Below are 135,038 nucleotides of genomic sequence, written 5' to 3' on the forward strand. Positions count from 1 at the left end.
CCACCACCAGCAGCTTATTCAGAGCTACACTGCTTCTGTTTGGCCATCATGGTGAACAGGCAACTTCTGGGCCCACCCCGCTGTTGCAGGAGTTGGGAGGGGGTGACTTAGAGGTCATCTTGTCATTAATGCCCTACTTGCTGCAATCCCTGAATCGCACGTTGCAAAAGATGGGCTGCAAGGATGGAGAAGCTCCAACGAAGCATAGATCTATTGTGCCCAGCCTCCCATTCCCCACAACATCCTAGCAGATGCCCATTTTTGGAAGCCCACAAACGGGCATTTGCCTTTCCCAGTGGATGATTTATTTGCACAGAGATTCCACTATCAGCCACCACAGCTCCTAGCTAACTCCACTTTGACGAATTTTGTCTAAGCCCCCAGTGTCATTCTATGGCACAGCATTCTATGTGTTAATTAAACTTAGCATTGATAAAAAGTGCTCTCTCTCTCTCTCTCTCTCTCACACACACACACACACACACACTGTGTGTGCATGGTTGTCTCTCATTTGGCCTGATCCTGGCACCAGTTAAGAAGCAGATACAGCCAAGAAGTGACAGCAAGACGGCCAGGGAATGGGGTGGGGGAGGCTTGAGGAACAGATTTTTCTTTTCTTTTTTTGTGCCTACAGTTTTTGTATACAAATAAAAATTCAATAAAATGTTGTGGGGGGAGGGCAGAACAGACCAGGAAAGGGTTTGGGGCTGGTATTGCGGTGGATTTGCTGCCTTTTCCATGCACCTTGGGCTCACGGGCTAGAGCTACCTAAAGCCCATTTCTTCAGCAGGCACTGGTCTGGAGAGGTGGGTAGCCTTTCCACCCCGCTTGTGTGGTACACCTTGCTTGCTCTGCAAGCAACAGGACCTTGGCAGGACCATCTTTTCTTAAAAGCTGTTCTATAAGAGAGGCTCTGCAGTGGACAGATCCAGGGGCTAGCCAGGCACAAACAGAACCCCCTCTTCCTCTATATAAGTCGCAGATCTGTCCTGAAATGGGTGAGCAGGGCAAGGCACCCCTTTAATATTTTGCCATGAGGCCCTTTCCCCTCCTGCTCACCGCTGTCCGTTTCAAGATATACAAGTACATTCGCAGCTCAGGTCCCCAGTGCTTCAGCCAGGGGTCTGCTTGCCCACTGTAGACTCCAGCCTCTCCGCAGTGTCTTCCAGCTCCTCCAAGATCTCTGAGAATGATGGACGCTTGAACGCTTCCACCTAGAAGGAGCAGGAAGGGGTTGCGGGGAGAAGCAGCAAGAGAAAAATCAATGCCAGGAAGAAGAAGGAGGAGGAGGAGGAGGAGGAGGATAGTTTGGATTTGATATCCCACTTTATCATTACCCGAAGGAGTCTCAAAGTGGCCTACAATCTCCTTTCCCTTCCTCCCCCACAACAAACACTCTGTGAGGTGAGTGAGGCTGAGAGACTTCAGAGAAGTGTGACTAGCCCAAGGTCACCCAGCAGCTGCATCTGGAGGAGCGGGGAAGCGAATCCAGTTCACCAGATTACGAGTCCACCGCTCTGAACCACTGCACCACACTGGCTCTCTTTGGAAGCCAAATGAAGCAGAAGGTTGGAAGATTGAAAGAAGATTGGACAAATTCATGGAGGCTGTCGATGGCTGCTGGCTATGATGGCCAGACTCTGCCCCCACAGCCAGAGGCAGCGACGCTTCTGGATAACAGTTGCTGGACGTGCAGGAGGGAAGAGGGCTCTTGTGCTTAAATCCTGCTTCAGTTTCCCACAGACCTTTTGTTGGCCACTGCGAGAACAGGATGCTGGACCAGATGGGCCAAGGGCCTCATCCAGCCAGCTCTCCTTCCTAATTATGGAATTAAGCAAGAAGGATTAAACCTCCATCAGGTCCAGCATGCTGCTCCCCATAGTGGCTAACCAGATGCCAGGGGCTAAAGTCAACAGTCCTTAGTTTCTGCCTGTTGCCTACTGTCCTGCACATAACACCGGTCTTGAAAGACCTTCACTGGCTCCCAGTACGTTTCTGAGCACAATTCAAAGTGCTGATGCTGACCTTTAAAGCCCTAAATGGCCTTGGTCCAGTATACATGAAGGAGCGTCTCCACCCCCATCATTCTGCCCAGACAGAGGTCCAGTACTGAGACCCTTCTGGCGGTTCCCTCAGTACGAGAAGCCAAGTTACAGGGAACCAGGCAGAGGGCCTTCTCGGTAGTGGCACCTGCCCTGTGGAACGCCCTCCCACCAGATGTCAAAGATATAAACAATTACCAAACTTTTAGAAGACATCTGAAGGCAGCCCTGTTTAGGGAAGCTTTTAATGTTTAATAGGTTATTGTATTTTAGTGTTCTGTTGGAAGCCACCCAGAGTAGCTGGGGAAACCCAGACAGATGGGCGGGGTACAAATAATAATTTATTATTATTATTAATATTATTATTTAGAGCTAGACAGCCTCTGAATGGGGAAGCTCTATTCTTAGCTACCAAGAATCCTGCTGAACAGACCTGTCCTCATAAAAAAGAAAAAAAAGTTACTTCTTCGCTTTTGAAGTCATCCAAGCTAATTGGCTATCACGGCAACAATTTTTGTAAGTTAATGATACACTGCATGATGAGGACTTTCTTTTAACTCCTCCCAGTAACTTCCTTACCCTGCAGCAGCTGGCAGCCAGATCCAAGACCTGCTTGGGACATTCACGGATCATGTCATAGAAGGACGCCACATCCAGGCCATAATCCTAGCAGAGAAAATGATAAAAGGATTCACAGGTGACTCAGCTTTTCATCCACTTATGCAGCTAAAGAAGAGCAGAGCTTGTGCCACCACAAGTTTGTGCAGAATGCTGCCCCCTCTGTTACACTTGGGCTCCAGGGATTCCACTCCCCTTCCACAAAAGAGGACCCCTTAAAATGAGTGGGGAACACCTGTGGCCAGAGGCCCCTGCCAGTTTGGTCAACGTCTCAGAAGCCTATTTTGGCATGAAGATTATTCAAATGATATACCGTATTTTTCGCACTATAGGACGCACTTTTCCCCTCCTAAAAAGTAAGGGGAAATGTGTGTGCGTCTTATGGAGCGAATGCAGGCGGGAGGCTCTGTCAGCGCTCCCTTTAAAGAGCTGCGTGGAGTGTGTATGCGACTCTTGGGGGCTTTTCCCCGAGGAGGGAGAAGGGCAGCCCTTCTCCCTCGTTGGGAAAAGCCCCCAAGAGCCGCACACATACTCCACGCGCTCTTTAAAGGGAGCGCAGCTCTTGGGGGAGCCTTAGCCGCACGCAGCCTCTCCTGGGCAGGGGATGAAGGCTTCCCTTGCCCAGTAGAGGTTGCGCGCAGCTAAAGAGGAAGCCAGGAGAGTGAGCGGGATGCATCCCGCTGGCTGTCTTGGCTTATGCCATAGCCGCGCGCAGCCTCTCCCGGCCGGAGAGGTTGCGCATGGCTAAAGAGGAAGCCAGGACAGCGAGCGGGATCCTGCTGGCTGTTCTAGCTTCTGGCTTTGCCACGGGAAGCCTCCACACGTGAAGCCTTCATCCCGCTCCCCTGCGGAGGCTTCATGCGGCTATCCCTGGCTTTTGTGGGAGAAAAGCCCCCAAGAGCCGCGCTCTCTTTAAAGAGCGTGCGGCTCTTGCGGGAGGAACGCCAGTAGGCTTCCTTTTGCTGAAGCCAGGAGGGCAAGAGGGATCGGTGCGCTCCAATCCCACTTGCTCTCCTGGCTTCAGGGATAGCCCCACAAAGCCTCCTAAGTGAAGATGGAGGAGCGCTCCCTCTTAGCTCAGGATGCTTTGCGTTCCTTTCTTATTTCTTGTTTTCCTCCCCTAAAAACTAGGTGCGTCCAATCGTCTGGTGCATCTAATAGAGCGAAAAATACGGGTATGTGCTAAAACATTTTCTTCTGTATTTGAGAAAGATAATCAAATATTATCTTGCAATTCAAAATAAATTTAGCAGTTTCAAGTTTTGTGATTTTATTTTATTTTGGTTTTGTCTACAAGACAAGAAGACAGCTTTTGAAAACTGAAGTTAGCAAATTTTTTTGGGTGGGGAGTGCAAGTAGATAGCCTTGCGTAGGGAGCAAAACAGCCTGGCACCTGCACTGATCTCCTGAGAACAAACAGGCAAACAAGGCTTCTTGGCTTCTCCAAATACTTAGTTAGCATAGACTACAGAACCCTTTCCTTTCAAGAAATGTACTTCCCTTAAGCTTTCTTATTTTATCCCAAGTCTTAGTCTGAGCATCTTCCAATTAAAAGTTTCCTCTAAGCAAGGATTCAGTTCACTGAAGTTAACTTCTCCTGCAACATACAAACTCCGCCTGCTGACACAGATGGTGCTGTACAAAACCATCACTGTCACTAGGCAGAGTCCCCAATGCATGTGCTTTTAAACAGAGCATAGCATCTTGTGGGCCCTGCATGGACGGTGCATGATGCAACATGCCAAAGCCTTGCTGTCAGCCAATGTTACAGGTGAAACTTGAAAAATTAGAATATTGTGGAAAAGTTCCTTTATTTCACTAATTCAACTTCAAAGGTGAAACTAATATTTGAGATAGACTCATGACATGCAAAGTGAGATATGTCAAGCCTTTATTTGTTCTACAGGTGAAACTCGAAAAATTAGAACATCGTGGAAAAGTTCCTTTATTTCCGTAATCCAACTTGAAAGGTGAAACTAATATATGAGATTGACTCGTGACATGCCAAGCGAGATATGTCAAGCCTTGATTTGTTATCATTGCGATGATCATGGCGTACAGCTGATGAAAACCCCAAATTAACCATCTCAGAAAATTAGAATATTCAAGGAAATCAGCAAAACAAGGATTGCTAATTGAGCAAGATTGGACCTCTGAGAAGTAGAAGCACATCTCGCTTTGCATGTCATGAGTTTTACCTTTTAAGTTGAATTACTGAAATAAACAGACTTTTCCACGATATTCTAATTTTTCGAGTTTCACCTGTACTTGAGATGGAAAAGCAGATAAAAGCACCATAATGACCTGGGTCCGAGGCAGCACCTCAGGGTCAGCTGGGATTCTCCCTAGTATTTCGCACAGGACAATGCCGAAAGAGAAGACGTCCACCTACAGGAGGGAGCAAGGGGTCAGTGGGAGGAGGCAGTGGGAGATGGTCTCTGGAGGCCACATAGGCAGTGAGCAGAGGGACTAACAATCCAGCCTTTCACAGAAGTTGGAGGCGACATCATAAAGGGTTGGAAGACAGGAACCCTGAGGTTACTAGTCCACAAACAGAGGTGCCTTGCTAATAAAAGACTGCTTTTAACATTCCTGTGAGACTGGGAGCTTGGAGGAGAGCCAGTGCTGGATAATTAAGTCCTTAATGAGCCTGGCAAAGTTGCCAAGTGCCTCTTTTGTCGGGGAGGTTGGCTAAATGCCATCAGTGGGTGGATCCGCTGAAGTCTTCTGAATGGCTTGGAAATACCTGAAAGCAGGCAGACTTCTCCACCCACCACAGCTAAGGATGATGCTGTCTAGGTCTCTGCATAAAAGCAAACAACATACACTGTTGTCTGAGTCAGAGATTGATGGCTCATCTGCATTGTTGTTTAATGTGGAGAGGAAGCTTCCTGCACCTCCATCACTTCTCCACTACCCATATGACTCTCTCCTCTTAAATCACTCTCTGCCTACACTTCCCTTTCCTCCAATCTGGATTGTTTCATGCCCTCGCCTTTTTCAAGTATCCCTGGTATGAGAAAATCCAGATCGATAGAGAAGAATGTGTGGGAAGTGAGTGATTTAAGAGAAGAATGCTGGCGAGACAACATAGAATGAACGGAAGTACAAGAAATTTACTACCCACATTAAACAATGGTGCAGGTTTCTGTAAAATGCTTTTTGGTTTTAGTCGTACCTTGGATCCCAAATGCCTTGCGAGATGAACCTTTTGGCTCCTGAATGCCACAAACCTGGAAGTAAGTGTTCTGGTTTGCAAACTTTCTTTGGAACCCAAACGTCCAACACGGGTTCCACGGGTTCCGATTGGCTGCAGGAGCTTCCTGCAGCCAATCAGAAGCTGCGCTTTGGTTTCCGAACATTTTGGAAGTCGAATGGACCTCTGGAACAGATTCCATTCAACTTCCGAGGTACGACTGTATAGTGATCAAGCATTATATAAATGTTGCAAAATAAATTAAATAGACAGGGATGGTACCCAGGGGGGTGAGGGGTAGATTCTCTCCAGTTCACATTTTTATGCAAACCTACCCAATTAATACTTCCTGAAACTAGATATTAACCCAAATACAGCTAACCTTGAAATTCACACGTTTCCAAATTTTGCCATGCACTTCTCCAATCCAAGAAAAATGTGTGTGTGTGTGCACACGCGTGCGTGCGTGCGTGCTCTCTCACTCACACACATACACACAAACACTTGGGGAAAGTGTGTATGAAAATGCATATTCATTAAAATGGCATTAAAGGCAAATAATATTAGGGGAAATTGCATATAAAATGGGAAAATGTGCTAAGTTGTCAACTAATTATTTTGAGGACTTTAAAAAAAATACAAATAGATGTAAGCTGAACATAAGATTGGGGGAAACAGAGAAACTGAAATTCATAGGCTCATCCATCACTATTAACAAGGCACACTACTCTAGTACCCTGGGGATAAGGGCCAGATTGGGTCCCACAAAGAACAGCCCTCAAACTAATGGGGGGGGTGGACAACATGGTACCTTCCGGTCATAAGGTTCCCCTCGCAACATCTCAGGGGCCATCCAGAAAGCCGAGCCCACCAAAGAAAGCTTTCTCTCAGGGTCCTTCGCAGAAAGCTCCGCCACTTCCTTGGCTAGTCCGAAATCCGTCACCAGGGCCTCACGCCCCCGTTGGGTCACCCGAATGAGGCAGTTCTGAAATCCATTTCAAGGCACACTTTACAAGGTTGCACATTCTCTCTTCCTGTCCTGCTCTAAGTGGCAACTTTGAAGACATACGGGAATCATCGAGTTGTAGAGCTGGAAGGGACCCGACGGTCATCTAGCCCAACCCCCTGAAATTCAGGAATCTCAACATGTGTTCCCTCATCCCATTTGAAATCATACTGGAACCTGCTTAGTTTTGCAAGTGTCCCAGCAGTTTTATTGCTGCACCACTAGGAGGTGTGTGAGAATTCTTATAAGGTAAAGGTAAAGGGACCCCTGACTGACTGTTAGGTCCAGTCGCAGACGACTCTGGGGTTGCGGCGTTTATCTCGTTTTACTGGCAGAGGGAGCCTTCAATCAGAAGGTCGGTGAATTCTTGTACAGTCACACCTCATGTTACATTTGCTTCATGTTACGTTCTTTCAGGTTGCGCCCCGCAGTGACCCAGAAGTACCGGAAAGGGTTACTTCCGGGTTTTGCCGCTCGTGCATGCGCAGAAGCGCAAAATGGTGTCACGCGCATGCGCAGAAGCGGTGGATCGCAACCTGTGTGTGTGTGCAGACACACCGCTGCAGGTTGCACTCTTTTCATGTTGCGAAAGGGTCTCCGGAACGGATCCCATTCGCAACCAGAGGTACCACTGTACTAGCCCCAAAAGATGCTACAGATCTGAAGGCACCATAAGAACATAAAATGAGCCCTGCTAGATTTGGCCAAAGGGGCCCCCTTTAGTCCAGCACCCTCTTCTCGCAGTGGCCAATCAGATGCCTGTGGGGAGCCAGCAAGCAGGACCTGAGCACAAGAGCACCCTCCCCACCATGGTTCCCATCCCAGTTTCATCCAGCAGCATCACCAGATTAGCTTACTGAAGTGGTTTTCAACCAGTGTGCTGCAGTACGCTCTGCAACCCTGGCCCTCTTTCCTTCCCTCCCTCCTCTGATGTCCTCTCATGCATCTGCCTCTCAAAAGCTTGCACAGCTGTTTGTTGCAGCAGCCCTGGCTACAAATTCTATGAGTGAGTGGTGCCTCTGGGGCTGGCCACATGGGGTGCTGGTTGCAGGAGCTGAGGCCGTCTCGGAGTAAGCAAGCAAGTGGTTGAGGGAGCCCATCTAGCCAGTCCACCAGCCCTTGCTGTTGGGAATGGACAGATAAGTCCCAGGCCCCTGTGGGGCAGTTTGAGGCTGGGGGGCAGCTCAGAGACCAGGGATGGCAGCAGCAGCTGCAAAGAGGACTCTGAAGGAGAGGGGAGAGGAGAGGAGGCTGAGGAAACACTCCACAAGTGAGGGTGTTCGAAAAAGGGCGAGAGGCTGCCAGCTCTGCAGGCAAGGGGTGACCTAATTGGGCTCCTGAGCCCCCCAGAGGAGCCGCACAAAGAATGGAGTTGGTCAATGTACCGTATTTTTTGCTCCATAAGATGCACTTTCTCCTCCTAAAAAGTAAAGGGAAATGTCTGTGCGTCTTACGGCGCGAATGTGTGGTCAGTCGCTGGCGCCCTTTCCGGCCCAGGCCCCTATAAAAACAGGGTTTTTCCCCTTTGCAAAAGACTGGCGTACTGGATCAGGCCTGTTGCCCTTAGAGTAGACAACTAGTTCCTCGGTCTCCCCTTATGCCTCTGACACCCTGATAAACAGACACAGACCCACTTTATTCCCCACCACAGATGGGTGCTATCGCTAGGAGTGAGGCAGAAATTCAGTTCAGTCTTCATTTTAATATAAACCTACCAGACCTACATCTCCCCAAACAATATATGAACGGAAATGCAACTATGCTTCGAAATTTGCACTTCTCCAAATATTTGGCTATTCTGCAACTAAAAAAACCAGTACAAAAAATTATGATTTTGGGGAAAGTGTCACCGGTGTTTGCTCCTTCAGGGCGGTTCCCCTTGGGCAACTGTGGATATGAGCTAACTTGGCTTCTAAGTAAGAGGTGGAACGCAAGGGAGCTGTATCTGTGGTGAGATAATGAACCCAGCTCACAAACACATACAATGGGATTGATGGAGCATCTAGTGACTTCGCTATTTTATAATTTTATTGAAGTGTTGTATTTATTCATTGTACTTCTATACATACTGTATATTTCTTTCTGTATTAATCTGTTCACTGCTTTGGAGGCCTTTGGGCCAAAAAGCAGGATAGAAACAAACTTATGGTAACAAATGCATATATTAGTGTAAACAACATATGAATTATATCTGGGGAAATTGCTTGCAAAAGTGTTTGTGTGTGGCCGAAGTAAGGACCTTCTCGTGAGAATTTTTTAAACACACAAATTAAGACCGTGAAGGAAATTAGAAAGAGAAAGTGGTGGATTTGTTCATCCCTAGTTGACATCCCTTTTGTAGAAGGAGCCTTCCTAGATCAACACACACATACACACATTGCTTCCCACAATTATCAGCAGAATACCTCTAAGAAATCCACACACAGGACATGAAGCTCTCCAAAGAACTGCATCCTGTTGTCCCCCCCCCCGCCCCCCGATTGCAGCTGTTACAGGTAGACTTGACTTCAACATGGAAGTTCCATTAATTTAATAGTCACTGACAGACCTTCTTATCCAATAATTTGCCTGACCACCTTTTAATCATAGCTATTGCTGCATCACTGTGCAAACAAGTACACTCTTCCAGGAATCTCCTGCCCACTTGTTTCCCTTGGGGTGACCCCAAATTCCAATCTCACTCAAACCTCTACCCACACCAACAACAGCTCTGCAAATTTGGAGGCTTCTGGAAAAGGCCCAAGAAATGCAGAGGCCAAAATCCCATTAAGCGATGATGCCATTAACCAGCAGATGATCTGCCTCTCCTCTAAGTAGATTGGCAATGACCTCACTGTTCAAGCTAGGAGAGCTTTGCCTCGCAGAGGCAGGCAGCAAAAAAATGCGTCTCTCCTCTACTCAGCCAGTTTTCTTTAGGTTCATGTGGAAGATTTCCTGCAAGGGCTCTTTGTTAATGTGTGTTGAATTTGTAAGCCACTCTGAGGTTACTTTGTTCTTTTTAACAATCAAGCTGTGTATAAATTTTATGAAATGAATACAAAATTTGCAAAATCTCCAAAGAGCATAAAGAACTGCCTTTGCTTAGAGACCAAAGGCTCGTCTAATCAGGAAGGGCCAGAGGTTCAGTAGCCGATCATCTACTTTGCATGCAGAAGGTCTCAGATTCAATGCCTAGGTTCTCCAGGCAGGGCTGGGAAAGATTCCCTCTCTGAAATCCTGGAGAACTGCTGCCAGTTGGTATAGACCATGGGTAGGTGCTGTGGGTTAAACCATAGAGCCTAGGACTTGCCAATCAGGAGGTCGGCAGTTCGAATCCCCACGACGGGGTGAGCTCCCGTTGCTCGGTCCCTGCTCCTGCCAACCTAGCAGTTCAAAAGCACGTCAAAGTGCAAATAGATAAATAGGTACCGCTCCGGCGGGAAGGTAAACGGCGTTTCCGTGTGCTGCTCTGGTTCGCCAGAAGCGGCTTAGTCCTGCTGGCCACATGACCCGGAAGCTGTACGCTGGCTTCCTTGGCCAATAAAGCGAGATGAGCGCCGCAACCCCAGAGTCAACCATGACTGGACCTAATGGTCAGGGGTCCCTTTACCTTTAGGCAAACTAAGGCCCGGGGGCTGGATCTGGCCCAATCGCCTTCTAAATCTGGCCTGCGGACGGTCCAGGAATCAGCTTTTTTTTACATGAGTAGAATGTGTCCTTTTATTTAGAATGCATCTCTGGGTTGTTTGTGGGGCCTGCCTGGTGTTTTCACATGATTAGAATGTGTGCTTTTATTTAAAGTGCATCTCGGTTATTTGTGGGACATAGGAATTTGTTCATTTTTTCCTTCAAAATATAGTCTGGCCTCCCACAAGGTCTGAGAGACAGTGGACCGGCCCCCTGCTGAAAAAGTTTGCTGACCCCTGGTATAGACAGTACTCCTGATGCAAGAACTTGTGGACACCCAACAAAGCTGAACGTTGGGAGATTCAGGAGAGATAAAAGAAAGTCCTTCTTCTCGCAGCGCAGTGTTGAACTATGGAACACCCTCCCTCCCACACAGACGGCTTTAAAAGAGGACTGGGCAAATACATGGAGGTTGAGGCTATTAGGGACTCCTGGCCACGGTGGCTGCACTCTAGGCTCCATGGTCAGGGACAGCAATGCTTCTGAATCCCAGTTTCTGGGAAACACAGAAAAGGCAGAGCGCTCTGGTGCTCAAGTTCTGCTTGCTGGTTTCCCACAGGTTGGCCACTGTGAGAACAGGGTGCTGGACTAGACGGGCCATGGGCCTGATCCAGCAGGGCTTTTCTTCCATCCTTGGTACTGAGCTAGATGGGTGAATATCCTGATTTGGAGTAAGTTCCCAGTTTAGCATCCTGTTTTCCACAGTGGCAAACCAAACGCCCTGGCAAGTCCACAAGCAGGGCGTAAGGGCCATAACCCTTCCTTGCTATCGCTGCCCAGCAACCAGTGGAGCCTAGTGCGTTAGGGTGCCACAGGCACTGCCAACCCCCACCTGCCTGCTCTGGTTCTGACAACCTGCTTGTCTTCCGCCCTAACAGTGCCAGTGGGCACCAACCATCACAGCCAGCAACTGGTCCTTAAGAGGTAGACTGCCCCTCCCCAGGGAGGATCTCCAGTTAGCTTACCTTGGAGTTGAGATCCCGGTGGTAGATGTTCTTGGAGTGCAAATAGACCATCCCCCGGGTGATGTCTGAAGCCAGGTCCACTTTCTCCTTCCAGCTGAGAGAGACGTCTTTGCAGGCCAACAGCTCTTCCAGGCACCCGCCATTCACATACTACCAGCGGAGGATTGAAGAGGGACACCCATTATCATTTCCATAAGAGGCTGGAAGGGACACTGATCCCAGCACCAGCCAAACAGAGCAGGCTGTTCACAGACCAAGGTTAAATTGCCGTGCCCGGAGTGTTCCTCTTTAGTTTGCCTGCAAGGGTTCCCATGGCAGAACACTCCACTAGTCCAAAAAGGAAACAAATCCTCGCACACAGAAAGCTAGTAAATCGGAAATGCTCTACTTGCTAGTTTTCTTTGTGCAGGGATTTGTTGTTTGCTGGTGCTCTAGTGGAATCTTCTGTCACATTAGTCCTAAAAGAACGAGATGACTCTTGGGTTGGAATGACAGTATTATCTGGAGCCCACCACCAAAAGAATAAGTGGATCCCTCAGCCAGCACTCACTGGAAAGGGTTCAAATCTTGAGGGCTGCCTAATAATCAGTACCATCATGGGGAAACAATTGGTTATGTTATGGTTACTGCTTGTATATTTATAGGCATAATAACAGTAAAGAGGAATCACTGGGGGAATTGTTCCTTACCTCCAGAATGGGATACAGCTTCTCACCCTTCACACAGATCCCAAGATACCTTTATTAGGGAATATAATGTACAAAAATCATAGTCACGGACATGCCTTAGACCTGGTAGATCTGACACTCAGTAAAAGTGAAACAAAAGAAATGCCATAGTCAGATCACTTCCTGGTGCAACTGGACTTCTCTGTGACCCTTCCCCTCTACAGGGACGTAGGAGCGATTTGGATGGTTCGCCCCCACCACTTAATGGATCCAAATGGTTTCCAGAAAGTGGTAGGGGATGTTTTATCCCATGTTGACAGCCTTTCATCTGATTCCCTGGTGGCCTGCTGAAATGAGGAGTTAACCAGTGCTATCTACTGTCTGGCTCCGGTGAACTCTCCGATTGAATGGAGCCCGGACAGCCATGTGGTTTTCCCAGGAGCTGAGGGCGATGAAACAATCGCTGAAACGGCTAAAGCGCCAGTGGCGGATAACTCATTCTGAATCAGACCGGGCACGGGTTAGAGCTCAAAGTCGAGCCTACCAAGTGGCGATAGCGGCGGCAAAGAGGACCTTCTTCACTGCCTCTACTGCATCTGCAGAAAACAGCAGCAGGATACTCTTTCAGGTGATTTGCAATTTAACAGAACCACCTGTGTCATCTGGGCCTGGTAAGGACCCCAAGATCTCCTGCAACGATTTTGCCAAGTTTTTGCAGATAAAGTCGCTCAGATCCGGAAAGAGGAGTGATCCACTCAGATGCGGAGTGGTGAATGCTTCCCTCTGTGAGGGAGCCTTCCCAGACCCACTGAAAGAGGTGGTCATTAAATCGCTTCTTAAATAAACATATTTGGACGCGGCCAATATGGCCAACTATCGCCATGTCCCACTCTTGGGCAAGGTGATTGAGCAGGTGGTTGCTGAACAACTCCAGGCACACCTGGAAGAAGCGGGCCATTTGGATCCCTTCCAGTCAGGATTCAGGCCTCATCATGGGACTGAAACTGCCTTGGTCTCACTGGCTGATGATCTCCTGAAGGCTAGGGACAAAGGTGAAAGCTGTTTTCTAGTTCTGCTGGATCTCTCAGCGGCCTTTGATACCACCGACCATGACATCCTTCTGGACCACCTAGAGGGGCTGGGAGCACTTTTATACAGTGATTCCGCTTTTTCCTCCTGGGCTGTGTCCAGAAAGTGGTGTTGGGGGATGAGTGTTCAGACCCCTGGGGTCTCACTTGTGGGGTCCCTCAGGGTTCCATCCTCTCCCCCATGCTTTTTAACATCTATATGAAGCCGCTGGGAGAGATCATCAGGGGGTTTGGGCTGGGTGTTCATCAGTATGCGGATGATACCCAGCTCTACCTCTCTTTTAAATCAGAACCAGTGAAGGCAGTGTAGGTCCTGTGTGAGTGACTGGAGGCAGTTGGAGGATGGATGGGGTGTAACAGATTGAGGTTGAATCCTGACAAGACAGAAGTACTGTTTGGGGGGGACAGGGGGCGAGCAGGTATGGGTGACTCCCTGGTTCTGAATGGGGCAACTGTGCCCCTGAAGGACCAGGTGCACAGCCTGGGAGTCATTTTGGACTCACAGCTACTCACAGAGGTTCAGGTCAATTCTGTGTCCAGGGCAGCTGTTTATCAGCTCCATCTGGTACGCAGGCTGAGACCCAGCTGCCCGTGGACTGCCTCGCCAGAGTGGTGCATGCTCTGGTTATCTCCTGCTTGGACTATTGCCATGCACTCTACATGGGGCTACCTTTGAAGGTGACCCGGAAACTACAACTAATCCAGAATGCGGCAGCCAGACTGGTGACTGGGAGTGGCCACTGAGACAATATAACACCAGTTCTAAAGAATCTGCATTGGCTCCTAGTGCATTTCTGAGCACAATTCAAAGTGTTAGTGCTGACCTTTAAAGCCCTAAATGGCCTCGGCCCAGTATACCTGAAGGAGTATCTCCACCCCCATCATTCAACCGGACACTGAGGTCCAGCGCCGAGGGCCTTCTGGTGGTTCCCTCACTGCGCTCTCATCAGATGTCAAGGAAATACACACATATCTGACTTTTAGAAGACATTTGAAGCCAGCCCTGTTTAGGGAAGTTTTTAATGTTTGAAGTTTTATTCTGTTTTCAGTGTTCTGTTGGAAGCGCCTAGAGTAGCTGGGGAAACCTAGCCAGATGGGCAGGGTACAAATAATAAAATTATTATTATTATTATTATTATTATTATTATTATTATTATTATTACATCATGACATTTCCCTTTTTGTTGTCTAGCACAAGGTCATTTAAACCAAGAACAAGAATGATGATACTTCAATCGGGAGAAAGCCACACTCGCAGAGCTCAGGCAATGCTGGATTTCGACATCAATGTTGTGGGAAGATAACTGCCCAGGTAGGAGAAGTGATCGACATTTTCCAACATTACATCATTGAGTTGGATTTGTGGTGCTGCCAGAAGGGTTATTTTGTACTTGCTGGTGCAGCACTTTGGTTTTTTGAATGTTGAGTGATGGGCCAAGCTTTTCATAAACTTCTGCAAAGATACTTAGGATGGTTTGGAGTTCATCCTCTGAACGCGCCAACACTAAATTGTCATCAGCCTACTGAAGCTCCATGATGGACGTTACGGTAACCTTACTCTTTGCTTTCAGCCTGAGACAGCTAGAGGTCACTCAGGGAAGAACCAACATCCTGGAAGCAGCAAGGGAGAAAAAGGGAAGCCAGAGGGGAGCAGGTGGACAAAGAATTTCTCCCACTCTTTCTAGACCATGGCCATGGGAGACAAGTGCAGAAGGTAGTGTGAGGCATGCTTCTTGGGGCCCTGGATCTGCTGCCCCTTCCAGTTGTCTCCAGCCTGCTGCCTGAGGCGACTGCCTCACCGAGGCCAGTGGCGGAGCCACCCCTGGTCACCTGCCACCCAGAGACCCACCTGACAATGTTGGGATGGGAGAGCTTCTGCAGCAAGCTGATCTCGCGTACGATCCCCTCCTGGTCTGCGTCATTCTTGTAGATCTTCACCACCATTGCTTTGCCTCCAGGGCTTTGGGCAACCTGTGTGTTTTTGGAAGATTCAGAACAGGTACAAGAAAGTACTTATTCATGCAGATTGCAGGGCGTAGTCAAAGTATGGAACTTCTTCCCACTGGAGTCAGTGACAGCCAGCAACTTGGATGACTTTAAAAAAGGGGGAGACAGGTTCATGAAAGAGAGGGCAGTCAATGGCTACTACACAAAGTGGCTGTGCTCCACAGCTGGCGGCAACAATGCTTTTGAATACTAGTTCTGCATTTAATACTATTCTTCCGCATAGACTGGTGCCCAAACTATTAGACCTGGGACTTTTGTGAAGGTGGATATTAGATTTTCTATCAAACCATTCCCAACGGGTCAGGATGGGTTACCATGTCTCTGAGGATCTCATGAATACGGGGACGCCACAGGGGTGTGTGTTGAGCCCGCTTTTATATAAACTTATATACAGTGGTACCTCGGGTTACATACACTTCAGGTTACAGACTCCGCTAACCCAGAAATAGTACCTCAGGTTAAGAACTTTGCTTCAGGATGAGAACAGAAATCGCGCAGCAGCGGCGCAGTGGCAGCAGGAGGCCCCATTAGCTAAAGTGGTGCTCCAGGTTAAGAACAGTTTCAGGTTAAGAATGGACCTCCAGAACGAATTAAGTACGTAACCAGAGGTACCACTGTATAGGACTAGCCGCCTGAGAAACAGTTTCTATTCAAATGCGATTTTAGTTCTAAACGCAGTGTAAGGTAGTCTCCGTGCGCTGCTCTGGTTCGCCAGAAGTGGCTTAGTCCTGCTAGCCACATGACCTGGAAGCTGTATGCCGGCTCCCTTGGCCAATAAAGCGAGATGAGCGCCGCAACCCCAGAGTTGTCCGCGACTGGACCTAATGGTCAGCGGTCCCTTTACCTTTACCTTTAAGGTAGTCTCTGTGGGAGTATATTGTATTTAATTATGGGATATCAGAGTTTCTAGGGGGCTAACCAGGCTGGGATAGCTGGGATAGAAGGCTTGTTGGTTCTGAATGTCTTGTGTAGATTTTTGGTTTCGTTGTTCTGTATGGGACAATGACAATGAATATTATCGTATCGTAGTTTCTGGAAGCCACAGGAGGGGAAAATGCTCTAGTGCTTGAATCCTGCTTGCTGGTCTCCCTCTGAGGTATCTGGGTGAGCTACTGTGGGAACAGGATGCTAGACTAGCTGGGCCATTGGCCTGATCCAGCAGAATCTCCTCATGTTCCTAGTACTGAGCTTGATGTGGTCTCACTCAGTATAAGGCAGCCTCCCACGTCCCTACCTTAGCATCCTGCAGTTGGTATGGGCATGTGCTGATAAAACCAAAGTTGCAGGTTCAGTCCCCATACAGCTGCATAATCCTTCATTGCAGGGGTTTGGCTAGATGATTCTCAGGTTCACTTCCAACTGTACGATTCTATGATTCTGTTTCCTACACTGGACAACCAGGCGCCTCTGATAGGCCCACAAGCACGATGTAAAGCATGGGTGGGCAACCTAAGGCCCAGGGGCCGGATCTAGCCCAATCGCCTTCTCAATCCGGCCCGAGGACGGTCCGGGAATCAGTGTGTTTTTACATGAGTAGAATGTGTGATTTATTTTAAATGCATCTCTGGGTTATTTGTGCGGCATAGGAATTCGTTCTCCCCCCCCAAAAAAAAATATATAGTCCTGCCCCCCACAAGGTCTGAGGGACAGTGGACCGGCCCCCTGCTGAAAAAGTTTGCTGACCCCTGATATAAAGGGTTGTATTTAAATTCTGTTTTTAAATAATGTTGTGTAATTGTTTTTCTGTTCTGCTTAGAAGCCACCTAGGCATTAAGCAGTATGTAAATTAAATTGCCACTTATTATTATCTGACTTGGCAGGATTAATAATAATAATAGTAATAGTAATAGTAACAATACCTCCAAGTCAGACTGCTGACCCATCTACCTTAGTATTATACCCCGGGAAGGGCAGGGTATAAATAAATATTTTTTATTATTATTATTATTATTATTATTATTATTATTATTATTAGTCTTTGTCTTTCCCTATCTCTGGGCAGCCCTGCAGAGCAAACAAAATTTGAAACAACCATACTAGGATCTCCTTGGTATAATGTCACATCACCTTGATGGCTCCTTTAAAACCCTGGCACTTGGAGGTGAACCTGAATTAAGCTGGTACCTGCTGGATCATTCTGATCAAGCTATCAGACCAAACAGAGGCCCTTTGTTGACACTTTCCCCTCCCTATCGTATTAGTGATTTGCTCAGTAAGATGGAAACAGCTTAAACAAAGTTTGGGAGAGCTCACAGGCTTAAGGTACCAAAGCACATGCAAAGGACACGACGTAGAAACTAAGGATAACAGAATCATAGAATTATAGAGCTCAAAGGCAACCCCAAGGGTCATCTAGTCCAACCCTGACAATGCAGGGATCACAACTAAAGAATACCCGACAGATGGCCATCCAAACTCCACTTAAAAACCTTTGCAGCAACCTCATAAGGCTTGGTTTCCAGACCCTCAATCATCTTGGTCACCCTCCTCTCCACACCTTCCAGCTCGTCAATATCCTTCTTAAACTGGACACAGGACTTCAGGTGAGGTTTGACCAAGGCAGAAGGGAGTAGTGCTATCACATCCCTTTATCTGGACACTTTAAACAGATTAAAGGCTCCAAATGACACCTGCCAAAGAGGTTGCCACATCTCTGCACTTCTCCCACAGCAAATTTATAAACAGCCACTCCTTGCACGTGGCACCCATGGGATGTGAATTTTCCAGCTGGGGCAGTGAGGAGGTGCTCTGGTTAATTGGAAGAGACCTTTATACACAAGGCCTGCTGAAATCTACCAAAAACGCTTCCAGGTGGGGGCTTCTATACATATATTTTCTTTATAGTATTATAAAGAATTTTATTAAGATGCACAATCAAGCATAAAACAAAACCATACCAGCAGAAAACTAGTAAGAAATATTGAAGCAGAGACAAAAACAGGGGATGGGGACTTCAGTGATACATTCCAGACTTTCTGTAAAATAGAAATTAGAACCAAGGCTATAAAAACAAAAACACCACTGACATGGATACGCCTTATTTTCTAGAAAGACAGACTGCATTTCCAGTGAACCTTAGTTTGTGAGGCTCTGCACATATTCCTTTTTTCCTGTATTATCCGCAGCCATTCATAGGCCGGGGTGAATGGTTCTGTTTTACATTATTTAACGTTTTAAAAACCTAACTAAAGAAAGAAAATTGTCCTTACATTTTTTTACCTCTAGAGGATTTCATGTTTACATATTGATTTTTCTAGTGGGCCTGATTCCTTTATCTTCAGCAGGTAATATCTGCTGCAGCTAAATTTTCATTTGTCTTTTAGTGCCAGAGCTGCAATTTCAGAAAGTGGGAGTGTTAGATTAAATCAACTAAAGCTTTATTTATTGGCCGAGAGTAATTCTACACTCAGTGAAGCTGTGTGCTAAGGGTACACTAATGTGAATTCTGAAGCATTACAGGGCTAGGGAATGAAAACAAAAACAAAAAAATGTTAAAAGCATATCTCTCTTTCCAATAATTAGTGCCAGAATTTGTCCTCTTACTGAAACTGACATACGCGAATTTCAGATTCATCCAAAGCCACACTTTAAAAGGGTTCCTTGTTGATTTGTGAAGGCCTTTTAATTAACTAATAGCCCTGCTTAGCACTTCCATCGCAGGTCTGACCTTTATCGCCTCCCGCATCCCTCTTTGTGCACTACCTTGGCTGTTTCACATTCCCAGCTTCTAAACAAGATTGATGGGGGCAGCTCAGCTGTTCAGCTCCATAAAACAGTCACTATGCCGCCTCTAATGGATGCAAAATTGTGGAGTGACCTTTGCAAACAGGCAATGCAGGAAATCTTCACTCGGCTCCATACGCCTCTTCCTAATAAAATATGTTTTGCTGAGGACAGTGCTGCCATTTGCTAATGTCCACCATGCCTTGCCTCCTCTTAATCACTAATCTAGACCAACAGTTCAGGGTATTTGGCACCCACAATCGGAAGCCTTCCAGATTCTCTCACCCACCATCTGCTTCTCTCTGTGCTCAGTGGAATATCAGTGCTCCCACACTGTGCTACCCTGAGTCGGAAGTCATCAGGAATTCAATCAATTTGGCATTAAGATTCAGGAAAGAAAAGGTTGCAGTGGAAGCTGTTGCCTCACTCCACAGGTAACCCCACCAACTGGCCCGCCCGGTCCCCAGAGCACGGATACTGACTACTTTGGGAGCAGCTGCTTTAGGTGCCCTCCAGCTTTTGGACTCAAACTCCTATCAGCTCCAGCCAGCAGGGCCAATGGTCAGGATGACTGAAAGCAACTGTGGGGTCACTGGGCTTCCCCCACAATGGCCTATTACAAACCTCAGGGCCTGAAGACAACAACAACTTTCTCTACTGTCCTCTCCCCCATATAACAGTTATCCAGAGGCGCACTGCCTCTGAGCATGAAGGTTTTATTTTTAGCAGTTGTGAAAGGCAACCCCCCCCCAACTCTCTACAGGAACTTCTTGATATATCTAGGCAGACCCATTAGAAGCTTTTACACTTACCTGGGAGAAGGGCCTAGAGCTGAAAATAGATGACTCTTAAGTGGAATGCAGTATCAGTGGAATCCAAGCCCTATAAATCAATCTCAGCTTAGAGAAGGGAATGTTTTCCCTTTAAAATTTTGCACTGCTATCCCCAGAATAGTGAGAAATGGTTTAACTAGCCACCCTATTTGTTTAACAAAAGGGTGAAAGACTTGTAATAGTTATCTGAACCTAGGCATCCCTAGGTATCTGAAGAAGTGTGCATGCACACGAAAGCTCATACCAATAACAAATTTAGTTGCTCTCTAAGGTGCTACTGGAAGGATTTTTAAAATTTTGTTTCAACTACAGCAGACCAACACGGCTGTTGTTGTTGTTTAGTTGTTTAATTGTGTCCGACTCTTCGTGACCCCATGGACCAGAGCACACCAGGCACTCCTGTCTTCCACTGCCTCCCGCAGTTTGGTCAAACTCATGCTGGTAGCTTCGAGAACACTGTCCCACCATCTCGTCCTCTGTCGTCCCCTTCTCCTGGTGCCCTCCATCTTTCCCAACATCAGGGTCTTTTCCAGGGAGTCTTCTCTTCTCATGAGGTGGCCAAAGTATTGGAGCCTCAACTTCACGATCTGTCCTTCCAGTGAGCACTCAGGGCTGATTTCCTTAAGAATGGATACGTTTGATCTTCTTGCAGTCCATGGGACTCTCAAGAGTCTCCTCCAGCACCATAATTCAAAAGCATCAATTCTTCGGCGATCAGCCTTCTTTATGGTCCAGCTCTCACTTCCATACATCACTACTGGGAAAACCATAGCTTTAACTATACGGACCTTTGTTGGCAAGGTGATGTCTCTGCTTTTTAAGATGCTTTTTAAGACCAACACGGCTACCTACCTGTAACTAGGCATCCCTGTCTGCTATCTGCCTTCAAATCACCTCACTATTATGCAAATAGATCCTACTGAGGAGTTGAATATCCTACACTTAGCCACACGGGAGGTGCTGTGGTCTAAACCACTGAGCCTCTTGGGCTTGCCAATCAGAAGGTCAGAGGTTCAAATCCCCTAGATGGGGTGACCTCCCATTGCTCGGTCCCAGCTCCTGCCAACCTAGCAGTTCGAAAGCACGCCAAAAAGTACAAGTAGATAAATAGGTACCGCTCCGGCGGGAAGGTAAACGGCGTTTCCGTGTGCTGCTCTGGTTTCGGCAGAAGCGGCTTAGTCATACTGGCCACATGACCCGGAAGCTGTACGCCGGCTCCCTCGGCCAATAAAGCAAGATGAGTGCTGCAACCCCAGACTTGTTCACGACTGGACTTAACTGTCAGGGGTCTTTTACCTTTACCTTTTTACGGGTGAACTCAGGATGCCCAAATGCCTTTCAGCAGGCAGTCGAAATCCGGCTTGTTCCAGGGTCACCAAAGCTCATGGGGGGGGGGTGTCATGCCACATTAGAGCTATGTCTATCTTATACTTATGCCATGATCTAAAGATATAAACCATATCATAAGTTCAGATTCACACACACCTCCTCACAACTTGTGGAGGGAAATATATATATAATATTTACCCATCCACAAATATAACCAATCTATCAAATAAAACTCATACGATATCTCCTTGGAATTCTGTGAATTAGAGAGCAGCAGTTTGCATCTTCAAGATCTTCAGGTTTCCCCCTGGAACATCTGGGTGTAAAAGACCAGCCAGCCTTAAAATAGAGAGCTGCAGGCTCCAGGCAATTGCAAGGAATTGGCAAACATCTTAAGAGACTTAGTTTGCTTTGTAACTGGGTAAACAACTATCAAAAACCTCTCATTTGCTTTGGCTATTAACCAGCCTGGCAGCATTGTGGCTCAGCAGTTGTTTTTAGTGAAGAATAAAAGGGATTTACACACTCACAGCTCTCAGAGGAAGAGGCAGCCAGCTCAAAACAAGGCTGATGCTTTAACCAGGCTGGCGGAATAGCGGGGTCAGTGGCATATTGCACCAAGTATTCAGCGTTTAAAGACCTGCTATAACCACCTGGCAAGTGTCTGCGTACTGTGCTCGGATGAGGGCTTTATGAGCAGAAACTGGGGGAGGTGGTGCAACAACATAGACAGAAGTGACATTAATGTCCGGCCTCCACCACGCATGCTCTGCCGTGGATAGTTGAAGCCTTGGTACTGTACTCAATGATACCATTATTTGGCCGTGTCCTTGGTCAATGACATCTTACTATAAATTCAATAAAACATTCGGAAACACAACACAACCACCTCCCCTCCACCACAAACTCACTGGCAGGCTGGAGGGAAATTCCTGTCCTTTTTACTTTAGACCAGCTTCAGGCTGATCTACCAGGGCAGGGCTATTGTGAAGATATTATCTTAGTGATATAACATAAGTCAGGTGGCCAACTCCCAAGAGGCCGCAATCTACTCACAGAGTTAAAAACTGGCAGTGATCTACCCCCTTTTTGGGGGTTCAGGTCAAAGTTGTTAAGCTTTTTCGGGGGGAGCCAGTGATCTACCACAGACGTCCAGTGATCTACCGGTAGATCACGATCTATCCGTTGGATGTGCCTAATATACGTGAAGCACTTTCAACTGGGTCTGTTTAACTGGATCTGTTTGTGGTATTTTTTATGTGTTGAGCAGTTTAGAAACTCCTACAAATAGATAAATAGCTGAGCGCTTCCCCACCACCGCCACCCATGAAGGAGAGACTCCACACAAGTGGATGAGGTAGGCTGAGAATGAGGGCTGCAACCTTTACTTCAGGGGTGGGGAACAAGACTCTTGCTAAGTAACCATCAGACTCTGAGAAGCTGGTGTCGCTGGATCAAATTAATCAGTTTTGTTAGCTAAACTTAAGTTTTAATTGGATTTTGAATACACGAGCACCTTACTGTTTCAAATTTTACTGTGCTGTTCTGACCAATGCTTTTTTTATCGGGTGAGTTTATGGAACCAAGGGGGCAGTAGCCCAAAAGAGTTTAGGAACCAATGGATTAAACCCCAGGGAACAGCTCTCCTGGATGCCATACAAACCCAAACATCAAATGCTATTTCATCACTGGGCATTATAAAACTAGAAGGACGATGCCCTCAGCATGAGAAAACACAATTTCACCTATGTCCAATAAGAGACACCCCCCCCCCCATTCTAAACAAAGGCTTCATAGTGGATCTCTGGGAATCCTTCATGTTATTTAAAACGGTTTCATTCTACAGTGAAATGTCTCCAGCTTTGCTGGCTGCTGGGATTCTACAGAGAGCCAAGAAAGGAGAGAGAGAGAAAGAAATGCTGCAAGAAAATTGTGTGTGTGTGTGTGTGTGTGTGTGTGTGTGTGTGCAGGGAGGGGGAAGGAGATAGTAACTATCACAACAACAATTTGCAAGAGTGGGAGGAACAAGAGAGTCAGGAGGCTGCAGTGAGTAGGTGGGGATGACGGATTGGGAACCAGCTCATGGTTGCCAGTTGCCAGGGGAGGCGGTGCCTGGGATGGAGAGAATGTGCTATGCTTCCAAATCTGCTTGCATCAGGAAGGCTGGCAGGAGACTGGCAATTTTTACAGCTGACCTTCCTTGTCTGAAACACTGCACTGTGCCTTTTCTCAGGAAACCCGGCTGAGCTTCTTTGACCACTGTTAAGTTGTGGGTTTAATGCACACAGGCTTGAGTAAAGGTCTAGGACAGGGATCAGCTAACTTTTTCAGCAGGGGGCCGGTCCACTGTCCCTCAGACCTTGTGGGGGGGGCCGGACTATATTTTGAAAAAAGAAGAGGAACAAATTCCTATGCCCCACAAATAACCCAGAGGTGCATTTTAAATAAAAGCACACATTCTACTCATGTAAAAAACCGCTGATTCCTGGACCGTCCGCGGGCCGGATTGAGAAGGCGATTGGGCCGCATCCGGGCCCCTGGGCCTTAGGTTGCCTACCCCATTCTAGGAATACAAGAAGCTGTGTTATCCGTGTCAGGCCACCAGACTGCCTTGTTCACTGCTGTGTCCTCTCACCGGCAGCAGCTCTGTGGGGCTTCAGGCAGGGGGTCTCTCTCTCAGCCTTACAGGGAGATGCAGGGAATTAAACCTGGGACCGCACCACATAGACCAGAGGTCCCCAAGCTAAGGCCCATGGGCTGGATAAGGCCCGAGGGACTCATTTATCTGGCCTGCGGCGACCCCTGCCGCCTGCTGCCACTGCCCGCTCTTACCAGCACTGCGCTGCAAGGCTGCCCATTTCTGGATGAGAGGAGCACCGGAAATAGCTTGTGCATGTGCGCAAGCGTTATTTGCGCATACGCTGGTGTTTTTTCCAGTGCGGATCCAGGTCGGAGGAAGCCCTTGCACATGTGCACAAGCTATTTCCAGTGCTCCTCCGACCCGGAAGTGCGCCAGAAATAGCATATGCACACGCGTATGGGCACAAGTTCCCCCACCCTCTGGCCCGCCGCGCGATCAGAGATGGAGACACCAGCCTGAGGCGCAGTAAGTCTGCTGACCCCTGACATAGATACATAGACACCCCTGGCACACAAAACACATGCTCCACACCACCACCACAGTACAGCCTTACCTGCCCTTTCCAGGCTGCAACAGGTTTCTGTTTTACAGCAGCACAAAAAAGGCTGCCAGAGTAACACTCTCTCCCTTCTCTGACAGGGCAGCTGTACTGAAGAGGCAGCACAGGCAGGCAGGCGCAAAGGGTTGCAAGTATCCTGCACTCCTGAGGGTGAATCTGCACTAAAAGCTTAAGCCAGTGTCAAAGCATTGCAAAGGCTGCATTTCGCGTCAGTCATACCTTGAACACTTTGGAGAAGAAGCCGCTGCCGATCAATTCCGCCTCAAAGTTCTCCCAGAATTCCAGCTTCCTGACAGCCGTGCGCAACCTCTGCCAGCGGTCGTCCTGACAATAAGCGTCCGGCATCTCCCCATAGTATGGCGTCAGGCTGGAGGGCTCAGGAGAGACCAGCCCCATTTCACACATCTCAGAGACAGGTGCTGCAAAGAGGAGGGAGAGGGAATGAACAGGTTTCATTGCCGGCTCTGCCGAATAGGTGGAGAAGCCCTGCAAGGCTGGCTGTTTTCGTGTCTGCTTTGCAAACCAGCAAATCCCTTCCAGGGGGCAGAGCTTTTAGCCCTCCTCGCCAGCTGACTGACAGCTTCCTATGTCCCAAGGTGGGGAATTATGCTGCCTGAGGGCCACATTCCCCCATGAACAAGCTTCTGAGGGGCCATATGCCAGTGACAGGCAGGGTCAGAACCAAAAGCAGGTGGAGCAATGGATGTGCCTTTCACCTTTCTACAACATGCTACATTCCAGCAAAAGTCAGGAGCTTCTGCACAAGCTTCAAGGATACGTCACCCTGCACAGGAAATGTCTCCTTTCACCATCCAGGAAAGCAAGAAGCATTACCAGAGTGCAAGGATGCATCCCAGCCAGGCTTAAGCACTGGAGGAGAGAACACAGATCAGGGCTAGTGAATGGCCAGATTCTGCCACTGAGATCTCCCCACCCTTGCCCAAAGGCCTTCAAACTTCAGGAAAACTACTTCTCTCTTGGTTCATCTACTCCAGAAAGTGGTGCACGTCTGCCAGGAGAGCCCTGCAGGCTGCAAAACTGTTCCAGAACATTCAAGATGGTTCTAGAACATTCTGGAGCGTTCTTGTGGGGCCTTCTGGGTGCCCAGAGCCAAAGCCAGCTCCCTTCTTCCCTGGAGCGCTACCTGGGAAGATGAGCAGTGGCAATGGGTCAGCTCTTCCACCATTACTGATCAGAATAACCCAGGGTGGTGGTCTGAATCATTATTATTACTAATCACCTGCCCTTCATCCTAAGATCCCGGGACAGGTTACAATGTTAAAAAACACAGTATTGGAAACAGATTTAAGCAGCTTACAACCACAAGTTGTAAGTTTTAAAAATATGTACCTCAAGCATCAACGGCCAGGGTACAGAGGCACATCTTCAGCATTTGCCAAAAGCTATGTAATGAAGGTGCCGAGCGTGTCTCTGTAGGGAGGGAGTTCCACAACTGGGGCCACCACAGAGAAGGCCTTCTCCTGGGTCACTGCCACTCTGAATCTCTGAGGGCAGAAGAACTACCAATCTTAGCACCAAAGGGTTCTGCAGTGAAGGAGGTAGGCTTTCAGATATTTGGGGCCCAAGTCATTTAGGATTTTAAACACTAAGTGAACACCTTTGATTGGGCCCAGAAACAAACTGGCTGCCAGCGCAGCTTTTTAAAAACAGGGGTTATATGAAATCTAAACGGAAGCCCACTCAGCAATATGGCAGCTGCATTATGGACCAAGTTAAGTTTCCAAGTTGTCTTCAAGGGCAGTCCCACGGAGAGTGCATTGTAGTGATAGGGAGTGAGAGCTGGTTCTGGGTAGAAACATCCACTCTGAGGAAAATATCACAAGCTACAGAAAGGAGTCTCTGAGCTTGGTGTGAAGGACAGTGTGTGGTGTCCTGTGAGAGAAATAGGCCAGGAATTAACTGGGAGGCTGAGGTTGAGACAGGAGAAGTAGAAGCTGTAAAGAGACAGTCTATTTAGGTCTCATTCCAGTCAGGAGGGGAGAGATTCTTCTAGTAAGAGAAGACTCCCAAACCAGTGAAACCTTGGGTCTATTACTTGGAGTACCTCAGGAGTAGGGTTGTCAAAGGGGTGTGCAACCGACAAAAAGTACCACCTTGTTAAGAACCAAAGTATTAAGTTAAGAACCAAAGTATTAAATGTGAAACAACTGAGAAAACCTTGAAGTGAAATAACATTGTAAACTGAAGTATCGTAAGTCTTATCTACTCGTGTCATAAACTTCCTTGTTAAATAAAACCATTATTGTTTATTACTCCTAATTATTAAGTTTTACCTCACGCAAGTCCCCCACAAGATAATCTGAGATAGTCTGTGGGAATTTGTGGGATTGGAGTTGGGTGCACACTCTATTTTTAAGTGAGAGGACAGGTCCAATGGCGCCAGGGGGAAAAGGGGCCATTGCGCCGTCACACCCCCTACCTTGGCATTTGACATTCTATGGGAAACATCTACTGTATTTCCTCAAGTTCATGGCTTTTCTCAAGATCAATCTCCTGCTGGCCCAGCCTCCTTCCCTCAAAGAGCCTTTTGTGTAGAAGTGAATTTGCATCATGCCCCTTCCCCAGGCGCTAGAGACAAGCCATTCACACCACTGTGCCCAAGCAGGAATCCCATATAAGACAAGCAGAGAGGCGCTTTTGTCTTCTCTTCAGACACAGACGCCCAAGCTCAGGGGACAGGGAGCGTAGAGAAGGAGGGAAACTTGGCTGGAAACAACCAGCTTGATGGCTGGCCTCTGGGAGGAGAGCTGGATAGCTCCGCAGTCTTTCAAAAGAGTCACTAGCTATGAAATGGGGCCTTTGTATTTTCAACCTAAATAGTTTGGATGGATTGGGGGTGGGGGGGGTCAGTCTCCAAGGCCATATCATGCAACCTTGCAAGAATTTCCTATTGCATCGCCTGCTGGCTGGCTGTTTCTATGTGGTAAACTCTTTTTAAGAGACCCGGTTCACATCACACATTTGAAGAAGTACAGCACCATTTTAAACAGCCACAGCTTTCCCCCCAAAGAATTCTGGGAGCTATAGTTTGATAGGGGTGTTGAGAGATACTGCACTATCCCCCCCCCCCACTATGAACTACAATTCCAAAAGTTCCCTGAGGAGACGGATTGTTACACCACTCTAGGAACTGTAGCTCCGGGAGGCGAACTGTGGCCTCCGAATGACTCTCAGGGGTGTAGGGCTATCTAGACCAGGGGTCAGCAACCTTTTTCAGCAGAGGGCCGGTCCACACTGTCCCTCAGACCATGTGGTGGGCCGGACAATATTTTTTTTGGGGGTGAACGAATTCCTGTGCCCCACAAATAACCCAGAGATGCATTTTAAATAAAAGGACACATTCTACTCATGTAAAAACACACTGATTTCCAGACTGTCCACAGGCCGGATTGAGAAGGCGATTGGGCTAGATCCGGCCCCCTATGCCTTAGGTTGCCTATCCATCAAAAGACAGATGCAATCGACATCCAGTGATGCAGTGGCACAGAGGGATGCATAATATATAATGAATACAGAGGCAGTTTGATTAGCATCAGAGTCTTTTCCCCCTCTGGGTCCAAATACACATAAAGAAAAAACTGGCCCTTGGTTTGTTTTCTCTTAGCAGAATTAGCTAAGAGCCTGGAATTTATATTGTTCTGATAGTGGGGGGTTTTTTTGACCAGGTAAACTAAAGACTTGGATGCAGAATCAACACCAGAAATTCTCCTAATATATTGGCAAAACGATTTCCCCTAATATAATGTATTTTGCATGTGGCACTTAACCCCCGTAACATGACTTTTGTACACCTGATGAACTTGGTTGGAGAACAGCATCGCAAAACTCAGAGACATGTGAGCATTTGGTGGTGGTGGTTTTTCAGCTCTCATGTTGTTTCAGAAAGTGGCAATTAGCCAAGTTCACCTATAAATGTGAATCAAATGAAATCCTCTTTCCCCCCATCCAATCCCTTCTTCCAACTAAGTAATACATATGGTGGGGGGGGGGAGAGGGAGGGAAATGAGCAGGGATGTGGGAGAGTGAATAGGGAATGAACAAAGGGAAAGGGAAATAACCTTTCTGTGAACTTTCAAGAAGGGGGCGGTCAGCAAACCTTTTCAGCAGGGGGCCGGTCCACTGTACCTCAAACCTTGTGGGGGGCCGGACTATATTTTGAAGCGGGGGGATGAACGAATTCCTATGCCCCACAAATAACCCAGAGATGCATTTTAAATAAAAGGACACATTCCACTCATGTAAAAACACGCTGAGTCCCGGACCATCCGTGGGCCAGATTTAGAAGGTGATTGGGCCAGATCCGGCCCCCGGGCCTTAGGTTGCCTACCCATGTTCAAGAATCTCCATGTGCCTCTGAGGGAGAGCTCAGTGGCATAACGCCCCGCTTTGCAGGCAGAAGGTCTCAGGTTCAAATCCTGGCATATCCAGGTGAAATAACCTCAGGGAGCTGATGGAGGTGGCTTCTCTCTCTCTCTGCCTGGGAGCCTGGAAAGCCAGTGCTAGCAGTCAAAGCAGACAACACCCAAACTCTAGCATAAGGCAGCCTCTGCTTCTATAGACTCAGTCCAGATGTTTTCGACTATGACTCCCACCAATCCCTATACCACAGATGGGACTGTGTTGATGCAAACTGTAGTCCAAAGCATCTGGAGGGCACCAGAGGTTGGTAAAGAAAGCAGTATGGAGAAAGATTGATGAGAATGCAACACTTTTTAGCCTCTCAGCCTTACTAAAGAAGAAACAGAAGTCGTGTTGAAACATCTGGGTAAAAAGCGTTAACACAGGAAAAATTTGGAAGCATGTTGGCAAAGTCAAATTGATCTTGTGGGGCTGACTTTGAAGCGTGTGGCCAGGGGAAAAGGCATCAATGCTTTCTCTTCCCCGCCCCCCCCCCCCATGAATGCATTATGGACTCTCCTCCTCCTGAAAGGAGCCAAGGCACACACACTTTCTAAATTCATAGCAACCACAGAATTTCCATTTTCCTTGCAACAGACTCTGTACAATTAGTTATGTAATTATTCTGTCTGCTATTTCTATTTCTATATCTGGCACTTCAGTCATAATGTAGTGGTACCTCGGGTTAAGAGCTTAATTCGTTCCGGAGGTTTGTTCTTAACCTGAAACTGTTCTTAACCTGAGGTACCACTTTAGCTAATGAGGCCTCCCGCTGCCGCCGCCACATGATTTCTGTTCTCATCCTGAAGCAAAGTTCTTAACCCGAGGTACTATTTCTGGGTTAGCAGAATCTGTAACCTGAAGCGTCTGTAACCCGAGGTACCACTGTAAAAGCAAAATCATACCCAATCAAACAAGGTTCAGTAACGTGATCATCAAAATTAATAGAACACAGTGGTACCTTGGGTTAAGAACTTAATTCGCTCTGGAGGTCCGTTCTTAACCTGAAACTGTTCTTAACCAGAAGTACCACTTTAGCTAATGGGGCCTCCCGCCGTCGCCGCATGATTTCTGTTCTCATCCTGAAGCAAAGTTTTTAACCCGAGGTACTATTTCTGGGTTAGTAGAGTCTGTAACCTGAAGCGTCTGTAACTGAAGGTACCACTGTAGTCTGTTCCCGTGTATGCTGAGTAGGTACGCACACACACAAACTCGCACCCTGCACTAAAAACACAACGTCAGGCAATACCAATGAGACGGAAACATGGAAGGTGCCTAAAGAAGCCAGGGTGGCTATCTAAAGAACTTTCAACTGAGTTAAGATTAAAAAAGGATGTGTACAAAAAATGGAAAAGGGGGGAAACCACCAAAGAGGAATTCAAACAAATAGCCAGCACGTGTAGACACAAAGTCAGAAAAGCTAAAGCACAGAATGAACTCAGGCTTGCTAGAGAGGTTAAAAGCAACAAAAAAGGCTTTTATGGGTATGTTCATAGCAAAAGGAAGAACAAAGAAACAGTGGGGTCACTCAGAGGAGAAGATGGTGAAATGCAAACAGGGGACACAGAAAGGGCTGAACTCCTCAATGCCTTCTTTGCCTCAGTCTTCTCCGATAAAGAAAACAATGCCCGACCTGAAGAATTTGGAGCAAATGATTCAGCAGAGGAAACACAGCCCAGAATAACTAAGGAGATAGTACAAGAATACTTGGCTAGTTTAGATGTATTCAAGTCTCCAGGGCCAGATGAACTGCATCCAAGAGTATTAAAAGAACTGGCAGATGTGATCTCAGAACCACTGGCAGTCATCTTTGAGAATTCCTGGAGAACAGGCGAAGTCCCGGCAGACTGGAGGAGGGCAAATGTTGTCCCTATTTTCAAAAAGGGGAAAAGAGAGGACCCAAATAATTACCACCCAGTCAGTCTGACATCAATACCAGGGAAGATTCTGGAGCAGATCATTAAGCAAACAGTCTGTGAGCACCTAGAAAGGAATGCTGTGATCACCAATAGTCAGCATGGATTTCTGAAAAATAAGTCATGTCAGACTAACCTGATCTCGTTTTTTGACAGAATTACAAGCCTGGTAGATGAAGGGAACGCAGTGGATGTAGCCTACCTTGATTTCAGCAAGGCATTTGACAAGGTGCCCCATGATATTCTTGTAAAGAAGCTGGTAAAATGCGGTCTTGACTATGCTACCACTCAGTGGATTTGTAACTGGCTGACTGACCGAACCCAAAGGGTGCTCATCAATGGTTCCTCTTCATCCTGGAGAAGAGTGACTAGTGGGGTGCCACAGGGTTCTGTCTTGGGCCCGGTCTTATTCAACATCTTTATCAACGACTTGGATGATGGACTCAAGGGCATCCTGATCAAATTTGCAGATGACACCAAACTGGGAGGGGTGGCTAACACCCCAGAGGACAGGATCACACTTCAAAACGACCTTGACAGATTAGAGAACTGGGCAAAAACAAACAAGATGAATTTTAACAGGGAGAAATGTAAAGTATTGCACTTGGGCAAAAAAAATGAGAGGCACAAATACAAGATGGGGGACACCTGGCTTGAGAGCAGTACATGTGAAAAGGATCTAGGAGTCTTGGTTGACCACAAACTTGACATGAGCCAACAGTGTGACGCGGCAGCTAAAAAAGCCAATGCAATTCTGGGCTGCATCAATAGGAGTATAGCATCTAGATCAAGGGAAGTAATAGTGCCACTGTATTCTGCTCTGGTCAGACCTCACCTGGAGTACTGTGTCCAGTTCTGGGCACCACAGTTCAAGGAGGACACTGACAAACTGGAACGTGTCCAGAGGAGGGCAACCAAAATGGTCAAAGGCCTGGAAACGATGCCTTATGAGGAACGGCTGAGGGAGCTGGGCATGTTTAGCCTGGAGAAGAGGAGGTTAAGGGGTGATATGATAGCCATGTTCAAATATATAAAAGGATGTCACATAGAGGAGGGAGAAAGGCTGTTTTCTGCTGCTCCAGAGAAGCGGACACGGAGCAATGGATCCAAACTACAAGAAAGAAGATTCCACCTAAACATTAGGAAGAACTTCCTGACAGTAAGAGCTGTTCGACAGTGGAATTTGCTGCCAAGGAGTGTGGTGGAGTCTCCTTCTTTGGAGGTCTTTAAGCAGAGGCTTGACAACCATATGTCAGGAGTGCTCTGATGGTGTTTCCTGCTTGGCAGGGGGTTGGACTCGATGGCCCTTGTGGTCTCTTCCAGCTCTATGATTCTATGATTCTATGATTCTATGAAATCACATTCAAAAGGAAAAAAACACATTGTGTAGGACCTAAGAGACCCGCAGAGGAGGATCTGCCTGGGAAAAGTCCATCCACAGCAGAAGCTGGGTGCCAACTCCATTAGCACACAGGTCACCTGGTGAAATTTGAGCTACCACACCTCTTTGCAAAAACAGCTGGTGGGAGACTCATCATTGCACATTGCATCTTTCCCTCCTCCCTCCCTGCACTATGAGAAAGCACAAAGAACTACCTGAGGGACAGCTTTTCTTTTCTGTTTTTAAGGAAAGAACCAAAATGTTTCCAACGCTTTCTGGAATCAGCACAGGAGGTTGTGTCTGGTTGCTAGGAAACAGTATATATTCACGCCAGGGCTGCTATTGTTGAGTCCTAAGGCAGCAGCCCAGAGATCATCTACGGTAGTTCACACTACTGACTGACAGGCAGAGATGTCTAACTACTAGTCATCACAATCCAGATTCGTGTGTGTGTATTCACACATATGCCACAATGGACATGTGGTGCAAATAACATAGCTACAGATAATAACTCACACAAGGAAGCCAAGCCACGTGACCCAGGGGGAGGCAACTTGCCCTCAGTCATGGCCAGGCTGGGGCTTTGGAGACACCTGCAGGGTGAACCCACTGTCCTGAGCTTTCCACAGTCTGGGTGGAGAGACTAGGGTCCTCCTCTGTTAACAAAAGGCCAGGATTTTCATGTACTTTTCGCAGTACATGTGAAAAGGATCTAGGAGTCTTGGTTGACCACAAACTTGACATGAGCCAACAGTGTGACGCGGCAACTAAAAAAGCCAATGCAATTCTGGGCTGCATCAATAGGAGTATAGCATCTAGATCAAGGGAAGTAATAGTGCCACTGTATTCTGCTCTGGTCAGACCTCACCTGGAGTACTGTGTCCAGTTCTGGGCACCACAGTTCAAGGAGGACACTGACAAACTGGAACGTGTCCAGAGGAGGGCAACCAAAATGGTCAAAGGCCTGGAAACGATGCCTTATGAAGAACGGCTAAGGGAGCTGGGCATGTTTAGCCTGGAGAAGAGGAGGTTAAGGGGTGATATGATAGCCATGTTCAAATATATAAAAGGATGTCACATAGAGGAGGGAGAAAGGTTGTTTTCTGCTGCTCCAGAGAAGTGGACACGGAGTTCGACAGTGGAATTTGCTGCCAAGGAGTGTGGTGGAGTCTCCTTCTTTGGAGGTCTTTAAGCAGAGGCTTGACAACCATATGTCAGGAGTGCTCTGATGGTGTTTCCTGCTTGGCAGGGGGTTGGACTCAATGGCCCTTGTGGTCTCTTCCAACTCTATGATTCTATGATTTACACTGCCAGACAATTTTGAGGGTTGATGCTGAACCTCCCTTCTGTAGCAATATGAGGCTCCACATCCCCTTCAAAGTCCTTGAGGTTCCAGTCTGAAGTTTCATTGTTTATTTGTATTTATTTGTTGCATTTAAAGCCCACCTTTTCCCCAAGGAGCTCATGGTTCTCCCCACCTCATTTAATCCCCACAACCTTGTGAGGTGGGTTAGGCCATGGGTAGGCAAACTAAGGCCCGGGGGCTGGATCCGGCCCAATCGCCTTCTAAATCCAGCTCGCGGACGGTCTGGGAATCAGTGTGTTTTTACACGAGTAGAATGTGTCCTTTTATTTAAAATGCATCTCTGGGTTATTTGTGGGGCACAGAAATTCATTCATTCCCCCCCCCCCAAATATAGTCTGGCCCCCCACAAGGTCTGAGGGACAGTGGACCGGCCCCCTGCTGAAAAAGTTTGCTGACCCCTGGATTAGGCTGAGAGGCTACCTGGTAAGCTCCTTGACCAAGTGGGGATTCAAATCATGGTCTCCCACATCCCAGTCCAAAGCTCTAACCACTACACCACACTGGCACCTTAGATTTGGATCCACTCTGGCTACAGCTGCTGGGATTTGTATTCCCAAAACATCTGGAGGGCACCAGGCTGAAGAAGGCTGCATTAAGAGTAAACTCCCTTCTCATTTCCCAACACAGGGGAGTGGTCAAGTCACAAGGGCATCCATCCATCCCTAGATGTGATTTACAAGTCAAGCTCTCCTCCAGTTGCCGCAACGAAACTGAACAGGCCGCTGGCAGGCCAAGAGGAAGCTTAGAAGACAGTGAAAACTGAATCCTGCCCCAGGCCAGAAGCATCTTTGCCAAATGCCCGGCCCCACCTCTGTGACATTTGCCAGAAAAAGCAGCAGCAGCAGCAAATATAGGTTGGATTATATTTAGCATTTGCACCAAAAAACAGCAGAAGCCACGAAGAATAAGTCACCTGGTTGTGTTTTATGCAGATTTACCGGAATTCCAAAGCAGGCAAAACCAAGCACAACTGTATTTGTATAGTGCTGTGGATGTGGCATGGCACTCTCTCTGCAAGAAGTGCAAAAGGAGAGTCTCTGCCCCAAGGAGCTTACAATCCATCATTCAACACAGCGGAAGACAACTGAGGCAGGGGAGGGCAGCAGGAGGGGGGAAAGTCATGCTGACTTGTTGCAGTAACACCTAACTAGGGTCTAGTTAACAGTAGGTAGAGGTGGGGCGTTGGGTGGCAACCCTTTCATCTGGCCCAGCTATTCTCGCCCAGCTATTTCACATCCCTGCTTCCATTTGTCAGACCGCTATTACCATTACAAATTACAAGTGTTTGTGTAGCGAAAACCATTACAAATAAAAATGCATAAAACGGAACAAAATACATTACAGTACACAGTTAAAATAATAATTAAAACCAGGTACCCTGTTAGATAGGAGTTTGCTGCCCTGAAGAATTTAGCTTATCATCCCCACAAACTTTTTACCTTCAAATTGCTGCTCTAAAGGCAGAATAAGCCACATTTTCAGAGGTGTAGGGGTTAATCAAATTAATCAAAAGTTAATTTGATACCAAATCAATCTCCCAACAAGGCTGTTCTTAATTCCTCATGGACTGGACAAACCAGTAAGTAGTGGGGTAAATATTCAGGCACACAAACTCCTAAGTGAGCAAACTCTCTCTTCATAAGGGATCGGGCAATAGCGTCTTTCAACTGTGAACCGCAGAGCTATAAAGGCTTTTCTCCAACTGGCATTTGTGATGCTGGTTACATGGTGGGGGCGAGGGTGGGTAGTTTGGCATCCCGAGGGGCACATTTTGACAGACAGCCTCTTACTATTAAGAAGTGTCTCCAAACATTCAAACTATTGCTTCCTGCAACTTAAGGTTGCAAATGCTAACCCTCTGGGACAGAAGTCACTGCTCTCCTGACTGTGCATTTTCATGAGCATTAACTGATGAACTGGTGTTAGAAGAATAGAAATATAAGTAGGCTGCAAATGTAAGTATGTGCATTGCATAAAATAAAAAGCATGAAGACGTATGCTCTTTATCCCATGTTGTTGCATTTTAACTGCATTTTGTATAAATTTTAATGGCTGAGTTTTAACAACCAACTCGTTTTTATTGTATTTTATAATGATGTTCCTAAATGCTGTACACCACCTGGTATCCCAATTTGGGAGAAAGGCATGATTTATATACATTAAGTAATAATAATGTAATAATAATCTGTAACCTCAAGACTTGATTATTGCAAAGTGCTCTCTGTGTGGATACCCTTGAGCTGGTGCAAATTGCTGAGGCTGGACTGTTGATTGGGACAGACTACAGCCAGCACATAACTCTGGTGCTGAAAAACTTGCACAAGATGCCCATGACTAGGCCAAGGTCAAGGTCCTTGCATTAATTTACAACTTCGTCCATGTGAATAAATCTGCAGCATTTGAATAAATTGCAGTAAGACTCTTCACTTGGCTGGGGAAAGTCTAGCTCCATGACAGACCCTGGAAAGCTTCTGCCAGTCAGAACAAAGCAATATGAGACTAGATGGGCCAACATCTCTGTTGTGCTTTAAAAAGCAAGCTGTAACACATCAGCGGTTGGGGAACCAAAGGAAAATTTTAAAAAGCAGCTGAAACCACCAAGCAGGGATTTCCCCACAACACTTATAGCAACTTGTTAATTTTTTTATTTAAAAAATGGGGTGTGGGGGTTCAGACTTTGCCTGCTTCAGAACCTCAGCTCCCCAACTTGCAAGCACATGAGAATGGTGGTTATGGTTAAATGAATGCTGAATGTGCTCAAAGACACAAGGTTGTATCCAAAACACTGAAGTTAATGGACATGAGTAACTACTACTACTTCTTACATATTTATTTATACCTCGCATTTTCACCTGACAGGACTCAAGGCAGCTTACAAATAAAAAGAATAATTACTATAAAAAATAAATTATAAAACAATTAAATAGAATTAAAGTTATATACATATATAACATTTGTTTAAAATATACAAATAAGTACAATAAAAACAGCAGAGCCCCACCCCATTCATTAAAAGCAGTCAGTTCCCAAAAGCCACTTGGAACAAGGTCTTCGTCTGATGGCAGGCAGTCAAACTTAGGTTCAATTCTTTCAGTGGACCTACTCTGAGTAGAACTTCGTTGGCCACAACCGATCACTATTATTACTGCTATTGTTAAAGGCTGCAAACGGCCGGCAAATCCAGTTCTGGGAAAAGGATGAGTGTGAGAAGGGAGTAAAAACCGTACCCAGCCCAGCCCACCCCTGGGGGTTAGGGAATTACCCCAATGGCTCTTAACGGAAGTCCCATTACAAGGCTGGGCCATTACCTGCAACTGATCTCGCTTCTGTTATGTGATACCTTCAGAGAAACTGAATTTTTGTTTTAAAACCTCGGGACTTTTTCTACCTTAAGAAAACCCTTATGGAAAGGAGAGAAAATGAGGCGGAGAGAGAGAGAAAGCGCGCCCAAACCCATCACTGCCGGGGTCTGCAAAGGCGGATCGGGCATTTGCGCTGAGCACGCCCAGGAGCCTTCCTTCGTCTCTGCCCTCCCTGCTCGCTGCTAGACAAGCACCGGGGCTCACCCATCGTTCTCTGCCCTTCCTCCCTAAGCCTAGACGATAAGATTAGTGTAATCCACCGAGGGAATAGAAGGCGCTTTACCCGCGCTCGGAGGAAATCGATTTAGGAGATTTCTTCACCTGCTCCACCAAACGGGTCTCGGGGCTCAGATGAAACCGCTCTTCTCCTGTCTGTAGGACAAGTCACCAGTTTGGGTCGTCTCCTCCTACGCCTTGGAGAATAAAGAACTTTACGCGCTGGTCAGAAAGATCTAATGGGCCCGAGGAGGTGCGCACTCACCTGCTGGGGTCCCCGAGGCGCGCTCAGCTTCTGCTGGAAGGCTCCTTGCTGCTGCCTTCTTCTCCTCTTGCCGGTTGAAGTGCTGCCTCTTTCCGGCGAAGCGGAGGCGCGCCGTGCGTAAATGCACAGCGGGCGCCGGTTTCCGATGAGCTCTCCAAGGCGCGCTCCGCCGCGTTTAGCTCCCGGCAGCCCAAGTCTAGGGGAGAAAGGCGAGGCAGTCGGGTTCAGCGCCGCCCTCTGGACAAACAAGAGCTCTGTGCCATTGGGCACTTCACAAGCAGCGGAGAATGGATTGCATCCGACGCGCTCTTTGACGGCCGCGGAGCGCTGCGCGAAAACTTTCAGTGGGTTGCGAAGAATGACGCTTACATGGAGCCTCCAAGTTCAGCGGTATTCTGTCTTCAGTATAAACGTGTCTCATAATTGCATATAAATCATTGCACATGTGACACCAAAATCGCCATACAAGTGTTTTCGTGTTAGTTTTTAATAGATTACAAAAGATAATTCATTAGACCGTGATTTTTACATGCCTGTTATACTCGCACATTGGCAACAAAATGCTTAAAATAATAAAGAAACTAAAACACAACCCTACCCGGTTAATCAGCTGGAGCCTGAAATTTCCAAATTTATCCTTGCATGCACTTTTAAAGAAATACTGAAAAATTGCATTGTTGGCTGCCTGTATCCAACAGTGGAAGCCGCTTTTCTGGCATTCAGGTGCGATGACAGGAAAACACCGCCAATGAGATTTCCGTCTGAGGTGTTGAATAATGTTTTTACCTGTAACTGCTTTTAGAATGTTTTTGCTGCAATTCTTTTAGAAGGTTTTCACTTTTTAATATAATCCCCTTGTTTTTGTCTTTGTTTAAAAATAATATTTTAAATGTTGTTTTAAAATAATCTTTTAAAATAATCTTTTAAATGTTGCTAGACTCCTTTGAGAGAAAGGGCAGGATATTAATTCAATAAAATAAAATAATAAATATTAAACACAAAGGAGCCTAGCCAGAACACAGCCACTGGCAGTCCTAATATCTTCCCTTAACTTCAGGAACAAGGAGTGATGGATACTGTGTTTAATTTCTAACTGTGATCCCTTGCTTGTTTACTCAGAAGTAATCATGTTTGTGCATGGGGCCTACTTCCTAGTAAGCTTGCTGATGATTCCAGGCTACATTAAATGGCTTCTTTGAATCCATAATTTTCTTTACCTAGAAAGGAATGTGGTGGTTTTTACATCATTAACCCACAAAGGTTGTGATTAATCCATGCTGAGGAAAACCGCTAAAAAGCAGCATCCATCAGTCAGACGCATGAACATTTATTTACTTATATTCATTACATTTATGTTCTCCAGTGATGTTTGTGGCGCCCCCCACCCCATTTTATTCACACAGCAGCACTGAAAGGTAGAGTGGGATGGAGGGGCTGGGAGATGGTGATGGGTTGAGCAGAAATTTGAACCCATGTCTTGTTTCTCAGTATTCTCAGTTTCTCAGTATTAAAGACACAACAACAACAACAACAATAGTTACCATATGGATTGCAATGTGCTTTGGAGCATTAAATTCTCCTGCTGTTTTCTCTTGATGGGGGAGCTTGAGGACCCTGAATGTTATCTACAGTACACTGAATAACATTCACTGAATGCACATTGAACTTTCTCTCTCCCAACCTGGAACTGACCTTTTCTTGTGCAACAATCCAATTCTCTGAGATCTCCTGCCCCCAAATTGATTATTAAGACTATTTTTAGCCCTTCAAGTGGAAACTCAACTCTGCAATTACGAGTTGGCTTTCCAGCATGTCGCTGTCCACCTCTTCAAGCTACTTCAGTGCATGAAGTGGGGGAAAATAATTAACTTTAAGGCTGTTTTATAGAGATCAAGTTCAGTCCTTTGCCAGAGGTTGCTTGGAAGACATTTGACCTTGACATGGCTGTGCATTAATGCTTGTTTAGGGCACCAGCCTCCATATTCCAGAACAATCTGCCTCTGAATACCTTAGGCTACAGAGCAACAAGGAGAGAAAGTTCTTATCCTCATATCTTCCTAGCTGAGGATGGAACCTGCATGTCCAAAGACAGTCTATCTCTGAACATCAGTTGGTAAGGCAGGCATGGCTAACCTGTGGCTCTTCAGCGATCATTAGACTCCAGCTGCTGTCAGCCCCAACAAGCATGGCCAGTGGGCAGAGATGGTGGAAGCTGGTGTCCAGCAACATCTGGAAGGCCCCAGGCCATTCACCTCTGGTATATATGACTGCTTCCCAGAGAGCAGCCTTCCCTTACCAGGTGCCCTCTAGATATTTAGTACTAGAACTCCCACCAGCCCTACCCAGCATGGCTGTATGAAGCAAGGCCTTATGGGAGTTGTAGAACAAAACAGACCAGGTGGGCAAATACAGTGTTTCCAGGGTATCCCACTATAAACATAGCTGTCAAGCATCCCTTATTTGGCGGGACAGTCCCTTAGCCCAGCGCCATGTCCCACTGCTGTCCCTTATTGATGATGTCCCTTAAATAAGCTACTGAAGGTAATGGGGCCCTTTCTATGTCTAGCTGTGCTGTGTCAACAACAAATTGTTGCAGTTTTTTGTGTTGAATATATGCTATATGGTAATTTATGGACCTAATAGGTATCTAAAGCCATTTGCACGCAACAAAATATGTATTTTATCAAAGTAATTGTTGATCCCTTATTTTGGCTGCTGATCCCTTATTTTCGAGGCTGCTGGTCCCTTATTTTCAAATCTGTAAGTTGACAGCTATGACTATAAAACATCCCGTCTCTCTCATTACGTGTTGAAGAGACAACACCATTTTGAATTTCAGTTTGAAACTTGCCTCTCCAGCAGTTTGAGGCAGCTGCATGAAAAAGGAGCCCACAGCTGAGGGCTGTCGTATTCTCCCTGGCTGTGTGGCCTGTCATCCTAAATGCATGCATTTTTTGTTCCATTGAGGCTGACGAGAGAAGCAAACGCAGTCCGACAGAGGCTCTCCCAGGAAGCCCATGTCAGGGACTGTTAAGTCCAGTCTGGTTGAGCAGCAGTCAGGGGTGGGGAAGGGAGACAAGACTGTGGGCAGTTGCCCATGGGCCCTGCTGTCTGGTGCCCCCTCACAGCTATAGAGGGAAAGACTGTCTCAGTGAGGAGCTAAAGGCACCATGAGACTTCAGGGCTTGCCAGCGTGGTGTCTGAGAGTGCAAGGGGACCTTTGGAGACATCATCTGCTGCCTGTGCAAGCCCCTGAGCACCCCAACTCATTGCTTCTTCCATTATGAGGTGATGAAGGTGATTACTTCCTAAAGGTAAAGGTAAAGGGACCCCAGGTCCAGTCGTGGACGACTCTGGGGTTGCGGCACTCATCTCGCCTTATTGGCCAAGGAAGCCAGTGTACAGCTTCCGGGTCATGTGGCCAGCATGACTAAGCCGCTTCTGACAACCAGAGCAGTGCATGGAAACGCCGTTTACCTTCCCACTGGAGCAGTACCTATTTATCTACTTGCACTTTGGCGTGCTTTCAAACTGCTAGGTTAGCAGGAGCAGGGACCGAGCAACGGGAGCTCACCCCGTCGTGGGGATTCAAACCGCCGACCTTCTGATCGGCAAGTCCTAGGCTCTGTGGTTTAACCCACAGCGCCACCTGCGTTTCTACTTCCCTTGAAAAGTACTGGTATAGGTTTGGGGCTGGGTGTCTGGGGTGTTAGGGGAGGGGCAGTACCTCTGGTGGGGGGCTCTCACCTGTGGCTCCTAGAAGCTGCCGGCATGTGACAGCAGCCACAGTCCTGAGAACGGCTTCGAGTGGCCGGCTGCATCTGGTGAGGGTAGCCATTGGGTCACAAACCCTCAGTGAGTTTGGGACTCTGTGTGTGAAGACAGGCTCCGAAGGATTGAGCAGACAAGACCAAGAGTGGGTCCAACAGTCAAGAAGGTGGTATCTGCACATGGTGTAGAGGGGCACTTGGGACCCATCTACCTGGGAAGGTAGCCCATCTAGGAAAGCTCTGATTCTACACCTTCACTGCCTTGTGGGATATCTTCAGGAGAAGAAAAGACTAGGGAGTAAACTCTACACAAATCCAGAGTGGAGTATGCAAGACGGGTGGATGGCGCACTCTATTGTCTCCTGAGACAAATGCCAAAAAGGTTTGAGGACTCATTCTCGATGACATTTTTGGGTCCCTTCCAAACCAGTGGCATAGCGTGGGGGGTGCAGGGGGGGCCAGCCGCACCGAGCGCAACATCTGGGGGGGGCGCCCTCGCACTCGCAGCTGTCTGCCCCTACCTGGCTCACTCACTCTCTCTCACTGCAGTGCTGGCTGTGCGAATCCGATCCAAGCCGCTGGGTCGCCGCCCACTGTGGAGGGGGTGGGTGCCAGGCGTGCGGTGCGGAGAGAGAGCGAGGGACTATCTGGGGGAGGGACAGTGCAGCGGCCTCCCAGCGCTGCGCTGAGCGCGGGAGAGAACCACACCAGACCAGACCAGGCAGCAGCAAGAAGAAGCTGGCAGCGGCGGCAGGTTAGGGGCTAGGGGGCGCAAATTACTTGCCTTGCCCCAGGTTAGGGGGCGCAAATTACTTGCCTTGCCCCAGGTTAGGGGGTGCAAATTACTTGCCTTGCCCCGGGTGCTGACAACCCACGCTATGCCGCTGTTCCAAACCTTTGATCCTGTAGCTGCAAGGGTAAGGTATATAAGAGGAAACCCATCAGAACACTTCCTTAGTCTAGGATAGTGGCCTTATAGCTGAGTGGGGCTAGGTACAGTGGTACCTCTTGTTGCGGATGGGATCCGTTCCGGAGCTCCGGTTGGATCCCGAGCTTTCCGCAACCAGAGGTGCCTCTTCTGCGCATGCATGCGGCATGATAGAGCGCTTCTAGGCATGTGCGAGTGGCGAAACCCGGCAAAATACTTCCATGTTTGCCGCTTTCACAACCCAAACTAAGCCGAGGTTCTACTGTACTATCATCTGTATCTTAAAAGAGTGAGCTCTGTTGCCATGGAGACAAATGGGGGAGTCTGTTCCCGTCTCACCTGGATAGATGCCATGTTATCCTTGTTCTGTATGTACATAGAAGTGAACCTGGAGGAGCTTCAGTTCTATGTGATTTTCAAGATCCAGAAGGTGACCGGAAAGTGGAGTGCCTCAGAGAGTAGGAGTTAAAGGATAGTGATCTGTGTTATAAGAATTATAAGGTATCAAATACATAATAAATGTTCATAAATGTACAAGGCAAACACATACATAAGTGTCTAAAGCACGTGTCTGAAATAGTAAGGAGAACAATCCTGAAGCCATTTTGACTCTCCCAAATTGACCTCAAATATTTCTCTGCAAGAAGATCAAACGTATCCATTCTTGAGGAAATCAGCCCTGAGTGCTCACTGGAAGAACAGATCCTGAAGCTGAGGCTCCAATACTTTGGCCACCTCATGAGAAGAGAAGACTCCCTGGAAAAGACCCTGATGCTGGGAAAGATGGAGGGCACAAGGAGAAGGGGACGACAGAGGACGAGATGGTGGGACAGTGTTCTCGAAGCTACAAACATGAATCCGACCAAACTGCGGGAGGCAGTGGAAGACAGGAGTGCCTGGTGTGCTCTGGTCCATGGGGTCACTGTTATGTACTGAGTTGAATAGGATCCAAACTGTAGCAGTCTGATTGGTCCTAGAACAATAGGATCCAAAAGGCAGCAGTCTGATTGGTCCTAGAACAATGCAGCAGTATGATTGGTTGGCAGGAACCACCCAATCCTGCTCCAGATAGAAGTGAATCCACAACCTGATTGGCTTACAGTAGAATTCCAGAATTAGCCAATCATGTGCAGCCCATTGTGTAAATAATGTATATAAAGCAGATACTGTGAGGGGACATTTATTCATTCCTCCTCACCACTATGAGCTGAATAAAGAGCATGAAATCACTTTGCGACTCTGAGTATATTTCACTGGCGACGAAGGTGGGATCCCGCTGAGCTGACTGCCACACACAGCACCGCAGCACCGCCAACTGCCGCACCGCTGCCTCGCACCGTGTATCCAGGCTTCAGCTCCGGGGCACAAGGAACTCAGAATGGCAGCCAACAGCAGCTTCTCGCCATTCAACCCAGCATCTGGAGACTGGGAAGCGTACGCCTCCCGTTTCACCTTCCTCCTAGAAGCCAAAGGGGTCACCGACGAAGAAGACGCCAAGAAGAGGGCGATATTCTTCAGCGTCTGCGGAGAGGAGACGTTTGAAATCGCCCGGGCTCTCCTTGCGCCTGAAGACGTCGCTACTGTTCCATACAAAACAATAATGGAACAGCTGAAGGGGCACTTTTCGCCGCAGCCCTCAGTGGTGGCTCGTCGAAATGCCTTCTACGCAAAGCGGCAAGCCCCTGGGGAAACCATAACTGGGTTTGTGACCTCTCTCCGCCAAGCCGCCCGGTTCTGCAACTTCTCAGAGCTGGAGAACATGCTTCGTGACCGCCTCGTCGGTGGCCTGAAGGATGAGAAGCTGCAACGGCGCCTCTACGCTAAGAAGGACCTAACGTTCCAGGTCGCTCTGGAGGAGGCCCTGGCAACAGAAGCTGCCGAGAGGTCGACCCAAGAGGCACGGCCGAGCCTGCCATCCCAACCGAGGGTCCACCATGAAGACCTCACCGACGACTCAGGATCCGACAGGGAGGAGGTGCACCGAGTACAGCAGCGCACTCAAGCAGCGCACAGACCACAGCTGCCTCGACGAGAAGGAGGGAACTGCGCAAGCTGCGGGGAGAGTCACGAGAGGAGGACCTGCCGTTTCCGCAACGCAGAGTGCAGGCAGTGCAGAAAATCGGGACACATCGCCCGGGTGTGTCGGGCTCGGCCCACCCGACACCAGGCATCAGATGACCAATCCAAGAGCCCCAGGTCCCGGGGCCCAACGCACCAAGGCAACTCGACGGAGCTCACGGACTTCCAGGTATACCAGTTGCCCCACCCCAACGTAGAGAAAATTTATGTAGAGGTACAGATAGAGGGGGCCCCATGCCGCATGGAGCTTGACACGGGTTCAACTCTATCCATAATCTCGGCAAGGACCTTAAGGAAACTGTGTCCCACTGGGGGTCCCAAACTCAGGCCGGCCCCATTCACCCTCCGGGACTTCCAGAAACGTAAGGTCCCCACAATGGGGGTGGGGACCTTCAGGGTGCAATACCGAGGGCGGACGCGGCAACTGGACTTGCTTGTGGTCAAGGGCCCCTACATTAGCTTACTGGGATTGGCATGGTTTGGACCACTGGGGCTAGCTGTCACCGGGGTGAACCACACTAGCTTACAAGTGGACGTGGACGCCATATGCAAGGAATTTCCAGGGGTTTTCGATGGGAAATTGGGACAGTATACGGGCCCCCCCATTGCGCTACAGCTTGACCCCGCAGTACGACCGGTCAGGCTCAAGGCCCGCCGGGTCCCGTTCGCCTTGAAACCCCGTATAGACGAGGAATTGGACCGACTCGTAGAGCAAGGAGTGCTGGAGCCGGTGCCTAATGCTCCCTGGGAAACCCCAATCGTCACACCCGTCAAGCCTAATGGTTCGGTCCGCATCTGCGCAGACTACAAATGTACCATAAACAAGGCCCTCACGGCCCACGCATACCCAGTGCCAGTGGTCAGCCATGTCCTTGCCACCCTGGCTGGGTCGAAAATTTTTGGCAAGCTGGACTTGGCCCAAGCATATCAACAGCTGCCAGTAGATGAGGCCACAGCAGAGGCACAGACGATTGTGACGCACAGAGGAGCGTTCAGGGTAAAGCGGCTGCAATTCGGTGTCAGCGTGGCACCAGGCATATTCCAGAATATAATGGACTTTCTCCTTAAAGGGATTCCTGGCGTCACCCCCTTCTTCGATGATGTGTTGATTGCCGGCCCCACACCAGAGGAGTTTGAGGACCGCCTCCGCACCGTTCTGCACCGTTTCCAGACGGCGGGTCTCAAGGTGAAGCGGGAAAAATGTCTACTAGGAGTGCCTCAGGTGGACTTTCTGGGATTTATGGTGGACGCAGAAGGGGTCCACCCGACTGGGGACAAGGTACGGGCCATTTGTGATGCCCCAGCGCCCAAGAGCAAGACTGAACTTCAGGCCTTCTTGGGACTATTGAACTTTTACCATTCCTTCCTTCCCCACAAGGCGGCGGTAGCGGAGCCCCTACACAGACTCCTGGACAAGCGGGCCCCTTGGGTGTGGGGCCAGCGCCAGGAGGCCGCATTCCAGGCAGTCAAGGACTTGCTTGTCTCAAACTCGGTCTTGGCACACTTCGACGAGAGGCTGCCGGTGGTGCTAGCATGCGACGCCTCACCCTATGGCATTGGAGCTGTCCTGGGGCACCAACTCCCGGATGGAAGAGAGGTACCGGTGGCGTACTTTTCCCAGACACTCAACACAACCGAGCGGAACTACTCGCAAATCGACAAGGAGGGTCTGGCAATCGTAAAGGGAGTAAAAAAATTCCATGATTTCTTGTACGGGCGGCCCTTCACCGTGGTGACTGACCACAAGCCGTTGCTTGGCTTGTTTGCCCCCGAAAAGCAGACCCCCCAAGTGCTGTCTCCTCGCGTCCTCAGGTGGTCAATTTTCCTTGCCAGCTACCAGTATGCACTGATTCACCGACCTGGGAAGGCGATGGGCCATGCGGACGCCCTCAGCAGGCTACCACTACCGGAAACAGGCCCTGACCCAGCACCTGCACAAGAGGTTATGAGCCTGGAGCTGCTTCCCGACCGCCCCATTCAGGCACAAGAAGTTGCACACCATTCCAAGAAAGATAGGGTCATCTCCCGGGTCCTGGACTGGGTGTGGAGGGGATGGCCCAGCAGCAGCCCCGGGCCAGAATTCGCCGGCTACACAACCCGCAAACATGAACTGTCGGCCCACAAGGGGTGCCTGTTATGGGGAAGCAGAGTCGTTGTTCCCCAGCCCCTCTGCAAAAAGGGTCCTCACAGCCCTACACGAGACACATCCAGGGGTAGTAAGAATGAAGGCCCTTGCCAGGAGTTATGTGTGGTGGCCGGGGATCGATGGAGAGATAGAGGCCTGGGTCAAACACTGCCAGGCCTGCCAAGAATCCCGCCCAGATCCCCCAAGGGCCCCAGTCCAGTCCTGGGAGTCCGCCCGAGCACCATGGTCACGCCTGCATGTGGATTTCGCTGGCCCCTTTCAGGGGAAAACATTCTTCATAGTGGTGGACTCCTACACCAAATGGCTGGAAGTCGCACTGGTACCGTCCACTTCCACGTCCGCAGCCATCCGGGTACTACGCAGGCTGTTTGCAACCCACGGGCTCCCTGACACTCTCGTCTCAGACAACGGGACTGCATTTACGTCAGGAGAATTCCAAACCTTCACAGCGCAGAACGCCATCCGCCACATCCGTTCGGCGCCGTTCCACCCTGCCACCAATGGCCAAGCAGAACGCATGGTGCGGACCACCAAGGACACCCTTCGCCGCATGACGCAAGGGGACTGGGAGTACCGCCTTGCCACATTCCTTCTAGCACAGCACAGCACCCCCAGCTCAACGACTGGCCGGAGCCCCGCTGAACTACTAATGGGTCGGCGCCTTGCAATCAGATTGGACCGCCTTCACCCCGATAGAGCTCAGGATGAGGTAGTGGTGGGGGAAGGCAGGAACCCCCGGACCTTCGAGGCCCAGGACCCAGTGTACGCAAAGAATTTTGGGGCAGGCCCAGCATGGGTACCCGCCACAATCACCAGGGTCACTGGCCCCGTGTCGTACGAGGTGCTAACGGATGGGGGGCAATGCTGGCGCCGCCACTGCGACCAGATACGGCGACGATTCCCGGGAGAAAACCAGGAGGAGGACAGGTCAGAGGAGTCCCAAGGGAACAGCGGGGCAGTGAGGCCCATAGAGCAGGAGGGGCCAGCAGGAGAGGCAGAATCAGTAAATACAGAGAGGACCCGTGAGGCCGAAAGGACACCGGAACCAGAACCACGACTGAGCGAGCCGGTTGCACCAGACCAAACAGCCGCATCACAGCCAGCATCCTTGGAACACGAGCCAGAACCCGGAGCCCGGACCAGGGAACACCCCAGGCCACAACGCACACGTAGGCCGCCGGCATACCTTGAGGACTATGAATGCGACCTCCCGGGCAGGACTGGAACTTAGAGGGGAGGGGTGTTATGTACTGAGTTGAATAGGATCCAAACTGTAGCAGTCTGATTGGTCCTAGAACAATAGGATCCAAAAGGCAGCAGTCTGATTGGTCCTAGAACAATGCAGCAGTATGATTGGTTGGCAGGAACCACCCAATCCTGCTCCAGATAGAAGTGAATCCACAACCTGATTGGCTTACAGTAGAATTCCAGAATTAGCCAATCATGTGCAGCCCATTGTGTAAATAATGTATATAAAGCAGATACTGTGAGGGGACATTTATTCATTCCTCCTCACCACTATGAGCTGAATAAAGAGCATGAAATCACTTTGCGACTCTGAGTATATTTCAGTCACGAAGAGTCGAACACGACTAAACGACTAAACAACAACAACAATTTCTCTGCAAGAAGGAAGAAAATGGGAAAAGCTTTCCAGTTGTCTTTGGACTATAGGAGCTTACACCTCTCTTTTCAAATGCAGTCTGGGAAGTATCTGTTAAGCTGAGCAAACTATCAATATGTTTTCAAGAGATTCAGAATCTAAAGCATTTACCATCTCAAAGGAATGGCCAGGCTACCCAGAAAATGCTATCAAATAAGGCATTATCAGGTATCCTGACAGACAGGAGAGTAGCAACACTCTAAAATTTCTACTGGAAACCACCTCCTTCTGTGATGTATGTATGATGTTTTGGGGGGTGGTCTTGGGCTATAGGGTGGGCAATTTCAAAAGTCTTTATAGGGGCTTGCGCATCATTGTTCTGTGTCTCTCCTACCCCCTTGCAAGGAAGGGAGGGAACTCTGCCTTGCTTTCTATGGATCTTGCCTCCATCCATTCATCTCTGACCGATCACAGACTTAGGGGACCCAGTCCCTTGGGGAGTTGGGCAGCAAAAGCCAAACCCCCTATTATTTCTATAACAACTGTAAAATGGGGGCAGAGGGTGTAGGAAGGAGAAAAAAGTGAGTTGAGAGAGAGAACATGTGCTGAAATTTGGATCCAATAAAACAGATCCTCTTGAGATTTCAGTTTTTTCATCACCATCCCAGCTCACAACTGACTGAACGTTAAACATCATGGATCTGGTGCTTTGCAGTGAGGGCCGACCCTTCCATGAGACAAAGTGAGATAGCTGCCTTGGGTGACAAATTCTGAAGAGTGGGAAGTGGCTAGAAATGTGGGTCATGTGGCCTGCCCTAAAAGAAGACATCTGAAGGCAGCCCTCTTTAGGGAAGCTTTTAATGTTTAATGCATTACTGTATTTTAATATTTTGTTGGAAGCCACCCAGTGTGGCTGGGGAAGCCCAGCCAGATGGGTGGGGTATAAATAAATTATTATTATTATTATTATTATTATTATTAGCTCTAAGCTAGCTTGCTGCCCTAGCACCCTAGGGTCTATCACCAGAGCTGAGGAAAGACTCAATTACCAGTCTAGTCAGATTTTGCACACAGAATGGGGAATGCACTCTTCTTGCCTCAAACAGCAAAATGGTCCTGTTTGCGGCACTGTCGTGCACAGAAACATGGTTCTGAGCGTAGATCTTTATGGAACCTCGTAATTTTCATCAAGAACATCCACAAAAACCACAATAAAAATCACAGGTCTTCCCTTCCAGGAGTCAGACATGTACCCAGGACACCCTTGTCAGGGGAGCACACTAGGCATAATGGCTACATGCTGGGATTTAATAAACTGTCAAATTTATTTTTATTTATTTATTTTTATTTATATACTGCTCTATACCCACAGGTCTCAGGGTGGTTCACAAGATAAAATCCCAATATAAAAACACAAAATATATAAAATGTAAACAGAAACAGCCGAATACTGCCCTCCCCAAAAATAAAACACATAAAAACAGTTAATAACAAAACAAAAATCATTAAAAGCAGTTTGAAAGGATTATACACCTCCAAAATATATTATATATGGGAGACAGTGGTGGGGTAGTGGTTAGAGTGCTGGACATGGGGGAGACCAGGGTTCAAATCCCACACTGAACCATGAAGCTTACTAGGTGTGGCCTTGGGGAATAATCAGCCTAACCTGCTTCACAGGGTTGTTGTGGGAGCTTTATTAACTATGAACCCCAAAATGTGGGACTCCCTCCAAACTGCTCCCAAAGTTTTGCAATCATTTTGCAGTGAAAACCCCATGCTCTGCAGTGGCCTCCAGCCTGAACAACTGATACTTAAATCAGGGGTCATAGCCATCAAACAAGGCTGGGTTTTGGGGTGACACCCATCACCTCCAGTTTGAGTATCAGTTATTCAGTTTGAGTGTGTGCTGAAAAACCACCACAAAACTTTGGCACTGGTTTGGAGGGGAACCCAAATTTCAGGGTTCATAGTTAGTGAAGCTTGTTATGAGAATAATATGGGGAAAGGAAGAACCACACAGGCCACCATGAGCTCCTGGGAATGCAGGTGGGATATAAATTCAGAATGCTGCTGTGTTTTCAGTCTATTACTGTTCTTTGAAGTTTGTTAATGTTATTCTCTTTGCAAGCTGCTTTTGAAGTGTCTGAAGTGTTTGCGTGTGTTACAATCAAGTGGCACAAAAATTTTACAAAACAAGAAAATAAGAATAAAGATCAAGAAAAAAACCCAAGAAAATAAATGTAATATAAATAAACAAAACAAGTAAATTATATTTACATAAGCAAACAATTTATTACAGGGTCCAGGAAAGCAATTTAAATACGCGTCCGGCCTTCAGGCTGCCCCTTTTTTATAAGAAAGGCGTGCCCTTGAGCATGTGCAGAGTGCAGTGGAGAGGGAGAGGGGCGGGGCGGGGCCAGTGCCCTTTGATGTCCAAGATGGCGGCAGGGCGACGAGAGGCGAGCCGCGCCCCTTTCTCCTTCCCCGCCCCTTCGGGGGAAACCACATGGCCCTCCCTTCGCCCCGCCCCTCTGCCGGCAGGTCTTTCACGTGACGCCCTGGGCTCCTCTCACGTGATACCACCGCTTTCCGTGCCCACGCTGCAGAAGAAGGGACCGCCGCGCCTGTGGTCATGGCTACGCGACCCGCGCTCTACCTGCGCCTCGTCTCTCTGGCGTTGCTGCCGGGGGTCCTTGCAGGTAAGGCGGCGGCGGGCCTCGGGTCCGCTGCTCCCAGAGAGAGGGTCAGCGGAAATCGGTGGTGGTGATCGCAGGGAAGGGATGCAACTCTGCACATGCTCAGGTGCACCAGAGGGAAGGGATGCAAGACTGAACAGGAATAAGATGCACTCTCCTTTGTGAATGCATTTATTCGTTCTTCGTTAATTCCTTATTTCAGGGTCTTCCTGGCTGGAGTTGGTTTTTGAGGCAGAAAGCTGTGATGGAGAAGTACAGTCTTCACAGGCTCAGGAGCAATTCCTTTATAATTAATCCCCAGAACTCAGAGCCCCCGCCCCATCCCGGTCCACTTAGAGAACATATAAAGCTGCTTTGCTAGTGTTTTCTGCGGCTGTTTTGAGTAAGAGTGCTTCTGAGCATTTGCAGAGAGCACCACCCCTCTCATTCAAATCAGCTGGTTGCAATTTGTAATTCTGTCTTGCAATAGGAATATTGGAAATAAAGCAATATATCACTTGGACCATCATGCCACTTCCACAGTTTAGAGCAATATTAGCCATGGCTTGTGTGTCAAAGGGCTAGTGGACATGCTTTTTGGGAAGATTTGAGCTCCACAACTTCATGTTTTAGAAATTACACGCCACCTTTTCCTTGTTTCAGTTATCAGATTCGTTACAAAGCTATCAGTCCCTTTCTAGCAGTGTGTGGTTACTTAATGGAGGTTCTGGGGTGGAAATGTAACTTTCTGTGCTTTGTAGGTACTTTCTCTGTCTCCCCATCCCAATTCATCTCATTATACTAGTGAGGCTCACTTAGTTACTTTGCATGTTGCAGGGTTTAGCCCCACCAACAAAAAACTGTTCCAGCCCTACTTCAGTCCTCCTCACCTTCCATTTACATTTCTTAATGTCCAGACCTGACCAGAAATGCCATGTTTTTTACTTTAAAAATGATTTAATTTCTGCAGCACGTGCTTCACCAAATTTGCAGCCTTGAATAATTGTTTGACAGTAGCCAGAGAAATACAGCCAGCATTTTGGAGTGGTAGAGGAAAGAAAGTACAATAGACACTCGGGTTGCGAACGTGATCTGTGTGGGATGCAAGTTCGCAACCCGCAGCGCCGTATCTGCGCACATGCGGGTTGCGATTCGGTGCTTATGCGCATACGCAAAGCGTGATTTAGTGTTTCTGTGCATGCGCGACCACCGAAACTTGGAAGTAACCCGTTCCAGTACTTCCGGGTTTCAGCAGTCCGTAACCCAAAAAAACGCAACCTGAAGTGTCTGTAACCCGAGGTATGACTGTAAAGCCTAGCTGTTCTTGTACAATAGAATCCACAGCAGAGCAGATTTCACGGAGCATATATTGGGGTAGTTGACCTCTTTTCCATGGTCAGTAGACTGACACTGCCATTTTTTATTCCCCTTCTATCCGAAAGTGACGCGGTTTGTTTCTTTTAAGGTTACAGAAACCCCCAGCTTGACTTCAAAGAGAAATATTTTGAGCAGTGGATAGATCACTTCAACTTTGAAACCTACAGCAACAAAACCTTTGCCCAGAGATACCTCATCACAGGTATGCTTTTGGTGATGAAAATATATAAAAACATGAAAATGTCGCTTCTAGATTGGAGCAAGCATTTATCTAGTTCAGTATCCTGTCTCACCACAATGACCAGCCAGATCCTCTGGGAGGCCCACAAGCGGGACATGGGACCAATAGTCTTCTCCCACTGTTGTTCTGCAGCAACAGAGAAGGCTAGGTATATGCATCTGAACATGGAGGTTCCATATTGTAACCATGGCTCAGAGGTATTATTAGATCTCCCCTCTCCTGTGTCCTTCGCTGACCGTTCCTCAGTGGCTTGCCTGGGCCACCTGCCTCAGCCTGGGCCTGCCTCCTCTGCTTCCTTTCTACTTAAGAGTCCAACACTGCTGTGATGGCAAAGCAGCTCTTGTGGTGGCCAAGCAAATTGCACCATGACGACAGCCTTACTTTCCTATTATATGTGTATGAAATAAATTCTATGGGAATCCAAGAGCTAGTGTCACCAGCACATTCCATAAATTAATTGTGTGTTAATGACCTATTCTGTCTTATACCAAGTTAGAACTCTGACCCATCTCGTCCCATGTTGCCTCCTCTGACGGAAGCGGTTCTTCAAGGCCTCAGGCAGAGACTGGCCTTTCCTAGTCCTGCTACTTAAAATCCTTTTGTTTACTGGAGATGCCAGAGATCAAACTTGGGGCCTTCTTTTTGAAATACATGAACTTTACTGTTGAGCTATGGGGGCTTCCCTGATGTGGACAGCCCCTTAATACCAAATATGTCCATTCCTTAGTTAATTTGAACAGGTTTCCACTTATCTGGAGTGATTAACAATCTGTGAGAAAAAGCAGTGCTTCAAAGTGCCTACCTCCCCTCACAGCTGATTGCTGTGGCACACAGATGAGGGAATGCGTGGCCCCCCAGATCTTGTGGGGCTCCTGCTCTCTGCCTCAGCCAGCACAGCGGATGACAGGGATTATGGTAGTCCTAACAACATATGAAGGGCCCAGCCTTTCCATTTTTGCTCTGGCAGCACCCAAAGGTGCAAGTAGTGCCAATTCCATTGCTGAAGACCAGTCAGAAAGTTGAGGATTGTGCTATCGTAGAGGGGGGAAAAATATGGCAGTCCTAACACAGGCACCGTCCTTCTTGAAAGTTTCTTAGAGGTCTCTCTGTTCTTAAACGGGATTCTTCTTAGTTGCCTCAATGTACTTCTGCTGCCTCACACAGATAAATACTGGAAGAGGGGAGCTGGACCCATCTTCTTCTACACTGGGAATGAAGGAGATGTCTGGGCCTTTGCTCAGAACAGCGGCTTCATCCTGGAGCTAGCTGAGCAGCAGAACGCCCTGGTGGTCTTTGCGGAGCATGTGAGTGTTTTTGCAAAGGTGTCCCTATTGCCTGAGGCAGTGTGCTTGATGGGGATTATGGTGACCTTGCTGTCTGAGATGTCTCTTGTGCTCCTCTGCTGGCTTTTCAGAGATACTATGGGAAGTCGCTTCCATTTGGGGCAGCGTCGCTGCAGAGGGAAAACGCTGGCCTGCTGAGTGTGGAGCAAGCCCTCGCTGACTATGCAGTTCTCGTCATGGCGCTAAAGAAGCAGTACGCAGCAAGGGACTCTCCTGTCATTGCATTTGGAGGCAGGTGGGGGCTCACTCGCTTGTTCCTCTTAGCAGTTATCTGCATCTGATGTGTGCAATATTCTTCTTTTTAAAAAAAATAAAAAATTATTAAGTTTTCCATTCAACAATCCAATCATATCACATTAGTTATTCCAAATTACACCAATACATATCATAAAGCCCAAATATTTTGCCAAATTTTAAATTTTTGTTGGGGGTTCCCATGCTTCAAGTTCAGTAAGGGTCCAATCATCTCATATTTCTGCTGCTTTTGATGTTCACAATCTTTTTGTTGTTATCATTTTTCTTCTTAATAACCTCTGCGTTGTTTCCACAGGTGAGTTAGAAGCAAGCATTATTATGTTTCTGTGTGAACTTTGTAAGTGCAATGTTCTTCTTGCAGGGCTGGCAAAATATTTCCAAGTTGCTGTGTGCCAGCTGCCTTTGGGAGGGGGCCTCTTCTGAGCAGGGAATGAGGCAGATATTTCAAATGTTTAGGCACCACCATCTAAACTTCATAGTAACCAGGATTTCTCCAAAGGGTTGACTTAACTATGGCCAAGGAAGGTGAGGAGAGTTCATGGTCCAAGAGAAGTTGAAGTATGAAAAGGTTGTACCCCAGTATGTTTGGTGAGGGCAATACTAGCTTTCCACCCAAACTCTGGGTTGCTTGAATCGGTATTTACTCTGGGACTGTTTAGGTTGGGAGTTGAGTGCCCTGAATTGTATTCTCTCTGGGGTATGCTTCATGGCATGCTTAGTGGGCCACCCTGGACACAGTCCATGCCTTGGCGGATCTTGTCATGTGCTTGTTCTCTACAACACTCCAACTGGAAACACCCTAAAGTCTGCAGGGAAATTATAGCCTCTCCCCTAGGATAATAGCTGTCCCTTGTCTGAAGTAAAAAGATCCTTTGCCCCAAGAACTACACTGAGCAGGGGGCACACTTTTCTTCCCCTCTTAAAGGTAAAGGGACCCCTGACCATTAGGTCCAGTTGTGACTGCCTCTGGGGTTGTGGCGCTCATCTCGCTTTATTGGCTGAGGGAGCCGGCGTACAGCTTCCGGGTCATGTGGCCAGCATGACTAAGCCGCTTCTGGTGAACCAGAGCAGCGCACGGAAACATCGTTTACCTTCCCGCCGGAGCAGTACCTATTTATCTACTTGCACTTTGACGTGCTTTCGAACTGCTAGGTTGGCAGGAGCAGGGACCGAGCAACGGGAGCTCACCCCGTCACGGGGATTCGAACTGCCGACCTTCTGATCGGCAAGCCCTAGGCTCTGTGGTTTAACCCACATCGCCACCCGCGTCCCTCTTCCCCTCTTACCGGGGGCCAATAATACCCTTTCCTTCTGAGCAATTGGATCTGAGTTTGGGGCGAGATACTAGGGAAGGGAAGAAGCCAAAGTTCAGCCATTTTCTCCACTTCCTCTTCCCTCATACCTGTGCCTCTTGTATTCTGACTCTTTGAGGGTGGCAAATCTGCACCCTCTAATTCAGGCCAACAATTTGAAGAGACTTCTGTCCCTTTCCAGTGAGCGAGGAGTCCACCTGAATGTCTCATGGTGTCAAAAAACATAACTTGCTTCTTTTTCTCTCTCTTTTCTTCCAGTTATGGAGGCATGCTGAGTGCCTACATGAGAATGAAGTATCCCAACATAGTGGCTGGCGCACTCGCTGCCAGTGCCCCTGTGTTGTCTGTGGCTGGGATTGGAGACTCCAATCAGTTCTTCAAGGATGTCACAGCGGTAAGCTTTAGGTGGAAACTTTTGAGTGGGCTCATTTCCTCTTACTAGGCAAACCTCCCAGTCTTCATTGTAAAATTGTGTGCCTGAACCTGTGAAGTGGTATGAAATTCTCAGGCTCCCTCAAAGATGCAATTCACTTAAATCAGGACTTTTCCCCCAGGACTTTCAGAACTACAGTCCGGATTGTGCCAAGGCTGTACGAGAAGCATTTAGGGAAATCAAAGACCTGTACCTGGCTGGAGGTAAAGTGAGCTCATCTGTCAGACAAGAAACAGCCCCTTGGTAGAGAGGACCGTTAAGCTACAAGACCTCTGGAGCAGTTATAGAATAAACAAATTGCTTTAAAATGGTTTTAGGAAATCAGTACCCCGCCTGTCTTGAGTAAAATAAAAATAAAAATTGAGTAAAAAGAAAATAAACAATTTTTGAAGGAAATGTGCCCACTTTAATTTGGCAGCACTTCTATAGCTAATACAAATGGTTCTCTCCCCCCCCCCCCACCGGTGTAAGCAGTCAGTTGACTAAGCACTGCAGTTTAAAACCATGAAGTCTAGGCACTTCATTTTTCTTTTGAATGAAAGCAGAAAACCTCACTCATCCAAGCAGCTGCGTAGCCCAAACACTATACTTAGGCTGCTGTCCTAAAGCATACTAGCCTCTATGAATGTGGTGAGAAGCGCTTAATCATGCAACACACTACACACCTCTCTTCTCCACATTCAGCTTACGAGAGGATCAGCCGTGGGATGTCTACATGCAATAAGCTTTCGTCTAAGGATGATATCTACCAGCTCTTCGGATTTGCCCGGAATGCCTTCACCATGATCGCCATGATGGACTACCCTTACGAGACGGACTTTATGGGCCACTTTCCAGCAAATCCTGTCAAGGTGAGGCCTGCACAGATCAGGCAACGTCATGAACCAGAGAGCACTCGACTCCTCCACCTCCACAGGTTGCCACTGGGCTGGGCTAAAGCTCTCACAGCATGTCTATATGCCAGGCTTACAAAATTAACACATACCTACATTTGAATGTTTGCTTATTTTTAAAAATCTCAAACCTCACTACCACCAGCCACCTTTTGTGGAGCTTCCCTAGAATCATAGAATCATAGAGTTGGAAGAGACCACAAGGGCCATCGAGTCCAACCCCCTGCCAAGCAGGAAACACCATCAGAGCACTCCTGACATATGGTTGTCAAGCCTCTGCTTAAAGACCTCCAAAGAAGGAGACTCCACCACACTCCTTGGCAGCAAATTCCACTGTCGAACAGCTCTTACTGTCAGGAAGTTCTTCCTAATGTTTAGGTGGAATCTTCTTTCTTGTAGTTTGGATCCATTGCTCCGTGTCCGCTTCTCTGGAGCAGCAGAAAACAACCTTTCTCCCTCCTCTATGTGACATCCTTTTATATATTTGAACATGGCTATCATATCACCCCTTAACCTCCCTGCCTGGTGCTGATTTATACTTGACACAGGTTAACGTAGTTATAAACTTTGGTTCCTCGTTCTTTCTTGCAAAGAGACCCTGGTTAATGTTGCAAGCGTTTGCAGGTGCCCCCTCAAACAAAGGCCGCACCGAAGTATTTCTGGTCTGGTCTGTCCACACTCTGCTCAACAGGGAGGAAACTGAGAGGGCATTACAGAAGAGGAGGGTGTTTGTTGTCCTGTTACAAATGATAAACATAGAATCATAGAAATGTAGAGTTGGAAGGGACCCCAAGGGTCATCTAGTTCAACCCCCTGCTAAGCAGGAATCTCAACTAAAACACCCATGACAGATAGCCATCCAACCTCTGTTTAGAAACCTCCAAGGAAGGAGAGTCCTAATATAATACAGTCATACCTTATGTTATGTTTGCTTCAAGTTATGTTTTTTCAGGTTGTGTCCTGCGGTGACCCGGAAGTACTTGAAAGGGTTACTTCTGGGTTTTGCTACCCGCACATGCGCAGTAGCACTAAATCACGCTTTGCACATGCGCAGTAGCGCTAAATCATGTTTCACGCATGCGCACAAGCGTCAAATCGCACCACACACCTGCGCAGATACAGCACTTCAGGTTGCGGGCTTTTCACGTTGCAAACGGGCCTCCGGAACGGATCCCGTTCTCAACCAGAGGTACCACTGTATAGGTACATAATATAAGAAGTATACTGTTTATATAGCAATGGGATCATTTTATGACTATCTGCTAGAGTGAAACTGCAGGATGTTAATGCTGGAACTCCCCTTTGCCTCTAGGTCTGGTAGGCTGAAAATGAACTGGAAACCCAGAAGTTATTCTGTCCGTCTTTTGAACTTTCACCTTAGCCATATCTAGCCTTTGTAAGCAGCTTTTTCCATCATTGTTTTATTTATTTTGCAGTGACCAATGCACTTTGTTAGTCTCAGCTAAGATCCTGTAACATGCTTCCAATTTCTCTTTGGCTCTTGGAAAACCTAATTTGTTGTGTGTGTTTGTCTGTTTAACTCAGATTGGCTGTGAGCTGATGCTGGAGAATAAGGACCGGATCAGGGGCTTGGCAGCTCTTAGTGGTGAGTGACTGTAAGACATCTGACTTCCTTCCAAAGTGTACATGAGCACTGTGCTTTCTCTCAGGTTGTGCCAGGCCTGAAAATGTGCATGTTATCTAGGCTGCGTTCGGACAGTCCCCTAAGCCACGCTTTTGAGGGGAGCAGGGGCAAGCCTTGAGCTTATGAGCTCCCTTCTCTCTCCTCCCACCTCCCTCCAGCTTTTCTTCAGTGCACAAAGGAAGCTTAGAACATTTCTGCTTCTGGTTTGCACATAAAGCAGGATAAAACATGTTTCTGGATTCTGTCTTACAGGCAAACTATGGTTTGCTCAAACTATCATTTAGACAGACTGGTAAGCTACTGGGAGATTCTAATCTCCTAACATAATATGTGGAGGATGGAGTAGATGAACCTGAGGCTCATTCCCAATCGTCCAGGCCGTGGACTGGGAGGCCATCTGGATGTGGCCACAGGCTTGGAAAAAATCATGTGCCACTTCCATTCATTTCAGTGGGGCTTCTACCAGAGCTCTTCCTCCTGGATTTTGCCCAAAGCCTCTTTCTCTGCCTTAAGAGCTGGCTGGGATGAAGTCTTGCGAGTGATGAACAGGTTGTGGGTGGATTTCTTCTTGCCAGCAGCTGAAGGCCCCTCCCCATTCTGCTGCTGCTCACCTGTGACCAGGTGACGCGGCAGCTGAACAAAGAAAGAGGCATGATCCACCAAAGGCTTGGGCAAGGAGCCCGCCTTTTCCCACACTTTCCCACCAGGGTTGCAGATGTAGACGCCGTCCTCTTTCCGCTTCTGTCTCACTGACCCACCACCTGTGATGTACAATTGCTGCCCATGCACAGCGAGACCAAACTGACAAAGGTCGAAGGGCGAGAGACTGAGCAGGGTCCATTGATCAGTAACCGGGCAGTAGTATTCCGTCTCGTTCACAGGAACCCATTCCTGAGCCTGTAAAGAACCAAATATCAGAGGGGTGGATCCAGTCCCTGTTCAGTGGAGGGTGAGGGAGGTATGCTGTGGCTCCAGCAGACAGTATGGCCTGCCAGTTGCTCAGACAGACCTGGCACAGAAGTTGTTTTAAGGCAGCCATTCCCTTCCTGGTGCCCCGTAGATGTTTCAGAATGCAACTCCCACCAGACCCGCCTAGCCAGTATTCCAGAAACATTGGGAAGGTTGCATGTGAGCCACCCCTGGCTTTAAAGAGGTCAGAGAGCAGCTCTTGTCAGTTTGTGTAGGAGCTGTGCTGGTGTGCAGTTCCCACTAATTGCACAGGAGACCTTCGCAATGCGTTGTTCGGCTGCCACCCCCACCCCCTGTGTTAATCAGTTAGTAGGAATGCTACCAATCTGCTCTGGTTTTAGTTCAAGGGAACACCTGAGCATATGCAGAGGAATGATGATGATGATGATGATGATTTATATGCCCCCCATCTGACTGGGTTGCCCCAGTCACTCTGGGTGGCTTCCAACAAATTTTAAAGACCAAGATTGTAATGAAGACTTTTCTGACTTCATCAGGAGACAGACCATGTAGGTGTGTTTTCCCCCAAATGATTGCATTTTCTGTCCACGTGTTAGGTTTATTATCTGCAAAACGCCAACCCTTTGGGCAAATAAAACATCTAAAACTGACAGGGATCTGTTTCTCAGTCATGGAACCCAATCTGTCTAACTCAGGGATGCTACTTGGTTAAACAAACTTTAAGAGTATGGGTCAAATAGGGAATCAGTCACATAATGGACAGGCCATTTTTTTCCCAGATATTCCTCTCTTTTAAAAACCTGCTGGCCAGTTAGTTGGCAGCACCTTTAAAAAATATATTAATCTGTTTGATTAAACTTGGCAGCCTTGTTAATTAGCAAATAAGGGGGAGCCACCTGGCCTTTCAGCCCCAGGTAGTAAAATATATTAGGCTTGCCACATGATCCAGCTACATAGAAATGAAAATTTGGAAGGGGCATGAAGGGTTTCTATTTTTTAAAGGGCTTGCTAGTTCTATGTGCCTGGGGGTGTGTGTGTGTGTGTGGTAAAGTAAGAAATGCTTCAATGCCCTGTCAGGAAACCTAGAATATTGTGGTGTAGAAAGCATTCTCTTCCAACCAGGTACCCTCCCCCACATATATTGGACCATGTCTCCCATCAGTCTCAGCCAAAATAACTGGTGGTCATTGGTGATGGGAGGTGGGAGTCTGAAACATCTGGAGGTCACCAGGTTGAGGAAGGCTGCCATGGATCACAAGAAGAGCCCTGCGGCTGAGTCAGGCCAAAGGGGGTCCCTTCTGGTCCAGCATCCTGCTCTCAAAGTGGACACCCAGATTCCTGTGGGGAACCCACAAGCAACTCTTCCCCACGTGTGAATATCGACAGGTCAGCACCTGCCAGATGCTGCCTTAAGAGGGACACTCTGCTTTCTCTCTAGAGCAGCGGTTCTCCACCTGTGGGTCCCCAGATGTTGTTGGACTACAACTCCCATCATTCCTGAGCTCTGGCCTTGCTAGGGATGATGGGAGCTGTAGTTCAGCAACATCTGGGGACCCACAGGTTGAGAAAGGCTGCTCCCATTGCTCCCATTGTCAGACTGTACAGAAGGGGATGCTCCCCCTTCTGGGAAGGGAGCCTGGCCACAAGAAACCAGGAAGTGAGAAATGACAGAACATTGTGTAGCTCAGGGCAACACCAGACACCTGGGGCTGGCGTTTGGCACCACCACAACTCATTAAATAAATGAAGCTCAACATACGTTTGCCAGGGCCCTTCCTCCTACGCAGAAGATTCTGTCTCCAGCAATTGCCATTCCGTGGTCGCACCGGGCAAAAGTCATTGGCTGGTTCCTGACCCAGCGACGCAGGCGGGAGAGATAGCTGTATGTGTCGCGTAAAGGTTTGCCAGCGGCGAATCCCCCTGGTGGAAACGGGCGATAGAAGATTGGGTTGGGTGGCTGCGGTTTTCCCTTTGGGTTGCACAGTAGCCTTTTCCTGTCCTGATCCTCTCAAGGTCCTTCGGGAGTCGAAGTGTCCCTGCGGATCGTGTTGCCTACCACTTAGCCAAGGCCTCTCCAAAGTCTTAAGAGACTGGGTCGTAAAAGGGGGTGCAAAGTGTGTTCACATCACTGAGAGCCTCCCTTCTGTGTCTGTAGCATCTCACTATATTGAACGCTGTTCTCCACTGGTTGGCTGCCCCATCATGGCTGTCTCCTCTTCTCTACTCTTGGCCCTCCCCTCGTGCCCCCAGCAGTCGGTTGAGCATGATAGGAAGGGAGTCTATTCAACCCTCTTCTCAGGCACTCCATTGTGGGGCCCTTCCTTTCCCTTGCTCATATACCTACTCCTGCCTCTCTTTTTCTTGTTCATGCACTGGGATGCTGCAAATTCAGTACAGTCATACCTCGGGTACAGGTACAGCAAATTCAGTACAGTCATACCTGTGCTTCAGGTTGAGCGTTTTCAGGTTGTGTCCCACGGCGACCCAGAAGTAACGGAGCGTGTTACTTCCGGGTTTCACCGCTCATGCATGCGCAGACGCTCAAAATGGCATGATGCGGCGAATCGCCGCAGGCGCAGGTTGCGTTTGCTTCAAGATGCAAACGGGGCTCCAGAATGGATCCCGTTCGCATCCAGAGGTACCACTGTACAGATTTTTTTTTTTAATACCGCCCTTCAATTTTAATAAATCCCTAGGGCAGTTTCCATAAGAAGCAGAAGATACAAAAATAATTAAAACGCAAATAATACATATCCAAACAAAATAAGGGACGTGAAGAGTAAAGAGGGAACAAGATTTTTAAAGCTAGATTGCTTTTAAGTCTAAAAAGCCTGGGAAAACATGGCTTTTGACTGGCACTGAAAGGCGAACAAAGTATGTGCCTGCTGGCCTTCTCTGGGGTGGGCATTCCATCATTGGGGCACCACCACTGAAAAGGACCTCTCTCTCTTCCAGCTGGCCACACAACTCAACCTCACCTGAGGAGTGGGGGAACCTGCATACAGAAGAGCTTAACATACTTCAAGTATGTCAGTCTAATGCTGGAAAGGGCTTTAAAGGTCAGAACCAGCACTTTGAATTAAGCCAGTGCATCCATCTGCCATTGTTCTTGAGGTCTTTATTTTATGCTCTTAATTAATGTACAGTATACTTCAAGTGGTGGGATGTGGGTGGCGCTGTGGGTTAAACCACAGAGCCTAGGACTTGCCAATCAGAAGGTTGGTGGTTCAAATCCCCGCAATGGGGTGAGCTCCCATTGTTCGGTCCCTGCTCCTGCCAACCTAGCAGTTCGAAAGCATGTCAAAGTGCAGGTAGATAAATAGGTACCGCTCCAGCGGGAAGGTAAACGGCGTTTCCATGCGCTGCTCTGGTTCACTAGAAGCGGCTTAGTCATGCTGGCCACATGACCCGGAAGCTGTACGCCTGCTCCTTTGGCCAATAAAGCGAGATGAGCGCCGCAACCCCACAGTCGGTCACGACTGGACCTAATGGTCAGGGGTCCCTTTACCTTTACCTTATACTTCAAGTGAGATACTTTTGCACCCTGCCCTGGGTCCATTTGATAAAAGGCAAACTTAGAAGTGCAAAGGATGAATACATGAAGCTAATTTGCAACCCCAGCAGCTGCATGCTGAGCTAATGGTGGGTTCCAGATCCTCTTCAGGGGCAGCCCCTAGTAGAGCATATTACAGCAGTCTAAGCTGGAGTTTACAGGAGCATAGATCACAGCCACATCACCAGGAACCATCCTTTTATGCTTTATCTGTATGTCCCCTTAAAATCAGCAACCCTTGATAGCATAGCTGTCAACTATCCCCTTTTCTTGTGAGGAATCCTATTCGGAATAAGGGACTTTCCCTTAAAAAAAGGGAAACATTGACAGCTATGCTTGATAGCGGTCTGCATTCTAGAATGGCCAACATCCAGCCTCCCACCCCCTCCCTCCACCCTGAGCCAAGACTTCTGATGGTCAAGCCATCAGTGGTCTCTCACCTGAGACGTAGAGGATCCCCTTATGGGTGGCCCCTGCGTGGTCTGCCACAGGCATTGGGAAGGGCGTGATGAGCTGCCACTTGTTCTCAGCTGGCTGGTACTCCTCTGCCGTGTCGGTGAGCGTCCCCAGCAGGGCTCCCCCGCCCACAGCCACGAGGCAGTCGTTCAGCACCCCTGCGTGGAAGCGAGTCCGCCGTCCCAGCATGCTCGCCACCTGGAGCCATCTGCCGTGTCGTGGGTCAAACCTGAACACCTGGAGCCGGAAGGAGGAAAGGGCAGTGGCAGAGGAACCCCCTCTGGCACCCGGGGCGGGGCAGCCCGTACGGAGTGCGCGGCATCCTGTATGGAGTGCGCATGTGTGGCATCCCATATGGAGTGCGCATGTGCGGCAGCCCATACGGTCACTGTGCAAGAGGCAGCGAAGCAGCACCCTTATGGACTGTGTGCACCCTCTGCCGCTCTACAGCTGGGGGGAGGCAGGGGCCATCTTGTCATCCGCCCCCCCCCCAGTGGTACCCGGGGCGACCTCCCCCTCCACCCCCCACTTGTACGCCCCTGGGAAAGGGATTACAGGGCACTGCTGGACTTGTTCTCCAGCTAGCAGGCTAGGAAACATTAAGCATTCTGGGCGGGGGAGAGGCGTTTAAGGACTCTCCTGCAGCAGCTAGTAGCCAAGTCAGAAGCAGGCAAGGAGATCCCTTCAGTGAGAATATAATAAAAAAATATTTTTTTTATACCCCGCCCTCCCCAGCCAAGACCGGGCTCAGGGTGGCTAACACCAAATATAAAAAATTTATTAGAATACAGCTTAAAAAAACAACATTAAAATACAACATTAAAACATTAAAATGCAGCCTCATTTCAGTGGAACTCAATCAAAAACTTTTGGGGGGATAAAAACGTCAAGTCTTCACCAAGGCTAACTATCCAGACTGGTCCCACATAGGCCAGAAAAAAGCCAGGGAAGTCCCCAAATAGGAGTTGCAACACAGAAGGAGAAAGGAAAAAAGAAATAGGGGGAGGGAATCAAATTGATTCCAAGCCAAAGGCCAGGCGGAATAACTCTGTCTTGCAGGCCATGCTCATTTTCCTCTCTGATGCTTGGCAGGTTTGTATTGCTAGGGTTAATGCTGAGCTAATAGGAACAGGGAACAATGATACGTATTTGGGCTATCTACCTTTGTCCTTTTCTAGACTTAAGTTGTGTGTGAATGAGCTGTTGTAGGCTTCCCTTCGTTTTAAGCTTTCTGCTTACCTGGTTCGAAGGACATTGTCCTGTAGGGTCAAACCTGTCCTGGCCCCCCATCACAAAGACAAAGCCTTGGATCACAGCAACACAGTGGTTGTACAGGGGCCTGTGAAGTTCCCCAACCTTTTTCCACAAAAGGCAGTTCCGATCAGCAGCCCACATGCTGCCACAGATGGTGTTGTCCACAGATCTGCCACCAAGGACAACCAGCATGTCAACGCCGGCACGGACCTTGGTTCGCTCACTCTGCAGAGTCGGCTGAGCATGCAGCCGGGAGTGATAATCCAAGGCCTCCTGGAGGTACTGGCGGCAGGTGGGTTCTGTCTTCATGAAGGGCACGTCCTGGACGAACTTATGCAGGTCGTGGAGAGGTATGAGGGGCAACCGAATGTGCTGCAAAACCTCCGCTGCATCTTCCAGGTGTGTGTTGTTGTGGCGCAGCCAGCATTCCGCTGCATGGAACAGTTCCAGCTCACTGAGGTCCTCTGTGTCTGCAGTGTCTAAGATCTCACACAGAGTAGCTGCGTCCAGCTCCTGCAGCTGCGCCGGATCTGCCAAAATGTTGCTGCAGTGCCGGCTCACGCAGCTCATGGCTTTCTGCCTCAACTCTTTCGGGCCAAGCCTCTTTGCGATCTCGAGGACTGCTAGGCAGGTGTTCTGATCCAAGCCCTCATCCAGAAACCGGAAGCACAAGCACATCACATCGCGCACCAGCAGCACCTCTGCTGCCTGGAAGGTCTCCTCAACGTTATGGAGCGTCAGCTCCAGCTTGTTGGAGTAGACAAAGGACAGGATGTTTTGCAAGCCCTGGGCAGTGACGCGCGGCAGCTTGATGTGGCTGTTGTGACTTGCAGCATCTCTGGAAAAATGCATCTTGCAGTAGTTGCTGGCTGCAGCCAGAATGACTTTGTGCGCAGAGAAAGAGACTCCCTCTGCCTCCAGTGTGACATCGCACAAGATGTTCTTCATGCGCAGATTCCTGAGGCCCTCTAGAAGTTTGGACAGGTAGGTGTCTGAGCAAAGACTCTGGCTCTTGGCCCTGACTGGGCTGGCAAGATACATCCCTCCCAAAGCTGCAGTCTGGTAATCCACTGGCGGTAGCCTTAGAAGATCCCCCCAGGCACCCTCTAATGGAAAGCGAGTTCAGGGCCTGTCCTTAAAATCTAAAGGCATGCCTCTTGAACAGAGAACTCCAACTGGTGCTTACTCTAGAAGTGGGGCTGCCTGAAGTTTTTGTTTGGGCTACTATGAGAGCAGGTCAGCTGACATGTCATTTCCAAGAACACCATTTCCTTACCCCCACCTCCACGAGCCTATTCATGTCCACAAAGGTGCAGTATCTACTCAGCTTCCTGGTCATGCCTCAAGTGGCTTGCAGCGGGCCAGGCAAGCAAGTCCAGACCTGCCTGCAGCTTTTTTTGAGTCCTTGCCTAGGATCAGGCTGCTGCACCCACTGGCCTTGCATGTGAATGTTTGCTAGGTGGCAGCATAGGTAGAGAAAAGCTCTGCTTCCAGCTGTTTCTCTAGCATCAACCAGTTAGATACCTGGCTAAGTTCAAGGTGTTGGTTTTGATGTATAGCTTGGGACCAGGCAGTGTTTTTTTCTAAAAGAAATGTTTAAGAGTACTCTCATTTTCCTACTCACATTGATATAAAAAGGTAAAGGGACCCCTGACCATTAGGTCCAGTTGTGGCCGACTCTGGAATTGTGGCGCTCATCTCGCGTTATTGGCCAAGGGAGCCGGCGTACAGCTTCCAGGTCGTGTGGCCAGCATGACTAAGCCGCTTCTGGCGAACCAGAGCAGCACATGGAAACGCCATTTACCTTCCCACCGGAGTGGTACCTATTTATCTACTTGCACTTTGACGTGCTTTTGAACTGCTAGGTTGGCAGGAGCAGGGACTGAGCAACGGGAGCTCACTCCATCACGGGGATTCAAACCGCCAACCTTCTGATCGGCAAGTCCTAGGCTCTGTGGTTTAACCCACAGCGCCACCCGCATCCCATATTGAAATACTGCCCCTCAATAAGGCCAAACTGAGATTCACAAAATGTTTAGGGGTATGCGTGCCCCTGCGTCCCCCCAGAAACAAAGCACTGGGACCAGGACACCTGAGAGATTGTCTCACCCCTTGTATACTGTGTTCTGCAGGTCCTAATTTAACAGGTCCTTTCTGTGCAATCCTCTTGGGTTGTGGCACCTACCCTTTTGGAATCTCCCCTGCCCTGGAAAGAATATTCAATAGAATTCTTCTTTTTTTTTGACACCAACTGAAGACTTCTGTCTTCCCACAAGTTCAGATCTTTCCCAGATGGTATCTATATTAGAATTGCTTTCAAAATGTTTTTAAGATGAAGGGGGTGGAGAGATTCCCCTACAAAGAAAAGATGCAGCATTTGGGACTATTTTGTTTGGAGGAAAGGCAACTAAGAGGTGACATAATAGAAGTTTATAAAATCATGCATGACATGGACAGAGGGGACAGAAAAGTCCCTCCCCTGCCCCCGTCAGCACAAGACCTCATGGGAATCCAGTGAAGCTGAATGTTGGAAGATTCAGGACAGAGAAAAGAAAGGACTTCTTATTGCAGGGCAAAGTTAAACTATGGCATTCACTCCCAGAGGAAGTAGCGATGTCTGCTGATTTGGATGGCCTTAAAAGAGGATTGGATGACTTCATGGAGGAGGGCAATGCTATGAATGACTACTAGCCACAGTGGCCCTCCTCTGCTTCCATGGTCTGAGGCAATAAATACTTCTGAATCCCAGTTTCTGGAAACCACAGGAGGGGAGGGAGAAGGTTCTTGTGCTCATGTTTTGCTCGCGGGTTTCCCATTGAAGAATCTGCTTGACCACCATGAAAACAGGATGCCAGACTAGATGTGCCACTGGCCAGATCCAACAGGCTATTCTTGCATTCTCAAGTGTTCTTATTGTTAGTTTATTGTTGTCTGATGTCCTGGGCTCCATTGGGGAGGAAGGGCAGGATGTAAATTTAATTATTACTGTTGAATGACTATGATTTTACTAAATTGTATTAAGGGTTTCAATGATTTATTGTTGTGGTTTGCTTTGTTTGACGCTCAGAATGGCTTGGTCAACCCAGTCAGATGGGTGGCATATAACAACAAAAACAACAGCAGCAGCAACAACAACAACAACAACAACAACAAATTAATTGCTGCTATTATTATTATTATTATTATTATTAATGTTACTGTAGTTGTTGTTATAGTGTTTACAGTGGGGTTCCCCCCCTTTCCCCTCACAGTGCTATTGTGATTATTGTCAGCCACTTTGATCTCAATTTATGTTGCTGGAAAAAGCAAAATGCAATCATACCTTGGGTTATGAACACTGCGGGTTGTGCGTTTTCAGGTTGCAGACCGCGCCAAACCCGGAAGTACTGGAACGATTTACTTCTGGGTTTCGGCACTCGCGCATGCACAGAAGCACAAAATGATGTCACGCGCATGCGCAGAAGCGCAGAACCGCGTCACGCTCGTGCACAGACGTGGCACTTCAGGCTACGAGTGCTGCTGGTTGTGAATGTGCCTCCTGCACGGGTGGATCACATTCACAATCGGAGGTACGACTGTACACATATTAAATAAATCAAACATCATCATCATCATCATTATTATAATTAAACATACTGATGTTATTGGTGATAATAAGCCATCTAATCTGGCCCCTTGAAATGAGGAGCGTCATAACCTCCTTTCCTTTACTCACTAGGGCTGCTCTATAACTCCACTGGGATAGTTCCATGTTTCGATATTTACAAGCTGTACCAGAAATGCGCTGACCCCACAGGTTGTGGAACTGGATCAGATGCCGCTGCATGGGACTATCAGGTATGCCAGGGGGAAGAGGAGTGAAATTTAACAAGAGCGTCACCTTCACCAATGTGGTGCCCGCCAGATGCTGTGTGGACTCTGACTACCACCAGCCTCGGCCCTGCTGGATGATGGGCTTCTCCCAGATTTTGGAATCCCCTCCCTAGAGAAGCCAGACTGGCTCCCTCCTTGTTGTCCTTCCACCAGCAGGTGAAGATTTTTTATTTATTTTTTCCCCAGCAGGCTTTTGGGGAACTCCCTGCTCTTAATGAAAGGCTTGGTGCTGCGCTGTATGGTTTTAACAGATTGTGTGTTTTAATTATATCAGCGTTTGTTTTTTAATGGAAACCCCCTCCCCCACGTTTTTAATTGTTCTTCTTTTTATCAGCAAGCTGCTTTGAGTCCCTGTGAGGGAGGGACTCAATATAAATGAATATATTTTAACGAAGATGGGGATTTAGTCCAAAAGTCTGAAGCACATTAGGTTGGCAAAGGTCACTCTGCATGCTTTATGGCAGGGGTCAGCAAACTTTTTCAGCAGGGGGCCAGTCCACTGTCCCACAGACCTTGTGGGGGGCCGGACTATATTTTTTTGCGGGGGGGGGGGAGACAGACAAATTCCTGTGCCCCACAAATAACCCAGAGATGCATTTTAAATAAAAGGACACATTCTACTCATGTAAAAACACGCTGATTCCCGGACTCTCCGTGGGCCAAATTGAGAAGGCAATTGGGCCGGATCCGCCCCCCGGGCCCTAGTTTGCCTACCCATGCTTTATGGCAATTAGTTCCATAAGCTAAGTATTGAGAGGAGGACCTTTCTTTCTTTTTCTTTCTTTCGCTATCTCAGATCTTCTGCCCAGTGATACTAATCGTATCATTAAATACAATTAGTTGTATTTAATGATTCTTAAACTGCCTTCCAGGGACGCGGGTGGCGCTGTGGGTTAAACCACAGAGCCTAGGACTTGCCAGTCAGAAGGTCGGTGGTTCAAATCCCCACAACGGGGTGAGCTCCCATTGCTCGGTCCCCACTCCTTCTAACCCAGCGGTTTGAAAGCACGCCAAAGTGCAAGTAGATAAATAGGTACCACTCCGGCGGGAAGGTAAAAGGTGTTTCTATGCGCTGCTATGATTCGCCAGAAGCGGCTTAGTCATGCTGGCCACATGACCCGGAAGCTGTACGCCGGCTCCCTCGGCCAGTAAAGCGAGATGAGCGCCGCAACCCCAGAGTCAGCCCCAACTGGACCTAATGGTCAGGGGTCCGTTTACCTTTACCTTTAAACTGCCTTCCAGTATAAAATTATTGCCCCTCTCCCCAAACTGGTTTGCAGTAGCCAATAAAACAGTAGAATCAGATTATATGAAAACATTGCAGCTGGTTGGACCAGATGACGCTTTGGGGCTCCTCCCTCACTACAGTTCTAGAATACTAATATAACAACAGCAAATGAACAAGTCTGATAAAACAATCGGAGGGAGAAGAACTTCCCTTTGTTCAGGATAACCACACCATACAGTCATACCTCAGGTTAAATATGCTTCAGGTTGAGCGTTTTCAGGTTACGCTCCGCAGCGACTCAGAAGTAAAGGAACGCGTTACTTCCAGGTTTTGCCGCTCGCGCATGCGCAGACGCTCAAAATGATGTCACGTACATGCGCAGAAGTGGCAAATTGCAACACATGCAGACGCACAAACGCGGGTTGCATTCTACTCAGGATGCGAACGAGGCTCCGGAACGGATCCTGTTCGCATCCAGAGGTACCACTGTATGTATTTTTACAATCCTCCATCCTATTTTCCCTTCTACACTTAATGAGCTCCCCCCCCCCAAAAAAATTTAAGCATCCAAAACACTTCAGCTGCTGCCCATAGGGAAAGATGCTCTAGACCAGGGGCTGGCAAGGCTTACTGGGCATGGGCCACTCCTGCAGAGATCCTCTGTGGGCTGGACCAGTGCAGCGCGACTCCCGAAATCACATCTGTGCATGTCTGCGACGCTGGAAATCGCTTCTGCACATGCCCAGACGCCAAAAATCGCGCCTGCGCAGAAGCAATTTCCGGAGCTGTGGAAGAGAGTCCCTGCGTCGTGCTGTGCTGGTTTAGCACCGCACGCAGGAAATTACCTATTAGTATTTCACTCCTCCCATTGCAAGGATCATCTGATCCTATTGTTTACTTTCTGTTCCGTGAGCAAGTTTTCTTTCTGCTCTGTTTGCGATGAGACAGAGCATCTGTATGAGGGTATGCTCCTCTCATACATGTTTGTTCTTTAATCTGTAATTAGTAGAAATAAAGTAGGTATGCCCAGATACCTCCTCACCTCCCAGTGGCGCTGCTTTACTCTGCTAAGACCGGGTGCTTCAAGAGAGCAGCTGTGAGTTCCAGAACACCAGGACCCCTTCCCGGGAATGCTGCGCAGCTGTTCCAGTTGCTGGAGGCGGCCATGGGGCCTGCAGGAGTATTCCATTATTGCTGAGTGGGCAGCTCGGTTCGGGAGCAGCTTGGGGGTCGGTTAAACGGCCTCCGTGGGCTGCTTCCAGCCCATGGGCCACAGGTTGGGGACCCCTGCTCTAGGCTGATTATTTTGGTTGCCCTTTCCTGTGCTTTCCCAAGATCTACGCTAATTCTTTTTGAGATGGCGTAGCCAGACCATCACAGAGCCTCCCAAATGCAGCTCCACCAGAGATTATACAAAAGCATTTACAGTCTGCAGATGGGAGTGTGTCTAAACAGCTGTTCAATCCATAGCCCTTTCCACTTTGCTACTTTGAGCAAGTCTTCTTAATCCCCGCCCCTTTAATTGCAGTGTAGACCAGTGTCTCTGTTCAGTATGTTTGCATCTTATGCAGGGGTTTGGTTCAAAGGGTTCTGAATATATGCAAAAACGCAGGTACTCAAACCCCTGGTAAATAGGGAACGGGGAGGGAGGCCGATGCTGGCTTGGGGAGGTAGTGCCAGGAGGTGGGCATGCAGTGTGCTCGGAACTGAGTACTGCCACCCCTCCCCCTGTTCAGGGGGGTAGAGCCCACAAATAAGTCTTCAATCTTAAAGGTGCAGCTTATTTGCAGGTGCAGCTTATATTCGGGCCAATACGGTCCCCCTCCCATAACACCACATAACACCCCTTGTATATGATTGCATTTCACGTACGATACCACGGAATCATGATTTCATGAATCATGACACCACACAATCATGGAATCATGATATCTTGATCTTGCGCTATGATTTCATGAAATCATAGCGCAGTCATGAAATCACAATACCTTGATCTCACGCTATGATTTCATGAAATCATAGCGCAGTCATGAAATCATGATACCTTGATCTCACGCTATGATTTCATGAAATCATAGCGCACAATCATGGAATCATATCTTGATCCTGCGCTATGATCTCATGAAATCAGCGCAGTCATGGAATCACGATACCTTGATCTCACGCTATGATTTCATGAAATCATAGCGCAGTCATGAAATCATGATACCTTGATCTCACACTATGATTTCATGAAATCATAGCGCACAATCATGGAATCATATCTTGATCCTGCGCTACGATCTCATGAAATCAGCGCAATCATGGAATCACGATACCTTGATCTCACGCTATGATTTCATGAAATCATAGCGCAGTCATGAAATCATGATACCTTGATCTCACGCTATGATTTCATGAAATCATAGCGCAGTCATGAAATCATGATACCTTGATCTCACACTATGATTTCATGAAATCATAGCGGACAATCATGGAATCATATCTTGATCCTGCGCTATGATCTCATGAAATCAGCGCAATCATGGAATCACGATACCTTGATCTCACGCTATGATTTCATGATATCATGAAATTTCATGAAATCATAGTGCACACTCATGGAATCATGACACCTTGATATTGTGATTTCATTAAGTCATAGCGCACAATCATGAAATCACATTGCGCAATCATGAAATGGTATCGCGCAATCATGAAATCATGATATCTTCATTTCACACTGATTTCACACAAGCATATGATTGCGTGATACCGTATTGGCCCAAATATAAGCTGCACTCCCCCAAAAAATTCTGACTGTGGGGGGGGGGCACCAGGTGGCGCATTGGAAGATGGCCGACAATAACATCTCTCTGACCCATACGAGGTAATTAAGAAGCTGCTTTGGGAAGTATGCAGTCTCCCCCCCCCAAGGATATGGGGGGGACTGCCTTGCCAGCGGTGGCCACAATGCACCCCCAGATTCGAGAGAAGGGGGTGCACCGGTCACTTGGCTAAGCCCTCGGTGTGGTCGGCTCTTCCCGGACGCCGTCTCTAATTTGCGCGTGCTGGCTTGCTTTAACACGAAAATATAATTGGAAATATATCATTGGAAGATGTTAAAGCACATACGTCAAGCAAAGGTCAGGAGATAAGACTGCTGATTAATGGATTTCTGGGATCAGAGCGGCAGGCGAAGACAAATAAATCAAGAGACGAAGCGCCATTAAGAGATGGGTATGTTTGGAGCTAAGAAGGTGGGGTGGAGGAAAAAACTTTTCTTTATGAGTATAAATAACCCTCCACCCCAAAGAAAAAAGAACCGCCGTATTTTACTACACAAGCAGGAATCTAAAAACTGTGTGGGATGAATTAATGATGAATGAAGAGAGGATTGGTAAAGATCGGAGAATGGAAAAATTTTATGACGCGGTTTTAAAATGGCGTCTCGCAAGACAGGCTTGTTTAAGAAAGACGGGGGGAGGAGAACCAGGAATATTTGAAAGTGAACGATGTTTGGAATTTGATCTTTAACCTGGCAGAGCCCTCTAGGAGATATTTTACAAGCCTGGGGAAACTAAAGGGCAGACCGAAGATAAATTTTTGAATGAGGAGTGGAATGGTGGCTGTCCCTATGAAATATGACTTATGGAGTGCGTAAAACCCACGCAGACGATGTTTGTTCTTAACCTGCCTGTGAAGATTATCAGAGATCGCAAAGAAAGGAATATATGACAACAACAAGAAGATGAAGAAAGTAAAAAAGAGACTATCTGGATAGAACTGGATAGAACTGTTTAATTAAAGCAGTAATAGAAGTGATGTTTGGATCCTCGTCCGGAGCCTGATGTATGGGTACCCCCAACAAAATTGAAAATTTCGGCTGTATAATTTGGAATTAATGTGATTTGAAATAATGTGATATGATTGGCCTGTTAATAAAAATTATGTTTAAAAAAAAAAAATTCCGACTGTGAAAAGTTAAAGTGCAGCTTATATTCAGAACCGAGCACTGCACGACCGCCTCCCAACACTACCACCCTGAACGGGGTGCTGGGAGGCACTACCTCCCCAAGCTGGCGCCCCCCATTCAGGGTGGTAGTGTTGGGAGGCGTTAGTACCGGGAGGTACTTTCCAAGGCTTCAGAGCCAAGGCATGGATAGGGGTTTGCCTCCCCTCTCCCAAACAAGTTTTTCCCAGCGCAAAAAAGGGGCTTTTAAGATCTTTGCCTTGCTTAGGGAGCAAGGTTCTCTCTGTGTACCAGGCTCTGAATGCTCTTTTTCATGGGGCCTTACGAGTTCCCACAAAATCTTGTGGGAGCATCCCAGACGCAACACATGGAGAGGGCCTTGCAAGGCAGAGAGCTTAAAAGCTATTTTGCGCTAGGTCTTCCCAGTGCAAAAAGAGCCACCTTGCTTGCATTTAACTTTTGGGATTCCATCCAGTGCCCTTCAGCAGCATATGGCTGAAATTGTGCAAGTTCAATGCAGGTAATATGTGATCATACTGCACTGAGAATCGCAAGCATCCTCACTAAGGGAAGCCACCTTCTGGCCCAGCACCTCTGGTGCAGAATGAAACACACATGCCCATACTTCATTGCTATTTTTGCCCTCTTTGGGACCAGTATGGCTGCTGAAATATCAGTTCTTTCTTCAGGCCTGCACTGAAATCAACTTAACCTTCAACAGCAACAACGTGACCGACATGTTCCCAGAGATCCCCTTCACAGATGCTGCCAGGGAACAGTACTGCTTTCAGAAATGGGGGGTCCGCCCTCGGCCGTCATGGCTACGGACCAGCTTCTGGGGTGGTGGTAAGCAGACAGTTTTTTCTTCATTCCCCCTCCCTTTGGCTTGGGATTGTACCTCACTGGTGAGATCGGCAACTAGAGACCCTTTTCGGCAGACCTTGTCTCCTCCCAATGGGTGCCCTGATGGGAGAGCTGCTGCCAGCCAGAGTAGCCAATATTGGTTTGAGGTACAGATGGTCTGTAACAAGGCAGCTCCCTCCCCTCCCCAGTCTAGAGCATGTCCTTTTCTTCGACTGCCTTCAATGCAGAGCTCCCCTTGAATTTTAGCTAGCCCATGAAAGACTTCAAGCATTACATTTGGGAGTCTATTTCATGAGTTGTCACCATACTGCTTTCTACTGGGTCAGAGTATTGCCTCATCTAGCTCAGTATTTTTCCATACTGACTGGCAGGGGCTCTCCAGGGTTTCCAGCTGGGGCTTCTCCCACCTGTACCAGGGGTTGAACCTGGAACCTTCTGCATTCAAAGCAGGAGCTCTGCCACTGGGCCTCAGCTCACCATGCAGCTTCTTCGGTGCAATTTAAAGAGTTTCTACCAGACAAGCGAATAGTCTTATTTAGTATCTTGCTTAATACCCTCAGATCTGACTGCTGCAAGCAACATCATCTTCTCAAACGGAGACTTGGATCCCTGGGCCAGTGGCGGAGTAAGTTATCACCCTCTCCAAATTCTGCCTGCTCTTTTATAGCTGTCAGCTTGAACGCTTTGCCGGCCCCAGAAAGGTCTGACTTCCGTTCATTGTCATTGCAGGTTAGAAAGAACCTGAGCTCCTCATTGATAGCGATATTTATCAAGGGAGGTGCCCATCATCTAGATCTCAGGTATGTATTTGCAGAAATTGTCAGGAGCTGTGTAACCCACATGGGTGCCACCACTGAAGGTTTAATGAATCCTTCAAGATCCTCCTTCAGACAGGAAGTCCTTTTAAAAACTTTTAAGTACCGTATTTGTGGCTCCATAAGACACACCTAGTTTTTAGAGGAAAACAAGAAAAAAAAAATATTCTGAATGAAACAGTGGATGTATGATTTTTATGGTTCATGCTGTGCCCACAGACATGTGATTTGATGGTGAGTTTGGGGTAGCCCAATGCAAAAATCCTGAGAATCCATGTGGATCCGTGCTTTGTAACCACGCTTTTGCGCCATTGCGGCCCCACGAAACAGTGGATGTGGGGGGGGGGGTTGGTGCAGGCTGTAGCCATGGACATGCTATGTGATCTGATGGTGAATTTGGGGTGACCCAATGCAAAAATCCTGAGGATCTATGGGCTTTTACCTCCCCCCTCCCAGGTAGCCTCCTTTATCGCTAGCGTCCCTTATCTCGCTTACCAATCAGCTGCTTCCTTTCAACACTCCCTTCCCTCATTTGCCTTAGTGTCGTTTCCTTAGCTGGAGCAGTTTTTTGATCCTCCTTTTCTTCCAATTTCTCTCCTCATTGCTTTAGTCTTCCTGTCTCCTCTCCTTGCAAGTTCGCTGTCTTTACCTCCCCCCTCCCAGGCAGCCTCCTTTATTGCTAGCGTCCCTTATGTCCCTTCCCGATCGCTTGCCAATCAGCAGCTTTTTTCAATACCCATTTCCCTTTTTCAAAAAAATGAGCATGATCTGCTTTTCGCCCCTGGGCAATTTGGCTCCAGGGTCCACGCATTTGCTCCATAAGACGCACAGACATTTCCCCTTACTTTTTAGGAAGAAAAAAGTGCGTCTTATGGAGTGAAAAATGTGGTAAATACATTTTTAACTCTTCACTTATTTTATGCCATTCAGCCAGCCTTTGCCAACTGGGCACCCTCCAGATGTTTTGAACTACAACAGCCATTAACATCCAAAACATCAGGAGGGCACCAGGTTAGATTGCATTAAGCAATTCAATCTGGGCTATTTCAGTGCAGGTATGTTAAGATGCCCAGTTCCTCATTCTCTCTTCTCCAGTGCAAGACTAGCCCTTGCTAGTATCTTAGCAGCCACTTGAATAAATTCACAGAAGATAGGACCAAAACATGTGATAAATAGAGTCTCTGTGTTTAGAGGCAGTTTACCCCAGAGGAGCAGGCGTAAACCAGAGGGGTCATTTCATCCCCAAAAGAGCTCCAAAATAGCCAAATTGAAAAACTGCCAGCTGTGGTTCCCTGGATTTGGCATCTGCTTCCTGTGGGCTTTGTGTGTTCCAACAGGGGTTCCAACCCAGCCGATCCACTTTCAGCCAGAGAGGCTCGTCTCCAAGAAGCAAACATCATCCGTGACTGGGTCAAGGCAGCAGCTGGGGCCTCGAAGCAGCTCACTCCCGACCACTATCCAGCCAGACTTTAGCAGGAGTCGTCAAGGCAGCGTTTAGGTACCAAAACCAGCTAGGAGTCCTGCCTGCGGTTTGCCAGTTGGTTGTTGGGCTGCTGAGTCAATGACACTTCTCTGCAACAGGATAGTAAAAACAAGAATAAAACTGGAGATTCCCTCAGGAGCTCTATCCTGCTTTGTGTTTCCTGAACATTGGATCGGGTCCAGGTATACATGACACGCATTATTTCCTATAGTGAGACAGCCAGCTCTCTCCGGAGAAAGAAACAGGGACTTCTGCCATTAACTGATCTCGCTAGCTGAGGCTTTCAAGCTCACTCGTCTCCTGTGTTGTTTCAAAGCAGGCAAATTGCCACTGCTGAGAACAAGAAGAACAGCCTGTGTCTTAATGGAGCTTATAACCGATCCCAAGTGTTGGAGGCAAGTATGTTGATTATTCTACCCTCTCATTGAAATCACTTGGAATAAGCTCAGGCTCCCGCACACCAAGTCAGAGCGTTGGCCTGTCTAGCCCAGTACTCAGTTGTTCCCCCCCATCTCGGGCCCGTTACCTGCCCCCTGCTCCTTTTAACTGGAGACACCAAGGGCTGCACCTGGGGACTTCTGCATGTAAAGCAGGTGTCCTGCGACAGAGCTGTGCCCCCCCAAGGGTGTTCCCAGTCAGCCTTAAAGGAACACATGGATGGGCATTGCTCTCTAGCTGTTCTGCGGACCACTAGTGTCAATGAGTTTGTTTGTTTGTTTTGGTCACTGCCTGCAGCTTGACTGAAATGTGGCACCCATACCCCATTTAGTTCAGTGCAAGATCAAGCAAAGTCAGGAGCTGAGCAGCCCGGAGGATGTGAGGATGCATAAGCAGTAAACCAGAACACAGAAAAAAACAGCGTCTCAAAATAAATTACAAGTTTATTAAAGTGGAATAGAATTCTGTGGATTAGCTTGACTAAATACAATGGGATTTTTTATTTAAATCTTATTTAAGATATATTTCTTCCACCTCTTAAAAAGGTGAAGTACACCAAAAATCATTTGCACATTCACAATGGGATGGGCTCATCTATGTAACAAATATGGTGGACCAGATAACAAACACAGCAAGGCTTCGTTCTTTTTTCTTCTTTGGCAGGGGAAGAGAAGGAAGGCAGTCAGCTTTAGAGCAGCTGCATGGGGAAAGGGAATAGGCTAAGTCTTGGAAGCTCCTCCACCCTGCAGGTCCTGTACCAAACGGAGGAGTAAACGCAGCAGCAACTCAGCATCTAGGCATGAGGTTTGGTGGTTGGAAGATCTGGCCTTCGCTTCCTATCAGTTTGCAGCAAGTTGCCAACTAGACTCCTGGTTGTTGTTTCTGTTGCTCGGAGGAAGAGGATGGGAAACTCCTGTTCCCCTCCTTTAAGACATTGGAGAAAGAACTGGCAATCTTCATAGGCAGCATTTCACAGTAAGACATGTTCCTATTCACAACACTGTACCCATAACCCACCTGCCTACACATAACCATGGAAGATTAAACACGGAATGTCTGCAGACCTGTGGCACTGCAGAGCAAGAAAAATGACCATACAGGTTGTTGTTTTTCTTTTTTGGAAGTGCTTTGAAAGAAGAGAGAATGAAGAGGATTTGGCTTTTGTGGGGAGCTGTGAATATCCTGCATGTGAGGGGAGTGAGAATTCAGGATTCTGCACCAACAAAAGCCACATTCTGCAGGTGCATCTCATTTGTTCTGCTGTTAGCCTCTGGGTGGGGGCCCAGGAGTTGGAGAGCGTGTTCCGGCACGGTAGGTTGCTCAGTGCCAAAAAGACTCCACCTTGTGCCTGGCTAGCTGCATGTTACCAAGGGATACATCATCACCTGTCTACCAGCTTCTGCCTCCTTCCTAGGGAAAGCACTCGCCTCCAGCTCCTACACACCCACTCATCCCCCCTTTACCCTTGGGTGTAGAAGGCCCCAGTGCAAAGTTTAAGCGTTGGCCTTCCCAAGATGGGGCAACTGTTCAGCTTTAGAGTATGGCTTTTAAATTCCAGGGTGCACTTGGGTGAGGAGAGTGGGGAACAGGAACACCACAGTCTTCTAAATGACACACACAAACACGCACACATAAATCTTTCTCGGACGAATGTTCCAGTACTGCCCAGGGCAGGCAGGGTCATGTGGCTTGTGACCGCTTTTCTGCTGCCACTCAGGAGACACTGCCCTACAACAGGGAAGACAGGCTTCGTGTAAAACAACTGGCATCCAGTGCCTTCCTCTGAAAATCCATGGTTACAGCAGCAAAATTTGGAATTATTAATCCTTAGCAATTATATTGCACTTTTTATCTCTGAGAGCCTAACCACCATCCTGCAAGGTAGGGCTGCTGCAATCCATGCACTTTTGCAGGGAAGCTTGAGGCTGAGACTATACCTAGCAGTGGTGAGACTTGAACTGGATCACCACCCGCAGGGTCTTGTCCACTGCGCTGCTCCAGCTATTAAGTCAGCACCCAAATCTCAGTCTCTGAAAACTTGCTTTTTGATTGGAAAGTCTTATGACAAGTTGTTGTTGTTCAGCTCTTGTTCTGGGCAAAGAGAGTCCACCACCAACACCATATGTGCCAGATTTGATACAGCTCGCAAAATACACTCTGAAATTCTGTCACAATTCTAAAAAATAAAAGACAAGTAGGATCTACCAAGAACATAATTCATTGCAGGAAATTCTCGTGCCAGTCCAAGCTCTGCTCTCTTATTCATTCTGATGTGGAAGCCACAGGGCATCTTCCCACTAATTTGTTACCCTTGATATTTAAATAATTTGTTCCAGCTCAAAAACAGCGACTAAGCGGTTACAAGACAGTCCTGACAGAACGTACTACTGAGAAAAGCAAGAAGCAACAGAGGCTGGGAATTCCACGGCAGGCAATGAAAATTGCTGGGTGACTGGTCAGCCCCCAAACTAGAGAGGATGGTCTCCAGCACCCTCTCCACCCCTCCAATCTGGGATTCCTCTTCTGGAGTCTGGGATTCAGTGGAAGCAGGAGGAGATGGAAGAAATAATGGCTAACAAACTATAAGGGAGAGGTGGTGCTGTGCAAGCATAAGCAAAAAGAAAAAAAGAGAACTACAGACATTTCCGAAACATATACCCTGAATTCCACATGAAGCCATAGGAAGGGCAAATGAAAGGGTAGCACATGCAACAGACCCAGGAAAAGGAGAAATGCCCCCGCTCCTTAGTTGACCCAAACTCAGGTTATTGCACAAGGCCCTTCACCACCCTGAGCTAACCCTGGAGGTGGCCAGCAAGACGAAGAACAGGAAGCAGGAGCATCAGAGCCAGAATACTGCCAAAGAGCCCCCTACTGCCTCAAACTAAGCTTTCCCCTTAGCAAGAGCTTTCAAGACCTCAAAACCCCATTAGGTTATTTAATACATTTGCACTTAATACATTAGGTTTACTCCTTGACCTGTATTTAAAAAGCCACCACAGCATTTTCTTATCAAGCCTACTGTTTCAATCAATACAAATCAATACACCCTCTGTGCTAACCCATTTCCTAACAGTCACAATCATTACCATTCTCTTTGACTTCACCATAGAAACTGGACCCTGGAAGCAACTGCTTCCTAGCTGTGTACCCCAAACAAGAACCCTCTTTTCCAGCATAGGCCCAGCTGAGCCAGCACACAGCGAAGGAAAGAACAGCAAGCCTGCTTATTTCAGGCATGGGTTCCAATCCACGGGAGGAAATGGCAACGACCTCACACATTTATTCAGGACTCCTGGAGCTTCAGGAAGCAGCTTTCAGTTGGAATACCTGAGCTGAAACATTAACTATACATATATAAACTTCTGCACAGATAACCCTTTTTTTTTAGAATGTAAAATTTCTTTTTCACATTGTCTTCCTGCATTTATGCAGATAAGTTAAGAAATATATAGAGTGACACACCTAGAAGTGTACACAACCCTCCACCCAAACCAGCAGCCTCTGCACTTAAACTGCCCCACAGTTCACAACGGTACGAGCATCACAAGATTATTCAGAGTGCCATGAAGATGTCGCCACTGGTAACACTGCTAAAAAGGGTCAGCTTTTTTGTGTGTGGCCAGCGGTAGAGCCCTCTGGCTTGGAATGTAAGTGGAAAATCAGCAAACTGCACCAGCAACAAGGATTCTAAATCTGGGATGAGGATGCCTCTCTCTTTCTGTTCCCTCTACCATACAGACATGGCACAGGCTCATACAGTGGAACGATGCTGTAAAGTGAGAGCAGCTTGGCGTTCCCAAATGAGTCTCCTCTCACCAGGACGTTCATTCGGACACCAATACGAAATCTAAGGCTTGGTGGATCTCACCAGGTCAAATAAATGTGATCCCTGTTTCTCCTCTCAAATGTCTCGTGCTCCAGGCAGGATTCAGCATTGCACTTCATTGCTTGCCCAACCAAGTCTTTGTGGACGGAGAGATAAGACGCAAGGGTAGTGTGGTGGGGGGAGGGGGTGTATGTCTGGAGCTTCCCTTCCGTAAACCTTTCTGACGTGCTGCCAGCAAAAAAATGAACCCACAAAACTCTGCACACCTCCCTTCAGGCCCCAACAAGCTGGGACACGATCAAGACCGGGAATGGTTGGTGCCTCATCTTTCATTTTATGCTGATGGCCAAATCGGAAGAGGGTGAGCTTCTGTGTTGAAGACATACTTATCGAGGTTTATCAAGTCCACATCGTCAGAGAAGAGCAAGAAAAGATACTTGAGTGTTTCCCCGAGGAAAAAGCTTTCCATCTTGTCTCTTGGCTCCGGGTTGCTGGTGCTCTGGACGTTGTTGATGGACGTGTAGCCACCAGTGGGGACCTGGGCAGAAGGATCCCAAGAAAACAAACCTGAGCATGGGACTGCTCCCTGCCTAGAGCCATTTGGTTATTGCTTGGCAAGTGTAATGACACACACATCTGCACCAGCCATCCCCCACCCCCTCCACGTTAGGTTTCCAAATCCCATGTTTTCTACGTCATGAGGAAAAGTGGGGGAGGGTTGTGCACAGGAGGGCAGCCTCCAAGAATGTCGTCTTTCCTGCATTGCCTGGTGTCATGCATATGACTGCCTTGAATGTTCTAAGCCAGCCTTCTTCAACCTGGTGTCCTCCAGGTGTTCCAAACTACAACTCATTGTGCTGGAGGCTGATGGGAGTCGCAGCCCAAAACGTCTGAAGGACACCAGGTTGGCAGAGGCTGGCCTGGACAGCTAACACAAGCTGGAAAAGTGAGATGATAATCTTTAAAAACAAGCACCTTAAGAGCATCCCTACTGGATCATACCAAAGAACACACCAAGGCCAGCCACTTGCTTCCAACAGGGGTCAGCCAGTTGCCTCTAGGTAAAGTCCTCAAGCAGGGCATAAAGACAACGGGTTTCCCCTGCTGTTGCTCCTCAGCAAGTGGTCTTCAGAGCTATGCTGCTTCTGAACATGGAGGCTTCATTTAGCCACTAGGACTAATAGCCACTGGATTTCTCATGCACACACACACCCCCTCTAAAGTTAATTAAGCTCAAAGCCTTCACATTTTGTGGCAGCAAATTCCACAAATCAGCTGTGCATCATGTGAAGATATGGACCAAGGCTGCCCAAGAGCTTCCAAAGCGCACCCCAGAGATCTGCTTTACCCGTGTGTATTTATTGAAGCTCTGCAGTATCTCCCAGCCCCAATCCTGGTACTTCTTATCACCAGTGAATCGATACAGGTAGAAAAGGCTCTCCACTGTCTCAGGGCGCAGAAGATTGTGCCTGTCCGCTGCCTGGGGTAGGGGAAACAAATAAAGAATTATAGAAGAAGAAAGAGGCCCTTTGTAGCCCCATATCCCTCAGCCCTGAGGGGTGTGTGTATGTGTGTGTGTGTACTGGCCTCTCCTTCCTCCATTTTACCATAATCCTTACTTTTCTTGATCCAAAATGTTTGCAATATACCCACTGAGCACATCCGTTTTTAAAATGTATATATGCATGCCAGAGTATACATCCCTAATAGGTGCTTGTAGCACACAAAAGCTAGTAGTCTTCCAAAGGTCCTCTCACTGGTACTTACCATGAAGTTGCACAGTTGCTAAGAGACCCAAAGCTACAAACTGGGACTCTCATGTCACTGGCAGAGGAAGAGGAGTGCGTGGAGAGCGCACCGCCCCCGGCAGCGTGATCCCGGTGGGGTGCCATCACGGCTGCCCCCCCCTTACAGGCAGTGTGCCACGCCCCCAGGACGCACGCCAGCCTCGCCCCCGCCTGCTCTCCCCCCCCCCCCCAGTGCTGGAGCATGACACTCCGCCACTGTCTCATGTACAGGCATCCCTCGGGTTACAGGCGCTTTAGGTTGCGTGTTTTCGGGTTGCGCATGGCGCTGAACCTGGAAGTACCAGAACAGGTTACTTTGGGGTTTCGGCGCATGCGCAGAAGCACCGAATCGCAACCTGTGCATGCGCAGACGCGGCACTGCTGTTGTGAACACTGCAGGTTGCGAATGCGCCTCCCACACAGATCACGTTTGCAACCCGAGCGTCCACTGTATCTTCTCTCTAGATGGTCTTTAATAAAGCAGAACCTCTCAGTTTTAGACACCCCCCCCAAAAAACCCCCCCAATATCGGAGTAATACAGTTGTAAGAAGGACAGGTGGAACACCCCGCACCTGCTGAGTTGCTCACCTTTATCTCCACATCCTTCCGGTCCTTTTGTGCATGCATGTTGAAGTGGACAATCTCTGGGCTCAGGCCCGTCTCCACTTGCGCATACATCTGGTAGCAGGTTTCTGCCAACTCCACTGCCAAGGCCATGTGGTCCGCGGGGAGCCCATTGTGGGCACCAAGAGCCAGGGCTCCGGGCAAGAAGCAGACCAGGTGATCCTGCTCAGGAAACATGGCAAGAGTTAAGGAAGAACCAAATCTCTCTATGAGTTTTCAAAGTCTATGCTGGGGCGGGGAGACTTCTCTGGCACTCTATCTGCAAGGAGCTCTGATACAGAACCAGAGGGTGTTGAAAAGGGTTCTTGGGCTCGTGCTCCACTTGGATGGGGTAACGGACAGGTCGACCGGGTCCCTGCATTTCAAGGTGGGTTTTTTTTTTACTATGTATACTGCTTTCCTGACAGTGCACTTGGGGGTAGAAATTAAAAATAAAGGCTTATGATCTTAATAGAGACAACCCAGAATGAAACGAGGATAGGGAGGGAAGAGGAAGAATGCTGCCAGACATGAGCTGAAGATTGTACCCTAGGACACAGCCGGCAGTTCCCTGTGGCTGTGCAATGGACGACTGAGGAGTAAAAGCCCAACCGTTTTCATGGGAGCTACTCCTTGAATCAACCGGTGAAAAGTTTGTGAGGTGCCCCAGAGCCCAGAAAAAGGACAGATCTACAACACTAAGAGGGCACCCACCAAAATGTGGTAGTGCATTGACAAATTCAGCTCGTTTTATCCAGTGGAATTAAGATTTTGTTTGGGGAATAGAAAGAAAAAATTTGGCTAGCAGTCCACATACACTCAGAACTGTATCCCATTGTATTCAGTGGAGATCACAGTCAAGAAAGGATGTACAGGATTGCTGCCTAACCTTCATGAAAAAGGAGGAGAGGTGCAAGCCTTTTACAAAGTCAAAGACCAGGACACCCTTACAGATAAAAACGGGTGAAGTCTGGTGGTCCAGGGAGGAGCAAAATGGAAAAAGGAATCGGACCTCTTTACAGAACAGAGCGGTCAAGAGAAAACAATGTTAACAAATAGCTCTCCCAGCCGTGGAAAGCAAGCCCACCATTTTAGCGCTGAAGCGGCCATGAGCAAGTTCACCAACAAAAGTCAGTCTCCTTGGTTGCGATTTCCGGAGAAGGTGCATCTTCACCCCCTCGACACCCTTCACGTAATCTTCCAAAAGCCTGACAATTATAAACACACACACACACACATCAGGAGGGCTTGGTTTTTTAAGCACTGTGGCTGCTGTCAGCAGAGGCAGACAAGATACCACCCAGAACTCTTTCACTCTTCCAGCCTGTGTGACATTCACATTTACCTTGTGTGTGTCAATTTGTGAATGAACTGTCACAGGTCATAGAGCAAAATGGCTTTTTCAGAACAGGGGAAAAAATTAGTTTAAGACAGCCTTATGCAAACTGGCACCCTTCCAGATGCTTTGGACTACAACTCCCATCAGCCCCAGCTACACTACTACCAGCTCTAGCATCATACAGTCATGCTGGCTGGGGATGATGGGAGCTGTAGTCCAAAGCATCCAAAGGGCACTAGGCTAGGGAAGTCTGGTTTAGGAGGATTATGAAATGCCTGGGGCAGTGGACAGATTTCCAACATGCTGTTGCATTTCCATCCAGGTCACTCAATAGTCTGCCTCCATACGGAGGGCACAGATCTTCCCTTGATGCCCACCTATTCCCCACTTCCAGCAAGGTTCAATGTAATCTAGAGTTTAAAAAAAAGAAAGGAGGCGATGGGGGAAAGTAAAAAGGACTTACTCATTTTCTTTCTTCCCTCCCTGGATCCATTGCTTGAGCAGGTACTCATAGTAGCTGTCTGCTCGGGCTCCAAGAGTATAGACCCCCAAGTGGGTAAACTGCCCACTGTTGGTGTTGATGAACATAGGCACCAAGCCGTCGTTCTTGCCAGCAAGGGTGTGGACATGTTTCATCACCCCATCCACTGCTTTCTACATGTACAAACAAGGGAGACTCATTTGTACGCTTACACAACCCCCCCCCCCCCAGGGAAAAGTACAAAAACAGATGGACTGAATTTCAAATTTTGATTTCTCAGAGACAAGCGAAAATGCAAGAACAGCCTTGCTGCACCAGGCCAAGTATCCATGCAGCCCAGCACCTTGCTTCCAATAGTGGCCAGCCAGGTGCCTCTCTCTCAGTGGCCGCAAGACTTCCTAGGCAACAGTTGCCTCCGGTTGCCCGTTCTCAGAATCCAATAGTTAGAGGTATACCAGATCTAAACAAGAAGGCCTGCATTTGCTAGCTGGGCTAATAGGCATGGACAAGCTTGTTCTCCATGCTCATTTATTTTCCTGGCATAAACAGTAACTATTACCCTGCCAAAAGAGAAACTACTTTACACTGCATTTTAATAGAACCTTAAATCCTGCTGCATTGGTTACTGGAAATACTGGGGGTGGTTTGGAATCGTTGGGATCATATCAGACAATTGTCTCTCCAACCCCTCCCTCCCACCTGTTCCATTCTGGGTGTCTTAGCTTAAGTGCCCGGGTCTATATAGCGCAGGAATGATATATGTCCCAGAAGCTATTTATTCCCACTTCTGGCCTGCAAAAGTCAGGAGGGCATGGATTGACATTCCTGTTTTCTGGCAAGAGATGGAAGGGGGTGGGACTAGATGGCCAACGGTCCCCCTCTGCATGCCATCAGGAAAGGAAGGAGAGAAGAGCTCACCAACAGCTATACCTGAAATTTCTCTTCCCCAGTAAGGCGCGAAAGCTCCCTGAACTCCAGCTGGATGCTGGTCACCTCTGCTACGGTGCTATCCGATGTCCAGCGTGGAGGATGCGCTGTGCCCCGACCAATGTTGACATCCGAAAATGGAATCTTAGATGGGGTGTTGAAGGCGGGCATGAGCCTGCTCCCAATATCTTTCTGAACAGTCGAGAATATGTGATATTGGCAGGGTGGGGTGGGGGAAGAGACAGAAGGAGGAGAGAGAACAGCCAATATCATTTTATTATTCACCGTGAGCAAAAACCACTTTGATGAATCACAGAACTGTAGGGTTGGAAGGGTCCCAAAGGGTCATCTAGCCCAACCCCATGCAACGCAGGAATAAGCTAAATTGGCAGCTAAATCAGTCTTGCAAGGCATTGCCATGTTGCTATTGGACTTGGGATTGCCACCTGGATCCGAGTGCGTCATTGAGTTTGTTTGCCTTGTGCAGGTTCTAACTTGCTATTCTACAAGCCACCTGAGTTGGTTTGCTGTATGTACCAAAGGGGAATATTTCCAGTCATGCATTCAGTTAATAGGGCTGTCATCAGCCAGGCCCACTGGACCTCACTGTCACACCTCACAAGGAAGGCACCTAATGCAATACAGAACTAGAGAGAGATAGTAGTCATGGGAGACTTCAACTTCCCTGATATCTGTTGGAACTCAAATTCTGCCACAAATGAAAGGTTCAACAAATTCCTCCATTGCCTCACTGACAATTTCATTTCCCAGAAGGTGGAAGAAGCAACAAAGGGATCATCTGTTCTAGACCCGGTCCTCACCAACAGGAAGGAACTGATCAACAAAGTGGAAGTACTGGGAAACTTGGGAGGAAGTGATCATGTCCTCTTGGGTTTCATGATACAGAGGCAAGGGAAAGTTGAGTGTAGTTGGACATGCACTCTGGACTTTAAGAAGACCAGTTTCGAAAAGCTGAAGGAGCTACTGGGTGAGATCCCATGGTCAGAAATACTCAAAGAGAAGGGAGACCAACATGGATAGGAGTTTCTAAATGGAGAAATATTGAAGGCCCAAATACAGACAATACCAACAAGAAAGAAAAGTGGGAGGCATCTAAGGAAAGCAGTGTGGTTGCACAAGGAGCTTACAGATGAGCTGAGAGTTAAGAAATGGAAGAATTGGGCAATCACAAAGGAGGGGTAAACAAGAGTAGCCAACAGTTGCAGGGTGAAGGTCAGGCTGGCTAAAGCTCAGAATGAGCTCAGGCTTGTGAGAGAGATGATGATGATGATGATGATGATGATGATGATTAATGTTTATTCTGCTATGTCTGAAGCCAGAGGAAAACAAGCAAATTGTAGGTCCTCTACGTAGGGAAGGCGGAGAAATGCTACTGGGTGACAAAGAGAAGGCGGAACTACTCAGTACCTACTTTGCCTCTGTCTTCACCCAAAAGGAAAGTGATGCCCAACCTGGTGATAACAGAATAAATGATACAAGTAGAGAGCTGCAGCCCAAGATAGGAAAAGAGGTAGTAAGGGAACACCTAGGTACTTTAATTGATTTCAAATCTCCAAGGCCTGATGAGTTGCACCCAAGGGAACTAAAGGAGATTGCGGATGTAAATTCAGAGCCTTTGTTTATGATCTTTGAGAAATCTTGGAGAACAGGTGAGGTCCCTACAGAGTGGAGGAAGGCAAATGTCTCCATCTTCAAAAATGGGGGGAAATAAGACCTAGGTAACTACAGACCAAGAAGATCAAACCTATCCATTCTGAAGGAAATCAGCCCTGAGTGCTCACTGGAAGGACAGATCCTGAAGCTGAGGCTCCAATACTTTGGCCACCTCATGAGAAGAGAAGACTCCCTAGAAAAGACCCTGATGTTGGGAAAGATGGAGGGCACCAGGAGAAGGGGACGACAGAGGACGAGATGACTGGACAGTGTTCTTGAAGCTACCAGCATGAGTTTGACAAAACTGCGGGAGGCAGTGGAAGACAGGAGTGCCTGGTGTGCTCTGGTCCATGGGGTCACGAAGAGTCGGGCACGACTAAACATCAACAAAACTACCGACCGGTGAGCTTGACAATGATACCAGGAAAGGTCCTATAACAGATAATTCAACAGTTGGTCTGTGAGCATGTAGAAAAGGATGCTGTGATTACTAAGATTTTGCATGGGTTTCTCAAAACAAGTCATGCTAGATGAATCACATTTATTTGATGAGAGTCACAAGCTTGATGGATCAGAGGAACACTGTGGACATGGTGTATCTTGATTTCAGTAAGAGTGTTGACAAAGTTCCCCATGATATTCTTGCGAGCATGCTGATAAAATGTGGGTTGAATGAGGGAACTGTGAGGTGAATTTGTATCTGGTTGACTGACTGAATCCAAAGAGTTCTCATTAGTGCTTCCTCGTCATCCTGAAGAACATGGACAGGAAGGGTGCTGCAGGGTTCTGTCCTGGGCTCATTGTTGTTCAGTGTCTTTATTAACAATGACCAGGACTAAGGAATTGAGGGGATGCTAATCAAATCTGCAGATGACACCAAGCTGGGAGGGGTAGCTAATTCTGCAGAATACAGGATTGTGATTCAAATGACCTTGTAACAGATTGGAGAACTGGGCCCAAACTAACAAAGTGAATTTTAATAAAGACAAATGAAAGGTTCTGCACTTAGGCAGGAAGAACAAGCTGCACTAATATAAGACGGGACACCTGGCTTGCTAGCAGTACACGTGAAAATGACCTAGGGATCATAAATTTAATGTGAGTCAACAGCATGATGCAGCAGCAAAAGAAGCCATCACGATTCTAGGCTGCATCAACAGAGGTAGTGTTCAGATGAAGGGAAGTACTAGTCCCACTCCATTCTGCCTTGGTCAGACCACACCTCGAATACTGTGTCCAGTTCTGGGCACCAAATTTAAGGAGGATGTTGACAAGCTGGAACATGTGCAGAGGAGGGCAACCAAGATGATCAAGGGTCTGGAAACCAAACCTTATGAGGAACAGTTGAAGGAGCTGGGTAGGTTTAGCCTGGAAAATAGGAGACTGAGAGGAGGTATGACAATCATCTTCAAATATATTAAGAGCTGTCACATGGAAGAGGGAACAAGCTTGTTTTTTCCTGATCTGGAGAGTAGGACTCGAACCAATGGCTTTCAAGGAGGTCGGATGGCCATCTTTCATGGATGCTTTAGATGAGATTCCTGCATTGCAGGGGGTTGGCTAGATGACCCTAGGGGTCTCTTCCAACTCTACAATTCTATAATGCGGTCAGCGGCTATGTGCTCGCTGCCTTTCATGGAAAGCTATCTACCATCTCCTGTCTTGCCCTGGAGAATCCCCCACAATCCCTGTCATGCCATTTCAGAACTACTGAGCTAGCCAGCCTTAGAGGTCAGGCCCTCCATCACGAAGCCTGTTTTCTGAAGGGGGCAGGGGCATTCTGGGGCTGCCAAAGCCAGTACTGACGTGCTGGGGTCCAAAGAGCTACTTCAGAAGGGCCTAAGGGCTCATGCCTGACATTTTAGAACAGACCCACACCCCCGCTATATTACGCAATGTTACCAAGGGCTTTTGACATTTCCCTCAGTTTCAAACACAGCTTGCCTTTAAACATAGAGCGGGGCAGGGGGAGTAGGGGGAGAAGGTAGCCATTCAAGAAGCAAAATCAACAACTCTTTCAGGGATATCAAAAAAGCTAAGTGGTTTGCTGCATTCAAGCTCAGCAATCAAACAGAATGCCACTAATGCTCATCATTTGCTTGACAGCTAGATCTGCCACGGGTGGACTGCTCTGAAGTGTCACTGAGAGGAGAACAGGCAAAGCAGTATTCCCCAGACTCAGGTATTGGACTGCAGCTCCCATCGTGCCTGACCACTGGCCGTTTCAGTCCACAACATCTGGAGGGCACCAGGTTGGGGGAGGCTGCCCTTGAGGGTCTCCCTCATGACATCCACCGCACACAAAAGGGTTTCCCCAATCCTTGGATTTGCAGAGCCCTTTATCAGCAAGTGTCCTCCTGGCTCTCACTGGATTGAGAACTCGAACTCGGAGTGCAGTCTCTGCCAACATCTTCAATGCTCAAATCAGTGTGGTACAAAACAGGGTTCAAAGAAACAACAGGTGCTGTGTCTGGCTAAGCAAATGAAGACAAGCACAAACACAACCTGGGTCCCGTTATGTGGGATTTTCATTGTTACGTTTTTTCCCCATTAACATACACCAAATACAATACATTAAACATTGACTTCCCTTCCCCGCTTTCCATGGCTCCTTTTAACTTTCACTTGCTGTTTCATATTCTATTTACTCTGTATCCTATTTTCTCCATTTTATCTCAATGTAATTTATATTGCTGAAATTTACTCTAATCCTGCTAATGTTTGAATTTGTTTACAATGATTCTTCATATATTCAATTAACGTTTTCCAGTCTTCCTTGAATACCCTTTCTTCCTGATGAGTGCCTAACCTCTCCTAAGAGGATGAGCTGGAGTGGACTCTGGTGGTGCAGCAAAGGTGTCAGGATCAGAGGTGAGACTGGCACTGGAGCTGGGGGTTGTGGAGTGGACGTAGCAATTCCAGGTGACGCGGGAAGGGGACAGAGCAGAGTGCTGGGAGGCTACACCACCAGGACCCTCCCCAAGATTGGATTCCAGCCTCTCAAGGCCCAGGCACAGCCTGTCTCCCCAGGGTCACCAGCAGGCAGCTCCTCCAACACCCCAACCCTCTCCTGGTCTGACCGCTCTCTCTACAATTTCTCTATGGGACTCATGACAAGGTGGCAGAGGTGGGTATGGAAAACATCCAATTAGCCACTGTAAGCAGACACTGGTTTTAAACTGGCTTCCCTCAGTTTTCAGTTCCACAGGGCTGCTACTTTCTCAAGAGTGCCAGAAACGTTCAGACATTATTGTGGGAATTTGGCGGCGGCAGCGGTGGGGTGGGGGACGTTGGTTGTTGTCGGACTGCAAGATCGCAGGGCTACTTACAGCTTTTTCTAGGAAGAGGTTGTCCCCCGTGAGGTGGTAAGTGCTCAACAGGCCCCCAAGGATCCGAATGGCGCTCTCAAATAGGTTGACGTCCACATTCTTGTTGAAGTTGAGGTCAGTGGCAACCCACTTCCTTGCTTCTTTGAACTCTGCATTGGGGAAGGGAGTCAAGAGATTGTCAACGGAAACCCTGCACCAAGGTATTCTGGGCTGCTGGGGAAGGGAAGACTCGGGAAATCCCCCTCCCTCATTCTTAAGGCCACATCTGGGAGTGGCTCCTGCCCACCTGGATGCCAGGTAAAAGAGCAGCCTCCCAAGCTGCTGAACACAGGTTTGCTTTGTTGGCCTAGGAGCAGGAGAAGCTGCCTTTATGCCCATTTAGGAAATGGGTCCATCTAATCCAGTGCTGCCTACTCTAACTGGCAACAGCTGTCCAGCTTTTCATGCAGAAAAGTGTATTTGCCATCACTTGTCACCTGGACCCTTTTAACTGGAGATGATGCCAGTGCCTTCTGCATCTGCAGAGTGTGCTCCGCGGCAGCTATGGCCCCTGCCCAATATAGCTCTCTACCATTCATGCCTGTGGAAGTGGGTGGGGGTAGGGGGCAGGTGATGCTCTCCACAGCAGACATGGTCAACCTGGGGCTGGGGGCCCAAACTAAATCCCCTCCCCCAAACAAAAGACAAAAAAGAAAATCTTCTGCAGCTACAGCAAAGTGTGCTAGTATTCAAGGTAATGTGCCAGCTCTGGAAGAAAGGTTCTTGCTCCTCAGATAACACTGGCGGAGCAAGAGAAAACAATGGAAAGGAGGGCATTGCCTTGCTCCGCATGTGCCCATTTGACCACTCTGATCTGCAGATCTGCCACTGTTGCAGATGCCACGTTATACCTGTTCTGCAGCTGCAATAAATCATTCTTCTGGCACAGCAATACCTGTCTATTGGCATCAGGCAAGTGCCTTCACTGTATTTTTTCTGCTTAAAACATTTTTGTTTGAGCAAGCCTATGAAGACACATAAAAGCAGGCATGTTTTAAATCTCTTCTTTTTGTTTACTGACTTTGCTTTTATAAATGCTTTTCATTATTTGCTTTTAATTGTCTTACTGGTGATTTCAACACTTCCCATAAACCACTCAAGAGGTTCTGCTACGATGAAGTGGTATAGACATTTGGTAAAATAAATCAAGTAAACGAGGCCAGGTGAAAAAGCTGGCATGGGAGAAACGGGGCAGACCTTCTTTCAAGCCCATGATCCACATGGTGTCCAGGGCATCAATGAGTGTTAGGCCAAGGCCAAACCATTCGCTGAATGACTTAGAGATGGGCTTCAGCTCGTCGTGGCCCCAGGCAAACTCCTTGTAGCCTTTCCAAGCGTGGCGGAATGCTTCTATCACTGCCATCTGGCGCTCATTGAGAGGTACTAAAATCAGAAAGCAAAAGAACTCAGCTGTAGGACACAGGAACTTAGCTGCTGGGACCAGCTCTCTGGATTCTGTTTAGGCAAGGGCCCCCTCTGACATTGCATGATTCGCCTACTCTAGTCAACTACCAAACCATCTTTCCCCCATTTATCAAACTTATTAGTTAATCGTATAGTTAACACTGTTATTATTTATAAGGCAATTTAATTTTTTTGCTTTTTCATAAGTGTTTCGTCAGACAATATATTAATAAATTATACAATCCCCTTATTTCCCCCCTTCCCTTATTGTTTTTTTTTAATAAAATATTTATTAGAATTTTACAATAAACATAGGTTTAAAAAAATTAAGAAAATTAAACCAAAGATTACACATAAACAGAAAAAGAAAAAAGATAACAAGGATAATACCAATAAAACAAGAACCTAAGATAATACCAAAAAAAAACAAGGACCTAAAAGAGAAAAAGGAAAATACAAAATACAAAAAAACAAATGGCTTAAAAAGAAAAAAAGAAAAAAAATTTAAAAAGAAAAAATCCATTTTTCAATATCTTTAGGCTCATTTACTTATTTCCTTGACTTCCTCACACCTCCCCTTTTTGTATTCCCGTTTACAAAATCCTTTCAGCAAATCCTTACCCTCTTTCATTTATCTTTACTCTATATCTTAACCTATTATAACAATATATTTTCATCCATATAACAATCTATATTTGCATATTCTTATTAACCTTATTGTTGTGTGTGTATTTATTTATTTTTAGTGTAAGTTGTTTGGAGACCGTCAGGTGACAAGTGACTAATAAGTTTGATATTTTTTGGGGGGGGGAGGGGAAATTAACAATTCAGAATGTGAAACCATGGACTGAAGTTGGCTTACAAACAATGGCTTGTGCAGCCATGATTTCCCATTACTTTTTGAATGCAATGTACTGGCATGAACCTGGTTTTTTTCCAGCACCCCTCCCCAGACGCTCACATGGCCAGAGATGTGAGGCAAGAGCCATTAGAAAAGTGAAATCAGCATTAGGCAAAATTAGGCATGGTTGCTTTGTTTATCCACAAGACTGATCCTAGTTTGTTCCAACAAACCACGGCTAAAACAAAACCATAAAGGTAAAGGGACCCCTGACCATTAGGTCCAGTCGTGGCCGACTCTGGGGTTGCGGCGCTCATCTTGCTTTATTGGCTGAGGGAGCCGGTATACAGCTTCTGGGTCATGTGGCCAGCATGACTAAGCCGCTTCTGGCGAACCAGAGCAGCACACGGAAACACCGTTTACCTTCCCGCCGGAGCGGTACCTATTTATCTACTTGCACTTTGATGTGCTTTCGAACTGCTAGGTTGGCAGGAGCAAGGACCGAGCAACGGGAGCTCACCCCGTCGCGGGGATTCGAACCGCCGACCTTCTGATCGGCCAGTCCTAGGCTCTGTGGTTTAACCCACAGCACCATGAGCGTTAAAAAAGGTTAAAATAAACAACATTTGAATGTTACATGCAGCCATACTGTCTGAAACAAAGGGGAAATGGCAGGAAGAAAGCTTGGGCCCACATCTTCACTAATATGTCAGATAAATTAAAGAATGGAAATTGAAAAGTGTTTGAGAAGGACTGAGCTAGTGAAGGTTGGAATGTGAAGGCTGTGTTCACAACAGAACCGTGAGAGAAGAACAAAGTAGCACATAAGCAGGAACTTGAAGAAGAAGAGTGGTTTGGATTTGATATCCCGCTTTATCACTACCCGAAGGAGTCTCAAAGCAGCTAACATTCTCCTTTCCCTTCCTCCCCTACAACAAACACTCTGTGAGGTGAGCGGGGCTGAGAGACTTCAGTGTGACTAGGCCAAGGTCACCCAGCAGCTGCATGTGGAGGAGCGGAGACACGAACCCGGTTCACCAGATTACGAGTCCACCGCTCTGAACCACTACACCACACTTGTTACTATAAACTGTTGTAGGAGAAGAGATAAGGAAGTTAGAAGCCTGTTGCCATCTCTTGTAGAAGCCGATAGAAGTTAGCAGGTGGAAGTTATTGCCATATATGGACAGACCTGACCCTTTGTTTGTAACTGTATATATGCTTGTGCTTTTTTCATATTTGGTGTGCCGCCCCTCATACTACTTGCTGGATGAGACTGTGATGCATCGGCCCTGCAACACCTAAATAAACATCCTATTTTACTGATGACTGGCATCTGGATTCTATTGGCCGTTCCAAGCATCCCAGGGTATCAGGCTTGAACCTGGATATTTCCCCAACAGTCTCTGTACCCAACAGACATGTCTGTATCAGACCTGTCTGTTTTGTGTAGCAGTAACCAGCAACTGCCCGCATGGCAGGAATAAGCTTTGACCTCACCAGAGATGGGGGTTCCCCTTGACTCTGTACCTGGCTCTTTAGTATCTTCGGATTCCACAGGCAAGGGCCTGTCTGGTTCCTTTATTTTGTTGGAAGGAGGTTCTGTGCCCTGGTCCGGCTCAATAACTGCTCCTCTCCAGCTGCAAAAAGAGAACTATTCAAGGAAAACTGTCTGGGTTCTGCTGTCACAGCAACGTCAGAAAGATGCACAACAAAGGCTCAGTCAAGGATTGGGGTGCTGCATACCCAAATATAGATGCTCCTCTTTTCCCGGGGGTGCAGATTTCTCCGCACAAAAGTAAATGGTTCTCCCTTACTGCCCCTTATGCCCAGAACACTCCCAAGTCCTCTGTGGTGCCAGCGTGTAGCTTCTCCTTAGTCTCAGAACTTAACCCCCAGCTGAACTGAAGCCCAGGCATCTGTCACTAGATGTTTTCCATGTTAGCTTCACATCTCCATTCCTGCTGCTCCTGCGGTTGTCTCTCCTAAAGGGTCGAAATGTGTGTTATAACTTTCTTGCAACCAAGCAATGCTCCTCCAGCCAACTACCTGATGACGGACTTCTCCGTTTTTTGTTCTTTACCAGCCTGGCCAGCTTCCCCCTCCTCCTTGGCTACTTCATCTGGGAAGTTCAACCTCGAGTCTCTCCATGGTGGCCTGATCTGCAGGTTAGGAGGTCCCCGCCGGAAAGGAAGCTGCTTCGGAGGTTTCTAAGGAAATGGAGCAGAGGAAGAAAACAATGACTTCCCACCTTCCCATACACACCTACACATACCTGTAAAAAGCCACTTGCTTTGTCACCTTTGGCAAGACTGGCAGGGAAGTAAGGGGAGACTTGGCTCTATGCCCATGTCTGTGACCATATCTGCAGGGCTGGGATAAACTAAAACTGCCCCTACCTTTCCCTTCCCCTTTCATCTGTTGACAGGGAACTGAATCCAGCTATTTCCTAGTTTCTCAGGACAGGAAGCCACACTGAGTCCTGGCCTCATTACTAGCCTCCATTTGCTTCTTTAAGATGAGAGGCTTCTCTCATCAGGTCAGAAGAAAACAGGCCAGTAATAGTGATGCCACTGTTGCAGGAATTTATGTATAGGTTGGGGGGGGGGGTTGCCCCTCCAGCAGATATCATGCACATGCAGCCCACTACCAAAATCAGCACAATAACTTTTGTGGCTTTTGTGATTTGTCCCCACAAAACACTTCATCACAGTTTCTTCCTCTCTATTCAAAGGGCCTCTGCAGCACAATACCAGATGTAAGAATTCACTGATAAATGTATCTATGTACTGGCTCACTGGGAAAACTTCAGAAATTCATATAGAAACGTGAGCTCAGCTACTCAGCAGACAGGTAGCCTTTCCAGAAATAACAAACCCAGATGAAGACAAAAGGGTGTGATTAACTTGGCTGGGAAACAGGGAAATGTAAATATCTCTTTTGTTACACTTGATGGGTGTTTGGTGGAGGGCAAGGGGAACCATGGGGCAGGGTCCAGGATGCTCAGATTACTGCCACCAGACCTCCCCTTTCATAATGTAACCGGGATGTATTAGTGATGTAGTTGGGGGGGGTGTAACATGGGGATTAGCAGCTAATAAAAGTTTGGGTTCTGTTTTGTTCGGGGCTTCCATCTTGTTCCAGCTTGTGGCAGGTGGGAGTCCTGTCGTGACAGTCTTCTATAAAGACCAAGCCTACTGGCTGCTGTTTTGCTCTGGTATTCCTGGCTGGTGTCCTTGTTTTTTGTCCAAGGGAGCCCTCAGATTTCTCCATTAACACCACCTACTACCATGAAAAGGATCTGAAGCTCTGTCAGGGTCCCCCTTGCCTGGAAATACAGGCAAGACTGGAAAATGGAATGTGCCTCCTATGAAAAGGGATGGCGCATGAAGCCATTTGCACAGCCCTGCCTCCAAAGCAAAAGAGAGTCATAATTGCACCACCCAATGAGACAGGATAGGGTGCTTGCCCCCCCCCCCCAGCAATCCTGCCAAACTTCAGACACAGGGAAAATTCAGGACATAGACCACTTCTCTTGCCCACTTTGCCAGAGAAGTTGTATCCCAAGTGGACCTGAGCTTCCTTCAGCAGCAACCTCTGACCACACCAGGTGACGCACCAGTGGCCCAGGGCTTGAGGGACAGGGCTGTCACCCAAAGAGTCTTGCTTACATGAGTGGTAAGCATGCAAGACTTCGTCAGCAGCCTGCAAAAGACACAAGGTGGAGTCCTGGGCTGGGAGTCAAAGATTAAAGATGTGAAGCAATCATACAGGGCCTTTCATAAACCTCAGTCTCCTTTCTGAGAAAGGTGCTGGCAAAGAAGCCTAGTCACGAGTCTGGCATTTCCTCAGATTAATGGTTAATCAAGTTGTGTTCCAGACAGCCTTGAGAAGATAGGCAATGGTAGAAAACACAAATGAAAGCCACCCTCTCCTGTTCTTCCTTTGTGGTAAAGGTAAAGGGACCCCTGACCATTAGGTCCAGTCGTGGCCGACTCTGGGGTTGCGGCGCTCATCTCGCTTTACTGGCCTAGGGAGCCGGCGTACAGCTTCCGGGTCATGTGGCCAGCAAGACTAAGCCGCTTCTGGCGAACCAGAGCAGCGCACGGAAACGCTGTTTACCTTCCTGCCGGAGCGGTACCTATTTATCTACTTGCACTTTGACATGCTTTCGAACTGCTAGGTGGGCAGAAGCAGGGACCAAGCAACAGGAGCTCACCCCGATGCGGGGATTCAAACCGCCGACCTTCTGATCGGCAAGTCCTAGGCTCTGTGGTTTAACCCACAGTGCCACCCGCGTCCCTTTCCTTTGTGGTAGGGTTGTTGTATTTTAGGTACTCATAAGAATCTAAGAAGAGCCCGCTGGATCAAGCCAATTGCCCATCTAGTCCAGCATCCTGTTCTTACAGCGGCCAAGCAGGTGACCTAAAGGGAAACCAACATGCAGGATCTGGGCGCAAGAGAACTCTCCCCTTCTGCGGCATCTAGCAACTGGTATTCAGAAGAATTACTGCTTCACTGGATGACCCTCGAATTCTAGTGTCATGAGAAAAGGGAGAAAAACTTCTCTCTATCTGTGCATGATTTTGTAAACGTCTGCCGTGTCACCTCCACCCTTGTAGCTTGCAGCAACCAGCATTTAGAAAAATTGTTGTATCCAACTGTGGAGGCAGAGCTTAGCTGTTGCAGCTAGTAGCTAATGATAGCCTTATCCTCCATGAATTTGTCTAATCCTCTTTTTAATCCATCCAAGCTCGCGGGAAGCACTTCCTCCTGTGGGAGATAGTTCCAAAGTTTAACTGCCAGTGGTGCATGCTCTAGTTATCTCCTGCTTGGTCTACTGCAATGCACTCTATGTGGGGCTACCTTTGAAGGAGACCCAGAAACTACAACTAATCCAGAATGCGGCAGCTGGACTGATGACTGGGAGCGGCCGCCGAGACCACATAACACCCGTCTTGAAAGACCTACATTGGCTGCCAGTACGTTTCTGAGCACAATTCAAAGTGCTGGAGCTGACCTTTAAAGTCCTAAACGGCCTCGGTCCAGTATATCTGAAGGAGCGTCTCCACCCCCATCGTTCTACCCGGACACTGAGGTCCAGCGCTGAGGGCCTTCTGGCGGTTCCCTCATTGTGAGAAGCAAAGCTACAGGGAACCAGGCAGAGGGCCTTCTCGGTGGTGGCGCCCACCCTGTGGAACGCCCTCCCATCAGATGTCAAAGAGAAGAACAACTACCTGACATTCAGAAGACATCTGAAGGCAGCCCTGTTCAGGGAAGTTTTTAGTGTGTGACATTTTAGTGTATTTTTGGTCTTTGTTGGAAGCGGCCCCGAGTGGCTGGGGAAACCCAGCCAGAAGGGCAGGGTACAAATAATAAATTATTATTATTATTATTATTATTATTATCATCATCATCATCATCATCATCATTTGCTGCGTGAAAAAGTACTTTATTTTCTCTTCCTCAATCTCCCAACATTCAGTTTCACTAGATGTCCACGAGTTCCAGCAGTATGGGAGAAATTAAACTTTTCTGTATCCCCTTTCTCCATGCCATGCATCGTTTTATAAATGTTCATCATGTCACCTCTTACTCACCTTTTCAAAAGGGAGCATTACTAAAGGAAGTCTGATATAAAATACACATTTTAAACAGCACAATTAGCCAAATAATGAAATAATATCATACGCTTAGATACAGAGGGTGCCTGCTGTGTGTTAGGCTGCTACCCCCCAACCCTCTAAATTCCAAAAAAGACATTGGGGAGAGAATTACTTGAAGTGAAAAATCCCCCTGATTGGCATCAGCATTTTGTGGAATTGGAAGAACCGCCTGATTTGCTGGCTTCAACCCAGGGACCTCCATATAAGTCTTTTGTTCCTCTGAAGCTCTGCTGGTTAGACCTGGAAAGAGAAATTAACTGCAGTGAATGCCACCTGATGCAACATAATGAAATGAACGTCCAAGACTCCTGGTAAGATCTCATCCAGTTAAACATGTTTACATGCTGGCTTCAGGCTTACCAGAACAATAAACAAAACCATGGAAACCAAATCATTGTGCCCTGTCCAATGTATCTTGCTCCCACAACAAAAATCACCCACCAAGAAGAACTAGCATAATTTCTTTTTTCCTTACAAATTAGCCCAAAGAGCTGAGACTGGGTTTGATCTTTCGATTCATTCATTATTGCAGTCAGGGCTGATGACAGGGCAGCAGGTGCAGCTGGGGCCCGGCAGTCCAGAGGGGGTACTCACTAACTTGAACATGTTTTATGTAACATATTAACAAAATATGTATTTCATCTTCAATGCATGCACAATTCCAAAATAATAGCTTGCAAACCTTTGCTGTGAACTATGCATCAACAGCAAGTTAGCTCCGTCAGCAGAGCAAGAGACTCTTAATCTAATGGTTGTGAGTTCAAGCCTGCACTGCAGGGGGGTGGACTAGATGACCCTTGTGGCCCCTTCCAACTCTACGATTCCCCCCCCCCATTGCCATTTCTATATATTCTATTAACTTTGTCTGCCATTCTTACTTCGTTGGTATTTTATCTTCCCTCTATCTCTGAGCTTATACCATCCATGCAGCTGTAGTAAGCATACATAAAAAGAGATTTGTGGTCCCTGGGTATATTTTCATCTGTTATGCCTAAAAGAAAAGTTTCTGGGGTTTTAAACATTTTTTTCAATTCATCATTTCCCAGAAGTTTTTAACCTTTTTGCATGTCCACCATATATGATAAAATGTGCCTTCTTTTTTCTTTAAATTTCCAACAACTATCAGTTTCAGTTTTATACATCTTAGCTAATTTACTTGGCGTTAAATACCACCTATAGATCATTTTCATATGGTTTTCCTTCAGTGTGTAACATGCAGTAAATTTTAGATCTTTTTTCCATAATTTCTCCCAGGCACTCATTTCTATATCATGCCCTTTATCCCTTACCCAATGGATCATATATTTTTTAACCCATTTTACCAATTCATTTACCCAACGAATTTTACCAATTCATCTTTTGTCTCCCATTCTAATAGTAGTTTATACATTTTAGAAATTATTTTTCTTTACTATCAATAATCTCTCTTTCAAATTGTGAACTTTGGGTCGAAAAAACCCTTCTTTTGTCCAGTTTTAACACATCATTTATTTGATGATACTGTAACCAATCCATCACCACTTGTCCAAGTCCCTCCTTTTTAAAATCTTACTACTTCTGAAAAGTCCAAGAGTTCTCTATAAGTTGCCCAGTGTCCTTCCATGTTACGCCAACTCTATGATTCTATGATTTCTGAGTATTTCCAACCATCTACGAACAATCACTTCTATGCTTTGACAATATGATAGCACAGTCTCATCTTACGATGTGGGTTTTCGTAAGTGAACACCATGCGAATACAGTCATACCTCATGTTACGTTTGCTTCATGATACGTTTCTTCAGGTTGCGTCCCACGGCGACCCGGAAGTACTGGAAAGGGTTACTTCCAGGTTTCGCTGCTCGCGCATGCATGCAAAATGACATCATGCGCATGCACAGAAGCAGCAAATCACGACCTGCATGTGCGCAGACGTGCAGACGCGGGTTGCGTTCTTTTCAGGTTGCGAACAGGCCTCCGGAACGGATCCCGTTTGCAACCAGAGGTACCACTGTACAATGAAGTACAAGTTGAATGTTTCAAGTGTTTGACTAGTTCAGCAATGATCGTGTAGATGCTTATATGCTTATACTACTGATATAAGTCATTAGGGTCTTAACATTCTCAGCAGGTACAAAACATCACATTTATTATTGACACCCAAATGAGATCATGAATTTGTTTTACATCCCATGTAAATACTTTTTAGCCAATAAGCCCTTGATTAGGGAGGCCTGGGGTGGGGTGGGGGTTTTCACCGTGGTCTAAACTTGCATTCAGCACCGCTGATTACAGTAACACAAAAGAAGCAAAACAGCCTCTGAAAATAAGCAAAGATCCCCTTAATTTTTCTCCAGTGGTTGCTGCTTTAAAACTGGCCTCCCACCAATGAAGCGCCTCTTCCTTTTGCATACAGGACCCTCTCTTTGTATAGAACTTTCCAAACCTGTCCTGAGTTTAGGATGAAAGCTTTAGTTGCTTTTTAAAAATTACAAATTACAAATCTGCAACCTTGCTAAGCTGCAGAAAAGCTAAGTAAGTTAAATAGACCTACTTTTCCAGGGTTCGGACATGTTTGCGTAAGTGATGACTCCGCAGACAGCCAGAAAGGCGAACAGGAAGAGGATCAAGCTCCGCTGGAGGCGGGACAGCTGCTTCCATTTCTGAGATTGAAACAATAGACAGAGAAATCAGAAATGCAGATATAATAACTGTGCTATTTATACAGCAATAAATAAATAATGCCAAAAACTCACGTGTCTAAATCAGAAAAGAACCCTAGCTCATGACATGAATGCATTGACACCACAGGTCTCCATGTGAGTTTTCACAAGCTGCACTAAACACTTCCCAGTTTGTATCTCCCTTTTCACTCTACACAGAAAAGCAAGGATGAATCTCTGAAGCAATTATGTAGACAGTGTTCCTTTACCACATATGAAACTTTACAATAAGGGTGGGCAGACCTCAGCTTTGCTGGATCCACTTTGCTTTTCTACTGGAACCCCAAGATCGACCATATCAAAAAACAAAATCTTAGAATGAAAGACTTCTGAGCCCAGGAACTTCTTATGAGCACCAGAACTGAGCAGAGCACACAGCCCTTCTACATAAAATATCCACTCTGGGTTCCCGCCTCCCCAGTTTTCAGTATTTCAGCAGTATTTGGGGTAAATTTGTTGATGCCATTGTTAGGAACACAGGATCTTGCAACATTTAGTGAGTATTATAATAAAGGAAGAAAAACTTTTCTCTATCCACTTTCTTCATACCAAGCATCATTTTATAAACTCCTATCTTGCCACCTCTTATTGGCTTTTTTTCCTAAATTAAAAAGTCCCAAATGCTGCAAACTTCCCTCATCGGAAAGTCACTCCACCCCCAACCCCCCCCCAACTGATAATTTTGGTGGCCCTCCAACTCTACAATAACATTTTTGTGGTAAGGCAACCAGAACTGTATGCAGTAAATTTTAAGCAACTGGGAGTGAGAAATCATTCTTGGTGTTCTTCAGATTACCCAGAGATCTAGCAGTGGATCCCAATCTACCTACAGATCCTGACTTATTTTCTGCCCCACTCTGCTCTATAGTATAATACAGTACATACACACCCACCCTTCTAGAAGGACTTAAAATCTGAAATTTAACTGTTGGGAGGGAGGAGGGAAGGGGAAAGGAACAAACTGCAAGCAAAAACAGTTAAACAACTTAAATTGTGCTGTGACTGTGGAGAAAAAGTTAGAGCAGATGACCAGTCCTGCTGGCTCAGACTGACCAATCCAAGACTCGGTTCCAACAGAGGCCAGCCAGAAGCCTCCTGGAAAGCCCGAAACAGGAAATACAATAGCCTCCCTGGCCTCTCTCTGTTGTATGCCTCCAGCATCTCCTCCAGCTTCTGAACACAGATCCTAAATAAAAACCACTGATATAGTTCCATAAAGAAGTAAGAAGAATCCAGCTGAATGACACGAAAAGTCCACCTAGTGCGACATCCTGCTTCCAACAGCAGCCAGCCAGATATTTCCAGAAAGCCCACAAGCAGGGCCGGAGGGCAAGAACCCCCTTCCCTCTGGCACTCAAGATGCACACTGCCTCTGAACATGGAGGTTCTATGCAGCCACCATAGCTATTCCGCTACGGAGGGATTAGAAAGGAGAGTTTATAAAGGGGAGCAACATGAACCTTCCTTGTCCCGCGCGCCTCCACAACTGCCCTGATTTCACTGCACTTGGGCACCTCCCTCTCTTGTCAGCATCTTGCCTAAAACAAAAAACAAAAAATGCCAGAGATTCCTCTTACGTACAGCACAGCTCATGAGATCTGGATCAAGGCCGCTTCTTGACTTTTTCATGGCTTAACAGCAACAGCTGTCTGAGGAAAACACAGAGCCAGTTATCTGTTCAAAGTTTCTTTCTCGAAAAGGAAGCTGCCAGGGCTAATGCCACCTCTCTGTTTCCTGTCGCACCCCAGAGGTCTGTCTTTTGTTGTTGTGATGATTCAGTGGGGAGAGAAAGGCACCCTGCCTACACCTTGAAGGTACAGCACCTGCTGCCAGCATCATGAACTGATGCAAGTTGCTTTGGAGAATAAATGCTGGTCTGAAAACCAAGGGGAGGGGGGAGAATAAATAGGAGAAAAGCCAATCAATGACTACCAATTGTGATGGCTGTATTGAGCCACCAGATTTCAGAGGCAGCATGGCTCTGAGTATCAGTTGCTAGGAAGCAACAATGGGAGAGGGGAGTTGTATTTATGCCTCACATGTGGACTTGGGTAAGTGGCTGGCTACTGGGGGAAGAGGATGCTTGACCTGACAGGCCCCCTCTGGACTGATTGAATTATCAGAAGAACATAGGAGGAGCTGGGCTGGAACACCTGTGTTCAGAATACTAGATACTAGCAGCATCAAACTTGGGGGGGGTGCCTTTAAGGCTTCCTCCAAGGCTTCTGGGGGGGCATCTGGTTGACCACTGAGGGAAGCAGGATCCTGGACTCCATGGACATTTGTTCATATACCTATATTTAAAAGCTGGAAGGAACCCAGCAGGGGCAGGAGTCTATTAATCTAAAATGAAAACTCCAGGTTTGTTTTCAAAACATGTTGGAATTGATATTCTTATAAATTGTTACTAATAGTCCAGTTTCCTGCACTTATGGGACTCTTCCTGTTCTTTTTATAACCCTGCCCTTTGAAGGAACAAAGGTAAACACACCAACATTTACTATCCATAATATTACCCTTAAAAAAATCCCCTTTCAATCAACCATTACAATACAGTGGTACCTCTGGATGTGAATGGGATCCATTCGGGAGCCCCGTTCACATCCTGAAGCGAACACAACCCGCATCTGCGTGTGCGCGGGTTGTGATTTGCCGCTTCTGCGCATAACATTTTGAGCGTCTGCGCATGCACGAGTGGTGAAACCTGGAAGTAATGCATTCCGTTACTTCTGGGTTGCCGCGGAGCACAACCCGAAAATGCTCAACCGGAAGCTGCTTCAACCCAACGTATGACTGTAACAACAACAACAACAACAACAACAACAAGGAGAGCAAGCAGAATCCACCCCAGCACCTCCTCCAGCTGCACTCTCCCACACCCTTTCCCCACAAGGTGATTGACAGCTGGTGCTGATGTAGTGATTAGGAGATCAAGCTAGGACCTCAGAGACCAAGGTTCAAATCCACACTCACTCATGAAGCTCACTGGGTGGCTTTGGGACAGTCACTGCATCTTGGCGTAACCTACCCCACAGGGTTGCTGTGGGGATTAAATGAGGAAGTGGATCACACTGCATGCTTTATTATGGCACTCAGAACCATGTACCTTGAGCTCCTTGGAGGAGAAGGTGGGATATGAAAGCAATCAGTCATTCAGTCATTCTACAACAGTACATATGATTCAGAAAAGTGAGACAGAAATCCAACCAGTGCAGCTAATGCAACCATTTCAGACTGCAGGGAAGGGGTCAGAGGAAGTTCCTGCATTTCTCACCTGGCCCTACAACTAAATCTAAAAGGCTGTCATATGGAAGAGGGAGCAAACTTGTTTTCCGGCTCCAGAGGGGAGTACTTGAACCCATGGATTCCAGTTACAAAAAGGGAGATTCCGACCAAAAAATCAGGAAGAACTTTCCGTGACAGTAACAGCTGTTCGACAGTGGAACTGTCTCCCTCGGGAGGTGGTGGCCTCTGTGTGGTCATCTGTCCTGGATGCTTTAGCCGAGATTCCCGCGCTGCAGGGGGCCCGGCTGGATAACCCTAGGGGTCCCTTCTATGACTCTTAGCTGCTCCATTTGGGTTGGACTGGTGAAGTTGGAGGGGGAGAGTCGTAACCACCCTAAGGACTATGGCTATGCAATGCCCACCCTGGGGGCTTCCTGGCTTGCCAAGGCTTGACGCATGCGCCCTGCGCGGCACTTCCCACCCCGGCCTGAGGAGGGCAGAGCGCTGCGGCCCTTATTGCCTCTCCGCGCACCCCACCACCAGCCCCGACTCTATGGCTTCTCCCCTCACCCGCCAGCAGGAGCGCCTCCGCCAGGCCTTGCTGTTGTTGTAGCCGCCGACGGCGGCCGCCGCTGCCTCGAGGGCTCCGCCGGGGCTGAGGGTCACGGTGATGAAGTCCCGCCTGGTGGAGGGTGGCAGCGGCGTCGAAGAGGAGGCGGCGGAGGAGTACATGGCGGCGCGGGCAATGGCCCCTCAGGAACCGCGAGCCGCTCCTCCGCCGGCTGCCATGTTTTGTTTTTTTTTCTCGCGTCCGCCGAGCCCGTAGAGATGACGGCGCAGAGCGGCCGCTTCCGCGTCTGCGCTCTCCCTCCCTCGTCCGCGGGTGGGTGGGGAGGAAAGCTCTATGGTTATCACCTTAGCAACAGCGCCCAGGGAGCGCCTGGGAACAAGGCCGCGGAGCCTTTCTCTATTATTCCCCTGTGGTGAAAGGGTTAAAAGCGGCCCCGCCAGCGAAAGACTGTTTGCCATAGCCAATAAATCACAAGCGCCTTCTTAAAAGGACATTGCTGTTTTGCGCCATGCCCGCTAGAGGCCTTGTTTTATTTATTGCCATTTTATATACCGCCCTCCGCTCCAAAGGATCTCAATGGTGTGGGGGCATGGGTCTCCCTGTTGCAGGAATTTATGTATAGGTTGGGGGGGGGGGTTGCCCCTCCAGCAGATATCATGCACATGCAGCCCACTACCAAAATCAGCACAATCACTTTTGTGATTTGTCCCCACAAAACACTTCATCACAGTTTCTTCCTATCTATCCCAAGGGCCTCTGCTGCACGATACTAAATGTAACAATTCAGTGATCAATGTATCTATGTACTGGCTCACTGGGAAAACTTCAGAAATTCATATACAGTGGTGCCTCGCAAGACAAATGCCTCGCAAGACGAAAAACTCGCTAGACGAAAGAGTTTTCCGTTTTTTGAGTCGTTCCGCAAGACGAATTTCCCTATGGGCTTGCTTCGCAAGACGAAACGTCTTGCGAGTTCTTGCGCCGCTAAGCCGTTAATAGCCGCTAAGCCGCTAATAGCCGTGCTTCGCAAGACGAAAAAACCGCAAGACGAAGAGACTCGCAGAACGGATTAATTTCGTCTTGCGAGGCACCACTGTAGACGTGAGCTCACTCAGCAGCCCCTCTGCCTGAGTGATAATTCCTGGCATCTTAATACCTGAGTGCCAGACAGGTAAGGATTCCAGAAATAACAAACCCAGATGAAGACAAAAGGGTGTGATTAACTTGGCTGGGAAACAGGAAAATGTAAATATCTCTTTTGTTCCCTGGCCGGAATTAAGTTTGCCTGAAGAAATATCAACAACCTCAGATATGCAGATGACACAACCTTGATGGCAGAAAGTGAGGAGGAATTAAAGAACCTTTTATTGAGGGTGAAAGAGGAGAGCGCAAAATATGGTCTGAAGCTCAACATAAAAAAACGAAGATCATGGCCACTAGTCCCATCACTTCCTGGCAAATAGAAGGGGAAGAAATGGAGGCAGTGAGAGATTTTACTTTCTTGGCATCCATGGTCACCGCAGATGGTGACAACAGCCACGAAATTAAAAGACGCTTCTTGGGAGAAAAGCAATGACAAACCTAGACAGCATCTTAAAAAGTAGAGACATCACCTTGCCAACAAAGGTCCGTATAATAAAAGCTATGGTTTTCCGAGTAGTGATGTATGGAAGTGAGAGCTGGACCATAAAGAAGGCTGATCGCCGAAGAATGGATGCTTTTGAATTATGGTGCTGGTGGAGACTCTTGAGAGTCCCATGGACTGCAAGAAGAATGGGCATATTTTTATTTACAACACTATCCATTCTGAAGGAAATCAGCCCTGAGTGCTCACTGGAAGGACAGGTCGTGAAACTGAGGCTCCAATACTTTGGCCACCTCATGAGAAGAGAAGACTCCCTGGAAAAGACCCTGATGTTGGGAAAGATGGAGGGCACAAGGAGAAGGGGACGACAGAGGACGCGATGGTTGGATAGTGTTCTCGAAGCTACCAGCATGAGTTTGACAAAACTGCGGGAGGCAGTGGAAGACAGGAGTGCCTGGTGTGCTCTGGTCCAGGGGGTCATGAAGAGTCCTAAACGACTAAACAACAACAACACACTTGATGGGTGTTTGGTGGAGGGAAAGGGGAACCATGGGGCAGGGTCCAGGATGCTCAGATTACTGCCACCAGACCTCCCTTTTCATGATGTAACTGTGATGTAGTTTAGGGGGGATGTAACGTGGGGATTAGCAGCTAATAAAAGTTCGGGGGCTCTTTTGTTCGGGGCTTCCATCTTGTTTCACCTTGTGGCAGGTGTGAGTCCTGTCGCGACAGTCTTCAATAAAGACCAAGCCTACTGGCTGCTGTTTTGCTCTGGTATTCTTGGGGGGTGTCCTTGTTTTTTGTCGAAGGGAGCCCTCAGATTTCTCCGTTAACATCCTTCTCGAGGCTTTGTCCTCACAACAGCCCTGTGAGGTATACTATGAGAGATTCTGGCCTGAGTGGGGAGCTGAGCCCTGGTCTCTCCCAGGTCTCTGCAGCTCACTCTGACCACTGCACCAAACTGGCTTATAGAGAGATGAAAGAGGAGGGAATATTTTCAAAATAAAAATAAATGCAACAGAGATTCATCTGTTTGTCTTTTGCAACTTTTATTTCATGGAATTGTAGTGTTGGAAGGGATCCTGGGGGTCATCCAGTCCAACACCCTGCAATCTCAGCTATTGTGTTGTAAACAAAATAGCACCCTGTTGCAACAGCTTTAATAAAGATCAGTCTCACTAGCTGCTTTGCTTCTCAATATTCTCTGGTTGGCCTCTGTTATTTTCTCCTACAGATGGAGAACCTACAAAGGACTCTATAAGGGCTCTTGTATACCCCATAAGAAATAAGGGCAGATTTTGTTTACACCTGCTAATAAGAAGTGTCTAAGGCAACTTGCAATATGAAAGTGCTTTTAATATTATTTATACACACACACACACACACACACATACACATACATATATATATATATATATATATGAAAACTTCCCACAACATGGAAATTTGCCATGTTGATAGAACTGCAAACCTTAAAAATGGGATTTTGGATCACACTGCTTGCTTTAATATGACACTGAGCACTTTATGTTTAATATCTGTTAAGACACTTATCTATACCCAGTCTTTCATCATAAACCAGGAGTGACTTACTTGTGGCCCTCCACATGTTGGACTACAATGCTCTTCAGCCTCAGCTGAACCTGACCCGTCAGGGTTGAAAAGAGCTGTAGTCTATAACATCCGGAGGGTCACACATTAATCCTGACCTAAAGTATGTTATTATTGCCCATTCCGTCAAGCAGCCTTATGTTGACCAGAAAGCACGGGCATACTTATGCCCAGAATTTTTTTTCATCTTTGGCACTATGGTGGAATGCTGCTAATTAGCAGAATGCTGCTAATTGGCTCATGGAAAACATACTGCAAAAGAAATTGGACCACTAATGGACAGGAAGGGCTCTGGATCCGTGTCACAAATCGGTAACTCCTCAACTCTTCATATGGCACTGCAGTGTATGGCCTTTAAAGGACCTTAGTTTTCCATTTGCAGATCTTCTGATATTGCTCACATTTAAAAGCTTTTATTTTGGAAACTAAAACTTTAAACTTTAAAAAGTAATTATGTCTGCAAGCTTTTTTTTTAAAAAAAAAATTATAAATGTGGGCAGTATCAGCTGATATGTGAAGACAGAAGTGGCAGAGTAAGATTTTCAGTGGGCAAGAGCCATCAGAAGCCTTGCCCTTCTATTGTCTACCAGGAAGAGAATAAGTTGCGCAAAAAACAAATACATTATGTAAGCTGTCATGATTTGCGTCATTTACACAGCTGAGCCTTTGCTTGTCATCCAATCTGGGTTGCCTGTGTACCTGCTGGTTTTTAGTGCAGAAGGCAAGTGATCCTGTATATATATAGCTTACACCCACGCACCCTGCATCTATGTCTAGGGAAGGAAACTAGTAAACTATGGAAGAGCAACTGATTTGGGAGTTGCTAGGGCTGGGCATTGCAACTCCTCTTGTTGCGTTTTCTGTCTGTGTGCCAGGTCTCGGGAGTAGGGCCAGTTTTAAAAAAAGAAACACAAAAGGCAAGCTAGACTTTTTAAAGCACTTTTAATATGTGAAAATTACAAAACGGGCAATATAGGGTTTTCATCACTTTCTTCCAGAACATGTATAAAGCAGCTTTCCCCAATGTGGTGGCTTCAGCTATGGTTGGATTCCCATCAGCCCCAGTCAGCATGGTCACAGATTAGAGAAACTGTAGTGTCCTAAAACAACTAGAGGGTCCCAGTTCAGGGAGGGCATTATCAGTATCAAAAGACGGTTTGGGGATAATTAAAAAGGAGAAAGAAAACAATGCACTCTGCTACACAAAGATTTGCGAAGAGGGAAGCTTTCAGCTCAAGCTGAAAACACCAGATTCAAAATGGCACTGCCAAAATAGATGCAATTCAGATCCTGTCTCTTCCACAGTCAGGGCAGTACTTCCAAGATGAGGCAAGAGATTCTGGACACAGACAATGCCTTTAACTTTGAGTGTATAAAGTTCTTGCAAACGCAGATTTAGGTAAGCACTGTTTGCTCCTCACTGGAAGCTTATCTCCAAGGTCTGAAGCCCAGAGCTTTCTCCAGACCTACCACCTAACATCCTTTTAAGTGGAGTTGTCCATAATCAAACTTGGGTCCTCCTATTTGTTCTGCCACTGAGTCATGCTCCTCCAAGATAATACAGAGCCCCTTCACCCAGCATTGGTAAATAATATCTATGGAATATGTGCAGCACTATTTAGAGGTTCCGCTCAGCTATCTGCTGCCTCTCTGGTTCCTTTGAGTGTTGACACCAGCAAAGAATCCCGTCCACCAGGGCTGCCTCCAATTTCAGCATTACACACAAGGGGCCTCTCAGCCATAGTAAGGATGGTGGGTCTTATTTCAGACAGCTCTTTGAAAGTTGCAGAGAATGCTATTGGGACAATCAAGGGCAGAAACCATCACTCTCCAGGCACAGTGTGACCTAACAACCCCACCCCAGAAGCAGAAAAGTTAGAAGATTTTGGCTTTATAGTATCATAAACACTGATAGTTTCTCAAAATTATTCTTTTCTTAATTACAAGGCAACAGTCAAGAAAAAGATGGTCGCAGAGGACAATCTTCCAAGTTGGGTCTTCATTCAAGCTCTTGTTAATGTTTCTGCTTTGGTTTCATCGAGAAGAAAAGGTGACTGGAGGTCTTTGGCTTTCAGGTACTTCTCTAGTCCCTGCAAAAGAAAACAATTTTGAGCCAAAGGCCACATTCCCTTATGGGCAAGCTTTCAGAGTTTGCATGACAGTGATGGTCAGGACCAGAGATGAAAGTGGATGGAATAACCAATGTGGCTCTTTTGTAGCTTACTTCCGTGGAATATGTCAAGAGGCATCAACACAGTTCAGCATACATTCAAGCCAAGGCAAAGCACTCACAGCAGTGGGGCAAGTAGCTTGCAGAGAGTCCTAACCGCCAGAAAAGCCTCAAGGGCCACATTAAATTCCCAGGCCTGAGGTTCTCCACCCATTTTAAAAGCTAACCACGACTTTTGCCCCTAAGTCAGGGGTATGGGGTATCTGTGGCCCTCTAGATGTCAGAAGCCAACTCCCAGCAGCCTCAGCCAATGGTTGGAGATGATGCAAGCATGAGTTGAGTTGCTGCTGGAGAGCCAGAGGTTTCCTCTTGCTGCTGTAACCCATGGGTAGGCAAACTAAGTCCCGGGGGCCGGATCCAGCCCAATCGCCTTCTAAATCCGGCCCGCAGACAGTCCGGGAATCAGCGTGTTTCTACATGAGTAGAATGTGTCCTTTTATTTAAAATGCACCTCTGGGTTATTTGTGGGGCATAGGAATTCGTTCATTATTTTTTTCAAAATATAGTCCCACAAGGTCTGAGGGACAGTGGACCGGCCCCCTGCTGAAAAGGTTTGCTGACCCCTGCTGTAACCCATCTTTCAGCCTTTATTTCCTGTCGCATACTGATTCTCCCTTACGTCCCTGCTACCCATTCTGGATTTAAAACCTCTGGAGACCTGCCTAAGTTGTTAACTCTAAAAGTGACAGAGGTAAAGGGTAAAGGGACCCCTGACCATTAGGTCCAGTCGTGACTGACTCTGGGGTTGCGCGCTCATCTCGCTCTATAGGCCGAGGGAGCAGGCGTTTGTCCGCGGACAGCTTCGGGTCATGTGGCCAGCACGACTAAGCCGCTTCTGGCGAACCAGAGCAGTGCACAGAAACGCCGTTTACCTTCCCACCGGAGTGGTACCTATTTATCTACTTGCACTTGACGTGCTTTCGAATTGCTAGGTTGGCAGGAGCAGGGACCAAGCAATGGGAGCTCACCCCGTCGTGGGGATTCAAACCGCCAACCTTCTGATCGGCAAATCCTAGGCTCTGTGGTTTAACCCACAGCACCACCCGCGTCCCAAAAAGTGACATACATACACTTATAAAACAATCAAAAAGATTTTAATAATAATAATAATAATAATAATAGGGAAGAAATTATTCTTAGCTGCTTTTCTTTTTTATTATTCTGACACAACAGTATTTTGTGTTTTTTGTAATTATATGTAACCAGCATCACAAATTCCAAATGGAGGAAAGCCTATATAGCTCTGCGGTTCCAGGCTATGGACTCTGCCACAGTTGAAAGACGCTACTGCCTGATCCCTTATGACGGGAGAGTTTGCTCATGGGGAGTTTTATCCCATATTTGCCATGTTGGCTGAACATTCTTCAATCCCAGGGCTCTTCAACAGGCATAGGCAAGCTCCGGCCCTCCAGATGTTTTGAGACTACAGTTTCCATCATCCCTGACCACTGGTCCTGTTACCTAGGGATGATGGGAATTGTAGTTCCAAAACATACGGAGGGCCGGAGTTTGCCTGTGCCTGCTCTACAACATCCCCAATATTCTTTGCACTGGCTCAGAAATAAGAACGTATTTCCTTAGAAGCAGATGAATCCTTAACAGGAGTTCACATAAAATGTTGCCCTCACCTCCCCAAAGTAAGAGACTAGAGGTGAAATCTCACATACAGCGGGTGGTTCGTCATCTCCTGATAAACTGAAAAGAGAGAAAAATGAAAATAATGTCTCTCTGCAAACATATGACAAGCCACAGAAAAGAGAGGCAGGGAGGCAGCCCAAGGCAACAACAGAAATTGCTCAACACAGCCCCAGGTCAACTTCACATTTTATTTCATCTATTTGGTTTTGGTATTTTAAAACTGTAATCTACCATGGGTGCTTGGAAGACAAGTCATATATAAATGAAGTAAACAATAAACAGAAGCACCAGAGCATTAGCCGAGTGTTCTTCCCTTGCCACCCGAATAACTGCAACCAGAACGCATAACTGCAATGTACTTCTATATGCAGGAGATTGGACTAGATGACGCTTTGGGTCCCTTCCAACCATACAATTCTATTATTTTATGGCCTCACACACCTGGGACGGGGAGAAAGGCACCCCAGATTAGAGAGGATGACCTCAATAAGCTTTGAATCCTGAACCCTGTGTTTTATTATTATGCCCCACCTTTAAAATAAAACAAAATAAAACCTTCCCTGTGCCATATTAAGAGTTTGGTCACAGCATGTTAACACAACTTCTCCTAATCTAGTGCCTTCCAAATGCTGCTGGAATACAACATCCATCTTGGTGGTTGCAGCACGTGGCTGGAATCCAGCCCCATCTTGGAGAAAGCTGCTTCATTGCACTCTTCCCCTCTCTGGTATAAACCCCAGAGGGCACAATTTATCTCCACAAGAAGATCTCATCTGCGCTATACACTTAAGGCACTATCATACTACAGTGGTACCTCGGGTTAAGAACTTAATTCGTTCCGGAGGTCCGTTCTTAACCTGAAACTGTTCTTAACCTGAGGTACCACTTTAGCTAATGGGGCCTCCCGCTGCCGCCTCATCCTGAGGTAAAGTTCTTAACCCAAGGTACTATTTCTGGGTTAGCAGAGTCTGTAACCTGAAGCGTCTGTAACCCAAGGTACCACTGTAATTTGAACAGCCATGAAACCTGGGAGGTGTGGTTTGCTGAAGCTGCTGAGAGGTGTTAGGAGACAACCCCCCACCCCAATTCCCCTCCAAAAGCACCAATTCCCAGAGTGGTTTAGCAATCGCCAGGGAACTCTGGGAATTGTAGCTCTGGGAGCAGGGAGGGTCTTCTCTGAGAATCCTTAACAAACTACAGCTCCCAGAATCCTTTGGGAGAAGCCACACCTGTTTAAAGTAGTATCATAGTGCTTCAAGTGTATGGTGCGGATGAGGCCAAAAATCTGTTGCAAGGATGTTAAACAGATACTTAACGGTTAGTCCTGACCAGACCCCCAGCTATTCCCCACTCAGAACTACAGCTCCCAGAGTTTCCTGGGAAGAGGGCTTGACTGCTAAACCACTCCACGAATTGTAGCCCTGTAAGAGGAGTAGGGGGTCTTCTAACAACTCTCAGGACCCTTAAATAATTCCCAGGATTCTTTGCAGGAAGCCATGACTGCTTAAAGTGGTGTGATAACTGCTTTACGCATACTGCCGATGGGGCCACACGCACACAGTGTTTCACTGTGGCAGCATTCCATGTCACAAATTCATCTAGTGCTCCCTGGCCCCTTGGGGTAAACTACGGTTCCCACAATCCCTTGGGGGAGGATAAATCGGAGAAGCCTTCACAGACCTTGGTTCTTCAGGTATCCTCTGGCCATTGCCATTGACAAATCTAGCTCCTGCCTTCACAGCCCAACGGTAGTGTTGGGAGAGGAGTGACCGGCGAGCTGTGATGGGAGTGTCTTTGTCGGCCGCATTGGAGTTCTTCAAAGGCGAGAACTCCTCTTCCCTCGGGACCTCAAAGGCTACGAACTTCCTGTTAACAGAAGGGAGAAACTGGAGGCTTAAAATGGGAGTTTCAGTTGTAGTCATGCCCTCCTGTATGTGCATGGAGCCACTGAGGCCACGGCACGTTGCAGAATCCAGGAAAACGTAACTTGCCATATCCATGAAAGGAATGCATTTGGAGGCAAACAGCGAGACCTTACAGCTGTTCTCCAAGCTGCCAATTCCAGTTGGACTTGACTGCAAAAGCAAACTAAAGCCACATCCACACCAGACATTTAAAAGCACTCTTATACCATAGGAACCAGTCTGCACCCTGCGGTCATCATCCAAGGCCCAGGAGGTCTGGAAAGGGGCAAAAGGAGAACAGAGACTTTTCTGTGGTGGCTTTCCGCTTGTAGAAAGCTCTCCCCAGCAAGGCTCACCTGGTGCCATCGTTACGTATCTTCAGGCACCAGGCAAAAACCTTCCTTTTTAACCGGGGCTTTGGCTTTTAACCACCTATGGCCTTTTAGAGTGGGTAGGATGTTTTAATGTATCTCTTCTTCCCCCCTCCTCGGGTTTTAATGTATGTACGGTGTGGACTTTTAAAGTTGCCATGCCCCCCCCATGTGACTAATAAATTTAATTAATAAACAGATAATTTAGCCACCATGCCTTCCACACCCCAAAAGTAGTCTAAGGGTGCTGACTTCACAGGGTGCCTATAATTCCCAGCACTCTTAACAAAATACAGTCCCCATGACTGTTAAAGCAGAACAATATAAGGGTGCTTTTAATTTATGGTGTGGATGTGAACTAAATATTTCTAGATAGATGATCTGAAAAACATGATGCATTCAAGCTGGGTCTCTGGATTCTAGCAGAATGCAATCAATATCTATCTATCTATCTATCTATCTATCTATCTATCTATCTATCTATCTACACACATACCTGTACAGCACATTTGGTGTAAAGCACTGCTCAGACAGCTTCTAATAAAGAAGCTTAAAATTTCACTGTTGTTGGTAGAGCTATCATTGTTATTAGGAGCACAGGTGGGGTGCGGGTGGCGCTGTGGGTTAAACCACAGAGCCTAGGACTTGACGATCAGAAGGTCAGTGGTTCAAATCCCCGCGACGGGGTGAGCTCCTATTGCTCGGTCCCAGCTCCTGCCAACCTAGCAGTTCGAAAGTACGTCAAAGTGCAAGTAGATCAATAGGTACCGCTCCGGCGGGAAGGTAAACGGCATTTCCGTGCACTGCTCTGGTTCGCCAGAAGCAGCTTAGTCCTGCTGGCCACATGACCCGGAAGCTGTACGCCGGCTCCCTCTGCCAATAAAGCGAGATGAGCGCCGCAACCCCAGAGTCGGCCACGACTAGACCAAATGGTCAGGGGTCCCTTTACCTTAATGCAGCCAGGCATATAAATTCCAAACGGTTTTCATAGGCAGCCCCACATGTAACTCATGGTAGTAATCTAGAGGCTACCAGGGCACACCATTCTGCCCTGCTATAGCAGCTGCAGCTGCACATGTAATGTTCTCATCTACTGACTGCAATAATCAATCCCTCAAAAAAAGAAAATGCTCTAGGGTGCAGCAGGTAAGTGTGCCTGCCATTTTGATTCAGAAAACAAAACCAGAAGCTATCAGAAGTTTGGGAGACAAGCTGTGTTGTCACAACTCCTTACCCCGTAGCAGCTGGTTCCATTATCATTTAGCAACCTGGTGCGCTCCAAATGTTTTGGACTGTGCCCCCCATCAGGCCCAGCAGAGGCTGATGGGAGGTGTAGTCCAAAATGTTTGGCAGGCACCAGTTTGGCCAAGTCTCCCCAACTCCTGCCCCAAAGAACAGGATACACTGAAAGAGAAAAGAGACACATTTGGTACTAACTTAGAAAACTGGAACACATCAAACACAAACTTCTCCAGCTTTATCCCGTTGGGTTTTAGCGGCGTCACCCGATTGCCCTCCTGGTCGACGAAAGGGACTTTCTTGACAGCCACATGGCGTTTCAAGCGGGGCTCAAACTTCCTGGTAGACAGGAAAGGACAGACACATAAGCACACAGGAGACTTCCTCAAACTCTGCTCTGCTAAAAAATGTTGTTGTGCAGCAAGATCGCTCAGGGCTGCCCCAGGTCATTCCTTGCACTGCACAGCTGTAAGGGGAAGGAGAGGCGCGTTCTGCCTTTTCACTTGCCTGAAATCTACTGCCACAATCAGTTTGATGATCCAGGGTTTCAGTGTTCCATCAAACTATCTCCATGCTTCTTTCTGCATTTCAAAGGGTTATACCTGGTGGCCCTCTCAACTCTACAATTCTATGATTCTATGGACAAGTTTAATTTAAATGGGGGGGGGGCCGCGGGAAAGTGGGAGGAAAGCTTCATCCCCCTGATTATTTTGTTCCCCCACTTTTCTGCAGGAGGGGTGGTGTGTTTGACAAAGTGCTGGTGGGGACCTTTCTGCTGAGCTGTTTTCATGGAGAAAGGGGCGGGGGAAAACTCTGCATAAGTTATTTTTGGCAATTCGCCGGACACTTCCTGGAAATCTTTGGATAATGATTCACTGGTATATTGGAGTTGTTTCTGTGGGTTTTCTGAAATCTGCCTTTCAAACAGAAGGCAAAGATTTGTCCTAGGACTGTAGTTTAAGAGCTATATGACAGAGGCCGCAGTTTAGGAGAGCGTGTAGGTAAGCCGTCTTTTTTTTGGCTGCCTGGATGATAGCAACCAAGTTTTTGAGTTCTCCTGTTTTTCCAATTACTACAGTCATATCTTGGGTTACAGGCACTTCAGGTTGCGTTTTTTCGAGTTACGGAACGCTGAAACCCGGAAGTACCAGAATGGGTTACTTCCGGGTTTCGGCGGTCGCGCATACGCAGAAGTGCTAAATTGCGCTTTGTGCATGCGCAGAAGCACCGAATCGCAACTCGTGCGTGCACAGACGTGCAGCTGCAGGTTGCAAACGCTGCGGGTTGCGAACGTGCATCCCGCACAGATCACATTTGCAACCTGAGCGTTCACTGTACTTCCTTTGCGTTAGAGTTTCTTCAAAATAAGAACCTAAGAAGAGCCCTGCTGGATCAGGCCAACGGGTCCCCCAGTCCTGTTCTCACAGTGGCCGACCAGATGCCTGTGGAAAAGGGCAGGATCTGAGCACTGTCCACTGCTGTGTATTTTCCAGCAACTGATATTCAGAAACATTAATGTGGAGGCAGAGCATAGTCATTGTGGCTGGCAGCCGTTCCAAGCTTTATCCTCCATGAAATAGTGTTCATTATAGATTTTATCTTCTGCATGCAGTATTGCTGAATAAAGTGAGTTTAAAAGCCTACTGAAGCTGCCTGCTATAAAAATGGAAACGCATAGCTTTAAGAGCTATAGAACGGGCAACCTCTGAAGGTGGTAGGCGCTCCTTCGCTGGAGGTTTCCACACAGAGTTTGGATGGCCATCTGTCAGGGATTCCTTAGCTCTGATTCCTGCATTGCAGGGGGTTGGACTAGATGACCCTTGGGAGTCCTCTACCTAGTCTAAAGCACTATGATTCTACAGCTTCTAACCAGAAAACTATGTAATAGAATTTTAAGGTCATATGTATATATATATGTCTGGAGCAGCACAGGAAGACCTTCCTGAAACCAATTTGACTCCCTGAAACCATTTTGACTCCCAGACTGACCAAATGTTTTCTCTGCAAGGAGGAAGGGGGTGAGGGAACCTTCCCATTGTCTCAGGAATTGGGTAATCACCATCTCAAAGGAATGGCCAGACTACCAGGAAAGGCAATCAGATAAGGCATTATCAGATAACCTGGCAGACAGGAAAAACAACAACATTCAAATTTCTGTTGCAGACCGCCTTTTCTGTGATGTATATATGATGTATGGAGGGGTGGTCTTGAGCTCCAAGGCAGGGAATTTAAAATGTCTATATAAGGGCAGGCACACCTTGGTCCTGGGTTCCTCCTCTCTCCTACGTGGGGGGGAGCACCCTGTTGCAACAGTTTTAATAAAGATCAGGCTTACGAGCTGCTTTGCTTCTCAATATTTTCTGGTTGGCCTCTGCTATTTTCTCCTACCAATAGGGAACCTACATAAGGACTCTATATGGGCTCTTGGATACCCCATAAGGGAAAAAGGGCAGATTTTGTTTACAACAACTAGGAGCTCAGTTTGTCACAATCCTGATACAATGCTCAGAAATGCATGCATCCCTTCCCACCCCACTGATTTCCAGGATGCAGATCCCACACTCAAACTCTGGAACAGGTCATGGGAAAGTGAGCATGCACAACTGCAGGACTTACTCTGTGACAGCCTTCAGGAAGTCAAGACTAAAGAAGTGATTGCAGATATTTCCAGCGCTGTATGTCAACCGGCCATCCGTGTTTCTCCTCTGTGCCGTTTCTAAGGAGATCTCGCTGTATTCCACCACCTGATATACTCCGTCCACAGAGCAAACCACCCCAACTGGCTCTGTGGGGTAGGCTTTTTCCACTACCTTAACAAACAAACAAACAAACAAAAAATAGAATTTTTGGGCCAGAGTGAGGTAGCAAGTGAAATAACCGCAAAGAGTGGATCGAGCAGGTGGAGGGGCTGGGTAATTCTTTTTTCTTTTTAAAAATATTTTTTATTGGAATTTTATTTACAACATAACATAACCTCACCCAATATGCAATCCACCCTCATTAAATGTGAACATAACATACAACGAGCATAACATACACCAATACAAACAACAAATAAAAGACTTCCTTTATCCTGTATATGGTCTCCTTATTTACTGTATTTTTCGCTCTATAGGATGCACCCGACCATAGGACACACCTTGTTTTAGAGGGGGGAAACATTTCTTCCATTTCTCCTGCCGCTTCGCTGAAGGGGCACTGCGCAGAGGGGGAGAATTTTTTTTTTCTTGTTCTCCCCCTCTAAAACAAGGTGTGTTCTGCGCGTTCAAGGTGCGTTTACCCAAAGCCTCCGGAGCGCAGCGGGAGTTCCTGCTGCGCTCTGGAGGCTTCAGGCAGCTACCTTGGAAGCCTGGAGAGCGAGAGGGGTCGCTGCGCACTGACCCCTCTCGCTCTCCAGGCTTCAGTGAAGGCAACCCGAAGCCTCTGGAGCACGGCGGAAGTGCTCCCTCTGCGCTTCGGAGGCTTCGCGTTCCTATTGCTGAAGCCAAGGAGCCTGCATTCGCTCCATAGGACGCACACACATTTCCCCTTAATTTTGGAGGGGGAAAAGTGCATCCTATAGAGCGAAAAATACGGTACTTCTTATAAACTGCTTCCTTTATGAATAATTATTAAGATTTTTCTAATTATAACTTAAATATCAACAAAGTCTCCTGCAGACATTAATCAAAACAAGCCCAGGTATGTATTTTAGGGCACTGTTTTGTGAAGTATTCTCTGCATTTCCCCCATGCTTTTTGAAACTCTTGTCTAGTGTGATCTCTAATTGCCTCTGTTAATCTAGCCAGTTCAATATACTCTTAATGGTTTGTCTTGCCATTCCATTTTTGTTGGCACAGTTTCTTTTTGCCAGTTTTAGCAGTTAGGATCCTTGCCGCTCCTGTGGCATAGAGGAATATTTTCTGATCTTCTCTTGCTATACCTGTGTCCAGGTAATTCTTGATTCTACAGATCAAATCCAATTCCGCTCAGAGGATGCTGAATTCAGAAATTCACATGGTCAATTAACTGGATGCATATGTTTGCCTGTTTAGCACGAGATTACTTAACTGTTGCAGGCCCAGGAAGTGGGGGGAAAGGATCTCTGCCAGTCACCCCTCAACACCCTTCTAAGATTTTACCTAGGCACTGCCCATAGATGTTCAAAGTTCATCTAAAAAACTCACTTTTCATGTTTTGTTTCATTTTGCTTTAAGGGTACTTAAAGTTCCATATACTGTCCATCACAGACACTACCTATATTCAACATGTTTATGGCTTGGAGGCAGGAGGAAGAAACGCAACACGTTACATGGAGGCAAAAGCAGATCTAGATTTTTAAAAAATGCAGTAAAAAATGAGGAGGAAGGTTCATTTGAGCAGGGAGGGATTCCCCACTCTGGGATCCCACAGCTAATTCTCCCCTCGTCTCCTCGCTGGCCCAAGTGGGACTAATTTAGCCAGCTAGCCCTGGTGATCATCTAATGTTTATTGGATGGATTTTCCCCCTAAATTGATTTTTTTATTCTTGATTTTATTGTTATTTACGCTTTATATCATATTTTATGCTGCTTTTTGTAGCATCAATTAAGTGTTTTAAATTTGTTGTTAGCTGCCTTGAGCCCGGTTTTCTGAACCAGGAAGGACGGGGTATAAATAAAAATAAATTATTATTATTATTATTATTATTAATCAGATTCCATCTGCAAACTGCCAGACACAAGCAATGCATTGGGTTGTTGTTTTTTTTAAAAAAACCAAATATGGGGGGGGGGGCACATGTGGAAGGACCAAACTCCCCGCCCCCAATCCACAATAGTTTTATTACCATATTTTTCCGTGTAAAAGACAATGCTTTTTGCTTTAAAAAAATTAGGCAAAAATTGGGTGTTGTCTTATACACGGATAGTGAATGCAGAGGGGGGGACGTGTGATTAATGGCAGCAGCAAGCAGGAGATTGGCAGTGGCGAGTGGGCGGGTGATTGGTGGCTGCGGCAAGGCCTGCTGGCGATTGGCTGTGGTTGAGGCAATTGGGCAGGCGATTGGCGGCTGTGGGAAGTGGGAAGTGGGCAGGTGGGCCGTTGGTGGTGGCAAGCAGACAGACAATTGGTGGCAAGGTGTACGATTGCCAGTGGCTGTGGCAAGTGATCAGCAGTGGCAAGCAGGCACGTGAGCGATTGGCAAAGTGACCTCCCCCACCCGCCACAGCTAAACAACTTAATTTCTTAATTTTGGGTTTAAAAAAAGGGAGGGTTGTCTTATGCATGGGCATGTCTTATACACGGAAAAATACTGTAGTTTAACAAGCAGTACGACTGCATCTTGTGTTGGGGGTACATTCTGGGGATGGTGCATATGCACAAAAATATGTATACCCGAAGCGCCCCCTTGGAATCACCACTGCACAACCATCCTTACCATCCAAGCAAGGAAAACAGCTTTGAAGCTGGGCTCTGGGAAGCTTCTGCAAAATCCTACAAAACCTCCCAAGAGCCTTCCGGCACCCAGTAAGTAAGTACTTAAAAGCTCTTTCCGTACCCCCGATGCAAAATCAACTTTTAGACTCTTTTAAGCCTTGCATGCGATTAATTTGGGGGATTTCAGCCAGCTGGCTTTCAACCACGTAAGGTTTAAACTGCACAACTTAATCAAGCATAAGATGCAATTGTTCTTTACTTACACCCCAGCTGTGGGTCCTGGGGTACCACAGGGCATAACCATGATGAGCAATGTAATTGTCATTTGGATGTTGAAAGGACCATCAGAAGATGAGTCACCTCTAGCAGAGATGGAGATCTTATCTTTGCTCCTCCTTGCTCATTCTTAACCATGACAGCCCTCCGCCCTGCACACAAGGGAATTGTGCGATCATCCCTGCCCAATGTTTTTTTCTCTGTCACCTTAGCACCACAATCAGCTCCTTTCGAGACACAGAAACCAATGAAGACGGGATCTGCCATTTTGACAAGGATGTTGTCCACACAGTAGACATGGACGTACTGGACGCCACACCGCTCCATGTGCTCCAGGATCTTGTTGTCCATCAGGGCGCGGTACAAACCACCGTTGCCATCTGCAACACACAAGGAATGAGTTAACTACCAAACAGAAACTGGGTTAGGACCAGCACCAACTGGCCAGCATCCATGCTATCAACCACCCACCTTTGCCTCTCCCCCGCAATCTCTGTAACCAGTTTTACCACTGCTTGTAAATGAAACCCATCCTAGAACTTCACAGTGAAGGGCAGATAAGAGACCTAATAAATAATTATTATAATAATAGTATTTATTATATGGCATGATTGTATTCTCTATACAATTGTATACAATTGTATTCCCTATACAGTACAAATATTGAGGGACATGGTCACTCAGTGCAATCAGTATATGTAAATGTCTGGCTCACTTAAAGCTATATAGAACCTTTACTCTCAATAACAATGCAACTCACAGGCGGATAATACTTTTATTTTTATAAATCTTCATTATTTGTAAAGGGAATCTTTGTATGAGTTAATACTGTATCATCCCTTTGGACCTGTACTTTAACTCTGTACTTTTGTCCTTCCAAGGTATGGTGCTTTCGATCTATTGTTCCCTTTCCTTTTGTTGTGGTTGCATTTAAAAAAATAATAAATCAATTCTGAAAAAGAAAAATGATACAGCTGTGCTGCTACGAGAAAGCTCTCCCACATGTGAAGGATTTGCTACATACAATGCCCCTTTTCACTCGAATATTCAAAACGGTGCCAGTGAGAGGCCTTCAGAAGCTCCCAAGCAAGACCTAACACTTTCCCAACTTTAGGAAAGTTGCTGTATACCTGGCGCCATGGCAATCTTCCCTTTCTCTTCCAAGATTGCTTTCCCATCAAATGCCACGGCTGGGAGCATCCTCTGCTCAAACATGATGATGTTGGACTTCTCCAGGTTAAAGTAGTTGTGCTCCTGGAAGAATTTCTCTGTCGGTCCCAAAGTGAACTCACTGGTCATAATGTACCTGCCGGGGAGGCAGACAGGGCACTGCAGTTAGAAGCACTGGACAAGGAAACCAGCAGGGTTGGATTCACACAAACAAAGCAAGCAGAGAACGTTTCTTTGAGACTGACCCAGAAACTCCAGCGGGTGCAGAATGCCGCGGCAAGACTCCTTACGGGGTCCTTGCCGCGGGATCAGATTCAGCCGGTGCTATACCAGCTGCACTGGCTCCCGGTGGAGTACAGGGTCAGGTTTAAGGTGCTGGTTTTGACCTTTAAAGCCCTATGTGGCCTAGGACCCACGTACCTACGAGACCACCTCTCCTGGTATGTCCCACAGAGGACCTTACGGTCTGCAAACAAAAACATCTTGGAGGTCCCGGGCCACAGACAGGTTAGGCTGGCCTCAACCAGAGCCAGGGCCTTTTCAGCACTGGCCCCGATATGGTGGAACACTCTGTCACAAGAGACTAGGGTCCTGCGGGACTTGACATCTTTCCGCAAGGCCTGCAAGACAGAGCTGTTCCACCAGGCCTTTGGCCAAGGCACAGTCTGACCTCCTCTCTCCTTCTGTAATCCTCACAGAACTCTAGCCCAATGGTTGCCATTAATTTGATTCTGAATTGATTTTAGAATGAATTGATTTTAGAATGTATTTCAATTAATAGATTGTGATTTATGTAAACTGTGTTACTTTTACTGTTGTTAGCCGCTCTGGGCCTGGCTTTGGCTGGGGAGGGCGGGATATAAATAAAAAATTATTATTATTATTATTATTATTAGTAGTAGTAGTAGTATTTTTGCAGTTGGGCACACCCAGGGCATGACAAGCAAGCATGACAAGGACAGGCACATGCCTTTCTTTTGAAGATTCAAAAACACAGAAGTGAACAGCAATGCCATGCAAAGATCACAACGCGGGGGGGGGGGGGAATCTGTGAAGCCAACCAATGCTTCTACATACCTCTATCTTTATTTCAGCTATTGTGATATACCGTATTTTTCGCTCTATAAGATGCACCGGACCACAAGACGCACCAAGTTTTTGGAGGAGGAAAACAAGAAAAAAAATATTCTGAATCTCAGAAGCCAGAACAGCAAGAGGGATCTCTGCGCAGTGAAAGCAGCAATCCCTCTTGCTGTTCCGGCTTCTGGGATAGCTGCGCAGCCTGCATTCGCTCCATAAGACGCACACACATTTCCCCTTACTTTTGGGGAGGGAAAATTGAGTCTTAATAGAGCAAAAAATACGGTATTTACACATTGTGATGTTTAGGTGGTGATATATGACCATGCTAAAAACCAGGTATCGCCCAGCCCCAAACAGAGCCCTGTTTTCACAGGGCCCAGCCACATGCCTGTGGGAAAACCCCAAACAGGACTGAGAGCCCAAGAACCCTCTTCCCTCTTGTAGCTTCCAGCAACTGGTTCAGAGCCGTTGCTGCCTCTGACTGTGGAGGCAGAGCAGAGCCACTGGGGCTAGGAGCCACTGATGGCTCTCTCCTCTAACACAAATTTGTCCAGTCCCCTTTTAAAGCCACCCAGGTTGGTGACCATCACTGCCTCCTGTGGGAGGGAGTTCCACAGTTTAACTATGCGCTGAGTGAAGAAGTCATTCCAGCATTCAGGTTCATTGGATGTCCATGAATTCTAGTATTATGAGGGAGGGAGGGAAACTTTCCCCACACCATGAATATGTCATTTTATAAACTTATATTGTGTCACCCCTTAAAGGTAAAGGGACCCCTGACCATTAGGTCCAGTTGTGGACGACTCTGGGGTTGCGGCGCTCATCTCGCTTTATTGGCCAAGGGAGCTGGCGTACAGCTTCCCGGTCAGGGGCCAGCATGACTAAGCCGCTTCTGGCAAACCAGAGCAGCGCACGGAAACGCTGTTTAACTTCCCGCCGGAGCGATACTTATTTATCTACTTGCACTTTGACGCACTTTCTAACTGCTAGGTTGGCAGGAGCAGGGACCGAGCAACGGGCGCTCACCCCGTCACGGGGATTCGAACCGCCGACCTTCTGATCGGCAAGTCCTAGGCTCTGTGGTTTAACCCACCGCGCCACCCACGTCCTGTGTCACCCCTTACTCACCTCTTAAAGTGAAAAGTCCCGAATATGCTTCTCCCCCTCTCTGGAGGTACTGTTTCAGTTACATGCAAATTTATGTATGTTTAACCAACTGATTAACATTCAGCTGATTATCTGACAAAGATTTCAGGGGACAGTCCTGATATTTTTGGAGCTTTGGAAATATCCTAGTTAAATGTTTAACCAGGGGCCGGCAAGGTTTACCTTGCCTGGGCCAGTTCACTCCAGCGGAGATCCCTCCGTGGGCCGGATCGCCCGCCCGCAATTTTCGGCGTCTGCGCATGCGCAGATGTGATTTCCGGCGTTACAGAAGCGAGTCCCAGCTCGGTACTGCACTGGTTTAGCACAGCAGGCGGGGACTCACCAAGTGGCCAGCTCAGCTCGGGGGCGGCTCAGGGGCCAGTTAAATGACCCCCGTGGGCTGCTTGTGGCCCATGGGCCAAAGGTTGCCAACCCCTGGTCTAAACAGACTTTGCCAATGGAAGTCACACTGCAAACCAAGAAGAAGAAGAAGAGTTTGGATTTGATATCCTGCTTTATCACTACCCTAAGGAGTCTCAAAGTGGCTAACATTCTCCTTTCCCTTCCTCCCCCACAACAAACACTCTGTGAGGTGAGTGGGGCTGAGAGACTTCAGAGAAGTGTGACTGGCCCAAGGTCACCCAGCAGATGCATGTGGAGGAGCGAGGAAGCGAACCCGGTTCACCAGATTACGAGTCCACCACTCTTAACCACTACACCACACTGGCTCCAAGAAGAGGGCATCAGATTGGCGTAAAACCTCCCTACCACTCAGCAAAAGGAACAACAGCAAAGAATTTTGGGACACCATGTGACCACAAGAGCCACTGGCCAGTGCCTTAAGACCCCAGGAGCCAGCTACCCACCAAGGGACTGTGCAGCGAGTTCCAAACTTATCACCAGCCAGCTGCTCCACTCTGCGGATCCGCTCCGCCTGGATCTGATAGAGGGTCTTATGGCTCGGCAGCCCCACATCATACATGCCCTTCGGGTAAGGCACCCCGAGGCGTGTCCCTTGCCCTCCAGCCAGAAGGAGCACGGCCACCTTGTTCTGGGAGATCTTACGGAGCCCTTGAAGGAGACAAGAGAAAGATCACCGGAGGAAATATATATCTCGTTCAAATCACGGTTGGAAAGGACCACGAGGGCCGTCAAGTGCAATGCAGGAATCTTTTGCCCAATCTTTTGTCAAACCCATGACCCTGAGATTAAGACCCTGAGATTAAGAGATTATCAGCTGCAGTCCGGGGGGCTGCCCTTGGAGACAGTGCACAGGGTGAGAGGCTCCTTTGGGGGCCTGGAAGCCCCCTACCCGCACCCCAAGCAAGAATCATCTGAAAGAGGCACAGGTGTGATTGTGCAATTTCTGTGGACCCAGCTGCCTTCTTTCCCCTCATCGCTGAACAGGTCTGACAGCTCCAGAAGAGGCTTTAAAAACTGAGGCAATGCCTGGGAATTTAAATTATTTGAAGTACTTTTACTCCAACTCGTAAGCGCCCAGAGCAGCTTATGATGACAGTCGGTTTCTTCCCTCAGACTTTCCACCAAAAATATACAACACAAAAGGAAAAGGAACTGGGAAGGAGAAGGTAAAAAGCAATCCCAGACAGTACTACAGCGGTACCTCGGGTTAAGTAATTAATTCATTCCGGAGGTCCATTCTTAAACTGAAACTGTTCTTAACCTGAAGCACCACTTTAGCTAATGGGGCCTCCCGCTGCCGCCACGCTGCCGGAGCACGATTTCTGTTCTCATCCGGAAGCAAAGTTCTTAACCCGAGGTAATACTTCTGGGTTAGCGAAGTCTGTAATCTGAAGCGTATGTAACCTGAAGCGTATGTAACCTGAAGCGTATGTAACCCGAGGTACCACTGTACTTAGTACTTAGAGGCGGGGGACAAAGCCTCTAGTAGCCCTAGGTCCTGATGATGTCAGAGTGTGCTTTACTTCAGCTCTATCTACACATGCCCAGTGGTTCTTTGGTCTTCTAGGCAGTTGGTTGGAATCCTCAGTCCCAAGTATCTTTGTAAACTGCTCAGAGGTTTTCTGTCAAATAACCAAACAGTATATAAATTTTGTTAAAGGTATTAAAATTATGTAACACAGGTGCACAAGTACTCTTAACACAGAACTGGTGTTTGCACAGCACCCAAGGCAAGTTTTGACCCCCCCAAAGCACACAGCAAACGGACACCCAGGCAGGCCAAATTGTATTTTGCAAACACTGAAGGCTTTGCCAACATGGCGCCCTTCATAAACAGGTGGACTACAACTCCCAACAGCCCCTAGCCAAATATTGCCGCCAATGGCAACGGGAGATTATCAAGCTGGAGGAAGAAGGCTGGCTTACAGGGGGCATCACTCCTTAAAATGTTTTACTCAACAACAGCATTTTGGGCCACAGACAACGCAAGGGAACAGTTTCCTGGTGTCTAAATGTACAATTTTAGGTGGCACAAAACTTATTTTACTGTGTGCGAAAGTTGTGCAATCTTCCTTTCTTCATTCAGGTTGTTTCTACATGGAACAATGAAGAAGAAAAATATGCCGGCTTATATGTAGTCCACTACAGTACTGTATTCCGAAACGGCCTTTGCCGAGGAAGGTGAGGCCAAAGGGATAGGTGGGTGTGTCTGTGGGTATGTCTGATTAAGTGGGCGTGACCGACCAAGGAAAGGCGGGGTTACAAGAACAGAACCAATAATGTACAGTAGTCCGTTCTCCACACGCCCACTCTCCGAAAATTAAAGCACTAATGGATCGGACCAAAGGTCCATCATTATCCAACCAGGTGCCTCTGGGAAGCGCACGTAGGCAGGCAGGTACAACCACATGCACCCGACCTCCGGCAGTCTCAGGTAGACTACCTTTGCGCCGAGGTTCTACAGCGAAAAGTTAACACCGTAACCCACAACGTTCCAACTGCTTGTTCATCCTCCACCTGCAACCCCCAGAGGTCAAAAGGGCTACCAAAAGCCAGGTCTCTCCTGGCCTTACCCTCTTCCTCCCACTGCTCCAAAGTCCGCGGGTCGCTCCTGCAGACGCTGCCGAAGAACTCTGGAGGGATGGGCTCTATCCGGCAGCCCAGTCTCTCCTGGCGCGGCTCTTCCTCCCGCGCGCAGGCCTCCGCCGCCCTCCGGCAATGCTCGCCCAGCTCCTCGGCGTCCAGTTTCGCCAGCGACTCCAGGAGCGAGTCTCGCTGCGCCGGGTCCAGCTCGCCCCAGAAGCGCAGCAAGTGGGACTGGCCGGCACACTCCAGCCGCGCCCGGATCTCCTCTTCCAGGCACGCCATCACCTCCTCTCTCTGCGCTGCTTGCTGAGCTTTTGCAAAGGGGAAAGAGAGTCTTTTTTTGCAATTTGCAACAGCTACAAAACTGTCCCTGGGGAGCGCGCGCCAAAGTTTGTGGAACGTTCCCCGGGAAGAAACGGAACGTCGCCTCCACCTCGTTCCCCCGTGAAGGTCGGTTACTTGCAAGATCCTCTCTTGCAACCACAGCACGGAAACCCGTGTCACTTCCAAATTCCCGCCCCGCCCCCCTTCGCCTGAGTGGACTGATTTCAGGCGTGCGCTCGTCCAACCAGGCAGGGTTCCCCTTCCATTAGCAAGAGGGGGCGGGGAATAAAACAAAATTGCAACTGGTCAAACTTTAAAAAAGCAACTGGTGGGGGTCAGGCCTCAGGAGGAAGGAGAGGAAATTGCAGCCAGCACACAGTCCCGCCCCCAGGCATAAGGAACGCCCCCCGCTTCTACGTCCTGTTTCCCGCGAGGATGCAAAACTGTTAGCTGTCTATACTGGGCGCTCGCTTCGAACTTGTTTGTCTGATCTGAAGCGATTCCGCTTACTTGCAGCGTAACGCTGTGCATGTTTATGCATAAGTCCTCCTTCAGCTCGAAGCGGGTTGGGGATACTTCCAGGCTTGCAGCTGGAGCCTTTTAACCGAACATGCCAAGGACTGATCCTGGAGTCTTTGGAGGCAAAACGCCCGCTCTGCCCGCTGGAAGTTCCCGGAACGTTTCCAGCCATCTGTCAGAGATGCTTTAGTTGTGAATCCTGCATTGCCACCCTTTAGAGCCCCTTCTCTACCAATCTATGATTCCACGCCTGCCCCCAACGCGGTGAATATCCGTGACTCTCTCCTTTAACCTCCTGCAGAAACCGGAGGCCCTAGCGGAATGGTCTTAGTAACGCCAATCCCCGCCCTTCCCTGGCAGACCCACCTACGGGCTCCACCACAGGATGCTCAAACACAGCACGGCGTGTACTGTGCAAGAGAACGGCCTTGTTCGAGCAGGTTGTCCTCTTTCATAGCAAAGGAACAGTCTTCCAAAGCCGCCGTCTATGGAAACAGCATTATTTGTCTTTCAGATACCTTTATGCTTGTTTACCAGGTATAATGGGCCCGAAAGGAAAAATCTGTTCCCTGAATTGACCCCAATGCCTCTTCCTGCTATGTAGTTTACATTACTGTACAAAGGATATTGTAGAGTTGGGAATTGGAAAAGTTCAGAGAAGGGCAACCAAAATGATCAAAGGGGTGGAGCAACTCCTCTTTGAGGAAATGTTGCACTGTTTGGGACTTTTTGGTCTATTATTATTATTATTATTACTACTACTTTTTATACCACCCCAAATCTGGAGGTCTCAGGGCGGTTCACAGAAAAGAGAAGTGTAGAGAAAAGTTTACCGAAGACTGGGAAAAGTTTGTGGAATATCTGAAAAATGTGTGTGATGTGCAAACAACGCTAGTGGGGTTTCAAGAAGCACTGTAAAAGTTAAGATGTATTGTCAAAAAGAAATAGAAGGGGGAGGGAAGATAAATGGCAATACAATGAAGGGAATGCGTACTGAAGAATAACTATGGATGATTACCAGAGAAGCTGAAGGAAGTCTAAAATGTTTTTTATTTGTTAAAATTTGGATAAAATTGTATAATTTTGTTGGAACATTAATAAAAATTTATTTTTTAAAAAAAGAGAGAAGTGTAGAGAAAAGGCAAGTAAACAGGAGACATGATAGAAGTTTTTGGATGGTATGGACTGGAGAAAGTGGACAGAGAAAAGATTTTGGAGGAAGTCGGAGGCAGGAATGTTCCTGAATACCAGTTGTTTGAAGCCAGAGGAGGGGAGAGGACTCTGGTGCTCTCAGTGCTAGAAACTCAAGATATATCAGCTAAGTGCAAAATGGCACCTTAGCTCCAGGTTGCAGTTTACCAGGGGGTTGGACTAGAGGACCCTCAGGGTCCCTTCCAACGCTACAATTCTATGACTCTATAATCTCAGCTACATTGCTTGACTGTATCTTCCTCTTGCAACAAATCACTTGTTCCAGTATGCCAGAAGGAGAAACACACACAGTGGAAATGGAATAAACCATGGACTAAGATATGGTTACCAGATTTTTTCAAATGAATCCGGGGACACTTTTTTCTTTTTTTTGAAGCTGAGTAGCAACAGGGAGTCAGTAGTGAGGATGGTGAGACCAAAGACCCTGGGCTGAAGCACACATGCATATTGTATAAAGGTGCAAAGCCTTTCTTTCGCACCCTGTGAAACATAAATGTGCAGAGTTTTTTAAAAAAACCGGGCAATGGCCGCCCGCCCGCAACTCCCAAGCCTCCCCTGATCAGTCAAAACAAAGGGGGAAGGGGGCCGGAGATCTGTACCACCAGACGTCCCCATTTCCCCTTTGGCAGTCAGCAGCCTGGAGCCAGCCTGGTAGTGCAGTTGGCTCTGGCAGTTGGCTCTGGCTGGCTTCAGGAGCTGCTTGCTGCCATGGCGCCCACCATTTTTCCTCTCCGGAGGTCCCTGTATGATGGGCTGCGCACAAGACACATCATATGGGGACTTCCAGAGAGGAAAAATGGCGGGCGCCACAGCAGTGAGCAGCTCCTGAAGCCAGCCAGAGCCAACTATACTAACAGGCTGGCTCCGGGCTGCTGAGGCTGCCGCTGCCACATTTCCCGGGAACAGATTTGCAGATCTGGGGACTGTCCCCGGGAACCAGGGATGTCTGGTAGCCCTAGACTAAGACGGAGGTTTTTAAACTGTGGTCAACAACATGATGCCCAGAAATCTCAGCATAGTCGCAAAACCAGTAGCAAAATGCGCCTGGTGCATGGGGAATTTTAAACACTGGTTCAGATCCTGCTTGAGGATTTTGCAGTGGGGCATCTGGTTGGCCACTGTGAGAACAGGATGCTGGACTAAATCGGCCATTGACTTGCCTGAACAGGCTCTTCTTATGTGCCTGTTGAATTGTAAGTTGCTGTTTGATTGCACTGGCAGAAAGTCAGTAACCTAATAAAAATAATTTTATTATTTTAAATTATTTATTAAATTTATATACCACCCTATCTATACCTAGAGGTCTCTGGGCCATTCACAGAATAAAATCAGAATACAAAACCACAAAATACATCATCAAAACACACACACACACAAACCCAATACCCCCCCCATTTTAAAAGGGCTTAAAAGAATAATTATTACAAATGGTAATTATTGTTTATACAGCAGCATCAATGTAGGAGATAAATTGTTTTGTAGGAGTCAACAGAGGCAAAATGAAAACCAGGTCCCTTGAGGTGCTTACACAACTGCATGGTGCCTCATTAAGAGTGATGAGGAGGGAGAGAGGTAGAAAAAATTCCACAGCTGTGTTTTTTTTCCTGTAATTACCCCCCACCTCCACCATTTTCTAGAACCAATGCAACCACCAACCCAGTGGAATTGGACAGCCAGGGGAGGAGTGTCCAGTAATGGCTACCATACATTGAAATTGGAAAGGTATAAGGGAGGAGGTCAACAGTAGGTGGGCTAGAACCAATGGCAGGTATAGCCAAAGTCTGCTTTTCAAACCATTTTGCTTCCTGCTGAGTTCTGCAAGGGCCACACTGAGATCAGGGAGGAGGAAGGTGGTAGCCAGGGTCTTCCCCTGGATTGACGTTGGTGGGACAGGGCCCCATTTGCCTAGTGGACCAGCCTCCCCTGAGCAGGGAACTGCCGGGAGGTGACCTTTTCGGTGACAGTTCCCCCAGGATGGCTGCCTTGGGTCTCAGTAAGGGGCACCCTGTCTCACAGGCAAGAGATTCCAGGGTGGAGCAGTGAAGAGCGAACTGGCATTACAGACCTCCCTCGGTTAGATTTCCAGCACAACACAAGTCTCCGGCAAAAAATTATGCTAACACCTTAAAGACTAGCACGTCTATGATAGTGTAAACTTTAGTGGACCACAGTTGAACTCTGTACAGTTCTGGTGGCCTCACTGCAAAAAGAATACAGTGGTACCTCAGGTTAAGAACTTAATTCCTTCTGGAGGTCTGTTCTTAACCCGAAACCATTCTTAATAGTTAAAGCTATGGTTTTCCCATTAGTGATGTATGGAAGTGAGAGCTGGACCATAAAGAAGGCTGATCGCTGAAGAATTGATGCTTTTGAATTATGGTGCTGGAGGAGACTCTTGAGAGTCCCATGGACTGCAAGAAGATCAAAGCTATCCATTCTGAAGGAAATCAGCCCTGAATGCTCACTGGAAGGACAGATCCTTTAAGCTGAGGCTCCAAGACTTTGGCCACCTCATGAGAAGAGAAGACTCCCTGGAAAAGACCCTGATGCTGGGAAAGATGGAGGGCACAAGGAGAAGGGGACGACAGAGGACGAGATGGTGGGACAGTGTTCTCGAAGCTACCAGCATGAGTTTGACCAAACTGCAGGAGGCAGTAGAAGACAGGAGTGCCTGGCGTGCTCTGGTCCAGGGGGTCATGAAGAGTCGGACACGACTAAACAACAACATTCTTAACCTGAAGCACCACTTTAGCTAGTGGGGCTTCCCACTGCCGCCGCGCTGCCAGAGCACGATTTCTGTTCTCATCCTGAAGCAAAGTTCTTAACCTGAGGTAGTATTTCTGGGTTAGTGGAGTCTGTAACCTGAAGCGTCTGTAACCTGAAGCGTATGTAACCCGAGGTACCACTGTATTGTAGAGTTGGGAAACGGTCAGAAAAGGGCAACTGGAATTGTCAAGCGGGTGGAGTGACTCCCCAATGAGGAAATGTAGCAGCGCTAGGGACTTCTTTGATCCGACAAAAGGCAAGTAAGAGGTGGCGTGAAAGAGGCATATAAAATTATGCATAGTGTGGAGAAAGTGGAAATAAAAAAGGTTTTTCTCACTCTCTCTTGTGGATATCCAATGAAGCTGAATGTTGGAAAATTTAGCACAGATAAAAGTATTTCTTCACACATAGATATACTCCAGAACTCATTCACCCAAGTGATAGTAATGGCCTCCAACCTGAATGGCTTTAAAAGTGAGTTGGACACATTCATGGAGGAGGAGAGGCTTATCAGTGGCTGCTAGTCATAACAACTATGCCCAGACTCCACAGCTGGAGGCAGCGACGCTTCAGAATACCAGTGCTGGAAGCCACAGGGACAGAGGGCTCTTGTTGTGTTCGATTCAGATTGCAGGTTTCCCACAGGCGTCTGATCCGCTACTGTGAGAACAGGATGTGGGCTAGATGGGCCACTGGCCTGATCAAATCAAATATCTTTAATACGGTCAATGACCAGCAAGCAATTTATAAAGTAAAATATGGCAATATAAGTACTATTGTACTACAGATAACAGTGGAGATATGGCCAAATCACAAAATTGGTACTTATGTTTATGACCAGGTTTCGACTTTTAAGGTTTTAAGGATTCAATTCAAATGTCACTACTGTTTATTATCGTTCCTTCGATGTTTGCAATTTGAACTCCGTTGCTGTCATCATTGCTCGTCTTATTCTTGTTGCAATGTAACAGTACTTCGCCACAGGCCTGTTGATTTCGGGGTCTTTGTCAGCTAAGAGGTGTCTGATATAGGTGTCGTCTGTACTATGAGGTATTTTCCTCAGAATCGGCTCGATCAGCTCTTTTCTTGAGTCTCGATATAATGGGCAATATAAGATAACATGCCCGATGGTTTCAATTTCATTGCTGTTGCAGGGACATAATCTTTGTTCAATCAGTATTTTGTTGTATCTTCCCTCGAGAAGAGCTGAAGGGAGAGCGTTAAAGCGGGCCCTGGTAAATGCCCATCGGTGTTTAGCATTATGTAGAACTTTGAGATAGTTTGCTAGATGGGGGCTTTGGGAATCGAATAAGAGTTTATGAGTTATCGGAAGTTGACTAAAATCATTTTGGGCTTCAATGTCTCTAAGTCTTTCTTTGATTATATTCTTGGCCCTTCCCCTTTCTAAACTTAATAAATACTCTGGGGAGAGACCATATGTGGCCAATTTTCTGAGAGTGCCCTTCAACCAACTAGATTGGAATTTGTCAAGAAGCATCAGGGAAAGTAGTCCAACCGGCGAGTTGTTAAGTCTTAGCCAAGTGCATAAGGTTCTTATCCATACTTTAGTTTTGATGCTGTATAAGCCCGCTTCCAGTCGTAGGGCGGCGTTTGGGACGCATTTAGGTGTTTGCAGGAGTGATCTAAGGAAACCTGATTGTATCTTTTCGTATGGGTCTAGATTGGAGAGGGAGACGAGTGGTGCGCCGTATAGTATTTGTGCTGTTGGTTTTGCAGCGAATAGTTTAATTGTAGCAGGAATAAAATTTCCTCCCATTGTACGATGGTATCTTAGAATTGCTGTTGTACTTTTTTGTGCTGTAGAGGAACTGTAATTTATGTGGGCAGTCTTCTTCCTTGATGCTTGGAATATAACTCCTAGGTATTTAAAGCATGTCACTTGTTCAATCTCCTGATTGTCTAATTTCCATCTATATATTTTTCTTTTGTTCGAGAAAACCATGATTTTTGTTTTTTGGTAGTTCACTACTAGTTTCTCTTCTCTACAATATTGAGATAAGCTGACTGGCCTGATCCAGTAGGCTCTTCTTTAGGTACTTTGAGAGCCCTTTCCCACCCAGCAGTGGCGCAACAACTATCCATCCCCTTTTGCAGAGAGAACTCTGGGACCCTCATTTGTATGGCAGGGCTTGTTCTTTTCATTCTTCTTGTATGAACACATTTAGCAATTTTTATGCTTTATTATGTGCTTGTTCTATGCATCTGATTCTTAAATGTTTGATACGTAAGTCAGTATTTTTAAATGATCTGTTAGCAGACGCTTTGAGGATCGGGAGCAGGAGAGGTTTCTTAAGCCATGCGTC

The 135,038-nt window shown here is 47.4% G+C and overlaps 5 protein-coding genes across 6 annotated transcripts; 1 reads left to right on the forward strand and 4 right to left on the reverse strand.

Moving 5' to 3' along the window:
* Positions 1 to 478: 478 nt before the first annotated feature.
* LOC308468623 (dual specificity testis-specific protein kinase 2-like) lies at positions 479 to 26,170 on the reverse strand. Its single transcript, XM_080991030.1, has 9 exons — positions 26,043 to 26,170; positions 24,561 to 24,760; positions 15,099 to 15,220; positions 12,183 to 12,231; positions 11,494 to 11,643; positions 6,668 to 6,841; positions 4,965 to 5,048; positions 2,622 to 2,708; positions 479 to 1,214 (listed from the first exon to the last, which is right to left on the reverse strand). Exons 2-9 carry the CDS (start codon positions 24,744 to 24,746, stop codon positions 1,113 to 1,115), a joined length of 954 nt encoding a protein of 317 aa, XP_080847156.1. The 5' UTR covers positions 24,747 to 24,760; positions 26,043 to 26,170; the 3' UTR covers positions 479 to 1,112.
* A 24,169-nt stretch (positions 26,171 to 50,339) lies between these two features.
* On the forward strand, positions 50,340 to 76,516 carry DPP7 (dipeptidyl peptidase 7). Its single transcript, XM_080990951.1, has 13 exons — positions 50,340 to 50,494; positions 51,936 to 52,049; positions 53,253 to 53,392; positions 53,503 to 53,666; positions 55,258 to 55,393; positions 55,554 to 55,635; positions 56,117 to 56,283; positions 57,871 to 57,931; positions 67,882 to 68,000; positions 73,906 to 74,062; positions 74,641 to 74,705; positions 74,810 to 74,880; positions 76,233 to 76,516. Exons 1-13 carry the CDS (start codon positions 50,428 to 50,430, stop codon positions 76,366 to 76,368), a joined length of 1,479 nt encoding a protein of 492 aa, XP_080847077.1. The 5' UTR covers positions 50,340 to 50,427; the 3' UTR covers positions 76,369 to 76,516.
* LOC308468559 (kelch-like protein 9) lies at positions 57,938 to 65,750 on the reverse strand. Its single transcript, XM_080990915.1, has 4 exons — positions 64,149 to 65,750; positions 62,894 to 63,146; positions 60,660 to 60,820; positions 57,938 to 58,867 (listed from the first exon to the last, which is right to left on the reverse strand). The coding sequence occupies exons 1-4, from the start codon at positions 65,202 to 65,204 to the stop codon at positions 58,430 to 58,432; spliced, it is 1,908 nt and encodes a 635-aa protein (XP_080847041.1). The 5' UTR covers positions 65,205 to 65,750; the 3' UTR covers positions 57,938 to 58,429.
* A 725-nt stretch (positions 76,517 to 77,241) lies between the features above and the next one.
* On the reverse strand, positions 77,242 to 105,484 carry MAN1B1 (mannosidase alpha class 1B member 1). Of its 2 annotated transcripts, none has more exons than XM_080990900.1 (13): positions 105,234 to 105,484; positions 101,270 to 101,378; positions 98,849 to 98,976; positions 95,120 to 95,280; positions 94,601 to 94,710; positions 92,023 to 92,208; positions 90,787 to 90,935; positions 85,787 to 85,975; positions 84,839 to 85,029; positions 84,124 to 84,244; positions 83,022 to 83,219; positions 81,994 to 82,125; positions 77,242 to 81,183 (listed from the first exon to the last, which is right to left on the reverse strand). In XM_080990900.1, the coding sequence occupies exons 1-13, from the start codon at positions 105,393 to 105,395 to the stop codon at positions 80,980 to 80,982; spliced, it is 2,040 nt and encodes a 679-aa protein (XP_080847026.1). In that variant the 5' UTR covers positions 105,396 to 105,484; the 3' UTR covers positions 77,242 to 80,979. The 2 variants fall into 2 exon arrangements, with proteins under 2 accessions (XP_080847026.1, XP_080847027.1); XM_080990901.1 differs by lacking the exon at positions 105,234 to 105,484 and adding an exon at positions 103,020 to 103,362.
* A 3,871-nt stretch (positions 105,485 to 109,355) lies between these two features.
* UAP1L1 (UDP-N-acetylglucosamine pyrophosphorylase 1 like 1) lies at positions 109,356 to 128,592 on the reverse strand. The gene is made up of 9 exons (XM_080990948.1): positions 127,881 to 128,592; positions 125,751 to 125,955; positions 122,616 to 122,791; positions 121,693 to 121,865; positions 118,429 to 118,622; positions 116,011 to 116,151; positions 113,979 to 114,164; positions 112,289 to 112,355; positions 109,356 to 110,520 (listed from the first exon to the last, which is right to left on the reverse strand). Exons 1-9 carry the CDS (start codon positions 128,173 to 128,175, stop codon positions 110,434 to 110,436), a joined length of 1,524 nt encoding a protein of 507 aa, XP_080847074.1. The 5' UTR covers positions 128,176 to 128,592; the 3' UTR covers positions 109,356 to 110,433.
* Positions 128,593 to 135,038: the final 6,446 nt, after the last annotated feature.

This window comes from Podarcis pityusensis (assembly GCF_964106645.2).
Source record: "Podarcis pityusensis genome assembly, chromosome: Z".
Taxonomy (NCBI): Eukaryota; Metazoa; Chordata; class Lepidosauria; order Squamata; family Lacertidae; genus Podarcis; species Podarcis pityusensis.

Coding starts and splice junctions, on each gene's coding strand:
- LOC308468623 (XM_080991030.1), bottom strand. CDS start 24,746: ATGTGTGAAATGGGGCTGGTCTCTCCTGAGCCCTCCAGCCTGACGCCA. Junction 12,232..15,098: donor TCCCATCCCAACATTGTCAG/GTGGGTCTCTGG, acceptor TCCCTAATAAAG/GTATCTTGGGATCTGTGTGA. Junction 11,644..12,182: donor AGCTGTATCCCATTCTGGAG/GTAAGGAACAAT, acceptor CTCCGCTGGTAG/TATGTGAATGGCGGGTGCCT.
- DPP7 (XM_080990951.1), top strand. CDS start 50,428: ATGGCTACGCGACCCGCGCTCTACCTGCGCCTCGTCTCTCTGGCGTTG. Junction 50,495..51,935: donor GCTGCCGGGGGTCCTTGCAG/GTAAGGCGGCGG, acceptor GTTTCTTTTAAG/GTTACAGAAACCCCCAGCTT. Junction 55,636..56,116: donor AGACCTGTACCTGGCTGGAG/GTAAAGTGAGCT, acceptor CTCCACATTCAG/CTTACGAGAGGATCAGCCGT.
- LOC308468559 (XM_080990915.1), bottom strand. CDS start 65,204: ATGTATCTTGCCAGCCCAGTCAGGGCCAAGAGCCAGAGTCTTTGCTCA. Junction 60,821..62,893: donor GGGGATCCTCTACGTCTCAG/GTGAGAGACCAC, acceptor CGTTTCCACCAG/GGGGATTCGCCGCTGGCAAA. Junction 58,868..60,659: donor GAGGAAGGGCCCTGGCAAAC/GTATGTTGAGCT, acceptor GGTTCTTTACAG/GCTCAGGAATGGGTTCCTGT.
- MAN1B1 (XM_080990900.1), bottom strand. CDS start 105,395: ATGTACTCCTCCGCCGCCTCCTCTTCGACGCCGCTGCCACCCTCCACC. Junction 101,379..105,233: donor GGAGGCGCTCCTGCTGGCGG/GTGAGGGGAGAA, acceptor TTTCAATCTCAG/AAATGGAAGCAGCTGTCCCG. Junction 84,245..84,838: donor GGAGGGAAGAAAGAAAATGA/GTAAGTCCTTTT, acceptor TATAATTGTCAG/GCTTTTGGAAGATTACGTGA.
- UAP1L1 (XM_080990948.1), bottom strand. CDS start 128,175: ATGGCGTGCCTGGAAGAGGAGATCCGGGCGCGGCTGGAGTGTGCCGGC. Junction 121,866..122,615: donor GAAGATTGCCATGGCGCCAG/GTATACAGCAAC, acceptor TGTGTGTTGCAG/ATGGCAACGGTGGTTTGTAC. Junction 116,152..118,428: donor TTCCTGAAGGCTGTCACAGA/GTAAGTCCTGCA, acceptor CCTGTCTACCAG/GAAGTTTGAGCCCCGCTTGA.